Raw genomic sequence first — 144,179 nt, 5'->3', positions numbered from 1 at the left:
CCAAAGTATTATCAATCGGTTAGTATACCTATTGGTAAAGGAAAGATATGTTAAGTGGTAATTAGGGTTTTTCAACCTATCGGTAGTGCAATAAATGCAGTCGGTAAAGTTAATAAAAAATAATTTCGCAGTCATTTTTATCCTGTTGCATTTGAAGAGCATTTTGTGAGCACTTGTAGAGAGAAATAGAGCATTCCCAACATATTGTGAATGGATTTGATCAACTAAGTGAAAAGTTGGATTGGATTTGAAGCAAAGAAAAGCAAATCAGGTGTGCAAGCGAGAGAGAAACCAAAAACCCTAGCAACACAAAGGAAGCAAGGTATTTGGTCGATCTCCTCTCTTGAATCCAAGTTATTAGGAATGGCATCATCATCTGCATCGACAAAGAGTCTTTTTATCACTGCTAAAGCCATTGAGTCAATGGGGCTGGACAAGATAGAATCGTATGATGCATTATCGCAGGTGCCCCAAGGAGTTTAGATTAAAGGTGATTTGTCCAGTTACATAGATTGCAAGATTGAAGACTTAGGTTCATTAGCAATATATTCCTAGTTGAAATCTTTGTGTGACAAGAACGAGAAGATTAAACTCGAATACATTAGGGTTTATGAGAAAGGGTTTCACAATGCAGTTTATTTTCTAGAGGATTTTGAGGAAGACCATGTCAGGATCATTCTAAGCCGTGTCCATGGAGGGAACATGTATTTAGATAGGTCTCATACTATCAATAAGGAGGATATTCATGTTGTGACTGGATTCTGTCAAACCGGTGAAGTTCCTAAATTGAGGAAAATCTCGTAGAATACTGTCATTGAACTAACAAAGACCAGTTGTGATGGCCGTGCTATGTTTGTTAGTAACATTGTAGATGAAGCAGTCAAATATGCTACAATGGTTATCAGTTATAGAATATTTCATTCTAGTCGAATGAATAGTGTGCCATCAGATGCAATATATGCTACCTACCAGATGATAAAGAAAGATGCGGATTATGATCTGTGTGAGGCAATACAGAGTTAATTGATGTTGAATTTGGAATCTATAAGGCCAACAATTAGAAGTTCAAGTTTGGACAACTTTTGATCAGTTTGTTTTTCTATTTTCAAAATTTCATTCTTGGTATTGGTGATATACAATGGTCAAATGATACACCTGTTTCAGCCCAAATTAAGAATAGTATAAAGGCTGTCAAGAACACATTCTTAGTTGTGATGAAAAGGTATTTCAATGAATTCCAGAAGAAGATGAGTATGAGAATAAGGTTATCAGATGAAGTGATGAAACACTTTGAAAATGATATCTATTTCATAGCAACCACCGATTTCTGCCTTATGGAGGCTGTTGAACCGAGAGAAGAAGAGATGGAGAAAATGGGCTATGAAGTCAGTTATGACTTGTTGATCGGTTATGCCAACAACCTTTTGGCATCACCTAAGGATACAAAGAAGAAGAGACTAGGTACTTATCAAGAAAGGATTGCACTGACACAACCCAGTAGTGTGAAAGGGAAAAAGAAGAAAGATGAGCAAGCAACTTCTGTGTTAGCCGGTACTAGAGTAACAATAAGTGTTCAAACCAAGAAGGAACCAAAACCTAAGGTGTATACAAAGAAGCCAAATGCCACTAGAAAGAGAAGCAGGCATCTCATCTTACAAGAAGAATCCAAGGAAACTGAGTCCAAGGAAGAAAAGAAGAAGCTAAAGGCAATCGGTAAGAAAACTAAATCAGTAGGGGAAATCCCTAAACCAAATATGCCTATTGATATTACATCTTTCAAGCCAATGAGTCATTTTGAGAGGACTCTGAACACATTCAAAAGAAAGAAATTTGATAATGTAAAGGAGTATTTTGATTCTTTTGATGAAGTTCAGAAACAAGAAGTGGTACAAGAGGTAATCAATTACCTATATCAATATAACCGGTTACCACATGAAATTCATAAGGAAATTTCTGATTCTTTAAATTCAATTTTTGAAAATAAATGGAAGCTGATTATAGATCAGGAACAAGAGATTATTGATATATTTTTTTTTCAACATTTTCCTGAATTGTCGCATGAAGAATTATTAGCAATGCTTGCTAAAAACAAATGACACTTTAATTCAAGGACAAGGAGACTAAGACTATTGGAAGGAAAAAATCGGGAAGTAGAAGATGATATTCATTGAGCTGCAAAAGCTATTCAGGGAATGAATGAGTAGTTGAAGAACTATTACAACAAACTCGATCAGACTGATACTAGAGCTCCACCGAAAATGGACACTGAAGAAATAGTTGTACTAGATGAAGACTACACTACCAAGGATAAGGGTGACACTACTTCTCCACCTATCATATTCTTTGTGGATGAAATTGAAGATGTTCAGGATACTGTTGATACAACCGGTACCTATAATGAATCGATTAAGGAAAAAGAATAGGAACCAAAGATGGTTAAGGAACAAAAAGCAGAGGAAGCACCAACTATTGAACAAAGTGTGGGCATGCAACCACCACCGGTAAAAGAACATAATGTTGAAATTCAACTACCACCGGTCATTATACCAACATAGGAGGAACAAACAAAGACAGTGAAAGAGAAACCAGAGAAGAAGGCATAAGAGAAAAATGATGAAGAAAAGAAAACAAAGAAGAAGAAGAAAACAACAGTTGAGGATGATGATGATGACTCAATCAGCATAAAAGGTCCTATAGATATGGACAGTTTGAGTGCCTCTAAGTTAAGGAGATTGCTACTGCTATGCAATCCAGAGCACAAAAAGAAGAGGTTGAAAGAGCAGAAACGAGAAGCAGAGACCATTCAAACTGTTGTTGACATTTTGTCAAGTCTCCTACCGGAGATTGATAGAGGTAATCTATCCACCCCTATTGTTAAGCTTAGACAATTAGTTGTTGATTCCAGTGAACAACTAAAATCACTTGAAGATTCGGCTCATACTTTAGCACAAAAAGATTACAGGAAGAAAAGGGGAGAAAAATTGATTTTAGAAATTGACAAAGGCAAGGTTGCTTTAACAGTGAACAAAGATCTTTTGGAAACCGGAATAGAAACCAGTGGTAAGATTTTGGCCACTATATCTGAAGTATCATTATTTTGTTTTGACTTAAAGAAAAAAAGAGAAGACAGAGAGAAAGAACTAGACAAGATAAGTGATGCATACATACCGGTACATGATTCCACTTTGAATTTTGTAAATTTGTTGATGCCTTACAACACATATTAGAAGTTTATGATTTTGAATAGGTGAAGTGGATAAGATCCTTGAAGGAGTTGAAGAATCAACTAATTCTGAAAGTTGAAATTTTACAGAGAGAATACAAGGATTCTGAAGCAATTTTGGCTACCCCAGAGATGAGCACCGTTGATGCTATGGAAGAATTTGCTACACAGATTTTGACACATGTTGAAATCATTGAGACATTGTTAGAGACATGGGACAATGACCTTAAGCAGTTAAAGTTTTATTTTAGTGATATTTTCTTGAGAATTGCATTGTAAAGACTTCAAAACTCTTATCTCTATATATGTGCAGTTTTTGACGACAAATGTTGATGTAATGTATGTGCTTTACTTTTTTGTTTGGCATTGTTGTCAAAGGGGGAGTAGAATTAGTTTAAGAGTCAAAATTTTGTATAAACTGTTAAGGGGGAATATCATTTTTGTAACAAAAATGTTTTCCTAAGTGTTGCCATCAATGCCAAAGGGGGAGAATGTGGGCTTGATGATGATTTTTTTATTTGAGGACTTCATGTGTTGTCATTGATGGCACATCTATTTTGATTGTCATAGTTAAGATAAATCGATATACTATTGAGTCATTGTATTGTTAATTGGTATCATATGTATGAAGAAGTCTAACCAGTATGAAGATGTCTAAACCAGTATATGTTGATAACCGCTATATGCACATAAGACAATTGGTTTTGATTAGTTCCACAATTACCAGTTTTGAGATGCTATAGAGAGAGACAATGAGGCATGTGGAGACAATCATCCAGTATGAATTCAAGTAAATCAGTCTGTGATTTTGAAGCGGTCAACACTTAACCGGTATTGGTGTTCCAACTAGTTTTCCTAGTTTGTGTGATGAGTTATCACTGGTTGTGATGTGTTACCACCAACTAACACTTTTACGGTGATTTATGTCGTGTTAAGGAAGATTGTGTAGATTCATTGAACCTAGGAAATTGTGTCAAGGTTCAAGAGCCGACATGAAATCTAATGTCTATAAAAAGACATCGTCACAAGTTATTTGATATAGAAGATACAAGTTATGATATGAGTTGGAGCGAATGCGATTTGTTGAAGGTATTGCAGAGTATGTCGATGATGCAGTAATGTATGCGCAGAAAAGGATCTAAACCGGCATAAGGTTCTATTCTTAGATCATTCCCACTGTTGTTCTCTAACAACTACAATAGTAAAATCCCTTAACCAGGTAAGCTCTAACAAGCTTCATTGTATAAATCCTTTAACAGGGTGATTCATTAACTTGGATCTAAATCCTCCACTCAGGTTACCTTTAACCAGGTATAACTCCTAACAGAGCTTGAGATCTTTAACATGATTTGCTCCTAACAAATCATTTGTAGACCTTAACCGGTCAGTTATCTATTTCTGCAGATAGTTTGTTAGGATTCCCACAAATACTGAGAGGGGGGGGGGTGAATCAATATCTAACTGGTTTGATGATTTTCTTAACTTAAAACATGTAGAACATATTAATACTGTATACCGGTAAACAAGAAATAATGCAATAAACAGAGATAACACCAACCGCATGAAAAACACACCATAACATAGTAGTTTAATGAGGAAACCTGGTGTGGGAAAAACCTTGGTGGGATTTGTGACCCACAATATTCACTTACTGGCCAATAAGAGAATATTACTGCAACAAGAGGGGCCTGCACATGCAGGAAGGCCAAGTGCCTAGAGTTCACTACTCAATTACAAAATGGGAAGTCTCACTAACTTACAAAATGGATTATATAAATACAATGTCTTGTACTACTTCAAAATAACATCTACTATGCCAGATCTAGTACCGGTTTATAGCTCTGCTTCATACATAAACCCTTAACCTATAATTCACATAATAGGTTTGCCTTATTTTGCCTATATATCTTCTTTTATCTATTACAAAATGTTCTACAATGATCTCTTATATATGAGTCATTTTACAACTTGCCAAGTTGTCTTACAATGATTTTACAATAATTAACAAAATATATTACAAACAAAATTCTTGTCGGCTTCTGTGCCGGTGTAGAGTCTGTCTTTTCCGGTGCCGGTAAATTGTCTTGCCGGTGTCATAGGATTGTAAGGTTGCCATCAATGACAAAACCTTCAATCACCTATAATGTCTCATTGGAGTGTGCATCTGCCAACAATCTCCCCCTTTGGCATTGATGGCAACACTCATGAGAAAAATCCAAAAATTGTTATCCAAAAGAGTCTGCCGAAATTGTCTTACCAAAAATTTGTGTACCAAAAGAATATGTGCTCCCCCTGAGCTGATGAGTCATTTGCTAGTTATTTTTCTCATTCCACTACTGCTTCATCCTTGTAACTAGTTGGTTACAATCTAAAAAAGATCTGCCAAAACCAGATTCAAGCTCTCAATGAACTTTTTGCTGTCTTTTATTGCGGCCTCTGTCCTCTGAACTATACTGGTGAGGTGTTGCATTTTCTCTGTCGGTGTTTTCTGTCCTTGAATCAAAGCATCAGATATTTATTTTCTTAAGGAGGCGAGGTAGTCCAATTTTGGACTAAGTCTCCATTGTAGATCTTTAGCCTTTGCTTTTATTCTTTCCTTCTCTCTTTCCAACTTTAGTAGTTCTTCCTCAAAACTTGTTATTTTTTTCTCAAAAATTGATAATGAATCAGATGAATTAATGAAATTATCAGCTAGTTGATTTATTTCTTCCTATATCTTGCTAATCTTCTTGTCTATATCAACTGTCAAAAAGTTAGTTTTACATGTATCCCTGTACAAAGTTTTAAATTCCTTCAATGTTCTACATAGTTCTGGTAAAAGTGTGTCAAATTGCCTTGTACACTTCTTTATTTCTTCCTCAAAGAATTTATGTTTTTCCTTCTCTAATCTCTCCTTGAATGCTTCCTCTTTTATTTGTTCAACTGTCATAGTTTTTTCAGTAATATACTTAGACAAAGTGTCAAGTTGACTCAAAAAATCTTTATTATCTACATTACATTTTGGTGCTATCATTTTCAAAATTGGAATGGTGTCATCTATTGCCTTGTAAGCCTGTGAGCTACAATCTGTTATCTTCTTTATGGAATCCAAAATAAATTCTCTTACATTAGTTGATTTGAATTCTATACTTGAAGAGCCAACACTCTGTATTCCACCGGTGGGAGCAATATCCTTGCTTGTGGTGACCTCTGGTAGGTCAGTTTGTGTTTCCATTTCTTTAAGCAAAGGTTTGTCTTGCTCAGCTATTGCCGGTGGCACTGAATCTGTGTGAACCTGTTGTGGTGATGGAGCCTGTTGCTCTGCTTGTTTCTTAGTGTATTCATCTGCCGGTTTACCTTCTGTACCATCTGTTGCCAGTGGCTCACTAGCCATTTTTGTTTTCCCAGTTGTATCCTTATCTACCACAATATTGACCTTTTGAGTATCAATGTCCACTGTGTATAATACCTCAGAGTTATGATTTGTGTCCTCTTGTGGTATGTCCATGCTCTCACTATCCGGTTGATTATCAGTAGTCACTACTGATGGAGTATTCAGAGGCGGTGGGGATAAGTTATCTTTTATTTTTATGCTAGGTGGTCCACCAACCTTGCCTTTTCCCTTATCCTTGTCCTTCTGATATACTTTGATGGGTTTGGGTTTTCTATATTCTTCCTGCTTTTCCTTCTCTACAAGGAATATGTCCCATGCATTTGTAGTTTCCTCTACTACCTCATTCACTCTACCAACCATAAGTGCTACATGTCGGTGTGTAGTTGAAAATACTGACCGGTTAGCCTCTGAGATTAGATCATCTATCTCTTTTGGTGAGTTGACAGGATAAACAACAAGTAGTTTTTCAATTTTCATTTTCTTATCAAGCTCTACAACAACTTGCCTTCTAGCTTCAAGTCTTTTAAACAGTTCCACCGGTAATTCATCTACAACTTGCATTAAAAATTTCTTGTAAATGTCCAAGTGTAGAATTACACTGTTTTCAACTTTCTCCTTGTCATCAACTGATAATGAATCATATAATTTATTGATGTTTTTCAGCTTTCTATCCTCTGTAATTTCATTTAGAAGTTTATCAATTGGAGCAATGGTTTGTTGAGTCTTCTTCTTGGGTGTTAACTTCTTCTTCTTTGGAGTTACTTTTCTTGTTGGCGGCCTTACTGCCTGTTGTTTCTGTTTGGTTCTTCTAGGAGAAGGTGTAGATACCGGTGAAGGTTCTCTTTTCCTCACAACTCTTTTAAATGCAGCTGGCATATCACTTTCTGAAGAAGCTGCTACTGGTGAAAGGTGAGTTTCTGGCTGTAGTGTTTCTAACTCATCTTCAGTGACACCAGTTTGTTTAAGTACATCTTCTTTGATAGCCTTTGCTTGCCTAGATCCTCTTCTTACTGTTGCTTCTACCTTCTTTACCCTTTTCTTAGATTGAATTTGATTCTCAATAGTCTTAGCACTGCCAAATACCTCTTCTTCAGGTTCCTTGGGTGCTTCTAGAAGGGCTTTTGCATATGTTTCAATTATGTGGTCATCAGTTTCATAACCCATTTCAGTAACCCAAATGGTTCTTGGGATAACTCCCTCCATCCAAATCTCATCCTTATTAATAATAAAGCATATTTCATCCTTATAATTATTTACAATTGCTTGTGAAAGTCTAACTCTAGTATTCATCCGAGCCTTCAATGCCTGAAAGTACTCATTTATATTCGTTTCTCTGTTTTCACCCATGTTATTTAGTAAATTAGACAATTGTTTGCCTACCGGTATATCAAAACCAAGATTCTTATTACCAATACTGGGCACCTGTTTTGTTATGTGCAACATTAAACAGACAAGTAGGTTTCCAAATCTAAATGTCCTCTTTTTGTCTTTCTTAATTTTTCCAAGATTATCAATAAGCTCATCTTTCAACCATTCACACACATCTATTTTTGCATTATCCTTGATCATATCATATGCACTCTTTATGCATAGGCTAGAGACTGAGTTTAACCTATTTGCATGTGTGGTTTTGTAGCCTAAAATCATGCTAATGAATCTGACATTGATGTCGGTTACATCATTTACTCTTAAAGATCTCTTATCAGATGTTGCACCTGTTAGGTTAGTCACTAGGTCATTTGAGACCTTCTTTGTCTTATCAGGTCTGTTACTGGTGGAAGGTAACCCTGTCACAACCTTTACTGCCTCTTTAGTAATTTTGTGAACTGAGTCTAACCAGAAGAATTCACCATGAACCCTGCTTAGAACTATCCTTATAACATCCTTAGGGAATTCCAGAATATTGAGAATTTAAGTGAATCCTAGGGTTTCAATGATTTTGTGTTCAGGTTTCACATTACTGGTTTCATCACAAATTATAGTCTTATACATGCTCTTGATTTCCTCATCACCTAATTCTTCTATGTGACAATGAATGTACATTCTAGGGTCTTCAACAAAAACTACTCCTTTGGGGATTTGAGAAAATGCACCAACATTATCGTGTTTCTTAGCAATTTTGGGAACTAATTGGAATACGGGTCTAGGGCATTTAATCACTTCGACTATAGTAGGGTTTGCTATAAATTCGGGAACAGATGAAGAAGCCATGATTATAAATACCTTTATCTGCCGTAGGAAAGATTGCTTCCTGAATTGCTTTGCTTCTTTGCTCGAAATGCCTTTGCTCTGGAATTTTCACGCTCTTCGAATGTTTGAATGCACCCGTGAAATGAAATTGGAGCCAAAACACTGATTTATAGTGTTATTTTTTCCAACCACCACATTTAATGCTTGCCAGTTAAGTAATGACTTAACTTATCTGCCGGTATAGAGGTAATTACAACTTCTCACCATCAACTGAGGGAATAATAGCATGTTTCACATTTGATTGCTAAACCCACAAATGAAATTTTCTTCAGTTAAATGAAGACTCTCCTGTCGGTGGAGTGTTACTCTCTTCTGCCGGTGGAGTGTTACTCTAATCTGTCGGTGGAGTGTTCCTATCACCATTTAGATTTGATTTCCTGATCCATTGTTTTGAGAATTCCTGCTTTACTTCTTCAACCTTTTCTTTACCTTTTAGACTAGGACCTTTGTTATTTACCGGTGAGGACTTGCTTCTACAAAATTTTGCAATATGTCCAATCTTGTTACAAGCATAACAAGCGACATTATTTTTCTGAATAGCTTTTCCATATCCTATGCCAGTTTGTGTTCTGCATTGATTAGATAAGTGTCCAAATCTTCCACAAACATAACATCTCACATTCATTCTGCAATTTTCAGAATTATGACCAACTTTGTTGCATTTGGAACATTGACCGGTGGGTGTATTTGTGTTCTGATAATTTCTAGATCTACATTGATTTTCTCTATGACCATACTTGTTACAGTTAAAGCATTTGCCATTAAATTTATAAGTAGTAGGTTGTCTTACTAGTTTGACTTGATTCTGTGTGTTTGCAGTACCAGAGCTTTCACGAGCTTCAAAGCCAAGACCATTAGTGTCACCATTAGGTTTTTGATTCTTCAACAAGTCACCAAGTTCTTCTGAGCTTTTCTTGAATTTTTCTTTATGTTGATTTGCAGCAGCCAGTTCTCCTTCTAAGATACCTTTTTGTCTCATGAGTTCATTTGAGTCATTCCGTGCATGCATCAGATCTGTCTTCAATATATCATTTTCATAACTAAGTCTTGTGTTTTCATTTGTAGCATCATTCAATCTTCTAGTCAAGTCTTCTTCATTCTTCTTTCTATCTTCAATTTCTTTACAAAATTTCATAGTCATATCCCGCATCTCATTGTTTGTTGTCATGTTTTCTTGTTTCAACTTATTCATCAGATCACTAAGAGTTTCCTTTTCACCATTCTCATTTTGCATCTTTTCACAAAGTTCTCTTCTCTTGTTTCTTGAAATGGTAAGATTTTCTTGAAGTGCTTGAATAATATCCTGTGCAGCTTTTAGATCATCTTCAAGTTTGATATTTTTCAATTTTTCTGCATCATAGTCTGAGAGAGCTGCTTCTAATTGCTTCATCAAGTTTTCCATCTCTATCGGTGTCAAGATCTTCCTCAAGCTATTAGGCTTCTGAAAATAGAGGACCAAGCTCTGATACCAATTGTTAGGATTCCCACAGATACTGAGGAGGGGGGGGGGGTGAATCAGTATCTAATCGGTTTGATGATTTTCTTAACTTAAAACATGTAGAACATATTAATACTGTATACCGGTAAACAAGAAATAATGCAATAAACAGAGATAACAATAACCACATGAAAAACACACCATAACACAATAGTTTAATGAGGAAACCCGGTGTGGGAAAAACCTTGGTGGGGTTTGTGACCCACAATATTCACTTACTAGCCAATAAGAGAATATTACTGCAACAAGAGGGGTCTGCACATGCAGGAAGGCCAAGTGCCTAGAGCTCACTACTCAATTACAAAATGGGAAGTCTCACTGACTTACAAAATGGATTATATAAATCCAATGTCTTGTACTGCTTCAAAATAACATCTACTATGCCAGATCCAGTACCGGTTTATAGCTCTGCTTCATACATAAACCCTTAACCTATAATTCGCATAATAGGTCTGCCTTATTTCGCTTATATATTTTCTTCTATCTATTACAAAATGTTTTACAATGATCTCTTAGATATAAGAGTCATTTTACAACTTGCCAAGTCGGCTTACAATGATTTTACAATAATTAACAAAATATATTACAAACAAAATTCCTGTTGGCTTCTGTGCCGGTATGCTTCCTTTTACTGCCGGTGGTCTCTGTGCCGGTGTAGAGTCTGTCTTTTCTGGTGCCGGTAAATTGTCTTGCCGGTGTCATAGGATTGTAAGGTTTCCATCAATGACAAAACCTTCAATCACCTACAATGTCTCATTGGAGAGTGCATTTGCCAACATAGTTAACTTGTGAGTTCCATCTCACCATGGTTTTTCCTAGTTGGGGTTTCTACGTATAAATATTTGTGTTATGGTGATTGCTTTTATAACACTTTGGATTATATGCAACGTCATTGGTAAACTAATTAAGTGTTTTTACCGGTTTGTAATTAAAGTGTTATTATTTTTGGTTTCATTGATTCACTCCCCCCTCTCAATGCTTTATAAGTTTATCATCCACGACCTGCCATAAGAAAAAAGGGAGAATTCAAGCTTACACTTAAAAAGGAACTTGGAACGTAGAAGAATTAGAAGGTTGGGGAATTATTTCTAGATTATGATACTTATTGACAAAATGATGACAAGGGAAGACTTAGAAGACTAAGGGAACAAATTTTTTTCAATAAATTGAGTCAATAAAGGTTAGGAAAATTTGACTATTTGAGGGTTCATTAATGCCTAGAAGGGGGATTTTAGCACCCTAGAGGTCCACAATACCTATGAATGACACTGGCACTTCCCTCTAGAGTCTACTTTAGGCACTAGAGTCAAAATCTAGTTTGAGTTCCAATCCTAGCGTTAGTCTTGACCAAAGTTTGAACAAAAAATTTCTCTATCTCATGCTCAGAGATACTGTTTTGGACATACAAACAAATAAATCTACTTAGGACATAACCTATAAATGTTCATCAACCACTTGACATCTTGACAACATGTTTCACTCTTTTGTCCTAAACATGAGGAAATGGAAGAGATGCTTTCCAAATGTAGGGAGGTTTACAAGGGACTCTAAAATGAATTTAGGGACACAAGAGAGGAAGGCAAACACTCACAACACACCCCAATCACTCTCCCTTCATAAAGAGAAACTAAAACAACAAGATGACACCCTCATACAACTTATTCACATACACAAAAAAAAGGATAAGGGTGTAGACCTATCTAAGAACCCAAAGATACCACAATGGAACATTTTTTAACATATTGTTCATTTTATCCCTAGTTGAAAGATGCTCTAAATGCATTTTATCAACATATCAATAATGATGAAAATCATAAGAAATTGCATGTGCATTTGACACCAATGTCAAGATTCTATGAAAATAATTATAGCTCCATCACCACTTACTTTTTCAGATTACTTAATCCATCTAGTAGGAGGTTACAATATAAATGACACAATTATAAAGGAGGACACCAACATCCTAAATTATACATTTGAAACCATATTACAATAATGAAAAAAATGAAGGAAGGGAGTAGAGAATTCCTACTTGCACACAATCTCAAGATCCTCCAAAACTTTGTAAGTCCCTAATAGTGGTTCCATGCCACCCAATCATGTGGTACCCTAGTCCCTTAGGTCCACCCCAACGTGCTAGTAGATAGTCACTTGGGTACAAACACACAAAATAAGGGGAGTGAGGCCCCACACAAGCCAAATAACTATGAATGTCCATCATATCATAGACATGCCAATAATTATGGTCACCCATCATAGTATACACATCATAAACATGACCTAAGGAGAAACATCACCAACATTTATGCATAAGAGATAAGTCACAACACATAGCATAACACACCAATAATTAAGAATACAACATAGTTAAGAACACATCAAATGAAGATATCAATCAATCCTACACACACATGGCGAGAATCAAGTCTCACATCACATATAAAATCCAACAAAAGAAGGGGAGGATCCTAGAGGTATACATCCTAATAGCTCAAATTCAAGGCTAATCAAGATTGAGTATACATTGTAGTCACAAGTTGAGGGTACCCTATGACATCCAAAGAGTAGTATATTATTCACACCCATATCAATTATTTATAGGTGCTCCACATATGACATATATTTACATCTTGATTCATTTTATTTATCCAATGAAGTTTAATTCACTTAATTTATAACTCTTTCCCCGTTCTATCCTTGGATCACTTTGGATCCCAATAATTACCAAAAGCCTCTCCTTTCCTACATTCTATACCTCAAATCATGGGTTCATCATCCCAAACCACTATTTGACTGTAGAACAAAAATCAATGCAGAAAAATAAAACATCATTGTTGGACATGGTACCAAAGGATTCTAAATGGAAAAATATCAATGGGTCATTTTACCTCCTATTCTAATTCATTTATATGTACTCACAATTTGAATCATCTAAATATTTTTCAATACAAATACCATGGTAATTCTTAATTTCACCATTAGCTTCAATTCAAAACACCTTACTCCACAATGCCACAACTTAAAAACCATGGGAAACTATCCCTCAAGGCTACATGAAAAACTATCTCACTTTCATGCTCACCAACAGCATGCCTCACTTCTAGCCATGGTTGCTCTCCATGAGGTCCTTCCTTAGGTTCCACTCTTGAAAAGTGATAATTTATTTAACACTCTAGCTTATCAAAATAAAATAAAATAAACTTATGAGTTCTTAGAGGAAATAATATAGGCATCATCTTACTACAAGTGATTCTTGGCAACCCAAAATTCACAATGTAAACATTCAATGAAGCCACTAACACCAAACATAGTTGTTGAATATCTGGAATACTAAGAGGGGATAGGTGAATCAGTATTCCCTTAAACTTATTAAAACTTCTGACTAACCAATCATATAACATAATTTAAATATAGTAAAGGAAATCAACACAAGAACACATAACACCATATTTTTACATGGAAAGCCCAATATGGGAAAAACCATGAAGAGAGTGATCTCTCAAGTATAATGCAATATGTAATTGGTTACATAGTACAAGGGGTGACTCACTTCCTGAATACAAAAGGCTCATTGTCAGATGATAGTATACGAAATTTAAACCATTAGAGTTGCATCTGGCATATGTATGGGTTATAGTTCCTTTGAAGTGCACAATTTGTACTTTACATTAGCTGTGCACACCACATAACAATATTTACACCTACAATATTTTTTGCATATACAATATGTACACAATATTTGTTTTTCAACAACCATACCTCCAACATCCAAAAACGATGGCAATATATATCCGCACCAAATATTCTGAATAGTTGGCTCAACCGCAAAGGGGTGAGACCGAAATATCCACATGCAAAAGTGACAAAGTATCTTCATAAGATGTCAGCTTCCAATTTGAACCATAAGTTCTTTGTAAAACAAGCCTCCAAAATATCCTCATAGGACTAGATCCAAAAATGCCTTGTAGATTATGCCTTCTGTAGAACACAAGATATCACTGAGAGGGGGGGTTAATAAGTGATTATAAATAATTTCAAACAATGTGTACAAACAGTAGGATAGTGGAAACACTAACAAGCAACTACACACAAGAGCACATCACATAACACCAGATATACGAGGAAAACCCAATGTGGGAAAAAGCTTGGTGATAAATGATGTTGGAGATCTACTACTCCAATCCAGCCTCACAATGAAATAACACTTTTACAATGTTGAGGGCACCAACCCAAGGAGCACCAACCCCTAGCAATTTATGGGCACCTACCCAAAGGAGCACCAACCCCTAATTTATTTTGAGCACCAACTCAAGGAGCACCAAACCCTGTACCGATCACCCACTTATTGAAATATAATGAGATATAAAACAATACAATGATAAACACTTGTTACAAATGAGTTTTGTAACCCCTGCAAACAATTCTATTTGCTGGTTAAACTCCTTTCTATCACACCACTTCTTCTCTACCGGTCCTCTATTCTTACTGTCTGGATCCTCTACAACTCAGTTTCTGCCTTGCTGGATCTTCTCTAAAATTCACTCTTCTCTCCTTCACTCTTTGCTGCTATCCTACCGGTTCAGACACTGTCGGTTAGATGAACTGTTAGACTCTATAACTGTCTACCAGTTACCTTAAACCTTGTTGGTTAAACCTTCCTTACCGGTTCCTCAACTAACATTCAGTCACTTCAAAATTTTGCTATCAACACTCAGATTGATCAACTTGGCAGAATCACACTTTCTCATCACTCATCTGACACTCTCATTTTTTAAGTCTTTGATCTACATATTTATATACATGCTTTCCCACCGAAACAAAACTCAAACTTATCACGCTTAAGATTTTCTTCACCGACCATAAGCCGTATCAAATCGCATCTCATCTTCTTGAATCAACAACCTACAATAGGTCAACAAAAAAGCTCTATCCTATTTTTTATTCTTCCTATAAACATTTACTATATTTAGCAAACTGGACTCTGTTCATCAGTCTTGATTTTGTCGATCAGAATAAATGATCAGACTATTTCTTTCTCTAGATCAACAAGATGATCGAATATCCTACTTCGATCATAATGTCAAAGAATAAAATCTCTTCACTTCGATCTACTTTGAGCTGCAATCCTCTGCAACTAATCTATGTTTTTCGCAGTCGATATTTAATACCAACCTAGTTGACAACTAGCTCGTTGACGCACCATTCACCTACCACTGCATGTTCGCCACCTGGAGTCCACACAACGTCTCTGTCAACATCCAGCTCACTTGATTGTGTCGGTTCAAACTCAGTCATTGACAAAACATGCTACTGGTATACACTGACTGGTTAACAGTCATATCGTGCACTTTTTTGTTTTTTTCGGTTAGGTCATGTTATATCGAGCTGCACTTACTAGGTTTTCTTGCTTACCGGTTGACATACTTACTGGTTGACATCCCATACTGGTTGACATCAACGTGCCAACAATCTCAAATGTCGGTAACAACATCTTGCATACCAGTTGACATACTTACCGATTGACATCAATGACAATACAATTCCAACAATCTCCCCCTTTGGCATTGATTTGAACACACATATTATTGGGTTAACCTCTCCAATCCGGGCTCACATTATGCTGGACCACACTTACTTACTTGGTTAACCTCTTCAATCTAGGCTCACAATATATACTATCTCCCCCTTTGAGAATAATGACAAAGGGCTTAGACACCAATTACTGGTAGGCTAGACCACTCTACCCTATCTCTCCATAGGCCAATTATGACTTTTGTAGATAGACAAAATGAATAGAGAATTTCCCAAAGCTTCAAACTAGTTGGTACTGCCATACAAAAATTTGATCTCCCCTTGTGTATAACATATGGTCCAAGAGTAAAAAAATTATGGCTATGAATTCCCCCTAGACCATAAATCTCCATACACATTTAAGTGCATAAAACTGGTGAGAAAACTCCTAACTTGTGTCTTAAATATTCAAATGTGTTTACCGGTAGAGGTTTTGTGAGGATATCAACAACTTGTTCACTTATAGGAACATATTCTACCTTCACTTCTTGCTTTGCAACTGTCTCTATGAGAAAGTGGTGTTTGATGGCAATGTTCTTTGTCCTTGAGTGCATAAGAAGATTCTTTGAAATATTGATTGCACTTGAGTTATCACATCAGATTGACATAGGGTCAGATATTTCTATCTGAATGTCCTTGAGGGTCTGCTTCATCCATAACACCCAAGAACAACATGTAGCAACAACAATATATTCTACCTCGACAATAGATAAGGAGGCCGAATATTGCTTCTTGCTGTGCCATGAAACTAACTGATCACCTAAAAAGAATGCGCCATCGCTTGTGCTTTTCCAATCATCAATGCAACCTGCCCAATCAACATTAGTGTAGGCCTATAAAGTGATATCTCCTTGCTTTGATTACCATAAGCCATAATTAAGTGTTCCTTGTAGGTACTTAAAGATTCTTCTAACTGCATTCTCCTGTGACTGTTTAGGTGTAGCTTGAAATATTGCCACCATACATACTGCCTGCACTATATACGGTCTTGAGGCAGTAAGGTCTAATAGACTACCAATCATGGATATATACATGGTATGATCCACTTTCGGTGACTCAACAACCTTGCTCAACTTGCATCCGGTGACCATGGGGGTACTTACCGGTTTGTTGTCTTCCATCTAAAACTTCTTCAACATATCTCTGGCATGGTTTGAGAGATAAATATTCCTTTATCTTGCTGTGAAATTTTCAAACCAAGAAAATATGACAACTCTCTAGGCATTGACATGTCAAACTTTGATTGCATCTGATCAACAAACTCTTTACACAAGATATCCTTGTTGCCTCCAAATATTATATCATCCACATATACAACAACAATAATGAAGTGATTTCCATCTACTTTAAGGTACATATTTTTATCTGTGCTTCCCTTTCTGAAACCTTTCTCCTTAAGATACTTATGCAACCTTGAATACCATACTCTTGGAGCCTGCTTTAAACCATAAAATGCTTTCTTCAATCGGCATACAAAAGTTTCATCATCATGCAGTAGAAAACCTTCCAATTGTTCTATGTAGACTTCTTCCAAATTTCCATTCAAGAAAGAAGACTCAACGTCTATTTGATATACCTTGTATCCTTTGAAGGCAGATAATGCGAAGAACATTCTAATAGCCTCAAGTCTTGCAACCGATGCAAATTTTTATTCAAAATCAATTCCTTCTACTTGAGAAAACCCTTTGCACACTAACCTTGCTTTAGGCCTAACAATCTTACCTTCTTCATTCATCTTGTTCTGGTTGACCCATTTTGTACCAATGATATTTTTATCTACTAGTCTAGGAACTAATTCCCAAGTCTTACTCTTTACAATCTTTTTCAACTCTTCTTCCATAGAATCCATCCATTTATCACTTTTGCTAGCCTCATTGAATGTCTTGGGTTCCATTTCAGTCATGAAGCAAAATTTCACTTGTTCATTATTTCAGGCAAGTCTTCTTCTTGTTTGCACACTATCACTTTTATTTCCTATAATCTGCTCTTCCGAGTGATTTTTCTACACATATTTATTAGGGGTCTTGCTGGGTGCTTCTCCCTGTTCACTTTTTGGCTGAACTTCATCTTCATCACATGAATCATCATACCGGTTTTGTTGTGCTTGTTTGCCTTTATGCAAATCTTCATCCACTCTTACATGCACACTTTCAATGACTCTTCTCAGTCTTTTATTGTAGCATTTGTAGGCTTTGTTGTGAGTAGAGTAACCCAAGAAAATACCTTCATCACTCCTAGAATCAAAACCACCCAAACTATCTTCATCTCTCTCAATGAAGCATTTACTTCCAAAAATTGTGAAATATTTAACTGATGACTTATGGTCATACCACAGTTCATAAGGTGTCATTCTGATATTTGTTCTCAGCTAAACCCAATTTAGTGTATATCTTAAGTGGAAAATTGGATCCTAGTGACTCCCTACCTAGGAGAGAGAAAGGAAGCCACTGGGATGATTTTCACTTGGAAGGACTTTACATTCAAAAGAGGGGCTTGAATCCACTAGATCCAAATCCAAGGGAAACAAGGATGTGAATTCCAAGTGGATTGCATGGGTTGAACTGTGATTTACCCTCTTTTGTAAATAGATATGTTGACTTGTTGACCATGTAGGAAAGAGAGATAAAATAAGTGAAATGAGGGGCTACCAGTTTGGTATCATGCTGTAACTTCGGATCTAAGATATCTAGACTGATACGGATATGCCCTATGAATTTGAGGAAAAGTTGTTGGGATTGTACTGAAAGTGTCCACGGTCCTCTGAAAAAATCCACGAAACAAAAAGGGTTCTTTCATCTCTGCAAATGAAGCCCAAACCTGTAGTTACAGCTATGCACTTGCAACCTACACACAAAAGAGAGGGGAATAAGGGTTGTGGATAGGGGTTTGCCTCAGTCAAACCCCAATTTAGGAATCAACCTTGAAAGAAAGTAATTGAAAATGCTTGAATGTAAATAATGGAAATGTATACCTTGTAGATTTGCAATTTGTTGATGATGGTTGCTTTGCTTCTTGAATGTAATCACAAATGCTACATGAAATGACATGAAACATGACAAAACCCTAACACACACATATGCTTGCAAATGAATGTTGTAAATGTTGCTGCAATGGATGAATGAAGAAGACACCTGGAGAAGAAGACTTGATCGATGCTTGAAGACTTGAATGCTTGAATTTATCCTATTGTATATATTTCTTCCTTTTTTTTGTTTTGTATCGCCCATTCATGTATCTACAAATGAGAAAACCAACTCCCTTTTATACATGCCTCAGAGGACCAATTCACCAAAGGCCGACATTGGGGAATTTTGGAATCTCGAAATGCAGATAGGACCGGAGGGACCTATCTTGGGACCACTCTAAGAGGGGGGGACAAGGGAGCCATGCCCCTGTCCTAGGGGGATAGAGGTACCGTGCCCTTGTCCTGCCCTATCTTGGGGTCCAGACAGGGTCCTGAGGTCATGTCAGGGCTTAACCATGAAGGGTTAAAGGTGAAGATGCAGAGAGAAGTCTCAGTTGGGAAGGAAGATGCTTTCGCAAAGGTGAGGACCTTAAATATGGTTAAAATTTCTAGGGTCATAATTTTATGACACAAAATTTAGCTCCCACTTTAGCGGGAGTATGGATTACGCCAATACTGTCGGTAAAGTAGAAGAAATAGAGATGAAGATAAGAGATGTAGAGAAAGATCACAAGGAGCATAAGATGTTACTAATCTTGAGGAACAAAATCCCCCAATCTTAGGATCTTAACTCACTCAAACATATGCAAGAGGACACAAAATAAAAAGGAACAAGATGCACAAGACAAAAAAAAGTGCAAAAGACACATGATAAACACAAGACTCAAGACCACAAACCAACTAGCTGAAGAGACCTCGATACTCAAATGTCTCCACAACTAATCATGACACAAAGACCAATGCCATCACATAAACACAAGTGATCACATAAAAGAGAAAAGATGACATTATCCATGAACCATCAATAGAAAAACTATGGGTTCATGAGAGGAAGGAGAGAGAGGACATGAATACACACTTTGGTGATCCATGAGAAGAAAGGCAAACAAGAGAGAAACCATGGACATCTCGCCCCTAAAACTAGGTGATCCATGGAGAGAAGGACATGGAAATCTAGCCTCCAGAGTCAGTCTGGGTGATCCATGTAAGGGAGGAGAGTGAGAACACCATTATTTCCACCCAACCTCAAGCGCGCGTGTGTGAAAGTGAGGTTCTAAGTACCTCATAGGAGTCTATGCCTGAGTACGCTACAACCTGTATAGAATCTATAGTACAAGTGTCAATAAAGGGGTGACATCTTGCTCTAAGAGTCTGTGCTCTGGTTCCGAGAATAATCACCCTGCATAAGAAAAAGTGGCGTCATCTCTCTCTAAGAGTCTATGCTCTGGTTTTGAGAATGACCCACTGTACAAGGAAAAAGTGATGACATCTCACTCTAAGAGTCTATTCTCTGGTTCTGAGAATGACCCACTGTACAGGAAAAAAAACAACGTCATCTCGCTCTAAGAGTCTGTGCTCTGGTTTTGAGAATGACCCACTGTACAAGGAAAAAGTGATGACATCTCTATCTAAGAGTCTGTGCTCTGGTTCTAAGAATGACCCATTGTACAATGCATGAGATAAGTATAGTACAAAGGAGCGGTGTGGGTTCCCCCCCCTTAGGATATCAACATAGGTTGATGTTGATATATTAAGGAAAGTAGAACAAGGATACCTACCTTCATCACAAAGAAGATATCTGCTATGCAACAACGTCATAAATCCAAGGAAGAGAGGGAATACTTCTTCAAGCCAGGATAAGATAGTTGAAAAGAGATATCTAGTTGTAAGTGTAAAGGAGATCCGTGGAGGAGAAGAGATCTTTGTTCAAAAGACATCTACTACCAAGAGGATTTGTCTTAGACAAATATAACATCTTCTAGAATGAAGCGCAAAAGAGAACAAGAATGCAATCCTTCCTCCTATTGATAGGTGAAAGGGATTCTTGATGAAGGATGACTCACTTTTTAACCCAATATGGATAGGTGATTTTATTATAGATGTATATTACCAAGTGTGAAAGAGATTGTATTCAAGGACTTACACCTCTTGTATAAGAGAGAACCCTTGAGTGAACAACAACAATTCCACACAAGGAGTGACATCAAGTAATAAAACTCACACTATCCACAACATAGGAAAGAGTGGATCCTTGGAGATAGAGAGAGAGAAATCATTGCCCCCCAAGTGTAGGGACAATGAGAAGAGCTTATACAATCTTCTAGAGAGAGATTAAACATAAGCAAATGCACAATGTACTTTCATGAATGCATGGAAGGAAAGACATTAGTATATGTAAAATACATGTCTCAAGAAGTGGTAATATTTGAAAGAAAGAGAGAAAAGCATCACATATTCCCCAAGGGGGATTAATCATAAAAATGTACCATTGTAAGAAATAATAATCACATATAAAAAATGCAGCCCCTAAAGGAAATAATGATACATGAGAAAAATGAGGGAAAACCCTTGCCCCCCAATTGAGGAATACAAAGAGAAACATTACACATCTTCTAATGGTGAGTATTGGTAAATGATATGCCTTCCTAGTGGAACAAATCCTCGCAAGGAAGGGATACATACTTCTCAAGAGATCATTCCATGACAAGGGGCATATCCTGCTTGCTAATAATCGAGACCATATAAGAGGTAAGTTTCCAAGAGAGTGAAGAAAAGAGAAGAATGTCACTACCCATTAAAGAAACTTCTCTTAAGCAAAGATGAAAACCCAAGAACAATTATATGCTCACATAGGAATTATTTTTATGCAAGAAAAGAGATCTAATAATGAATAATGCACCAAGATGAAGATGAATATATAGAAAGAATGAGGGAAAATAAACTTCATGTTGCTGCCCCGAAGTATGTAAAGTTGAAACAACACCACCACAAATGACAAAAATCCCCCAACTAAGGTGACTATTTATGTGATAAGAGTGGGGAGCAACATGAAGAGAAAAGAAGTGGCAAGGCACTATTTTGATGTCAAGAAACACAACTAGATCTATCGTGAGAGAAATTCGTGCAAGATCATATTGCTTTTGAACAAATTTCTTAAATGCATAACACTTCCTGAGAGAATGTGAATGTAAATCATGAAAAAGAAAATATTCAATACATTTCACTTGCTTAATATTTTTGTTTTTATTTTGAGGAAAGGAAATGTTCCTATCATATTTCAATTTCCAATAGATTCGTCCAGCTAGTATTTTAAAATGATAGATATCGTCTGGACATAAAGGAGAATAATTAGTAGAAGAAGGAGGTTTATCATCCACAATTCTAATTTTTCCATTGTCTATGTCATCTTGAATAGATTTTTAAAAATTAGGGAAATCATCTGTTGGCCTTTTGGTGGAATTGATTATGTGTTGCATTGATGTTTTGTCATTGATGTCAACACTAGCTGTTTGGATGCTTTACCGAAACCCTTCTGGTCCCGGTAGGATGAGTGGTTTCTGGTTAACTTGGATCCGACATGATCCAACAGGCTCCAGTATAATCTAGTGATGGAATTGTCTTGTTCATGATACTTATACTCATATTTGGTCAGTTGGTTTTGTTCTGGTGATTGGATGCTATCCTGCTTGCTTAGAAGATTGGTTTCTGGTTCTGGCGAGGGTTTCACTGACAAAGATTTTAGTGGAGATTTTTGATGAATTGCGTAAGTGGTGTTGGTGCAGCTTCTCATGGAGTTTTAGGATGATGTTGGTGATCATGTTTGAGACTTGGCATTTGGAGATCATTTCTGAAGTGTGTGGTCCTATACTTGGTCTCAGTTGATCTAGGTTATGGACCGACTTTAATGTAACATGTGGATAGGACCTATTGATGTATTTACAGGATGTCTTATGTGTTGATATTATTTTTTTGGTCTAAGGCTGACATGGTTTGTAATTATATAATTTGTTTATTATCCGGTGGCCAACCTGATTGTTTATGGTCGAGGGTTTGTATAAATAGATGTAAGATCTCATTGTAGATCATCATGGTCAATGTAAGAGGTCATGGTCAAGGAATGTAATATGCAAATAATGTTATATCATTCAGGCAGAGGAGTTGGTTGATCATTGAAGATTGAATTGGGTTTATGTAAGAGGATTTAGTCCTCTGGTATTGAGCTTAACTGGAACTGTACTCTAGCATAGGTGATGCAGAGAGTCTTGGAGCTCAATCCAATTCACCTTCTTGATTGACTTGTCTTACTCAACCCTTCAACTACTCAAGTCCATCCAATGGCAACTAGTAGGGGTCTTTCTATTTAGACCTCCAAGGTCTGTACCACTCTGTCTTACCTCCAAGGTATAGCCACTAATCATAGACAATCCACTCCTTCTATTGAGGTTGCCACCTCAATCTCTACACACCACTCCTAAGGCTCCAACAACTCTTGCAAGGATCATAGCACACCAACTCATTCTATGGATTCCAAATGCATTCTCATAGTGACTTTGAAGTATTTTAGGGGTTTTAGAACCTTTTGTCCCATTGCCAAGCTTTTCCAACCTTACTTTGACTCTACCGGTTAAAGACAAGCCTAATTCAATTAGCCCTCCTATACCGGTTTTCAAGACTTAGTTTGAAAATTCCCCAAACAAGGACATAGATAAATTATAGTTTTGGATACCCTTTTCAAGGTTACATACAATACTGAGAAATTGCATCTGGATTTTCCGTACAACTATGGGAACCAAATCTGCCCTATTTTCAAGGGCTTAGGCCTAACTGGGTGACTTGGAAAGATGGTTCTAAAACCCTTCACTAGTCAAAACGTTTGCTTAAAAAAATTTAGGATTCTTAAAGGGCACTCAGAGGGATTTCTAACCATATGATGTTTTGTCTTCCACCAATCCAAATGTGCTCAAAATTTTTACATCTTTTCTTGTCCTAACTCACCAACTCCCAACGGTGAGCCTAGGGCTTCATTGTATCTCCTCCACTAAGACCTGAAAAAAAAAAAACCCTATTATAAAACCTATGTACAGACCCTAACCTATCATTCCAGTTGATTTCAACAGGTGCCATCAATGACTAAAGACAATTAGTCATGAAAATAAAGCTTACTAGAAATTAAATTCAATGGAAACTCATGGCCTGTAATGAAATTCAATAACCAAGTTCGTACTGGACCGTACCAAAGCAACAAAAATGAAGAAAACTATCAAAACAATGAACCAAACAAGATTTCTTGAAGACTCAAAACTTGTTCTTACATTCCCAAATCTCCAACCCATACAATGAAGTGTTGTTTTGGCTTATATTCTATTGGTTCAATTTGTTCAACCAACTTTGCAACGCCATCATCCAAAAATGCAACTTTGGCAAATATTGCAAAATGTTGCTCAACAACTTTTTACATCTTTTACTCCTAAGATACAACTTTTTCATTCTAATGCATTCCAAGGCTCCTGAAGGTACTCAAACACCCTAGAAGACCTAAACACAATAAAATAAACCCCTATTATATGATAACAATCATCTGGAGTACTACTCCTGTGTTCTACCTTAGCATTTCAACTTCCGAGGCTGACAACATCCTGAACACAAATGACACAATCCAAAAATTGGACAACTCAACCATGGCTCTATCGAGTCCCAAATGGTTGGTCCATTATTACATCATAAATGACAACATACAAAACTTAGAAGAAAAACAAAATTGTATGCTTGGAGTGTTAGGTGCCCTGCACCAATAGGAGATGCTATCTTTTGTAGTTCAACACTTCTCTGGATTATAGTATGGATTTATATGTAGTCAATAAGTCTCCATTTGTGATGAGCAATATGCTCTAGACTGTTGGCCTTCCTGCAAGTGCAAACCCCTTCATTGTAATTCCTATTGTTGTTTTCCCTTTACCGGGTTTTCCAAATACAAATCTTGGTGTTATGTGGATGGCTTTTATTCTGTGATTACTGTCTATGCTTAATTGTTTAACTGCTATTCTGGTATTATTGTTTTGGGTTCCAGTATTAAAGTTTTAATTGTTGAGTGTTCCTGTAATCTGTGACAATTGGTTCACCCCCCTCCCCCTCTTAGTTGTCTTCCGGTTATCTGAACTGTCTACCAATTGGTATTAGAGCTTTGGTCCTCTCAACAAAAAGATTAACCGCTTTAGAAAGATCCTATTGTTGAACACAGAGTACCACTGAGAGGGGGGTGAATCAGTAGTTCATAAATCTTTTTGACCTTTCAAGGCAACTTCAGAGTACCTGTTATTAACTTAAGCACTAAACAATCAAACCGGTAAAGCATGAAAGAAAGTGCTGACATATGTGCAGAGTATGTTGACATGATGATATTGTGTTGTCATTGATGTCAATATGCTAAAGAGTGAACCGGTATATCCAGTAATATACTGAAGAGTAAACCGGTTTATTGAAGTTTAACAAATAGAAAAGTGAACCGGTATGTTCTTGAGAACCGGTTTATGTGAAACAGTGAACCAGTATGTTTGTTCAAGTGAACCGATATATTGAAAGGTGAGCCAGTATATGGAATGTTTTCTATCAAGGTTTAATATGGTATGACTACCGGTTGGTAGTCCTAGCCTTAGGATTTTCGGTTGAAGTGTTTCGAGCCTGTGTTATTCAACTGATGGCATTGTGTGATGAGCTAGCAGTGTAATGAAGATCAGATCGTGTTGCCACGTCAGCCTCGTGGGCGTGAAGGATTTTGCATGAAGGAGATTGATCCTATCTACCTCAGGAATGTGGGAAGCCTCTGCAAACGGTGGAGAATGCGTGATGGGTTATCGCCTCCATGCAGCGGTGAAGAACGAACGATGGAGAATGTCTTGAGATCTGTTCAAGACCAATGTATTCAAAGGCAAAGTGTTCAATGGTCAGGATTGAACCGACTGAATTGCTCAACCTAAATGTTTAGGGTTTAGGGTTTGTGTTACCGATCTATCTGTTTCCTATAAGGTCGATGTTGTGTTTCATGTTGAAGTTGTTGGCAAATGTTGTGTGTGTATCTAAGTGCAAAGATACATGATTCTTTCTAGACCAGATAAGAGGGTTGATACATGCAAAGTGTGTATGCAGAAGAAAGGAACTAAAGCGGATCTACATTGACATTGAGTGCTATTATCAGATCATTGTAATACCTGTTGATCTCTAACCACTTCAACAGTTGGAAAATCCCTTAACAGGGTAGCTTTAACCAACTTGTTTTAAATCCTTTAACATGGTGACTCAAAGCCATTGTGTTCATGAAATCCTCTAATAAGGTAACCTCTAATAGGGTTTAACCCTTAACTGGGTATTCTAGCCATCCCTTAATCGGGTGATCCCTAACAGGATCGGTTCCTAACAGAACCTGTTGTAACAATCTTTAACCGGACTAAGCTCCTAACAGAACAGACTTCTAAAGAGTTCAAGAATAGCTTGTGTGTATTCATCCCCACCGTGGTTTTTCCCAGTTGGGTTTCCACGTGAAAAATATGTGTGTCATATGTGATGTCTTTTTCATGTGATGCTTTGTTGTTTTCTGTCAAGCGGTGAATCATGCTGATCTAGCATGTTATTATATTTCTGATGATAGATTACCTATTTATGCACAAGGATAATGTGGGAATGAGGGTGTAGGTTGTATGTAAAGATAAGTGTTTCGAGTTTATATCTTTCACAATCTCATTGTGCTTAACTGGTAGTAATCTGATTTATGACCAGTGTTAGTGATTGCCAGTCAAGTTCACTGTTTGCAGTCAAACCAGTTCAGGAAAAGTTTTTGTGCCTATACTGATTCACCCCCCCTCTCAGTACTGGTTTGGTACTCACTGTTCATCATTGAGTTATCAGAAAGCCAAAGAGATCAATCACACAAATGCAACTCACAACACCAGATGTATGAAGAAAACCTAATATGGGAAAAACCTCAGTGAGAAAAGCTAATAGAGACTACTGCTCCAATCCAGCCTCATAGGTAAAACACCGGATTACAAAAATTTAGGGCACCAACCCAAGGAGCACCAACCCCTGTACCAAGCTCCAACTTGGGAATGTATATTGCAATACAATTTAGATACAGTTAAGGCTTCTTGTTGCAAATGAATTCTGCAACTCTTGATCAAATATCTTACTGCCGGTTGATAGTCTTTTCTCCTCCATTGAATCTCACACTACTAGTTGTGAGATTACTTTCTCTAATTCTTGGCCTCTATTATCACTCTTTCTGTCTCACAATCCCACCATACACTTTTTCACACTTGGATGCTGCCTTTCTTTACAACACCTTGCTAGTTTTGCTTAACTCTTGAACTACAGTTACACTGGTACTCAATCACTTCTGGTTAAACCCTCTCACTGAATTTCTTTCTCACTTACTCTGCTACTTTCTTAGAATAAATTCTAAGGCCACAATTCTTCTTTGCACTTAATCTCTCTTCTATAGTTTTCTTCTCTGCAACATCATCTTGCTTTGTCTCGAGCTCATATATTTGTCACCATGGTTTCCCACCAAGAAGCAATTCAAATTCAGAGCAGTTAGGGTTTCCTTTTCCTAACACAATCTTCATGAGATCCGATCTAGTCTATCTTGGGTCAATCACTTGTACTCCAGGGATGCATCTGTACATGTTTTCCATTACCCAATGCATACTTGCTGAAGATAGCAATCACGTACAAAATTTCCTACCTTGAAATCTGTCAACACATAAAACACTCAGCTATTTTCTTTTCAAGGTCTTCTTGCAATCAGATTTCCTTTGCATTGATCCAAGTGCCAACTATTCCCTGATCTTCCTCTGTCATTCTTTCTTCCTCGAGCTATATCAGTCAATTTCAATCCCGTGATTTGTGGTTGTTTCATTAATGTTGATTAGCTGTTTCAACAACCATGTTGATGGAGGCTTCACCGACCTATGCATGTTTGCCACCTCAGCTCCATATGGCATCACAACGGTCAATCACTTAGCTCGCTCACACACAGTCGGTTCATACTTGATCATTCAACAAACTCATACTGGTACATCCCTTTATCGGTGAGACCTTCTTCTTTTGCTAACTGACAATGCATGCTATACTGGTAACACATATTCACCTCTCGTAGATTGTGATAACTTTAACATTCCGCCTCTTCATAAAAAATAGGCAACCAACCTCCAAACCAGTTTATTTCTCTACCGGTTGTTACTTGACATGTTAATATGTACACAATCTTCATCCCGATTTATGCCTTACCGGTAAGCCTTCATTCTGTCTGCTCACTCTAATGTGAATTGCCATCATACCGGTCACTCCTTCTTTCTTATCGGTTGACATCAATGACAACTTAATGCCAAAATGCCAACACCTATGGTAACTAACTGTTCAAGTTCATCCAGTTCTTCTGGAGATATCTTTCGAAGGGATATTCTGAGGCTTGATTAAACAAATTACATAGTATGGAAGATTGAGATGGAGACTCATCTGAGATGTCTTGACAAAAAGATTTGGGAGATCACATAGAATGGTGTCACACCCTATATCCGAGATCTGGCAATCCTCCTCCGACAAACCTGGACAAGGAGTTTGAGAATGATTGTAGAGTAAGATAAGCCCTATTGTGTGCACTTTCTGATAAAAAAATAATGGGATTAACAGACAAATCATCTGGAAAGGCTATATGTGATAAGTTGGAGACTCTTAATGAAGGTGAACCTACAATGAAGATTGCTAAACTTGATGGTTACCGGGTGAGATATGAAAACCTGAAGATGGAAGACGATGAAAGGATTACTGGATTTAGGGAAAGGGTAAATGATATTGTTATGGGAATTCAATGTTGTGGTGAACCTCTGAGCGAAGATGAAATTGTTTGTAAAGTCCTGAGATCCCTACCACTGACTTACAAAATGAAGGCTACTGTTATTAATGATATGATAAGAATGGCTAATACATCTGTCAACAAAGATACTTTGGTTGGGAAACTATTTTCTTTTGAACTTGAAGAATTTGGACCTTCTGGAGCTATAAAGACTGAACCTTCTTTTCATGTATCTACTTCTGCAACCGGTAAGCAAGAGTGGAAAGCTTTATATGCAAAGGAGTTAGAAGATATGAAGAGAGAAGATGATGAGTTTGAGCAACTTGAAGCACTATTTGCTAGAAGAGTACCGAAAGGACCGATAGGAAGTAAGTATGAATGAAAAACACCTTTTAAATGTTTTGCATATAATAAGATTGGTCATTTTACATCTAGATGTCCTGAAAGGAATTCAATATTTGAAGAAAAGAGTTAAAAGTTCATTTAAGCCTAACCCTGGATATCAGAACAAGTATAAATACAAGAAATATATAGACAAATTAGGCTACATAGTGGATGAGGAAGGTATTACTGATTCAAATGATGAACTGACATAAGACTCTGCTAGTGGATTTGGCAATGAGAAGGAATGGGTGTTTCTGGCTATCAAGGAAGATGATCTGGTACTAGAAGAGAATGTACCTGAAGAGAAGGCACTTGCTGCTAAAATTGATGACAAGGATGAATGGGTAATTGACAGTGGTTGTTCACATCATATGATTGGAGATAAAGGGAAGTTTATGTCTTTGCAAGAATTTGATGGTGGACTAGTTAGATTTGGAGATGACAAGGCATGTATGATCAAAGGAAAAGAAACTATATCATTGGATGGTAAGAACAATACTGACAATGTTTATTATGTTAAAGATTTGAAGCATAATCTTTTGATTGTAGGACAATTGGTAGACAAAGGATTTCAATTATAGTTCAAGGATGGAAAATGCAAAATCATTAACAGATCTGACTTGGAGATTGCAACCGGTACACAGACAAAAGGTAATATATTTCATTTGAACTCTAGTGAGAAGACATGTTTGATTACACAGATTGAAGAAATCTGGCTATGGCATAAAAGGTCGTGTCATGTGAATTTTGATTGCATTGTGAAGATTAGTTCAACTAAGGCAGTTAGGGATATATCTAAGATTATGAAGCCCTATTATCTGGCATGTAAAGAATGTCAAATGGGTAAATAGGTCAGAACTTCTTTTAGGAGTATACAAGATAAATCAAATGATGTTCTTGATCTTATTCATACTAATTTGTGTGGCCCTGCTAGAGTTAAAAAATTTCATGGTGATAGATATTTCATGCTAATCATTGATGATTATTCTAGAATGACGTGGGTTACTTTTTTGAGAGAAAAATCTGAAGCATTTGAAAAGTTTAAAATCTTTAAGGCTAAAGTAGAAATTGAGACAGGATTGTAGATTAAATGTTTGAGATCAGATCATGGTGGAGAATTCACATCCCGTGAGTTTAATAACTTTTGTGACAAGCATGGTATAAGAAGACAATTTTCTGCTCCCCAGACACCTCAACAAAATGGAATTATGGCAAGGAAAAACATAACTATCTTGGATGCTACTAGAACAATGATGATGGAAGCTAATCTACCTCATATCTACTGGAGAGAAGAAGTGAGTATATCGGTTTATACATTCAACAGAGTACATATCAAAGGATAAACCGGTAAGATACCTTATGAATTATGGTTTGGCAATACACCTACAGTTAAGTATTTCAGAATTTTTGGTAGTAAATGTTATATCAGGAGAGATGATACTGTTGGGAAATTTGATCCTAGATGTGATGAAGGCATATTTCTTGGTTATTCTAATGAAAGAAAAGCATATAGATGTTATAACAAGAGATTAAAAAGAATTGTGGAGAGTGCTAATGTCAAAGTAGATGAGCTAAACATAAGTCAAATCATAGTTTATGAGAAGGAATCGACAGTGGAAATGATTATATATGAATCACTAGAACTTTACCAGAACAAAGAGTTGAATCAGTTACCCCGGAAACATCAGAGAATTCTACAGTAACTAAAGAACAGGGAAGAGGAATAGAGAGTCAAAAGACTCCTAGGTATGTGAGATTGAATCATTCTGAAGATCAAATCATTGGGGATAAGAGCAATGGAGTGATGACAAGAAGAATACTGGCAACTAATGAGGTATGTTTAATTTCACAAGTTGAACCGGTATCAATAATTGAGGCATGTAAAGATGAACATTGGTTTAAAACTATGGAAGAAGAATTAAATCAGATTGAGAAAAATAACACATGGACACTGGTTCCCTGACCTAAAAATAAAATGTTATTGGAACTAAATGGGTTTTTAGGAATAAATTGAATGAGGATGGTCAAGTTATAAGGAATAAGGCTAGATTGGTTTGTAAAGGATATTATCATAAGGAAGGAATTGATTATGGAGAGACTTTTGCACCTGTAGGTAGGATTGAAGCAATAAGATCATTTCTTGCTTATGCTACTTATAAAAACTACAAGGTTTATTAGATGGATGTTAAATGTGCATTTTTGAATGGGGATCTTGATGAGGAAGTTTATATTGAGAAACCTCATGGTTTTTCACTATCAAATGATACATATATGGTTTGTAGGTTAAGGAAAGCTTTATATGGATTGAAACAAGAACCTAGAGCTTGATATGCAGGGTTGGATAAATATCTTTTGAAGCTTCGTTTTACTAAAGGCAATGCTGACAGTAATTTATATTATAAAATCACTGATGATGATATACTGATTGTTGAAGTATTTATTGATGACATTATTTTTGGAGGTGAAGATAAGTTATGCATAGAATTTTCGATGAATATGGAGAAAGAATTTGAGATGTCTATGATTGGGGAGATGGAATTTTTCTTAGGTTTACAGATTACTCAGACTAACAAAGGTATTTTCATCTGTCAAACTAAATATGCTAAGGAATTGTTGAAGAAATTTGGTATGGGAGATTCCAAACCGGTAAGTACTCCTATGGTTACAAGTGAGAAATTGACAAGAAAAGATGTTTTTGCACTCGTAAATCTTACAAGATACAAATCTATGATTGGAAGTTTGCTTTATTTGACTTAGACTAGGCTTGACATTATGAATGATGTTTGTATTGTTTCAAGATTTTAGAGTGATCCTAGAGAAAATCATGAGATGACGGTGAAAAGGATTTTTAGATACTTGCAAGGTACATCAAAATATGGCTTGTGGTACCCTAAGGATGATAAATTTAGTTTATGTACATATACAGATGTTGCTTGGGCTGGAGATATTGATGATCAGAAAAGAACTTCCGGTGGAGCTTTCTTTTTTGGAAAGAAGTTATTTTCATGGATCAACAAGAAATAATCATGTACTTCTTTATCTATTGTTGAAGATGAGTATGTTGCTGCTGCTATTAACTGCACACAAGTTTTATGGATGAAGAAAATGTTGAAGGATATAAAGTTGGATTATGATGCATCGGTAGTTATTCATTATGATAATTCTATGGTTGTTGATATATCAAAGAATCTAGTATTTCATTCTAAGACAAAGCACATATCTATATAGTATAACTTTTTGAAGGAGAAGGTGGAAGCAAATGAAGTTAGACTGGTTTATGTGAACACTAAAGAATTGATTGCAAATATTTTCACTAAACCTTTATCCAAGGAATCATTTGAGTACCTGAGAGACAAATTGGGAGTTACTGCTACTCCAATAGAGACTTGATTGATGCGGTTTAGCATCAGTCCGACATGCACTATCTGAGATACTATTCATTCTGGCACTGATGTAGGATGCTACTACTTAGGGGGAGTGTTCAACTTTGAGATTCAAAGGCTTATGTTTTTGCTTTGATATTTCTGTTAGATTTCTAGCATTGATGTCATAGGGGGAGTGATATTGATGTGAAAAAGTATTTGTCAAAGGGGGAGAGATATTGATATTCAAAGCTATATGCAGGTGATTGTTGGTTGTCTTCCATAGTGGGAGACTTGTTTGGCATTTCTTGGTACTTAGATTTTTTTCACGTCTAGTGTTGCCATCAATGTCAAAGGGGGAGATTTTTGGCCATTTGCTAGAATTGATTATGTGTTGCATTGATGTTTTGTCATGTATGTCAACACTAGCTCTTTGGATGCTTTACCGACACTCTTCTGGTCCTAGTAGGATGAGGGGTTTCTAGTTAACTTGGATCTGGCATGATCTGGTAGGCTCCGGTATAATCTAGTGATGGAATTGGCTTGTTCATGATACTTATACTCATAATTGGTTAGTTGGTTTTGGTCCGGTGATTGGATGCTATCCTGCTTTCTTAGAAGATTGGTTTCTGGTTCCGGTGAGGGTTTCATCGACATATCTTTTAGTGGATATCTTTGATGAATTGCATAAGTGGTGTTGGTGCAACTTTTGATGGAGTTTCAGGATGTTGTTGGTGATCATGTTCAAGACTTGGTGTTTGGAGATCATCGCTGAAGCGTGTGGACCTATACTTGGTCCCGGTTGATCTAGGTTATGGACCAACTTTAATGTAATGTGTGGATAGGACCTATTGATGTATTTCTAGGATGTCTTATGTGTTGATATTATTTGTTTGGTCTAAGGATGACATGGTTTGTAATGTAATCCGTTTATTGTTTGGTGGCCGACCTGATTGTTTATGGTTGAGGGTTTGTATAAATAGATGTAAGATCTCATTATAGATCATCATGGTTAATGTAAGAGGTCATGGTCAAGTAATGTAATGTGTGAATAATGTAATATCATTCAGGAAGAGGAGTTGGTTGATCATTGGAGATCGAATTGGGTTTATGTAAGAGGATTTAGTCCTCCAATATTGAGCTTAACCAGAACTGTACTCTGACATAGGAGATGCTATATTTTGCAGTTCAACACTTCTCTAGATTGTATTCTCGATTTATATGTAGTCAGTGAGGCTCCTTTTGTGATGAGTAGTGTGCTCTAGGCTATTGGCCTTCGTACAATTGCAGGCCCCTTCATTGTAATTCACATACTTACTACAAAAGTGCTATCTGACTGTGGGTAGGCTTCCCACTGTGGTTTTTCCCTTTATTGGGTTTTCCACGTACAAATATTTGTGTTGTGTGGATGGCTTTTATTCTGTGATTATTGTCTATGCTTAATTATTTAATTGCTATTCTAGTATTATTGTTTTGGGTTCCGGTATTAAAGTTTTAATTGCTGAATGTTCCTTTAATCTGTGACAAATGATTCACCCTCCGCCTCTCAATTGTCTTCCGGTTATCTGAACTATCTAACATCATCATCATTATGGTCATGGGTTTGATGAAATGAACAAAAAGGACATTTTGAAGAAGAAGCATTCTTGTAGGCTCTTTTGATTTGTTGTCTTTTAAGATAATTTTCAAAATTTTGGAGCCTAAGGAGTTCATCCATAAAAAGAGGAGCATCATTTCCTAGGCCTTTTGTAGTAGTGTGTGTAGGAAGGTTTATAGGGACACGAATTCCTTGCTCAAATTTCCCAATTCCTTGTCCTTTAAAACCTTATTTTGTGATTATATGAAAGCCACAACTATAAGAATGTTGCAATTGACTAGATGGAGGAATAGGATCATGAATTTCTTGGAAATATGATGTATAAGAGGGAAGAAAAGGATTTGTAGATGAAGAAGGAGTATCATGTGAAATGACAATATCCTTTCCTTTATCAAGCTTATCCTTTGTGGGGGATTGGGGATGAACATCTTCATCATCTAGAAGCTCATTTTTAATTATTTCTACGCGAGGGGAAAGATCATGAATGAAATGAATGAAATCATCCTCCTGACATATACTTTGATGTTGAAGATAGGTTTTAGGAGAATAAGGAGGATCTAAAGATGTAAGAATGTTAATGTTTTGATTTTTCCCCCTTGCTCAAGGGAATGTGTAGAAGAAGATGTGTCCTTGTCAGTTTCCAATGCTTGCACTTTTTTAAAGAGAGCATTGGTTAAAGCATTAGGTCTCATCTCATCCACATAAGATACCCTAGGAGAGGTACAAGGGTTAGGATCTACAAAATCTTTGAGGTGATTAACATAGGAAATGCATTTTGTTAACAACATCACCATAATGCAACATAAATGATACATGAAAGCTTTGAGATCTAATTGAAAAGAAAATAATTTTGAAATCCTAACGACACAATATGACCAAGTGCTATGAATAAAGAGAAGTAACAAGAAATGAAAGAAACTCTTATCCGACACATGATTGTAGTAAATATATGCAAAAAGCAATGTAGTCATATGCGAAAGAGCAAGTAAATCCAATTTATTAATTGTTATTGAAAGTCTCTTAATGAAAATCTTAATTTGCTGGAAAATAAGATAAAAATTAGGACCTTTTTATGAAAATTAATTGAAATTTTGAATTTGATGAAATTTGAATTTGTGCTCGACCTTAGGAGGTGTTAAAATTGATAAAGTACACTAATTTTCTGGATTTAAGCTGAAAAATACAATCAATTCCGTCTCCTGAAATTTCGGGAAAAAAGCTAGGGACCGTGTTGAAAGTGCACACGGTCTGACCAATTTTTTTTGAAATTTTCAAGGATGATAGATATTATGATTTCATTCTAGAATCCCAAAAAATAGCTGATTTGGAGATGTGTAGATCAGGCAAATTGGCAGTCAAAGGTCAAAAATAAAAGGATTTTAAAAATTAGGGTTTTGCTATTTAACCACTAAATTTTTAGAATAAAAAGGCAGATTTGAATTGCAATTTAGAAATAAAAACCAAATCTGAAACAAGGAATTAAAATTTTGCACTTCACAAGCTTAATGTTCACAAAATAAAAAAATAGGGTTTCAATACAATTAACCTCTAAAATTTGCAAATAGATCAAACTTGGAAATGAAATTTTGAAATTCAAATTGCACTTAATCAGATCTAATAACGAGAATTCAGAATTAATATGTAAGATGTCTGGTTAGTGTATATGTAAAGTGGAAAATTGGATCCTAGTGACTCCCCACCTAGGAGAGAGAAATGAAGGCACTAGGATGATTTTCACTTGGAAGGACATTACATTCAAAAGAGGGGCTTGAATCCACAAGATCCAAATCCAAGGGAAACAAGGATGCGAATTCCAAGTGGATTGCAAGTATTGAAGTGTGATTTACCCTCTTTTGTAAATAGATATGTTGACTTGTTGACCATGTAGGAAAGAGAGATAAAACGAGTGAAATGAGGGGCTATCGATTCGAGATCGCGCTGTAACTTTGGATCTGAGATATCTAGACTGATATAGATCTACCCTGCAAATTTAAGGAAAATTTGTCAGGACCATGCTAAAAGTGTTCATAGTCCTCAGAAAAATCCATGACACGAAAAGGGTTCTTCCGTCTCTGCATATGAAGCCCAAACTTGCAATTATAGTTGAGCACCTGCAACCTACACACATAAAAGAGGGGAAGAAGGGTTGTACATAGGGGTTTTCCTCAGTCAAACCCTGGTTGGGGAATCAACCTTGAAAGAAAGTAATTGCAAATGCTTGAATGTAAACAATGAAAATGTATACCTTGTAGATCTGCAATTTATTGATGATGGTTGCTTTTATTCTTGAATGTAATTACAAATACTACATGAAATGGCATGAAACATGACAAAACCGTAACACACACATATGCATGCATATGAATGTTGTAAGTATTTCTCCAATGGATGAATGAAGAAGACACATGGAGAAGAATACTTGATGGATTCTTGAATACTTGAATGCTTGAACATCGCCTATTGTTTATATTTCTTCCTTTGTCTATTTTGTATTGCCCATTCATGTATTTGCAAATGAGAGGACCAACTCCCTTTTATACATGTTTCAGAGGATCAATTCACCAAAGGCTGACATCACGGAAGTTCGGAATCCTAAAATGCAGATAGGACCGAAGGGACCTATCTTGGGACAACCCTAAGAGGGTGGGACAAGAGTGCCACACCCCCGTCCTAGGGGGACAGAGGTACCACATACCTATTCTAGGGGGGACTGGAGCGCCATGCCCTTGTCCTGCCCTATCTTGGCATTTGAATAGGGTCTTGAGGTCATCTTAAGGCTTAAACAGGAAGGGTTCAAGGTGAAGATGTAGAGAGAAGTGTCAGCTGGGAAGGAAGATGTTGTTGCCAAGGTGAGGACCTTAAATATGGTTAAAATTGCTCGGGTCACAATTTTATGATACTACATTATATAAAACAGTATGAACTGCTTCCTTCCAGTACATATCCGGTATGTTTTCTTCATTAAACATAATTCTTGCCATCTCCTTGATAGTCTGGTTTTTCCTTTCTACAACACCATTTTGTTTTGGTGTTCTTGGGGCTGAATATTGTCTTCTGATTCCATGTCTCTCACAGTAGTCTACAAACTCATTTGATATTAACTCACCACCCCGGTCTGATCTTAGACACTTCAGATTGCATCCACTTTCCCTCTCAATCATCTTTCGAAAGATCTTAAACCTCTGATACGCTTGTGTTTTGTCATGTAGAAAAGTTACCCATGTCATTCTAGAGAAATCATCAATGAACAACATGAAATATCTCTCACCGGCTAAAGCTCTTGTTCTAGTTGGACCACACAGATCTATATGCACAAGTTTTAAGGGACTTGAGGTATTATGTTATTTGGTCTTGAAGGTTACCTTAGTTTGCTTACCTCTTAGACATTCATCACAAAAGATGCTTTCTAGTTTGATGATCAGTGGTATATGTCTCACATAGCCTTTCTTTCTCACCTTAACCATATTATCAAAGTTTATATGGCCTAATCTTCTATGCCACAACCAACTCTCATCTACTTGTCCCATCATGCATTGAGACTCAAAGAATTCCTTCTGATTATACACATTTCCATCTGTCCTTTTACCTTCTACAACAATCTATCCGGTACTATCCTTCCTTATTTGACAATCGGTAGAGTTAAATGTGAATTTTTATCCTTTATCACACATCTTACTCACACTTAGTAAATTATGCTTTAGTACTTCCACATAGTATACACCATGTGCTTTTAATTTTCCATCTATGTTTAGAGTACCTTTGCCTTTTATCTTGATGGAAGAATTGTCTCCAAACCTCACCGAACCTCCATTCCAATCATCAAAGTTGATGACCTTCTTTTGTCTCCCATCATGTGATTGGAACAACCACTATCAACTACCCATAAATTTCTTCTTTATGCATGCAGGGAAGTCTAGACAATCAAACTTGATTCATCCTTATTCTTATCCTTTTCAACCCAAACCGGGTTGGCTGCCTTCTTCTTGTTTGCTGCAATTTTCTGCTCCGATTTTGCTTCTAGTTTCTGATTCGGTACTGACTTCTTTTTCTTAGAAGTCCTGAGTTGCAACGTGGCCAACATTTTGACAATGATAACATTTCACATTGACATTGAAAGATGAACTTGAAAAACTATTGTAGGATGTCGACTGACTTGTCCTACAATCATAACTCCTATGATCAAACTCATAACAATGATAACAAATAACATTCATCTCTGGAAGTGCAGCAAAAAAAATTCTATTTTCCAAACTAGTAGGGGGCTTATGCATCAAACTAAAATCAGCAATTTTATGACCAAACTTATTACACTGTGTTAGTCCTCCCTTCTTTTATTATGAGGTTCAATTTGAAAGTCGTCCTTTAATTTTTTATTTTCCTTTTCGGTTGTGTGTTTCCTTCTTTTTGAACTTAAGTGATTGAACTTTGCCTTAGTTCAAAGTTCAAGTTCAATGCCCACTTTAAAGTTAGTTGTCCTTGCGGATTTGTTTCATGGTAAAGGCAAGCACTTTGTTGAAAGTTTATGTTGAACTTGAACATTTGAACCTTTTGGTTCAAGGTTCACGGTTCAAAGTTAGTTGTGCGTCGGTTATATCTTTTCTCGTTTGTTGTCTTTTGTTTTTATGCCGTGAAGACTATTTTATGTTTTGTTCTATGTTCTTCCTCAGAGTTGAACTTGAACCTTTAGGTTCTTGGTTCAATGTTCAAACTTCATAGTTCGAGGCTTCATTTAGAAGTGCTGCGCGTATCATGGAGGGAAAATGATGACGAGAAAGGGAATATTCTAGGTAGTTTGAGATGTTAGTTTCTAATTATGAAAAACAATCATGATACTTTATGTGACATGTAATGGAGTAACCCGAAATTAAATGCATGTAGAATATCCATCAAATCAGGTGTCAATTCCTACGAGCTTACTTAATTAGTACAACTAGCTAGGATTTGAGTGAGATTTTATTCATTTTTTGTTGTAAAAGCTAGCAATCTCTCTAGTCCCTTCTTAGTAGCCGTGAAAGTGAAGGAGGCCGAAGGTATTATATCTGCACTTATAAGGTTTCGAGAATTTGCTGTCAAGATCAGGTTAGTTTCAATTGTTTCTTCTTCTATTGTATTTTATTACTCAGAAGCTAGTTGTTCTCCATTTTCTTTGCTATAATAGTGGAATTATTTTTATTCCCGAAGTTGTTGATAAATATAAGAGGGGCCATCATGAGGCCAACTTTGCAGAAATTGGGTTGTACTTCCTGTTTTGTTAGCTCACTACCAGAGATGGGTGACACTTCATTGGCACAAGCAGACGTCACTAACTTCCTAGAAAGAGCTAAGAATCCAACTCAAAATTCCATGATGGAGAAAATTGTAAGAAGTGGTTTGATTGAAGCGGCTACATTTCCTGTTGCAACATCGTGTTAGGCCCAATATGGAAAGCTAATGTACTGAGAGGGGAGGGGTGAATCAGCACTTCAAAACTTTTCTTCAACAATAACTTTACTATTAAGCATAAACTGAATAGTGTAGTAACATAATATAATGCTAAAACAAATAAATAACAATCATACATGATTCACTCCATAACACATATATTTTGGTTACGCAGAAACTCTTGGTTAGAGAGAAAAACTGCGGTGGGAATGACACCCACAACCTCACTACTGCAATAATAAAGGTTATTTGGTTAGAGCTACATGTTTAGCTATTTCTGATAGCTTACCCTATTAGGAGTATCAAGATCGTTAGATCTACCTTGCTAAAGGATTTTACAACACTTATTCTAAATGTTGCACCTGTTAAAGGCTTTACAATTTATAGACTTAGTTAGAGGTTTTTACCCTGTTAAAGGTTTCTCTTACAACTCAAAATATTACAATCAAATCTTTACAAATTATCTGCAACTTTACATCTGAAATGTTATAGCAGATTCTATGTGCTCAAAATGATATTACCTTGCTTATAGCATACCTCGGTAATCCATATATTAACTCGGTAAACCCTTCTGTTTACTCTGTTCCTTGACTGTTCTCTGAAATCCTTCTCAGTGACCTTTGTGTTTCTCTGTCAACTATAATAGTCATAACACTCTGTGATATCTCATGTTTTTCCTTTTTGTATATGTCTTGCTTCACACACACATGCACATATATACTTGCACATACCTAATCCTGAATTCATGCTGTATAAATAGATCTCTTATGTCGGTGATCTGGTCCATGCTTCGATCTTACAAACATGATTTCTCGAATGAATAACCATGCAAAATGTTTCTTTGGTTAGATGACCTCAAAATCATACACAATCTTTAAGTGCAATTTCCAATGTGATAACAGTTACTTATTCCTCGATCTTTGTAACACGTTTCCCATATATGTCCAGGTTCAGTGAATCTGGTAACATGTTTCACTCGGTGTGTGTTCACTTGGTATATCATTCTTGCTGCTCGATAGACATAGAGTGTTATTTGGTAGAGTGTTCGGTGTATACTACGCTCTGAGACTACTTTCTTCTATAACCGATTGCACTGTGCTTACCGACTGTTCTGTGCTTACCAACTAAAAGATTCGGTAGAAGTAACCGACTAGAATATATAGAATAACTTTGAACATAAGACTAATGGCAATCTTAGTAAGTAGTAACAATCTCCCCTTTTGACATTAGTTGAGATGTTTGACAAAAACTACTTTCAAAGTTATAACTCAAAAATCTATATACTTGCAAAATTTGACTAAACTGACAATATATACATTTGTCAGTGAAATAGTATATTCAAATATACTCTCCTTATCAATATACTGTACATAACTCTGATTTTGCATGCTTGGTGATCAATGTTCTGTGTGCTACTCTTGTTCATTGCTTACTGCTCTGTTCACTGCTCGGTATACTCCCCCTGTATACTTTGATACTATACTCACTCCCCCTTTTTGACAAACATCAAAATTTAGTTACCATTTGGTGGAGGCAACTGGTCAAAAATGGATTTATACTTTTTCCTTGCTTCGGTGAGGGCAACAAAGAGTGCATCCTTGACACTGTCCATTAAAGAATTCTGTGCTTGAATGTTAGCCAATAGAGAAATTAAGCCATCTAATGTGCTTCCCTCTTGTGTAGTAGATAGGTAAGTGGCTTAGTTGATCTGTTCTTGAACGGAGGACAAGTGTGGAATGAATAAGGTTTGAAGAGTCATAATGTCCATCCTTATTTTGTGCTCTTCATTCCCGAGTTCCAATTGTTGAGCCATGAGCTGTTATAACTTTGTATAAAAATTCTGAATAGAATTGGGCTCGGTGGTCAACTTATTTGAGAGATCAGTGATCTCTTTCTCAATTGCTTCTGTTTTATTTTTGATATCTTTAATGAATAAAGAGAATGTATAGAGTTTCTGAAATAAATAAAGAATGTGCTTGAGTTGAGGGGACAACTCAACAATAAATTTGACAAGTTTAACTTTGCCAATAGCAATAGCTTTCTATACCTCTTCAATCATTTTTGCAGTGAGCTCTTTGTCCTTTAACTTAAATATTTAGATGCATCTACTCTAGATGTCTCTATTTGATTGAGGAGTTCATCCAGTTGAATATGGATGGCTGCATCTATTGACACTGTAGCTGCGGGTAGCATATCTGATAATAGTGTCTTTACCTTCTGAAGTACTTTATTTTTCTTTTGTATGGCCATTTGTTATTCCTATTCGGCCTTTGCTTTGCATAGTTCACCAAATTCAATGAGTGCCTACCCTTTTAATTTTGATATGTCTACATTGGGCAACACTATTGGTTTCGATATATCAACCTTGAAACTATGCTTTTTCATCTTCTTTTCTTTAGATTTGGCCGGTTGAACCAATATAATAGCTTGGGAGGCTTGTGGATCCTTGGTAGGTTTCTCAGTGGAGGTAACACTTTTGTCGGTTTCTTTAGCCTTTGCTGAGTCCTTTGGTGGTTTGGTGCTCGGGGTCTCAATTGCAACATTTTTCAGTGTTAGGAGGATCCTGAGAGGTTTGTTCCCCGGTGGCCTGAGGAGTAGCTTCTCCTTCTATAGACTTGAGAACCTCTGCACCTTGTTCAGTATCGTGAGGGGCCTCGGTTTCAGCAAAATGAGTGACTGGAGGATAAGGCTGAACTTGTTCCAAAAGTGACTCACTGGATACCAGTTTTGCATAGGCATTGCCTTCTATCATTTCCTGTTTAGGTGCCTCGGTGTCCATGATGTCTTCATCAATTTGTATGGTGTCAGTAGGGTCTTTCTTGGTGACATCAGGATCTTGCTCGGTGACATCAACAATTTCAACTGTAGCTTGCTCACCAGCATCCTTGATTCTAAATATTTCCTGTCACTTTTCTTTTGTCTCATTTTCTACTTCAATATACAGACCATTCATCAGTTTTAAGGCTCTTTGTTTGATGAGGAACTTTGTGTGGTAGGTTGTCAGATGTTCTTTTATTTCAACTACCAACATGTCTGGAAAGAGATATACCAGACTTCTTTCTCTAATCTGTTTCTCCGAGTCCATTGCATATTTCCACCTGTTATTAATATGCAAATATAATTCATTTGGAAGTGACTTAGATAATTCCAATGGAGCCAATCAGAATTTTAGAAGTATGCAGATGACAACTTCTTCTATTTGTCTCTTTTAATCATCAGATCTGGATTCATATTTTACATATCTGAATGATCCAAATCCACCATATTCTTTCAGATTAGCACAAAATTTTTCAACACTATGTACATTTACCTTCTTGCTCTTGACAATCTGAAATTTACTAGTATCTTCAGACTCCGACTCTTTAGTCAAAATGAGTCTCCGAGTAGATTTCTTATAGATCTTTGTTACCTTAGGAACAACAACAGTCTTTGGTTTCTTACTTGGTGACACTACAAATGATCTTGTGTTTGGGCGCTTTACTGAGGGAGTCAGTGATGCCTTTGATGTGTCCTATTTCTTCCTCTTCAAAACTTTCCCTTTAGGCAACTCGGTGCTTAGTGTAATAGTAGCCTCTTGGGCTTCTGATTCCTCCTCAGTGATTACTAGTGTGCCCTTGACAGGTGTGGAGGAAGAACCTTCTCCAAATTTCTCTAAAAGTGCCTTGATCATCTTTGTTGCTTTTCTTGTAGCTTTTGGTACTACAATGCTCATCTTTACTTTCTCTTTCACTTCTTCATATGTTCCATACCTCAGCTCGGTAGCATGCCTTGGTAGTGTAAGAAAGGCATCTATCTATTGTTGTGTGATGTCAAAGTCAACCTCATAACCCATAGGTGGTAAAGATTGAGTTCTTGGTTCCACAACATTCACATAGCAGTAGTCGGTGTATACTTCAAAACATATGTCATCTTTGTATTTTTCCACTAGCTGGTGTGGAATTCTATACCTGTTATGCATCTTCTCTTGAAACTTGCTGAAATAAGCATCCATAATATCATTGAAGTTGTCACCTAGATGTTTGATAAAGTCATTGATTTGATGGGTGACTGGTCGGTGTAGCTCCCAAACTACTTTATCGATTGTTGGAAAGTTTTTTTCAAAATAGAAAAACATGCATAATAACAGTGATCCAAACTTTAGTGTATTAGCCGAATTGTTCTTCTTCGGCTTCTTGATGGTGTTCAGATTCTCAAACAGGTTTTTCAGCAATACTTCACAAAGATCAATTTTCATTCCCTTTTTCACAATTTTGTATGCTAAGTCGACTGCTGCACATGGTACACTATTTTCCCTTGCTGATTGGAAAAAAACAATAACCTATTACTCTAATAGAAAACTTTAGTTCTGCATCAGTGACATTGTTCAATTTCAGTCCTCTGCAATCTGATTCCACTCTGGTTAAGGTGATCAATTCCTTTTGTGATATCATCTTCTGAGCTCGGGCATGATCATAAATAGGGTAACTGGTGATCAGATGAATGATTGCCTTGGTGATTTTGAATGGTTGCTCCTCTAACCACATGAAATCATCGTGAACTCTGCTCAGAACAAACTTGACCCACTAGGGTTTGAAGACACGGGGATAGGTTAGGGCTTCAGTCAATCCCTTGATCTTAATGTGCTCAAACTTGCTATCCAATTTCCCATCAGTGCACAATTCATCATAGGTGTCTTTGATTTCAACATGACCTAGTTCTTCAACTCGACATTTGGTGAAGAATCTAACATCCTCAACTAGTAAAACTCTATCTGGGATGAGTGAAAATGCAGTTTTGTCATCCGGTTCTGATGCTACTTTGGGAGTTAGAGAGTATTTTAGTGAGGGTTTTTCAACATTCTTAACAACAACGGGTTCTTGGATCTTCAGTGCCATTGTAGATTTCAGATAGAAATTTTCAAAAGATCCTTAGGGTTTGAAAACTTTCAAACGATAGATGCTTTTCCTCTTAACAAATATGAAACAAAAATCTTCAACAAATATGATCAGTAAACCAGCTTAACAATGCATTGAGATTGATGTAAATACCTTGAATTTCACTTTGGAGGAGGTTTGATCACCTTAGATTCGCTTTGCTCTGCTCTCAAAAACTTGGTGAGTAAAAATGACCACGTAAATGCTTTAAGTACATAATATACCTTATCGGGCTCCATGCAGGTTAGGTTAAAACATTAAATGCACTCGGTTTCACTAAACCGATTTACTCTCCTTTTTTTGCTTTAACCGAGTAGCCAGATTTCCTTCATTTACTGACTAGACAGGCTTCCTGTAGTTACCGACTTGACAGGTTTCCTGTATAGTGCTTCAAAAGATTGACAGAATTTCAAACTTACTAATACATCTTAGTTATGCAGATTTTGAATTAAGTACATAATAAAATAGGCACTATTAAGATTTAATCTTTTGAGAGAATGCAGTCCCTTCATACCTTTATCGATTAATTTGGAATAGGTGCACCTGACTCGGTAGGTAAGGTGTTTTCTTCATTTGACACAATTTATTTCTTTTTCCAAATCATCTGTAATTTGCCTTTTATTTCTTCAGTGTCTGCTCTAGGTTGATCTCTACAATCTCTAGCCAAGTGTCCAACTTTGTGACAATGAAAACATGCCATACCAGGATTTCTCCATGATCTTTGGTTGTTCATTCCAAACCTTATAAAGCAGTTGGCACTTATATGTCCATATCTTCCACAACATTCACACCATATCCTTGTATTGTAATCCCATGGTACTATAGCACATGGTCGGTTAAGTTCTCTGTGAGTTCGGTAGCTTCCAGTATTTGCTCGATGTGCAGACCACATATAGTTCTTTGCTTAAACCAACACTTCTCAGTACTGTGTCCATATCTATTGTAGTTTTTACAAAACCCATTGAATTTTTCCTTCTTATAATTGCTAGCAGACTTTGTCCTACATTGGTTAAATGTGTGACCATATTTATTGCAATTGTAATAATAATCATTGGACTTAGTGACATTCGGTTGCTTACCTTTTCTGATTTGGCACATGTTGGCAGTATGACCTTGATTTCCACAGTAGTTGCAAATAGGCTTCTTTCTTTTGATGTTCTTCTTGATTCCAACTTGCTTTGATGATTCTCCTTTCTCGGTAGTATGAATTCCCTTCTCGGTAGAGTCTTTTCCTTTGTAACCGAGTCCTGAATATTTGTTGGGTTTTCTTGTATTGAGTTGCTCATCCAACATCTTTGATGCTTCATAACTCTTCTTCAATGTTTGTTTGGATTTATTTTCTATTTCAAGTTCATCGGTCATCCTTGATACTTCAAGTTTCAATGCTTGATTCTCATCATCTTTCAAATTTGCTTCATGATGTGCATAACCTAGTTGATCTGACAGATTTTGTTGAATCCCAGTCAATCTTATGATTTCATCATTCTTTTCAAATACTAATGCTTCAAGTTGTTGTTTCTATCTTTCTAGATCTCTTACTTTATCCTCGGCTGTCCTCAATGCATCAAGATTTTCGGTCATCTGTGTGCTGAAATGCTCATGTTCTCTTTTCATTGCTTTTAGTTGATTAGTCAGTTCTTTGTTCTTTTCTTTCAACACTTCAATCATTTCTTCAGTCTCTTCAGACATACTATTCTCAGATGATGTCTCAATTTGTTCCACTAACTCTTGAGAGTCCTGCAAATCATCAGATAATCTTCTTCTCACTTTCAATGATTTTTGCATTTGTCTTTGCATGTCTGCAATCACTTGATTAGCATGATCCAACTCTTCTAGAAGATATACAATTCTCCAAGATTGTTTATAGCCTTCCATTGATAAGATCTTTATCTTTAGGCAGTTAAACCCTTTTCCAAGATTGATGCTTTGATACCAATTGTTAGGCCCAATATGCAAAGCTAATGTATTGAGAGGGGAGGGGTGAATCAATACTTCAAAACTTTTCTTCAACAATAACTTTACTATTAAGCATAAACTGAATAGTGCAGTAACATAATATAATGCTAAAACAAATAAATAACAATCATACATGATTCACTGCATAACACATATATTTTGGTTACGTAGAAACTCTTGGTTAGAGAGAAAAACTGCGGTGGGGATGACACCCACAACTTCACTACTGCAATAATAAAGGTTGCTCAGTTAGAGCTACATGTTTAGCTATTTCTGATAGCTTACCCTGTTAGGAGTATCAAGATCGTTAGATATACCTTGCTTAAGGATTTTACAACACTTATTCTAAATGCTGTACCTGGTTAAAGGCTTTACAATTTATAGACTTAGTTAGAGTCTTTTACCCTGTTAAAGGTTTCTTTACAACTCAAAATATTACAATCAAATCTTTACAAATTATCTGTAACTTTACATCTGAAATATTATAGCAAATTCTATGTGCTCAAAATGATATTACTTGCTTATATCATACCTCGGTAATCCATATGTTAACTCGGTAAACCCTTCTGTTTACTCTGTTCCTTGACTGTCCTTTGAAATCCTTCTCGGTGACCTCTGTGTTTCTCTGTCAACTGTAACAGTCATAACACTTGTGATATCTCATGTTTTTTGTTTTTGTATATGTCTTGCTTCACACACACATGCACATATATACTTGCACATACCTAATCCTGAATTCATGCTGTATAAATAGATCTCTTATGTCGGTGATCTGGTCCATGCTTCGATCTTACAAACATGATTTTTCGAATGAATAACCATGCAAAATATTTCATTGGTTAGATGACCTCAAAATCATACACAATCTTTAAGTGCAATTTCCAATGTGATAACGGTTACTTGTTCCTCGATATTTGTAACACGTTTCCCATATATGTACAGGTTTAGTGAATTTGGTAACACGTTTCACTCGGTGTGTGTTCACTCACTATATCATTCTTGCTGCTCGGTAGACATAGAGTGTTACTTGGTAGAGTGTTCGGTGTATACTACACTCTGAGACTACTTTCTTCTATAACCGATTGCACTGTGCTTACCGACTGTTCTGTGCTTACCGACTGAAAGATTCGATAGAAGTAACCGACTAGAATATATAGAATAACTTTGAACATAAGACTAATGGCAATCTTAGTAAGTAGTAACACATCATGCTCGGAGCTAGTTTTAGAACGCATGAATTGGTATGATGCAGAACAAAGGTATATTAGGGCTATCAATGGAGAGGTGTTGTTGAAAATTGATAGGGAGACTATAATGGTAGCCATGCGAATTCTCCATAAGGATCCCTACGAAGACTGGACTATTGGTACTTCATACTCTTTCTTCTCCGAGAATAAGAGCACCTACAAAAGCATAATTGCTAGAAACTGGTTGTTGAAAATCCAAAAAGGAGGTTCTAGGTTGCCCAAGCCACTCACCAGAGAATGTTTTATAACAAAAGTGCAAGATATTGTTATTTTGTTGAACAAATTGAAGGGAAATAATCATTCCTTTTATTGGGAAGATTGGATGTATTTCTACATTCAAGTCATGTTGAATGGAAGCACTTATCTAGACCGGGGGCAAGTTGTTGCAGAGAGACTGGATGAGGGCTTAAACAAATTTGCAGGGATGAGTGGTTTTTATATGTCGTCATCCCTATTTTATATGCTTGCCTGCACTCGAGACTGGAATGGCTTATACCATGAACCTTGGATTGATGGGATAAGGGTTTACAAATACTACCCTCACCTGCAATAGTAGAAATATGTTGAAAAATTCATGAGGTGGAATGATATTTATGCAGGTAGATTGGTTCATGAATTGCAAGGTAACCTAAAAAAAAGATTATCAACAAAAGCAATGGAATTTTTAGGTATCTATGGTAGTTTCTTCATTTAGTTTGCTCAACTCACTTATGTTAGGGTTGGCAACTTTCAGGGTGAACCTTTCAGGTTACCCAGGTATACTCTGGATAATTATGTTTTGATTGAAGTCAGTCGACAACTCGCCTACATTGATAAGAGAAGTGAAGGGAAGTCTGGGGTTGTCTTTCTAGTAGAGCTGGGATATTATAGTTGTAGTTGAGTTTCAGATGCCGTAAATCTTGAACTTGAATTCAAGAAGTTTAATTTGCAGTTATATGTCGCTAGACACAAATTTGATAGCCGAAGGTTTTCCATAGAAAAATTGAATGTTGATATTGATTTTTGTCATGAACCTCAGTTGGAAGACTATTGGGAGAACTGTGATGATGAATTTGAAGTCAGAAAGAGATTGTGGTCTAGGTTCATAGTTCAACATATTGTAACGATGGGTCTATCTATGAATGTCTTCGATGTACAAGAGGATGAGGGCGAAGAAGTTGTTGATCCTGAGTTCAATGAGAAGATAAAGGGGCAACCTATTCAAGAAGTTGATTGGGATAGAAAAGGGGATGACAACATTCAAGCTAGAACCTTCAATGTTATTAGATAGACAAAAAGATGGCTAAAGGACCTCCGTTTTGGACAACAACCCATTTCTGCACCTAAGAGTAGAAAAGTTGGTCGAACTCGTGCAAATTCACAAGTATCTTTTACCTCTTCTAATATTTCTATTGATATTGCAGGTAATGAAAAACAGAGGACCGAGAAAATCAAAACTGCAAACTTAGGAGAATCTTCTCTAAGTTCCTGCCCTACTCATGTCACAAGATCCTGTAGCAAGAAGAACAGTAACAAAATCCCTACAAATCCACTTGTAGTAGATTTGGACTCTGAAGAAGAAATTCAAGGGATAAGGGATGCCCAGATGTAGGACAAGCTCATTGCTGGAGCTACTGACAAGGGAAAGGAAAGTCAAGAAGTTGAGGATTTTGTAAACTCCATGGTTGTTGTTATCACTAACCATCAATCATATCCACTCAAGGAAACATCTACTATTCCCAAATGGTTAAGTACTTCGCTTAGCAAGAAAAGAAATGTAATTCCATTCTCTATTCCAATGGAAGACATGGTTAGTAAATGTTTTGGGAAGAACGTCAAAGTCCAAGAGACTTAAAACTGAAGCAATGATAGACATGGATGATGAAATAGGGCATTGGATTGTAGAGGTTGTAAAGTTTTGATGCCAATAGCTAACAAGATGAGAGGGGGGGGGTGAATCATACAAACTTAATCTTCCATAAAATCAACAGATTCAACCTCGGTAACTTATACTTTAGCAATATAACCAAAAACTGCTAAACATGCTAACTCATAAACACATAATCATCATAACACATATAACACCAGATTTAACGTGGAAACCCAAATAGGGAAAAACCATTGTGGGATTTTAGACCCACTAAGAAATATACTCTTCTAGAGTATGCTTGGTTAAAAGCAAATCCTGTTAAAGATTACAAACATATTGCTAGATGTGACCCGGTTAAGGGATTTCTCTTAGATCTGTTAGGATCTTCACTTTGTTAGAAATGACCTTGTCAAAGGATTTCAAACACTCATTTAGAATGTTTCATTGCTAGAGGGTTTACAAATAAGACTGTTAAGTCCACTCGGTTAAGAGATTTTCTATCACTTACAAAATAACAATAATAAAAATATATCTGCAACTTCACATCTAAAATGCTAAAGAAGATTCTATTTGCTCAATACAATCTTGTCATAGGACTTATCTTGTCCCTCTGCTGGGCTCCCTACTCTGTTATTCAAACATGTCTTCAAGCTTCTGTGCTCGGTAATCACTATGTAGCATCCCTGTGCTTACACTTGCCCATATGCATTGTTTATCAACAATTCCTTATTTATAAACAATTTGCTAACCGTTGAATCTCCTTGATCACATTTCCCATGATCAATCTTAGCCATCAGATCTTCAATCTTGACTAGGTTCAATATATCCTTCGATCTGAAAATATTTTACCTCGCCTTGGAACTTGCAGTCCTTCCTAGGAACTTGTGCTAGGCTATTGTGGTTCAATCTATGCTGTAGATCTTCCTCTTGATTTTTCATTGTCGTAGATCCTTAACAAACTTCTGCGCGGCATACCAATCATTTATTCATCTCCAGCTCATCAACATCCTTCATTAAATAATGCTTTTATCCATCCAATGTGATCTGTCATAACTCGGTTGCAACTTGGTAAATACTAAACTTTACTCGGTAGACATTCTGCCTTCATTAATCGATATCGATAACCTTAGGGTTTACCGACTAGGTTCTTTTCTCGGTGACATAGTATAGTATTAACCTTACAATCAAACAACATATGTAGGATATCAAAACAATCTAAACATCATGATCTCATCATTGTCTAACTCGGTAATAGTTGCCCATTGAATAACTTATTTCTCCCCTTATTATCACATCCTTTCTGTGTCTTTTACCGACATCTTAATTCTCTTCAAATCAATCTTCTCAAGATATGGCAACATCATACTAAATCAGAAAATCAATTTCTTGACATAAATGACAAAATAATGTTATAAAGATAGTAATCATCCTTCTTCAGTTATATCAATAATCTTCTTCTATTGAAATGCCAATAGAGGTATCTTGACCCCCAATGGATAAAGATGTCAAGACCATCACTGAAAAATACTTTGTTATTGAGAAGATTGATTTAGGGGTGACCTCTCAAGCTGTGGATGCTAAACAGCTGGAGATCTCCACCAAGAGAATTCTGACCAGGACTTGGAAAGATGAAAAGGATAAAAATGAAACAAATCATAATGCAGATGGCTCAATACATGCCATATAGGATCCCAATCCACAACCACTTTCCCAAGTACCTTTGTCATTTGATCCAAAGTCACCAATGGACCAAAAATTGCTTGACTAGGTTCAAAGAAGTCAGATGGTAGCAGACGTCTTTAGTGAGTGGCTGGAATCAATTGATCAGTAAGGTATAAGCTACATCTCTGATTTGATTAAGGTATTTGGAAGTGCAGAGTCTATGGGAAAGGAGTTGGAAACATAAATAATTTCTTGGGAAAAAAAGAAAAGCAAATGGGTAGCTGTACTGAAACAAATGAGAGATACCCAAAGGTATGGAGTCATGAACTTCTTGGCAAAAAAACTAGTGCATGGTCTTGAAGACAATGTGCTTTTTGTATGTAAAGAAAATATTGAATGGAGGAACTCAATTATTGAACAGGGGCATGAAGAATCAATCAAAATTTTGAAGGAGTTAAAAGAACTGATTAATATTATGCAGAAAGATATGAAGTGCATAGATATTCAACTCCTGAAAGATGATAGAAAGACACTTGAAGATTTAGCTAATATGATTCAAGCCTTCAAGGATCGAGTTCAACAAACCTAGGAAGAAAAATCCTTGAAGAAAAATCCTTAACAATAGAGGATTTCTCAAAAATTGCACGAATTGAATCCATGCTAGTGGTTTTATTTGATCATCTCGAGACACATAAGGGCAAGGTTGTGCAGGTGAGCAAGAAGAAGGAGGTCTGGAAGCAATGAATACTTCATATTGGTCTTCCACATTATCAGTTCATCCTCAACTTCTCTCCAACTTATTTGAAATGGTACAGTATCCATAGCACTTCTTCGCCTCAGGAGAAATAGGTGGAGGCCACATCGTCTGCAGGAGCTTGATCGCATAGTCATTGCTCGCGGATTATACTGATTTTCTTGTTTAGTAGTTGCTTTTCAGTTATAGGGATAAACTTCTTTGACTCTCAGGGAGAGTTAATCTTTTTACTCTGGTTTTAATTGTAACAAACTATCATAGCCTGGTGGCTATATATATTTGGTGGTAAGCCTTGTAAAAGGTCCGAGAATTTTTGGTTAATATAGGACATAAGATTTATATTTTTGTAGTACTATGTATTATGGAGGAAAGGCAATTTGATCTATGAATGAAATTGTAGCATTTTTTGTCTTATAAATCTATGTATTTATGAATTGAAGTGTGAATCTTTGTGAAGATGATTCAATTGCGGATTTTGTCATCTTTCTGATACAGTGTATGTGAGTGTGCAAAAGAAATTTTTTTGAAATGTATGTCTTGCTGATTAGAGGAATGAAATTCTATGAGCTTTTAAAAGGAATCTATGCATAAAAACATTTGCGGTGTTCATTTTGTGTTGACATTGTTGGAATCCAATAACACCGAGGGGGGGGGGGGGTGAATCAGTGTTATACCAGAATGATTAATTTTAGCCTTATTAAAACATGCATACACCAACTAGTATTCCAACAATTGGTATCAGATCCTTGTGCCTTAGAGGAAGTTTAATAGCTCGAGGAAGATCTTGAAACCAGAATCCATGGATATGGCTTTGGAGAAGAAACTTGAGATGACACTTGAAGATTATGATGCTGAAAGGTTGAAGAACTTAAAACTACAAGATGAATTGAATTCTGCTAAGGAATTCATTCTTGTCATACAAGAGAGGCTATCATCTGTTCAAGCTAGGAGGAAGAAAATTTTGCAAAGTCGGGATGATAAAGAGAAAAATGCACTTAAGGAACAATGTCAGAATTTGAGTCAAGAGAACATGGTTATGAAAAATGAAATAACTATGAGGATGTCTAAGGAGATTGAGGATAGAAAGAAGAAGGAATAAAATCTTGTTGTATCCCTGAAGAACAAATTTGAAGAATGTGGTAGGTTGGTTCATGAGAATGATATGTTGAGAACTGATTTGGTACAATCCTAGAGTAATGAACAAGATCTTGAGAGACAAATGATAATTCTAAGAGAAGATTTAACTACTGCAAGTGAGTATAAAGAAAAATTCAAGATAAACTCAACACAACTAGATGAGTTATTGAAGAGTCAAAGGTAGATTGGAGCAAGGACAGAGTTTTGGTACTGCTAATGAAGATCAAAACCATAAGGCACCGGTAAGGTAATTTGATTCTTATAAATTCAACAATGAGGAGGAGAAAAATGAAAAGAGTCCCCTTTTGGCGCTTTCTTTTCATGTAGTTGCACTGTTAGATGCTGTAAGTTTTCTCGCAGCTGCATATTTTCTTTCTGCTGTAGTTATAGTCAACTAAGACTGTGTAGTTGAATTAGTCAACTGTGCCCACATTTTTCTCCACTCTTTTCCTATATAAGGAGGACCCTCATTTGTATATATATATATTTTTGAATATGCTTAGCAAAACTCTACCAAATTTTTATCTCAATTAAGACTTTGTGCTTTTGATGTAAAAAAGTGGATTCAAGGAAATAAAGACAACAATCCACTGGTTTCCAAACTTTGTGTTTGACCGAAGATTGTGATTGTGATTGGAATCATTCTTATGTATAGTTCTCATAATCGTTCTTTATGATCTTGAATCTTTTGGTGAAATTGTAAAATTTTATGAAAGAGATTTCTAATTGTGGAAATAGACTTTGTGTTGTTTACATATTTGGGAAATTTTTTGATGTTAAGTGATTAGTAGTAGGCTTTGTATTGTTGTTGTTACTTGTAGTTTAAGGAATTGAGAATCTATACTTGAAGACTTTGAGCTGCAAGTTAAATTTCTTATCGTTTGTAATCATTAGCTTAATTAGAATTACATTCAAGAAAGATTTTGTGCTTCTTGATTGTAAGCTTTGGTGTAATTTGTTGGAGTAGTTTGTTCATTTCTTTAAGTATCATAAGTGATAGAGAATTGTAACAAGTGGAGGGAAAATACATAAACTCTGAAAAAAGAGAGTTATATACCCAAAACTTACCCATAGATTTTAGTTTCTTGTTAATTAGAGAATAAATTTCAAAGGGAACCTCCCCTTGATGAGAGGAGAGATTAATTTCTCGACATAGCTGTGTGTGAATCATATATTTTTTCATTGGTACTCTAGTGACAAATATTCACCCAACAATCCTTTAGGTACTCTTCTAGCAAATGGGGCTTCGAGTTGCTCAAATTCTTCATCTTCTCTCTTCATATCATCCAATTCCCTTGCATATAGAGCTTTCCAATCTTGCTTACCGATTGATGATGTAGATGCATGAAAAGAAGGTTCAAACTTCACAACTTCAGAAGGTCCAAATTCTTCAAGCTCAAAAGAAGATAATTTCCCAACCAAGGTATCTCTATTGACAAAAGTATTAGCCATTGTTCTCAATTCATTGATTGCAGTAGCCTTCATTTTGTAAGCCGGTGGCAAAGCTCTCAGAACTTTATAAATTATTTCATCTTCACTTAGAGTTCCACCACAACATTGAATTCCTATAATAATCTCATTTACCCTTTCCATGAATGTAGTAATCCTTTCATCTTCTTCCATCTTCAGGTTTTCATATCTCACCCGGTAACCATCAATTTTAGCAATCTTCACAGTAGGGTCAACTTCATTAAGAGTCTCCAACTTGTCCCATATAGCCTTTGTAGATGATTTGTCAGTTAATCCGATTATTTGTTGATCAAAAAGTGCACACAAGAGGGCTTCTCTTTCTCTACAATCATTCTCAAGCTCCTTATCCAAATTTGTTTTAAGAGGCTTTCCAGATGCCGAATTATAAGATGTAACACCATTCTCTATGATTTTCCAAATTTCCTTACCGAGACATCTCAAATGAGTCTCCATTTGAATCTTCCATACTGTAATTTGTTCCATCAAGCCTAGGAATATCTCTCTAAAAATAGAAGCAGATGAACTAGATAAACTTAAATTGTTAGTTGCCATAGGATATTCCTCAAGCAGTTAATCTTTTGCAGAGAGGACCAGAGCTCTGATACCAATTGTTAGAGAGTTCAAATAAATGGAAGACAACTGAGAGGGGGGGGGGGGTTAATAAGGAACCCAAAAGATCAATACCAGAATGCATAAACCAATTATCAAAATAGCAAATAAACCAATTAAGCATAAACAACAATCAAAGAATAAATACCATCCACATGACACCAAAAATTGTACATGGAAAACTCGGTAAAAGGAAAAACCATGATGGGAAGCGTACCCACAGTTAGATAATACTTATGTAGTAAGTATGTGATTACAATTGAGGGGCCTACACTTGTAGGAAGGACAAAAATCTAGAGCACATTGCTCATCACAAAAAGAGTCTCACTGACTACATAGAAATACAGACTATAATCCAGAGGAAAGAATGAACTACAAAGATAGCATCTCCTATGCCTGAATACAGTTCCAGTTAAGTTCAATACCAGAGGACTAAATCCTCTTACATAAACCCAGCTCGATCACCAATGATCAACCAAATCCTCTGATAGTTCTGATACTTAATGTTAAGTATAGATTTCAAGCTAACAAGATGAGAGGGGGGGTGTGAATCATACAAACTTAATCTTCTATAAAAACAACAGATTCAACCTCGATAACATATACTTCAACAATATAACCAAAACTGCTAAACATGCAAACTCATAAGCATATAAACATCATAACACTCATAACACCAGATTTAACGTGGAAACCCAAATAGGAAAAAACCACTGTGGGATTTCGGACCCACTAAGAAATATACTCTTCTAGAGTATGCTCGGTTAAAAGCAAATCTTGTTAAAGATTACAAACACATTGCTAGATGTGACCCGGTTAAGATATTTCCCTCAGATCTGTTGGGATCTTCACCTTGTTAGAAGTGACCTTGTTAAAGGATTTCAAACACTCAATCAAAATGTCACCTTGCTAGAGGGTTTTACAAATAAGACTGTTAAGTCCACTTGGTTAAGAGATTTTCTGTTACTTTACAAAATAACAGTAATAAAATCTATCTGCAACTTCACATCTAAAATGCTAAAGCAGATTCTTATTTGCTCAATACAATCTAGTCATAAGACTTATCTTGTCCATCTGCTGGGCTTTATACTTTGTTATTCAAAACAGGTCTTCAAGCTTCTGTGCTCGGTAATCACTATGTAGCATCCCTGTGCATACACTTGCCCGCGTACATTGTTTATCAACAGTTCCTTATTTATAAACAATTTGCCAACCGCTTTATCTCCCTGATCACATTTCCCATGATCAATCATAGCCATCAGATCTTCAAACTTGACCAGGTTCAATGTATCCTTCGATCTGAAAACATTTTACCCCTCCTTGGAACTTGCATACATTTCTTGGAACTTGTGCTAGGGTATTGCGGTTTAATCTGAGCTATAGATCTTCCTGCCGATCTTCCTTTGCCATAGATCCTTAACAACCTTTATACACATTGTAACAATAATTTAATCATAACTAGCTCATCAGCTTCCTTCATTAAATAATGCTTTTATTCATTCAATGCATTTTGTTATTACTCGGTTGTAACTCGGTAAATACTAAACTTCACTCAGTAGACATTCTGCCTTCGTTAACCGATAGCGATAACCTTAGGGTTTATCGACTAGGTTCTTTGCTCGGTAACATAGTATAGTATTAACCTTACAATCAACAACATATGTAGGATATCAAAATAATCTAAACATAATGATCTCATCATTGTCTAACTCGGTAATAGTTTCCCATTGAATAACTTATTCCTCCCCTTATTCATCACATTCTTTCTGTGTCTTTTACCGACATCTTTATACTCACCAAATCATACTTCTTAAGATATGGCTACATCATACTGTGATAGTTCTGATACTTAATGTAAGTACAGATCCAATAGTCAACAAGATGAGAGGGGGGGAAGGGGGGTGAATCATACAAACTTAATCATCCATAAAAACATCAGATTCAACCTAGGTAACATATACTTCAGTAATAAAACCAAAACTGTTAAACATGCAAACTCAAAAGCATATAAACATCATAAACCTCATAACACCAGATTTAATGTGGAAACCCAAATAGGGAAAAACCACTATGGGATTTCGGACCCACTAACAGTAATAAAAATCTATCTGGAACTTCACATCTAAAATGCTAAAGCAGATTCCTATTTGTTCAATACAATCTAGACATAGAACTAATCTTGTCCATCTGCTGGGCTTTTATACTTTGTTATTCAGGTCTTCAAGCTTTTGTGCTCGGTAATCACTATGTAGCATCCCTGTGCATAGACTTGCCTGCATGCATTATTTATCAATAGTTTCCTATTTATAAACAATTAGCTAACCGCTTAATCTCCTTGATCACATTTCCCATGATCAATCATAGCCATCATATCTTCAATCTTGTCTAGGTTCAATGTATCTTTCGATCTGAAAATGTTTTACCCTGCTTAGGAACTTGCATACATTTCTTGGAACTTGTGCCAGGGTATTGTGATTCAATCTGAGCTGTAGATCTTCATGCTGACTTTCCTTTGCCTTAGATTCATTAACAAACTTCATGCACGACTCACTAATCATTTAATCAGTTCTAGCTCATCAGCTTCCTTCATTAAATATCGCATGTAAATATTTAATGCATTATGTTATAGCTCGGATACAACTCGGTAACAACTCGGTGAATACTAAACTTCACTCGGTAGACATTCCGCCTTCATTAACTGATAGCGATAACCTTAGGGTTTACTGACTAGGTTCCTTAGGGTTTACTGACTAGGTTCCTTGCTTGATAACATAGTATAGTATTAACCTTTACAATTTACAACATATATATGATGTTAAAACAATCTAAACATCATGATCTCATCATTGTCTGACTCGGTAATAGTTTCCCATTGAATACCTTATTCATCCTCTTATTCATCATATTCTTTCCTGTGTCTTTTACCGACATCTTTATACTCTTGAAATCATACTTCTCAAGATATGGCAACATCATACTGAATTAGAAAATCAATTTCTTGACATCAATGACAAAATAATAATATCAAGACAGTAAACATCTTTAATCAGTTATATCCATATTCATCAACAACCTTCTCAATATCCTTATTGAAATGCCAACAATCTTTCATTGTCTGTTATAATGCTATATTACCAACAATCTCCCCCTTTGGCATTGATGGCAAAACCAATTGATTTGACCTTAAATGATTCGGATTGCTGTAATTCTGAAATGCTGAAATGCTCTCCCCCATACATTAGACTTCTCCTATTTTCTTCAGTCTTCTTTTCAATGTCTCAATTTTCTTGTAGTCTTCTCCCCCTTTGACAACAATGCCAAAAAGTAAAGAACTAAAACATAATTACTTTCTGTATGAAGTGATTTCCTGCTGTTGTGTATCAACTGAGTTTCGGTCAGAGCATTTTATCTTTAATTCTTGTTCTCTGTAATATTTCCTGTAATAATTCCTGTACACCTTTAGAAAACATCCTAAAGTGTATAAATCAGCATCAACTTCTAAAAGATATTCGATAGAGTCATCGGATTGATGCTTTCATCGAACTCGGTCAGTGAGTAGAAGATAGGGGTAGGACCCCTAACTTACTTCTGAGATATTCAAAAGTGTCCCTTGGTAGTGGCTTGGTGAAGATATCCACTATTTGTTCCTTTGTGCTAACATACTCCAACACCACTTTCTTCTCTTCAGCTTCTTCTCTAAGATAATGGTATTTGATAGAGATGTGCTTTGTCTTAGAGTGCATAACAGGATTTTTTGAAATATTAATGACACTAGTATTGTCATAGAATATAGTTACTGGCTCGGTAACTTTCTCATTTATACCTTCCAATAGTTGTTTGATCCATGCAATGTTGGTACAATTAAGTGCTGCAACAACGTATTCAGCTTTTGTTGTTGACTTTGAAACACATCCTTGTTTCTTGCTAAGCCAACTCACTAGTCTTTCTCCTAAAAAGAAAGCTCCTCCACTTGTGCTTTTTCTATCATCAATGTTGCCTGCCCAATCAGCATCAGTATAAACTTTTAAATCAAAATCATTTCCTTTCTGATATACTAAGCCATAATCCTCAGTGCCTTTCAAGTATCTAAAAATTCTTTTGATTGCTGTCATGTGTGTTTCCTTAGGATCTGCAGAGAATCTTGCAACTATACCTACTGCATGTACTATGTCCGGTCTGCTATGAACAACATATTGTAGCTTTCCAATCATGGATTGGTAAAGTGTCTCATCAACAGGTGCAGATTCATCATTCTTTGATAATTTACAGTTGGTAGTCATAGGAGTACTTACTAGTTTTGAATCCTCCATTCCAAATTTCTTCAAGATTTCCTTTATGTACTTGGATTGAGTAATGAAAATCTCATTTTTCATTTGCAATATCTGTAAACCTATAAAATACTTTATCTCACCGATTAATGACATCTCAAATTCTTTGCTCATTTCATTTCCAAAGTTCTTGCATAGAGAGTCATTGCCACAAAATATGATATCATCAACAAATATGGCTGAGATCAGTATTCCATTTTCATCATTCTTCATATACATTTTTCTGTTCTCACTTTTCCTTATAAAACCAATCTTAATCAAATAAGAGTGCAATCTTTCATATCATGCTCTAGGTGCTTGTTTCAAACCATATAACGCTTTGTTCAATTTACATACCTGATCTTTATTATTGTCTTCAACAAATCCTTTAGGTTGTTCAATAAAAACTTCTTCTTCTAATATTCCATTTAGAAATGTAGATTTGACATCCATTTGATATACCTTGAAGTTTTTGAAAGCAGCATATGCCAACAATGTTCTTACTCCTTCAAGTCTAGCAACAGGTGCAAAAGTTTCACCATAGTCAATTCCTTCTTCTTGAGCATAACCTTTGCAAACTAGTTTTGCTTTGTTTTGAATGACCTCTCCTTTTTCATTTAGCTTGTTTCTAAAAATCCACTTTATACCGATTACATTCTTGTCCTTTGGTCTTGGGATTAGTGTCTATGTGTCATTCTTTTTTATTTGATCAATCTCTTCTATCATAGCATTTATCCAATCTTCACTGTTAAATGCCTCTCTCACTATTCTTGGTTCAAATTCAGATATCAAACATGTGTTCTATCTCAGTTTGTTCCTTGTCATTACTGGATCATCCTTATCTCCTATAATCTGACTTGGTGCATGATGTCTTCTGACATACTTGGCTAATATAGGCTCGGTAGGCTCTGTATGATCTTTTTCATCACTCGGTAACTGGATATTCTCTTCATTTTCTTGAACAGTCTTCTCAGTACGACTTCTCGGTTGAACATAGACAAATTCATCAGTCTTCTGGTTCCTTGGAATTTCCTTCATCATTTCTTTCTGCAAATTCATCAATTTTCACATTTGCACTTTCTACTATTTTGTTAGATGATTTGATTAGACATTTAAATGCTTTGCTTCTAGAAGAATAACCTAGAAATGTTCCTTCTTCACTTTTCTGATCAAACTTGCCATTTCTATCATCTTTGTGAACATAGCATCTACTTCCAAAGATTTTAAAATAACTTACATTAGGTTTCTTATCATACCAGAATTCATACGGTGTCTTCAAAGTACCTTTCTTCAATTGAACTCGGTTCAAGGTGTAAACTGTTGTGCTTATTGCTTCTCTCCAAAATGTTTGTGGCACCTTCTTTTCAATCATCAGTGTTCTAGCACAACCCACAATAGATCTGTTTCTTCTCTCAACTATTCCATTCTGCTATGGAGTTCTCGGTGCAGAGACTTGTCTTTTAATACCATGATCATTGCAGAATAAGTTGAACTCATCAGATGTGAACTCTCCTCCTCTATCTGATCTAAGACATTTCAGTTGTCTTCCTGTTTCATTTTCAACTCTTGCCTTATACCATTTAAACATTTGAAAAACTTCTGATTTTTCTTTTAGAAACATTACTGACATCATCCTTGAATAGTCATCCACAAATAATATGAAATATTTATCACCATAATAACTTTGAACTTTCATAGGACCACAAAGATCAATGTGCACTTGATCTAAAATTCCCTTAGAAGTGTAAGACTTACTTGTAAAGCTTGATCTTGTCATCTTATCCATCTGACATCCTCGGCACATAGCATTCTCAGGTTTTTCAAGACTTGGTAGACCTCTTACTCGGTGCTTCTTGCTTATTTTGATCAGATTATCAAAATTTACATGACAAAACCTTTTATACCATAACTAGGTATGATCTATCTTTGCATACAAACACTTATTACGAGTTGAGTCAAGGTGAAATGTATTACATTTTGTTTGTGCCCCGGTAGTAGCTAACTTTCCATTCTTGTCATGAACTTTGACAATTCCTTTCTGAAATTCTATTCGGTAACCTGTGTTGTTTAGCTGTGCTACACTCAACAAATTATATTTCAAACCTTCAAACCAATAAACATCATTGCATCTTGCATTATCAAGAAGTGTTATAGATCCTTTAACTCTCACTGGACATGGTGCATCATTACCAAATCTAACATAGCCTCCATCATAATATTCTAATATAACAAACTTATGTTTATCTCCTGTCATATGATGTGAGCATCCACTATCTATGATCCAAGAATCATTAGTGTTTATGTGAGATATTAGGGATTTTTCTTCATACCTTTCTTCATCTGATCTATATTTGATAGCCACATAAACTACTTTCTCTGTATCAGTATCATCTAATTTATCATCATTGGATTCCTCATCAGCTATTAAGCATGTCTTTCTATCTCTTCTTCTAAAGTCTCGGTGTCATCTGTAATGATTATCTTTCTGTCTGTCATCTCGGTAATCTCTCCTTTCAGTAAAATCTTTGTCAGGACAGTTAGAGGCCATATGTCCTATCTTATCACAATTGAAACATTTTAAAGGTAGTTTTCCTTTATACTTACCTTTGCCTCTCGGTAACCTTTTGGCTAATAGTGCTTCAAACTCTTCTTGCTTTCTGATTTCCTCATAAAGTTTGTGTACCTCTTCCATGTTCTTACAAAACCTTTCACTTGCTCCACTGTGGTCTCCTTCAGAGTACTTATACTTTCTTTCATTCTAATCATTAGATTTATCAAGATGAAAAGAACTAAATGCAGATTCAACTTTAATTACCAAAGATCCACTATTATCAAAATTACTTAACTCAAATGCATGTATCTTTTCGATAGTAGCATCTAAAGAAACTCGCATATTAGGTATAGACCTCAATTCATTGATTGCAGAGACTTGGATTGCATAAGCTGGTAGTAGGGTTCTTAACAACTTACTTGTTATATCCCTTTCTTCAATAGTTCCACCTGCTCCTTTGATTTGATCGACAATCTCCTTTAGTCTTGTACTGTACTGAGTTATGTTCTCACCTTCATTCATCCTCATAGATTCAAGTTGTCCTCTTAGACTATCTACTTTTTCTCTTTGAACATGTTCATCTCATCCATACACTAATATGAACTTATCCCACATTGCCTTTGCATCATTGCAGCCTTCTAGATCATTAAACTCTGAATCGGTCAATGCAAATGTTATTTCAATCATTGCTTGAATATGTTCTTGCTTTGCCTTTATCTCTTCCATAGTCAATGGATAGGTGCTCAGTGTAACAAAATTATTCTCCAGATAGTATACAACATATTCTAAAATTCCTAATAGATGTAGCTTCATCCTTTTCTGCCATGTAGAGAAACTTGACTTGTTCAACTTCAGTGCATCCCTCGTATACATCTTTGGATCTTTAACTCAAGTGCCTTTAAACTTTTCTTCTGGAGTCCAAAGCTCTGATACCAATTGATAGTTCTGATACTTAATGTAAGTACAGATCTAATAGTCAACAAGATGAGAGGGGGGGGGGTGAATCATACAAACTTAATCATCCATAAAAACATCAGATTCAACCTCGGTAACATATACTTCAGTAATAAAACCAAAAATGTTAAACATGCAAACTCAAAAGCATATAAACATCATAAACCTCATAACACCAGATTTAACGTGGAAACCCAAATAGGGAAAAACCATTGTGGGATTTCAGACCCACTAAGAAATATACTCTTCTAGAGTATGCTCGGTTAAAAGAAAATCTTGTTAAAGATTACAAACACATTGCTAGATGTGACCCGGTTAAGGGATTTCCCTCAGATCTATTAGGATCTTCACCTTGTTAGAAGTGACCTTGTTAAAGGATTTCAAACACTCAATCAGAATGTCACCTTGCTAGAGGGTTTTACAAATAAGACTATTAAGTCCACTCGGTTAAGAGATTTTCTGTCACTTTCACAAAATAACAGTAATAAAAATCTATCTGCAACTTCACATCTAAAATGCTAAAGCAGATTCCTATTTGTTCAATACAATCTAGACATAGAACTAATCTTGTCCATCTGCTGGGCTTCTATACTCTGTTATTCAAACAGGTCTTCAAGCTTTTGTGCTCGGTAATCACTATGTAGCATCCCTGTGCATACACTTTCCCGCATGCATTGTTTATCAACAGTTTCCTATTTATAAACAATTAGCTAACCGCTTAATCTCTTTGATCACATTTCTGATGATCAATCATAGCCATCAGATCTTCAATCTTGTCCAGGTTCAATGTATCTTTCGACCTAAAAATGTTTTACCCCACCTAGGAACTTGCATACATTTCTTGGGACTTGTGCCAGGGTATTGCGGTTCAATCTGAGCTGTAGATCTCCATGCCGACTTTCCTTTGCCTTAGATTCATTAACAAACTTCATGCATGTCTCACCAATCATTTAATCAGTTCCAGCTCATCAGCTTCCTTCATTAAATATCGCATGTAAACATTTAATGCATTCTATTATAGCTCGGTTACAACACAATAACAACTCGCTGAATGCTAAACTTCACTCAGTAGACATTCCGCCTTCATTAACCGATAGCGATAACCTTAGGGTTTACCGACTAGGTTCCTTGCTTGATAATATAGTTTAGTATTAACCTTTACAATTTACAACATATGTATGATGTTAAAACAATCTAAACATCATGATCTCATCATTGTCTGACTCAGTAATAGTTGCCCATTGAATACCTTATTCATCCTCTTATTCATCATATTCTTTCCTGTGTCTTTTACCGACATCTTTATACTCTTTAAATCATACTTCTCAAGATACGGCAACATCATACTGAATTAGAAAATCAATTTTTTGACATCAGTGACAAAATAATAATATCAAGACAGTAAACATCTTTAATCAGTTATATCCATAATCATCAACAACCTTCTCAATATCCTTATTGAAATGCCAACAATCTTTCATTGTCTGTTATAATGCTATATTGCCAACAATCTTTATACTCACCAAATCATACTTCTTAAGATATGGCAACATCATACTGAATTAGAAAATCCATTTCTTGACATCAATGACAAAATAATAATATTAAGACAGTAAACATCCTTAATCAGTTATATCCATAATCATCAACAACCTTCTCAATATCCTTATTGAAATGCCAACAATCTCCCTTTGTCTGTTATAATGCCAACAATCTCCCCCTTTGGCATTGATGGCAAAACCAATTGATATGACCTAATTGATTCAGATTGTTTTGAGATTTTGATATGCTAAAATGCTCTCCCCCATACAATAGTCTTCTCCCCCTTTGACAACAATGCCAAAAAGTAAAGAACTAAACATGATTTCTTCCACTGAGAAGTGAATTCCTTGCTGTTATGTGTCAACTTAGTCTCGGTCAGACCATTATGTCTTCAATTCCTGTTCGCTATTATTGTTTCCTGCACACCTTTAGAAAACCTCCTAAAGTGTGTAAATCAGCATCAACTCCTAAAAGATATGCTGTAGAGTCATTGAATTGATGCTTTCACCAAACTCGGTCAGTGAATAGAAGATAGGGGTAGGACCCCTAACTTACTTCTGAGATACTCAAAAGTGTCCCTTGGCAGTGGCTTGGTGAAGATATCTGGTATTTGTTCCTTTGTGCTAACATACTCCAACACCACTTTCTTCTCTTGAAATTCTTCTCTAAGATAATGATATTTGATAGAGATGTGCTTTGTCATAGAGTGCATAACAGGATTCTTTGAAATGTTAATGGCACTAGTATTGTCACAGAATATAGTTACTGGCTTGGTAACTTGCTCGTTTATACCTTCCAATAGTTGTTTGATCCATGCTATATTGGTACAATTCAATGCTGCAGGAACATATTCAGCTTCTATTGTTGACTGTGAAACACATCCTTGTTTCTTGCTAAGCCAACTTACTAGTCTTTCTCCTAAAAAGAAAGCTCCTCCACTTGTGCTTTTTCTGTCATCAATGTTGCCTACCCAATCAGCAGCAGTATAAACTTTTAAATCAAAGTCATTTCCTTTCTGATATACTAAGCCATAATCCTCAGTACCTTTTAAGTATCTGAAAATTCTCTTGATTGTTGTCATATGTGTTTCCTTGGGATCTACAGAAAATCTTGCAACTATACCTACTGCATGTGCTATGTTTGGTCTGTTGTGAACAACATATTGCAACTTTCCGATCATAGATCAGTAAAGTGTCTCATCAACAGATGCAGATTCATCATTCTTTGATAGTTTATAGTTGGTAGTCATAGGAGTACTTACTAGTTTTGAATCGTCCATTCCAAATTTCTTCAAGATTTCCTTTATGTACTTGGATTGAGTAATAAAAATCTCATCTTTCATTTGCAGTATTTGTAAACCTATAAAGTACTTTATCTCACCTATTAATGACATCTCAAATTCTTTGCTCATTTCATTTCCAAAGTTCTTGCATAAAGAGTCATTTCCACAAAGGATAATATCATCAACAAATATGGCTGAGATCAGTATTCCATTTTCATCATTCTTCATGTACATGTTACTGTTTTCACTTGTTCTTATAAAACCAATCTTGATTAAATAAGAGTGCAATCTTTCATACCATGCTCTAGGTGCTTGTTTCAGACCATATAAAGCTTTGTTCAATTTACCTGATCTTTATTCTTGTCTTCAACAAATCCTTTAGGTTGTTCAATAAAAACTTCTTCTTCTAATATACTATTCAGAAATGCAGATTTGACATCCATTTGATATACCTTGAAATTCTTGTAAGCAGCATATGCCAACAATATTCTTACTCCTTCAAGTCTTGCCACAGGTGCAAAAGTCTCACCATAATCAATTCCCTCTTCTTGGGCATAACCTTTGCAAACTAATCTTGCTTTATTTCGAATGACCTCACCTTTTTCATTCAGCTTGTTTATGAAAATCCACTTTGTACCAATTACATTTTTGTCCTTTGGTCTTGGGACCAGTGTCCATGTGTCATTCTTCTTGATTTGATCAATCTCTTTTGTCATAGCATTTATCCAATATTCACTGTTAAATGCCTCTTTCACTATTTTTGGTTCAAATTCAAATATCAGACATGCGTTCTATCTCAGTTTGTTCCTTGTCATCACTGGATCATTCTTATCTCCTATAATCTGACTTGATGCATGATGTCTTCTGACATATTTGGCTAATATAGGCTTGGTAGGCTCTGTATGATCTTCTTCATCACTTGGTAACTGGATATTCTCTTCATTTTCTTCAACAGTCTTCTCGGTAGGACTTCTCGATTGAACATAGACAAATTCATCATAATCTTTTGGTCCCTTGGAGTTTCCTTCATCATTTCTTTCTGTAAGTTCATCAATTTTCACATTTGCACTTTCTACTATTTTGTTAGATGATTTGATCAGACATTTAAATGCTTTGCTTCTAGAAGAATAACCTAGAAATGTTCTTTCTTCACTTTTCTGATCAAACTTTCCATTTCTATCATCTTTGTGTACATAGCATCTACTTCCAAAGATTTTGAAATAACTTACATTAGGTTTCTTGTCATACCAGATCTCATATGGTGTCTTCAAAGTTCCTTTCTTCAGTTGTACTCGATTCAAGGTGTAAACTGCTGTGCGTATTGCTTCTCTCCAAAATGTTTGTGGTACTTTCTTTTCAATCATCGGGTTTCTGGCACAATCCACAATAGATCTATTTCTTCTCTAAGCAATTCCATTTTGTTGTGGAGTTCTCAGTGCAAAGACTTGTCTTTTTATACCATGATCATTGCAGAATAAGTTGAACTCATCAGATGTGAACTCTCATCCTCTGTCTAATCTAAGACATTTCAGTTGTCTTCCTGTTTCATTTTCAACTCTTGCCTTGTACCATTTAAACATTTGAAAAGCTTTAGATTTTTCTTTTAAAAACATTACTGACATCATCCTTGAGTAATCATCCACAAATAATATGAAATATTTATCACCATAATAACTTTGAACTTTCATAGGACCACAAAAATCAGTATGCACAAGATCTAAAATTCCCTTAGATGTGTAGGACTTACTTGTAAAGCTTGATCTTGTCATCTTACCTATCTAGCATCCTCGACACATAGCATTCTCAGGTTTTTCAAGACTTGGTAGACCTCTTACTCGGTGCTTCTTGCTTATTTTGATCAGATTATCAAAATTTACTTGACAAGACCTTTTATGCCATAACCACATATCATCTATCTTTTCATACAGACACTTGTTCCGAGTTGAGTGAAGGTGAAATGTGTTACCTTTTGTTTGTGTCCTGGTAGCAGCTAACTTTCCATGCTTGTCATGAACTTTGACAATTCCTTTCTGAAATTCTATTCGGTAACCTGTATTGTTTAGCTATGCTACACTTAACAAATTCTATTTCAAACCTTCAACCCAATAAACATCATTGCATTTTGCATTGTCAAGAAGTATTATAGATCCTTTACCTTTTATCGGACATGGTGCATCATTACCAAATCTTACATAGCCTCCATCATAATCTTCTAATATAACAAACTTGTGTTTATCACCTGTCATGTGATGTGAGCATCCATTATCTATGATCAAAGAATCATTAGTATTTATGTGAGATATTAGGGCTTTTTCTTCATACCTTTCTTCATCTGATCCATCTTTGATAGCGACATAAACTACTTCCTCTGTATTAATTTCATCTGATTTATCATCATTGGATTCCTCATCGACTATTAAGCATGACTTTCTATCTTTTCTTATGAAGTTTCAGTGTCCTCTATAATGATTATCTTTCTGTCTGTCATCTCAGTAATCTCTCATTTTAGTAGAATCTTTGTCAGGACAGTTAGAAGCCATATGTCCTATCTTATCACAATTGAAACATTTCAGAGGTAGTTTTCCTTTATACTTACCTTTGCCTCTCGATAACCTTCTGGCTACTAGTGCTTCAAACTCTTCTTTCTTTCTGATTTCCTCATACAGTTTGTGTACTTTTTCCATGTTCTTACAAAATCTCTCACTTGCTCCATTGTGATCCCCTTCAGTGTACTTACTCATTCTATCATTGTAATCATCAGATTCACCAATATGAAAATAACTAAATGCAGACTCAACTTTATTTACCGAAGACCCACTGTTATCAAAATTACTTAACTCAAATGCATGTAGCTTACCAATAGTAGCATCTAAAGAAACTGGCATATTGGGTACAGACCTCAATTCATTGATTGCAGAGACTCGGATTGCATAAGCTGGCAGAAGGGTTCTTAACAACTTACTTGTTATATCCTTTTCTTCAATAGTTCCACTTGCTCCTTTGATTTGATTGACAATCTCCTCTAGTCTTGTACTGTACTGGGTTATGTTATCACCTTCATTCATCCTCATAGATTCAAGTTGTCCTCTTAGACTGTCCACTTTTTCTCTTTGAACATGTTCATCTCCACCATACACAGATATGAGCTTGTCCCACATTGCCTTTGCATCATTGCAGCCTTCTAGATCATTAAACTCTGAGTCGGTCAATGCAGATGTTATTTCAATCATTGCTTGGATATGTTCTTGCTTTTCCTTTATCTCTTCCATTGTCAATGGATAGGTGCTCGATGTAATGAAATAATTCTCCAGATAATATACAACATATTCTCCAACTCCTGATAGGTGTAACTTCATCCTTTTCTACCATGTAGAGAAGCTTGACTTGTTCAGATTTAGTGCATCCCTCTTATATACCTTTGGATCTTTGCCTCAAGTACCTTTAAACTTTTTCTTCCGGAGTCCAAAGCTCTGATACCAATTGATAGTTCTGATACTTAATGTTAAGTACAGATGTCAAGCTAACAAGATGAGAAGGGGGGGGTGAATCATACAAACTTAATCTTCTATTAAAACAATAGATTCAACCTCGATAACATATACTTCAGCAATATAACCAAAACTTCTAAACATGCAAACTCATAAGCATATAAGCATCATAACACTCATAACACCAGATTTAATGTGGAAACCCAAATAAGGAAAAACCATTGTGGGATTTTGGACCCACTAAGAAATATACTCTTCTAGAGTATGCTCGGTTAAAAGAAAATCTTGTTAAAGATTACAAACATATTGCTAGATGTGACCCAGTTAAGAGATTTCCCTCAGATCTGTTAGGATCTTCACCTTTTTAGAAGTGACCTTGTTAAAGGATTTCAAACACTCAATCAAAATGTCACCTTGCTAGAGGGTTTTACAAATAAGATTGTTAAGTCCACTCGGTTAAGAGATTTTCTGTTACTTTACAAAATAACAACAATAAAATCTATCTGCAACTTCACATCTAAATTGCTAAAGCAGATTCTTATTTGCTCAATACAATCTAGTCATAGGACTTATATTGTCCATCTGCTGGGCTCTATACTCTTTTATTCAAAACAGGTCTTCAAGCTTCTGTGCTCGGTAATCACTATGTAGCATCCCTGTGCATACACTTGCCCGCATAAATTGTTTATCAACAGTTCCTTATTTATAAACAATTTGCCAACTGCTTAATCTCCTTGATCACATTTCTCATGATCAATCATAGCCATTAGATCTTCAAACTTGATCAGGTTCAATGTATCCTTCAATCTAAAAATGTTTTACCCCTCCTTGGAACTTGCATACATTTCTTGGAACTTGTGCTAGGGTACTGCGGTTTAATCTGAGCTGTAGATCTTCCTGTTGTATATGGTGAGAATGGATAACAACAATGATGAAAGACTAAATGAATTCAACCACAAAACCCTAGCCCAAGAACAACAAAGATCCACCATAACATATGAAGATTACCTAAGGCAATGTAAATCAAATGTAATCACAAGAATTATACCATCACATGTCCAATAGGGTTTGGATCTCCATTCTTGCTATCTCCATTGATCTTGCTTGATATATTTGCTCTCATATTTTATGTGCACAAGAGCTCAACAAAGAACGGAATGTGGTTGCAAGTAGGATCGCATATGAAAAATGTAGTGTAGTCAAGTGCATAATTGAGTTAGCCAGAGTTTGATAATGAAGGAAGCATCTCATTATATAGAAGACACCATAAGAAATGGAGGGATAAGATTGAGAGGTGTAAAAAGAGGTCGGCTATGATTAGAGGGTAGGTAAAAGAAATAAGAAAATAATAAGAGGGTAGGTAGTGTATGAATTAAGAGATGAATGACATGTGTCATAGGTAGAAAAGGCTAATGAATTAATTAAATAAATAAAGATTTATTTAATTAATAGAGGAAGTGAGATCAATTAAATAAATAAGATATTTATTTAATATACGAAAAGGATAATTTAAATAAATAAATGTATTTATTTAAATGAGAAATAAGGCTAGAAGAGGATAAATGAATTAATTAAATAAATAAAGATTTATTTAATTAATAGAAGAATTAGGCTTAGATAATTAGATAAATAAAAATATTTATTTAATTAGACATTACAATTTTAGGTGTCTACATTTTGCCCCTCTTTGAGACAATGCAACTTGTCGCGTTGTTTCAAAGAAGATAATATGAACTGATACAAAGTTGTCCCAAGATGGGAATGATATGCCCCCTCGAGAGATCAGATGAAAATGTCTGGAAAGATTGCAGACAATCTCTCGATAAGAAAGAAAGGCTAGAATGGAATAACCAAATAGGATAGAGTGATAGAGTCATGGGATAAAGAAGATTGACTCGGGCTAGGGCTAGGGCTAGGGCTAGAGCTAGGGCTAGGGCTAGGTTAGTCTATAAAATAGACAACGAGGGGAATACATCCTCATTGTCATCCGCACATCCAAGAGATCAGAGTGTAGAGCGAGATAGAGAAGCAACAATCAACATTGATGGTATTGGTGCATAGATTCGATCGCGTTCGCCGATTTCAGAGGCCAGCAGATGCAAGAGAGCTGGTAAGTACCGCAAAACCTCCTTGTACTTTTCTACAATAAATGTTGTCATAAATGCATGCTAGGTAATGTAATAAATGGGCGTTTATGTATTCAAGGCCAAATCGGCAGTTCTGTGATGAATATATGCTGTCGATTCGATAAGCTGCTGAGAGGATACACTCAAGCAGGTCCTCTAGGGAAGAATAGAATAGCAGATAGGGCTAGGATTGACAATTCTGTGATGGAACATATGTTGCCAATTAGGAAACTACTCAAGAGGATTCACTTAAGTAGAGGCCCTAGGATAGGATAGATCAAGACACTTTGTGATGAATAGTGAGTACCAAGACATAGTACTTTGTGATAAACATGGAGTACTAAAATATGAGCAACACTTTGTGATGAACAGGGAGTGCAAAAACGTAGTACTTTGTGATGAACAGGGAGTACCACTAGGATAATCAGCAACATTTTGTGATGAACAGTGAGTGTTACTAGGATAGAGTACCATATGCATTTAGATAAAAAGTAGCATTTTGTGATGAACAGTGAATGCCACTATGACTGACATGATTGATTTGCTTGACTGCAAGAGTATTTGCCTATGCTGGAGTTGCGAGAGAGATTCTCGTCGACTCAGAGGTTGCGACCAGAGATGACATTCGAGGACAGAGCTGCCATTGAGGGTATGGGTTTGAGATACATTCTGTATGTGCCTAAGTTTTGGGCGAACATGGGTTTGCTGACTGCTTTAGCCGAGAGATGGCATTCTGAGACATGCACTTTTCATTTGCCTATGGGTGAGATGGAAATCACCTTAGAGGATGTTTACAGGATTCTGCGGATATCGATCAATGGGGAGCTGATTCCTTATGATCGAGAGGGAGACAGGGATGCATTGAGATGAGTGTTCCAGGATTGGAGCTGAGGGCTAGACACATGGATTGGGATACCATGACCCGGATAGGATTAGCACTAACGGCGGTGCTAGGAGGAGTGATCAGTGGGTTCCTGTGTTTGGACAGGGCGACACAAGGGTTGGTTGTGTAGCCATATGTATTTTGACATCATTGTATCATGAAACTTATGATTTTGATATATATATGAGATGATTCATCTTTGCGGTAGCTATATGCATGCGTACCTATGTGATGAGATGTTTTATGATGTATGTTTCTATGTGATGATTATGATATGGATGCAACTATGTACATGATAAAATGCAATATTTTTTATCTTTTATGTTTTTATATGTTATGCCAATGCAAATGTGAATGTATGAAATGCTAATGAATATGATAATGCAAAGAATTATTTACATGATAAAAATGTAAGATTGCTTACATGTGTTGTGTGCAGGATGTGATGGATTTGTGATATCTATATGTATGTATGAATGAAATGCTTAATATGTGGCAATGCAGGTGCAACTACATGAAATGCAAATGTTTTTAGTGTGTCATTATACTCAGTCGTGTGATAGCAGGCTACGCAGACTCAAGAAGGACGATGGAAGTCAATCAAGAAATGGGGATGGAAGATAGAAGATATGATAGTGAAAGAGCTTCTTATGCATTATCATCATTGAGCTTATTATGGCAAGTAGGTTATGACAATCAAGGCATATGTTCAACTCAGAAAGTCATTGTACCTATTTGCATGGAGATAAGATAGTCACAAACAAGGAATGCCCCAGTTCATACTAGACTCTCAGTGTCCTCATATCCTTGGACAAGTCATAGCATTACTAAGAAACAATCCATAGACAACAAATAAAAATGGGTGACGATACCCCATCCTCGCCTTTCTAGTCAAAGACATCCTGGAGATAGAATCTCTAGTCAGAGACATCGCGGAAAAGCTAAAAGACATGTCACCAGAAAGATAAAATCAAAAGAAAACTAAGACTCAACACCAACATCCACTGTAGTCCTTAAGTTTAGTGTCTCTGGTCACTTGTATAAGTCTTATTTGATTGTGGTCACAATGTTTACTTTCACAAAAAGGATAGATAGCACTGAACCATAATGTTGTCTGAGTCTATTGAAAGATTTGATTTGTTGAAGCCCATTGTTGCTGTTTTGTCTCATCTGAAACTAACTGAATCCATGAAACTGATACTTTATTGTGGAGAAGATGAAACTTTATTGCAGATTGGTGATGCAGATGTTGCTTTATTGCGGATTGTGCACGAATAGACTGAAGAAAAAGTGGAAGAAACTGTACTCCTCGAAACATGTGACGCTCTTAGTTCCACACTCATTACTAGACGTAGGATTTGCATTAGCCACAGATAGGAGCTGATTTATTATGGATGGAAAGGGGTGAAAAGGGAGGTTTATTATGAATGGCTAACCAATCTTAGTTAGATCAATAACAAGCCACGATGGGAATGGGTAAGTTTATTATGAATGAATGGGTTGTGAGTGTGTGCAAAGTGAAGGATGAAATGGAATCCTGAAGGAGGGAGGAGCAATGTCTCTACACATGGCGTTGGTGACCCAGCTTTCACCATGGTACTTGCCCAGGGCGCCACCAAAGTGGTTTTCACCGTTGGACGGATTTATTTCTCTTCACTTTTTTGATTTTTTTGTTGTCACAAGGTGCTTGTTTGCCAGGTTTTCACCAAGTAACAATTTTTTATATTTTATGAATTATTTTCATTTTTTTGAATTAGGATACTCCAAAGAGCTATGTGTAAAACCTGCGAAGGTGCATGCTGTTGATAGGATCCTCCAAAGGTTCACCCTCTATGGTTGAGAGCTGATATGCACCAGATCCATATGCTATTGTAATGATGTAAGGACCAAGCCAATTTGGTTCGAACTTGCTCTTCTTCTCTCTGTCTTAATGATTTTTAGAATTTTCTCTGAGAACCAAGGCACCCACTCAAATGTGTGAGGCTTGACTTTATGATTGTAGTTGCATTGTTCCTTGACTGAATGATGTGTAGCTCGAGTGACTGTCTTCCTTGATAAAGGAACTGAGATAGAATTACTAGTGTGTGGACTATGTAGGCCCATATGCATGTGACCTAAAGAAGTTTGGGCATCCCTGATAACAAAGTCCCTTGAGGAAGCTCCATTAAAGGTCCATGATGTATCGCCAGAAGGGAATAGATGTATGGAACAAGTGGATGAGTGATGAAGGCTTATGATTGTGAAAAGAAGTGAAAGTAGGATAGCATGATGGAGACTTAGGATCAACAAGTATGCCTTTTGACTTGAAATTTTAGAACTTTTGCCCCCAGCTATTTTGATATTATGGGAGATAATCTCTTTCTCTTTTTGCTTCATAGGATTTTTATCCTTGACTTTGATTTTTGCAGAGTCCAATAGCTTTTGATTTTGATTTGGACTAAAGGACTTTTCTTTATTATTGACTTTTAGATTTTTCTTTCCAAAGCTTGATTTTTGATCCCCAATGAGTGAGGGCTTTTGTAATTCTTGTTGATCCAAGTCTAGAAGTGGAGTGGAAATGGAATGAGTGGATGATATGGTAAGGCTATGTGAGTTCTCAAGAGGGTTGGCGATATGCTCAATAGATTCTTTGTTGGAACCACTCTTAGGACTATTGATATCACAAGATGCTTGCACCACTAGAGGAGATTTGGCTTCAGACTTAGTAGCCACAACACTAGGTGGTTCACACCCAATTCCTTGGCATTGCAAATTGTTTGTACATTGTTCTTGTCGACTGAATACCTTAGGAGATAGTGGAAGTTGATCAACATGAAAGATATACTCACCACATCCCATGTCTTTAAACTTGAAATTTTCTTTGTGCTCTGCTTGTTTTGATGTAGAAGCTTTCAAGGATTCTGGATCCACATATGATGATGAAGGAATAGCTTCTCGATTGGCTGGAATTGTTATTTCTGATCTATGTCGCATATTGTTGCAATATATGAATGGATTTGGGTCAGCTTTGATGGTCACTTCAACTCCATTATGCGGAAACTTAATACATCGATGATATGTAGATGGGATTGCGCTCATCTCATGAATCCATGGATGTCCTAGCAATATGTTGTATGTGAGATCAAGGTCTATGACTTGACAAACCACATCTTTAGTAATTGGCCCAACTCTAAGAGGCAACGTGACTGTACCTTTGGATGAACGCTCTTCATCATCATATGCTTTGATGGTAATTTTGTTTGTAGAATTCACAGCTTTGTCAGAATATCCCAATTGTTTAATAGTGCTCAATGTACAAATGTTCAGACCTGCTTCTCCATCTATCAGGACTCATTTGATTCTATGTTTGTGTATGAAGGCTTCAATGTGTAATGGTGCATTATGTGGTTGACTTACAGAGGCGTCATCGGCTTCTGTGAATGTAAGAGAGTGTGGAATGGAAAGGTATCCCACCATGGCTTGAAACTAGTCCACATTCAGATCAGTAGGGACAGGAGTGTCTCTCAAGATTTTGTCAAGAATGGCTTTATGTGCAGGAGATATGCATAAAAGCTCAAGGATGGAGATGAGTGTGGGTGTCTTCCCTAACTGTTCTACAAGATCATACTTAGGCTTGGTTGATGAGGAAGCAATGTTTTTGGCTGGAGCACCTTGCAAAGTGAATTTACCTCGACAGGTTGTAACATGACATTCAGAGGTAGGTTTGGAAGAAGATCCAATTCCTTTCAGAATGATCTTGGGTCTCTGGGTAGAATTCTTAGGGGTTTTGTCCTTGATGATAATAGTAGAGACATAATTATCCATTGAAATGTGATTGATAGTTGAATCATAGTTATAAGATGCTCTGGTATAGTTGGTCTGGTCGTCTATGGTTGCAGCTTTTCCCTTGTCATGTTTTGGGCATGGTTCCTTAAACATCTCATGTTCTTGATTGGATGAGTGTCCTTCAATCTCAATGTCACCTCTATCAATAAGATCTTGTATGATGTTCTTCAGTCAATGACAATTTCCTGTTTTATGACCCTTGCTCTTATGAAAATCACAATATTCATTATCATTCCACCAATTTGGTTTGACCTTTGGTTCATATGGAGGAAAATATGGAATGGTGATTACTTTGTTTTCCATTATCTTTTTGAAAACTGACTCAAGGGGTTCTCCTAATGGAGTGTACTTCCTTCGTGACTTTGAAGTTGTTTGAGTATTCACCTGATTGTTTGTAGAACTTGATCCAGAAAAAATGATTTTGGGTTGTACTATATTGGCATCAATAACACCATCATTGAATGTGTTCTTGTTTTTATTCCAAAATCTTGGCTTATCTTTTCCTTTAAAGCCATCTTTGTTTTCCTTGAATATCTTAATGACTCCTTGTTCAATTAGGACCACCTTTGTTGCTAATCCTTTTTCAATGACGTCCTTAAAAGTGGACAAACAAGCTTTCCTTAGATCATAGCCAATGTCCTTGTTAACATTTTGGGTGAACATCTCTACCATTTGTTTTTGTGGAATTTCACAAGAGCATCTGCTGGCTAGATTCCTCCATCTTTGTAAAAATGATGAAAAAGACTCTCCATCCTTTTTCTTGGTGTTGCACAAAGTAGTGACTGATATGTCTGTCTCTATGTTGTATGAGAAATGTTGGATAAATGCCTCTGCTAAGTCACCCCATGACTTAATTCCAGGTGGAAGTTGGGAGAACCATTCGATAGCTTGACCACCTAGGCTTTGTGGAAATAATCTCATTAAATATGTCTCTTCTGAAGCTACCTCAATGCAAGCTATGAAAAACTGTCTTATGTGTGCCTTAGGATCCCCTTTTCCTCTATACTTATCAAACTTAGGTGTCACAAAGTGTGTAGGAAATGGAGGCACTGGAATGCTTTTGTCAAATGGGTAATGACATATGTCTCTCATTGTTTATGTTGGTTTCGGTGTATTTATGTCCTCCATTTTCTTTTGTAAGTCCCTGATTTGCTGTTCCAAATTGTTCTTAGGTGGAGATCAACTTCTTGGACCATACCCCATGCTTGAGGCACCAATTGGAGGAGGAGCATGTTGCATATATGGATGATATTGATCATACACATGTTCATATGGAGGAGGTCTATAATGATGTTGCGTATATGGACCACTTGGTATAGAGTCATGGTGAGGAATGGAATATCTGCTTTATCCATGTATACCATACTCTACAGGCATGTCATGTTCTAATGTGTTGCCCCCAAATTTGACGTGGGGTTTCCTTGTGTCCAAATTTTGAGCATGCCTTTGAACATCCAATTTCTTTGGTGGTTCCTTAGCATTGGTAAGTTATTGAGCATATTTTTCTGCATAAGACTTCCATAATGGTCTGCGGAGATGAGTATCATATGCTTGACCATGTGTGTATGGGATCTCTGGTTTTTGAAACAAAGATGATGGTGATTCAGGCACAAGATGTGGTCCTCTATTGCCTCCACTATTAGGCCTCCTTTGATCCATGTTGAGGTGAGTTTGTTGCAAAGGTCGATTTTCCATTATTTGAGACATGTCAAAATCATGAGGTATCTTGGCTCCACTTTGTGCCATCATTTGTAAAAAATATTGTCTATCCCTCCTCATTATTTCCTCAACCAATTTATTGAAACGGGGATCCATAATGGATTCTTCCACATCTGTTGAATGTACTGAAAAGTTGTCCATATCGTCATTGTGTGTATCATTGTTGTTTGTAGTGTCCATGTGCTCAACATTTGGAATGTTTCTATAAGCATCCATGTCAGGTAATGTAGTATGATCAGAATTGAAAAAGATATCATTGTCATACTCATAGGAGCTCATGTTTGTGGACTCTTGAGCCTCTTTAGTTTATCTCCTAGATTTTTGGGAACGGGTTTCAACCATGAACTAGGTATTGACCAAGATGTATAAGACTAGATGAAAAATGGAAAGAGTATGGAAGACCAAGAGTTGGATGGAATGTAAATGAATCTGAGGTTTACTTGCAATGTCTAAAGTGTAAGACCAAGTATGTATGTAGTAGAGTAGGTGTGGCTTCCAAAGAGATGATAGTTTCTCTTGATGAGGTAAGTTGACCTTTACTCTAAGTAAGAGCAAATGAGACGCAAAGGTGATAGACCTTGATGAGGGACCACTTAGCAAAAATGTTGTTGTATGTAGTGTGTTGACAAAGTAAGATGAGGACAAGCAAGTGACCTTTTGACTCAAGTTTAGACAAATGTGAATGTAATGTAAGGTGTAAAGCAATGATGGACTTTGTGAGACCCAAAGACAGGTTGAATGCTAGATGAAAACCTGAAGAAATAACCTAGGAAGCTCAAGAATTCCAAAACTGACTGTGTTTGTTTGCTGGACTGTAAAAGTTTTTCAATTCTGAACACAGACATGCCTGTATACTGCACAGACGCGATTTCTTGACACAGACGTGGCTCTGTTAAACACAGACGCGGTTCTGTTAAACACAGACGCGAGTCTAAGCTTTTGTAAATGCAATGTTGATTCTGAGAACACAGATGTGTTTCTGCCCTTCACAGACACAGTTATATGACACAAACGCTATTCTGTCAAACACAGACGCGTTTCTGCAAAATTTGTACAATTTTTTCCAATCTGTGAAGTTGCTTTGTTGTGACCAAATTTGAATGTTTGACTGTTTTTCATGACAAGAGGACACAATGTTGATGAGGAATCAATGTTTGCAAGTGTTTAGACTCAAAATGACTCAAAAAAGTGTGTTGTTTGATGTAAAATATTTTGCATACACTTGAAGACACAAAAGACACAATGTTTTAATGTTTGGTCTTGAATGTTTGAATGTTTAAAATAAGTCAAGCACAATTCTTATGGCTGGCCAAGACAATAGTTGTTGATCCCACATGGAGTTTCCCCCGAGGCTACGCTATTCAGAGCGGATGCTTAGATGCTTGACCCCACTGGCTCCACCCTCGACACTCACTTCTCGGGGTAGCCAAGCATTAGTCCCCACGAAAACTCCTCATGGCAAACTTTGTATCTCTACTAAGAACCGTATGTGTGTGGGCCACTACCAGAGGTCCGACCTCCTACCCCAACAACTAGAAGTATTTTGGCTTCTAAAACAAAAAGGTGCTAGTAAGGGTATCCGCTCATGTGGCCATACATGCGGCACTTTCAGCTCTGTAAATACAGAAGGCTCCTAGCCGGTAGGGGTTATGCCCTACAAATGATCAAATAAATTTGATCAAACGGGTTTATGGGGAGACATAGTGTCGGTATGAACTAATTAGCACACATTATTCATAGTTTTCACCATGAATACAATTATTTATAGTGGTTTGGAAGAAGATGGCTTTTCTTTTGCTACCACTTGGGTCGTTCTCTCCTCACTAGTAGTCCTAATGACCACATGGGGAGACAGGCCCTCTAAAGATTAAACAAAAAGAGCCTATTGCTCAAGACACAAAAGATAATGATTCAATTTTAATGCACCAATCGAAGTGTTTGCTAGTCTATGAAAACAAGTCACACAATAAAGATAAAAAACCCTTGCCAAGGTCCTGCAACAAAGATTTTTTAGTAGTTTGGATTGTTTCAAATGATCACCCCTTCCTGCAAGCACACAAGTTAGGTAAATTTTAGATCCAAAAGACTTTGTGAAATAGGGGCCTTCGACAAAACGATTTTTCTTTCAAGACAAGCTGCACCAATTTCGTTAGCTAGATCTAAAAATGTTAGCTCAAAATAAACCAGATCTGAAAAACCAAATGACTAAAAACTAAATCAATGAAAACCCCAAAATGAAATCAGTGCACATAGATGCGGTTACCATAAACACAAATGTGGCTTCTAGACGTAGACACACTTCTATGAAACATAGACATGGCTCTGAAACGCAGATGCGGCTTCTGGACGCAGACGTGCCTGAAAACCCCATAGACGCGCCTAGGGAACACAAACACAATTTTTGGAATCTGCAAAAAAATAAAATATTGTCGAGGGTGTGGATGCGATCCTAGATGTCGCAGATGCGGCAGAAAACCAAAAATGTGATCCGAAAGTACGTAGACGCGAAAATACCAAAATACTGACGAAAATGTCAGATCTGCAACTTCAAAACACAAAATCTGCAACAAGGATGTTAAATGCAAAAGGGACAAGAGTCCCACCAGGAATGCCAAAATGTATATGGTGAGAATGGATAACAACAATGATGAAAGACTAAATGAATTCAACCACAAAACCCTAGCCTAACAACAACAAAGATCCACCATAACATATGAAGATTACCTAAGACAATGCAAATCAAATGAAATCACAAGAATTATACCATCACATGTCCAATAGGGTTTGGATCTCCATTCTTCCTATCTCCATTGATCTTGCTTGATATATTTTCTCTCAGATTTTATGTGCACAAGAGCTCAACAAAGAACGAAATGTGGTTGCAAGTAGGATCACATATGAAAAACGTAGTGTAGTCAAGTGCATAATTGAGTTAGCCAGGGTTTGATAATGAAGGAAGCATCTCCTTATATAGAAGACACGATAAGAAATGAAGGGATAAGATTGAGAGGTGTAAAAAGAGGTCGGCTATGATTAGAGGGTAGGTAAAAGAAATAAGAAAATAATAAGAGGGTAGGTAGTGTATGCATTAAGAGATGAATGACATGTGTCATAGGTAGAAAAGGCTAATGAATCAATTAAATAAATAAAGATTTATTTAATTAATAGAGGAAGTGAGATCAACTAAATAAATAAGATATTTATTTAATATAGGAAAAGGATAATTTAAATAAATAAATGTATTTATTTAAATGAGAAATAAGGCTAGAAGAGGATAAATGAATTAATTAAATAAATAAAGATTTATTTAATTAATAGAAGAATTAGGCTTAGATAATTAAATAAATAAAAATATTTATTTAATTATACATGACAATTTTAGGTGTCTACACCCGCCGATCTTCCTTTGACATAGATCCTTAACAGCCTTTATACACGTTGTAACAATCATTTAATCATAACCAGCTCATCAACTTCCTTCATTAAATAATGCTTTTATTCAATCAATGCATTTTGTTATTACTCGGTTGCAACTCGGTAAATACTAAACTTCACTCAGTAGACATTCTGCCTTCATTAACCGATAGCGATAACCTTAGGGTTTACCGACTAGGTTCTTTGCTCAGTAACATAGTATAGTATTAACCTTACAATCAACAATATATGTAGGATATCAAAATAATCTAAACATCATGATCTCATCATTGTCTAACTCGGTAATAGTTGCCCATTGAATAAATTATTCCTCCCCTTATTCATCACATTCTTTTTGTGTCTTTTACCGACATCTTTATACTCACCAAATCATACTTCTTAAGATATGGCAACATCATACTGAATTAGAAAATCAATTTCTTGACATCAATGACAAAATAATAATATTAAGACAGTAAACATCCTTAATCAGTTATATCTATAATCATCAACAACCTTCTCAATATCCTTATTGAAATGCCAACAATCTCCCTTTGTCTGTTATAATGCCAACATCCTCTGCCTGAATGATTATTACATTATTCGCTCCTATTACATTCCATATCCCTTACCATATGATCTACAATGAGATCTTACATCATATATATACAAACGCTTGACCACAAGCGATAAGGTCAGCTACCAGACAATAAAACAATTACATAATTACAAAACATGTCGGCTTGAGGCCAAAGAAATAATATCCAACCCATAAGACATCCCGGAAACACATCGAGAAGTCCAATCCACACATTAGATCAAGCCAATCCATAACCTAGACAATACCGAGACCCAATATAGGTCCACACATAGTAAAGCAATGATCCTAATCAACTAAGTCTCAAACATGATCACCATCAGCATCCAGAATCTCCACTAGAAGCCACACCAACACCACATGCATATTGTGTGTGTGAAAAGTGGAATAAGAATCTGTATCTGCAAGACACAACACTTCAATTAAGTCATTACATGTATGGTTAGACAGATATAAGCATGAATAATAAAACCATAACAAATCAACCAATTGCTTTCTAAAAGATGCGAGTATAAGATTGCTCTTAGATTTTTATAAGCAATACCAGTGACTAGACTACACCAAGACGAAGGATTTAATCTATATGAACATGATATTAAGCTAAAATGGATGCAACATGGATGAATAATTTCAAGTAATAACGAATTCAAGCAATATGGATTCAAGCAATATGGATAAAACTAAATATGGATCAAATAATCTAAAAAAACAGAATATATTCAATGACTCCAAAGCAAAAATCAGCGTAATAATAATCTCCAAGCACGTTCTCAAAAATCTCTGGGGTAAATTGGATGAGAGTTGAAGGCTGAATTTATAGAGAATTACAAGAGAGATGATGAAAAGGCTCAATTTAGGATTAATTGAAATAATTGAGAAATCAGGTTCAGTTAACCTTGAGATAGATTCCAATTATAGTTTAATTGAAATGCATTCAAATTATAAGTTCAAGTTGCATTGGAAATAATAATTAATTAATTCCACGTATTTGTGATAAAAATAGATAATTCTTTGATTTATTCAAGAAAAGAGTCTTTTCAATGCAATTGAACTTCTTTTTATGAAAAGCTTTGAGTTCTAATTTTAGAGAATAATCAATAATTCAATTAATTGCTTTTCTAATTTCAAGTTCTAAATTTAGAAAAAGAAATAATATCTCAAGTCTGATTTCTCTCTCAATTCAATTCTTTTATTTGATTTCCAATTCAACTCTTGCTTTGTGATTAATTCTTCTTTTGTAATAAATTAATTCTTTTTTGCATGATTAATGACAAATTTATTAATTAATTAAATATGCTAAGATATTTAATAAACTAAAATAGGATAATTGATTAAAAATAATTTTCTTGGAATGATTTAATTAATTAAATAAATATTTAATTAATATTGAGTAATTCACTTGCCATGTGACATTTGATAATTAAAAAATTAATAATGTGCTCAAGATTGATTTAATTGCCTTTGGTTAGGACTTTGGTGATGTTGTCGAGATTAGGGGCCCATCGTTTAGATGACCATTTTTAGGGTATTACATTTGCCCCTCTTTGAATTAATGTGAGAGCAATGTGTTGGTTCAAAGAATATGTGATATCTAGGAGATGTCAGTTTTGAACTTGATTGATTACGAACCAAGCAAAGAGCAAGGTGTTTAGCTTGATTTGAAGCGATGAAGCTGAATGAAGTTTGAGTTAAGTGATATCGATCTTGAACTTGATTGAACTTAGGAACGATAGAGAAAAAAGATACCGAACTTGAACTTGATTGATCAAGAAGCAGATCTTACTGATCTAGAACTTGATTGAACTAGACACATCGAGCGAAGATAAAAAAATCGATCTTGAACTTGATTGATCAAGACACAATGAGCGAAGATAAACTGTCCAGTTTGATTCGATGCGATGAAACTGAACACCTGCTTAGATTGAGTGTGTTATTAAAGATACTCTTTAAACTTTTGATTGAGTTTAAGCAAACAATCAGCTTGATGAAAAGCGATGAAACTGATAAACTTTAAGAGATTGATTCGGATGAAGACAAATATCAGCTTGATATGAAGTGATGAAATTAATATGCCCCTAGCAATTGATTCGATTCAGATGATCAAGAGATCTCAACTTGATGTGAATCGATGAAGCTGAGATACCCCTTAGCAATAAGATTTGATTGATTTTCTTTAGTTGAAAAGATTTTTGCTCGACTTTTGATGAAGATTTGAAAAATTTCTCAACTTTGAAGATGTGAGGTCATAAGATCACGAGTATGCCCCTTCGGGAGCGAAATCGAAAGATAATGAGAGTACATGATTATAGGCAATTTTTAGCGATGATGATGATTTGAGCACAAATGATATATTTCTGAGGAATGTTTGAAAATTTGGCATTGATGTGTAAGTTGAGCGCATAGTTGATGTGTAGAATAATAATTGAGATTCAACGTTGATTCATGAGAAATTGAGCGCAATTAGAAGAAAGAATGAGCATTTGATGAAAAGAACTAAGTGGTCCAAATTTTTGAAATTGACTAGGAAATTGATCTCGAATTTTGATTTCGATCCTGAAAATGGAATTAGAACAGGCGAATCAGCTAAGGGTACAATTTTCATGTCCATCGGAGCAAGTTGAAAAATTAGGTTTTTGGCTATATAAGGGGTGAAAGTGTCATTTTCAATTCATTTTAACCTTTCAAGTTTGAAAATTCAAAAAGCCTTTTGCGAAGAAAATGGTGGTCCCTACTCATGAGCATTGATTTGAGCGCCAAAGATGACATAATCGACCTTGACACTATGAGGCAGTGGTAAGTGATCAATCTTAAGCCTCTTTATGTTCTCAATTTTGAATTTTTTTGTTCATTTTTCAAGTTTTTAGCACGTTTAAAGTCGACCATTCTCGTTTTGTCGTGCGAGATAGGATTCTGTCTCGTACGACATACTGCTGAAGTTTGTTTTGTCATTCTAACCCCACCCTTCTATCGTACGACAACATTCATAAAAGACCATTTTGTCATCCAAGGTCTAATCGTTTATCGTATGGGGTTCTTTTGTCGTACGAGGCCCAATCCTGACTCGTACGAGTTGCTACCCTTCTGTGTTTTGTCATTTGGGAAACAATGAGGATTTTTGAAGGTCTAAACTTGAAATTTTGATTTTACAATTAACATATTTGGATTTGCGTGATGTTTTACTTCTCTTGTAGGCTTATTTGGAATATTTTCTGATACTATGTTGTTTGATTTTTGTAGGTTTGATTGCCTCATGTGCTCTTTAGATGCATTTATCCTCCTACCATGACATTAGTTCGACAATTATCAGAGGTTGAGTAGGCTCAAATTGATTTGTGTGGCTTGACACACCTTCTTGGTTTACCAGACATCCGTTTGAATCACAAAATGCTCACAAAATTTGTTGAGCGATTCCATTCAGAGCATAATACCTTCCATTTGCTAGTTGGGGAGATGACTATCACTCCCGAGGATGTATATAGGATCCTTTGTATCCATTTTGCTGGGGATAAGGTAGATTACGATGCAATGTTGTTACCTGGATTATAGGCGGTCAGACCAGGGATCCTGATATATTGACACGTTCCATCAGTTGGGACGTCATGATGAGCAAGTATAGTGAGGAGTTTCCTCCGGCGTGTGTTCTAGAAGGTTTTATCAGTTGTTTTCTGATGCCAGATAGAGGAAAATAGGGATTCCAGTGTGGTTGGGGCAGGATGCTAGAGAGGCTAATTGAGATGCCTCAGAGGCTTGGTTGGAGTTCTTGCATATTATCCCACATGTATTGTGAGATGCATGAGGTTGTGTACAGGGAGGGCAAGAACATGGCCGCTGGAGTTTCGATCTTACTGGTTTGGGCTTGGGAGCACCTCCCAGTTTGACAACCAATTGTAGATGATAGTAGATAGCCTGGGCAACCGATTGTATATAGGTATGCAGGTTATGTTACGCAGCCCCATCTAGGCAAGACCAATTTTTGGTGACAGCAGTTAGATGATTTGATAGCTATTATAAGGAGACCTTATAGGGGCCTAGAGCCATGTGATGACTGGCAGATAGTACACAGGGATCTTTTGTTATGCACCCACTCATTGGCAGATCACAGACTGTTGTGGAGTGATTTGTAGTTTCTCGAGTGATGAGGCAGTATGGTAGGCCTCAAGGGATCTCACAAAAGTACACAACATACGTGAGATATGCTGATGAGGAGAGGCGAGGATGGTCACCGAGGTTATCCTATGCCTTGAGTATGTAGGAGATGACTGGTTTACAATGTCTGAGATGGGATTATATGGATGATGTTGCAGATGTGGGGGTATTCTCTAGTACAAGGATTGGTTCCAGTAGCATCCATTCCCCAGATTCACAAATCTAGCTAAGCAGGCTCCTCGTATTGAGGAGATTGAGGATGATGCCCCTGCACAGGGACAGGGATAGGGATAGGGCCAGAGACAGGGACAGGGATAGAGAGTCGAGGCTCTGAGGTAGACATATGGTGATCCTGGTGCTAGTAGCAGTAGGCTTTCGACTAGGGTTGGACAACAGAGGGGTGAGGGCGGAGCTGAGGAGGAGAGAGAAACGCCAAGACAGGTTTGACAATGAAGGGAGGAGTAGGGTGGAGCTGGAGGTGGAGATGGGGGTGGAGAGCCTACGAGAAAGTAGGGGACTGATGCAAGACGATCGATGACATCACATCTAGTAGAGCTGCAGTCACAGTTGACAGTGGCTCAGACTCAGCTGGCGGAGCGAGACCGACAACTAGCAGAGGTGAGAGCTGAGAGAGACCATCAGCCAACAAAGTTGAGAGCTGAGAGAGACTGTCAAGTCTCAGCTATGAGGGTAGAGCGAGACTCCTTGTAGTAGGAGGTTCTTCACCAGATGAGTAGGGCGGTGTACTATGTTGCAACTTACAACGTAGCAGTTCTAGTTGCGTAGCATGTTGTCCCCTACTCGTAGTACATGGCATAGTCGGAGGGAGCTCGGGCAGCTCATCAGGATCTCGGTCAGTAGGCTCCTCCTCCTCTTGATGATGAGGAAGAGGGCGAGAGCTAGATATTCTTTTTGTAGCTTTGAGAGTTTTTGTAGACACACCCTTTTTTTTTTTGTAGCCTATACAATTCTTGCTCTAATGAGAGTTTGTATATGTCAGTTGACATCATTTTGTACTCTGAGATATATGATATATATATGAGATCCAATTTGATTTCATTGTACTTGTGTTGATTCGTTTATGAGATGCTTTCTATATGCTTTATTCTATATGTATACATTTCTTTCAGTATGGATATATGTAATGCAAATGATTATGGATGTCTATTTTTCTTTCTTTTCATATGCAAATAAATGAATGTGAATGAGTAATGAGTAATACAATTTTTTATTTTTTCTATGCAATAAGATGAATGCAAATGAGTAATAATGAAATATATGAATCTATATAAGATGTTTATGTATGTAGATAACCTCTCAAAACACAAGTAATCGATCAGAGAAATGATGAAAAAGAGACCACTTAGCGTAAGAAATGATGATGCTTTTAGCTCTCATAAAATTAAGAGATCATTATTATCACACCGAAATCACTCTAAATTCACAAAATACAGGACGAAATGCAAAATGATATGTAAAATGATATGCAAAATGCAAACTAAACCTATTCACTAGATTTAAAATGCATAAGATTCATCACTGAAAATAACGAACATAACAAGCAAATTAGAGTTCCTTTCTTTTCAATGTGCAATTTTTATTATCTTATCCGTAATGACATTTTTTTCGTTCATATCCTTGGACAGATTTCGCAGGGACCCGAATTGCATCATAAAGAAATTCCTTCAAAACAGACAAAAATGATGTGGACCTCCTTGTAGCATTCAAATAAGTGGAGTCGAGGTATGTGAGGTGATTTCACCTTGATGTGAAGGCTCTTATCACAAACACCCAACTAATTTAGATGTTTCCAGATCATTGGGATCATTCCTACAAGCAGAAAACAAATAAAATATTATGCCCCCAATCCTTGCTCCTCTTAGTCACGATAGACTTCCTCAAGTTACTTAGAGGGATAATAATCGAAAACCAATATAAAAGACAACATACAAAGAAATTTTTTATGCATAGCTCAAACTGTTTAGTGATTGTTTTTCGTTATGTTGTTTTTCTTGTTAAATCAGTGATAAAACTCTTCAGTAGTCAGGAGACAGGTGATTGACTCAGAGTGGATGACCAGGTTTCACTGACGGAAAGATGACTTGGTTGATACTGCTTAGGACATGTAATGTGCTCTGTCGATTAATCTAAGACCAGGACATTGATTAGTTTCAACCCATGAGGGTTCCAACAAACTAGGATGTCATGAAAGTGACTATAAAATATGTACAAGCGAAAACAAAGATGCAGGAAAGAGAGAATGCCAACGTTGCATTGATAGATGGAGAGCTTGAGTTCAAGAGGCACCTGTTTACCAGGTTTTCACCTTCTTGGCATAGATTGATTTTTTTTTTTACCAAGGCGCCTATTTACCAGGTTTTCACTAGGGCATTTTCTTTCTTTATTTTATTTTTTATTTTTTTCAAGACTTTTTAGCTGTACAGGTTGCTGGAGCAGAGAATGCTAAGTGAAGAATTTCTTCAAGTGGATGGTGTTAATCGGTTCATGAAGCTGTTCTCCTTCTGATGTTGAGAGCTGATAGGAACCAGAGCCGAAGACTGCAATAACGATGTAGGGGCCCAGCCAATTGGGTTCAAACTTCCCTTTGTTGTCTCGAAATTGTTGATTTTTTGGATTTTCTCTCAGAATTAGGTCACCAACCTGAAATTTTCTTTGTCTAACCTTCTTGTTATATCCTCTAGACATTCTCTTTTGGTATACTCTGAGATGATCAATCGCCACTTGCCGACGCTCATCCAACAATTCAAGTTCTTGCAATCTAGATAATCTATGATCTTCATCAGTAACAAGACCTTGCAAAGAAACTCTTAGAGATGGTATTTATACTTCAATAAGTAATACTACTTCAGACCCATACACCAAAGAGAAAGGTGTAGCCCCAGTAGGTGTTCTGATACTTGTTCTGTAAGCCCATAATGCAGGATTGAGGTGTAGATGCCAATCCTTCCCAGATTTGTTCACTATTCTATGCAAGATAGTCAATAGGTTTCTGTTAGATGCCTCAGCTTGTCCATTACCTTGAGGATAATATACAGATGACCAATCTTGTTTTATTTTGAATTTCTCATAGAGCTCATCTAGGTCTTTATTCTTGAACTATCCTCCATTATTAGTTATGATGGACGAAGGTATCCCATACCTGTGGATGATATAGTTTAAGATGAACAAGGAGACTTGTTTACCAGTTGCTTTGATGAGTGGAACCGCTTCTACCCACTTGGTGAAATACTCAGTGCCAGTTATGATAAATTTGTGTCCATTAGATGATGCAGGATATATCTAACCAATGAGATCAAAGGCCCATTGCTGAAAAGGCCAATATGTAATGAAGGGTATGAGATCCCTTACTGGAGCATGTATGAGGTTCCAATGTAGCTGACATTTCTCACAAGTCTTAGCAAATTTAATAGCATATTTCTCCATGTTTGGCCAGTAGTAGCAATCCATAGTAGTTTTCGAGCTAAAGTAAGACCATTCAAATGAGATCCACAAATACCTTCATGGACTTCCAATAATGCACGTTTAGATTCTTCAATTTCTAGACATCTAAGCAATGTACCATCCAAACCTCGTCTAAAAATATCATCAATGATAACATACCAGGAAGCATTTCGGGTTAGGTTTCTTTTCTCATTACGAGTAATATTTTCAAGGATAATTTGGTCTCATAGATAAGAGTAGATGTGGTTGTATCGGGATGAGTTGTGTCCAATAATAGAACATACTATTTGGGTCTCAAGAGAATCATAGGCCAGGTAATGTAACTTCCACCAGGATTTCAAAGCGAAAATTGGGTTCTTGTAACTCAGGTATAGACGCCAAGGTAGCCATAGCATTTGCTGCTCTGTTTGCGGATTTGGGAATCTGTTGGAATGATACAAAAGAAAAATACTTCTTAAGATCATCAACCATTCTCTTATAAGGCATCAGTTTCTCATCTTGAGTCTGATATGTATCATTGATTTGATTGATGATCAGCTGAGAATCTCCATAGATATGTAATTCTGCAACCTTCCATTCAATAGCTAGTTTTATCCCATTTACCAAAGCTTCATATTCTGCAATGTTGTTTGTGCAAGAGAACAAAATCTTATAAGACTTTGGGATTGAATACTTCTGAGGAGTAATAAATAGTATTTTAGCACCAGAACTATTTTGAGTAAAAGACCCATTAAAGAACATCTTCTAGGGTTGTTGAGTAAGATGCATTACTGATTCATCTGGAAACTCTATATGCAGCGGTTGAGTGTCTTCAAGCGGAGCTTCAACAAGTTGACCAAAAATTACCTGTCCTTTTATGGCTTTGTGTTCCACATATTCAATATCAAACTCCGTAAGGATCATGACCCATTTCGCCAATCTTCCTGTAAGTGTTGCTTTGTTGAGAAGATATTTGAGCAGATCAATTTTAGCCACCAACTTAACTGAATTTGTGACCCACACTATTCGCTTACTGGCCAATAAGGGAATATTACTCTTACAATAGGGTCTACACATGTAGGAAGGCCAAGTGCCTAGAGCTCATTGCTCAATTACAAAAGAAGTCACATTGACTTATAAAAATGGATTATATTAATCCAAAGTCTTGTACTGCTTCATATTAGCATCTGCTATGCCAGATCCAGTACCTGTTTAAGCTCTGCTACATACATAAACCCTTAACCAATAATTCGCATATTAGGTCTGCATAATTCTGCCTATCACCTTATTACAAAATGATCTATAATGATCTCATACATATATGAGTCATATTACAACTCGCCATGTCGGCTTACAATGATTTTACAATTAATTACAAAAAACTTTTAAAACAAAATTGAAGTCGGCCAAGGTGCCAGTATCCTTCCTTTCACTGTCGGTGTTTTGTATGCCGATGTAGAGTCTGTCAGTGCCAGTGCCAGTATAATTGTCTTGCCGCTATCATATAATTACAAGGTTGCCATCAATGACAAAACCTTAAATCACCTACAATTTCTCATTGGAATGTGCATTTGCCAACAATCTCCCTCGTTGGCATTGATGGCAACACTCATGAGAAAAATCAAAAAGTGTCCAAAATGATATCCAAAAATAGTCTACCAAAATTGTCTTGCCAAAACTATATGCTAAAAAATGTATGCTCCCCTTGAGAAGATGATGTCCTTTCTTCTGACCATTTTTCTCATCCCACTACTCCCCCATTGACATCAATGACAAAGGTTGTCATTCACTGTCAGTGGAGTCCTGCCTGGATTCTTGTAACCAGTGGGTTACAATCTGAAAGATATCTGTCAAAACTAAATTTATGCCATTGCTGAATGTTTTGCTATCTTTTATGGCCTCTTGTGTTCTCTGCACTATATCGGTGAGTATGTGCATTTTCTCTTCCGATGTCTTCAGTCTAGGAACCAGAGCTTCAGATATTTCTTTTCTCAAGGAAATAAGATACTCTAGTCTTGGACTAAGTCTGCATTTCAAGTCCTTTGCATTATCCTTTATTCCTTGTTTGTCATTTTCTAGTTTCTTGATTTTCTCTTCCTGTTCTACAATCTTCTTCTCTAACTGCAAAAATGAATCTGATGTTCCAATCAGATTGTCAGCAATATTATTTATCTTCTCTTGTGCTTTGCTGATCTCATTGTCAAGATCCTCCGTTAATACATTCGTTTTGCAAGCGTTACTGTACAGTTTCTTGAAGTCATAGATTATTTCTTCAAGTTTTGGTAAAAGGGCATCCATTTCTTCCTTGTTCTTCTTTACAATATCCTCAAAGAATTTCTCTTTTTCTTTTATCATTCTTTCCTTAAATGTATCCTCATTTATTTAATCAATAGTCAATAGGTTGCTGGTGATGAACTTAGACAATGTGTCTAGTTGACCTAAAGAATCTTTATTCTCAACACTGCACTTTGGTGCTATCAATTTAAGAATTGGTATTGTATCATCAATAGCCTTATAGTCTTGTGCATTACATTCTGTGATCTTCTTTATTGAATCTAACAAGACCTCTATTATATTAGTAGGTCTGAATTCTGCCATAGCTGTACCAGATGTTTGTCCAACAGTCTTTATAATAGCCATGCTACCGGTTGTGGTTATTACCTTGGTTGATTCAACCTTTGGTAGGTCTATCTGTGTTTGCATTTCTACAAACAAAGGTTTATGCTTTTTAGTTTGGGCTGGTGACATTGTCTCTGTCTGTACCTGTGCTTCGACATGTACCAATTTTGGTTTCTCTAACTATGTCTCAGAAGGTTTCATAGATGTAATCTTGGTCTGTACCTCTGAACTTTCCTTAGCCGGTTCTTCAGATGGTTTATATGTTGTATCTATCAGTTTCTCAGTGGTATCCTCTGCCGGTTGCTCTGCCAGTGCTGGTTTTTATGTGTTTGTCTCAATCTCTGCAGTCGGTGACTCAGTAGTCACATCTTTCTCCTTATCCTCAGTGGTTTCTCTGTCAACCACAACGTTAACTTCCTGAGTGTCTACATTTCCTATATACAAAATTTCTAATTTAGGATTTGTATCTTATACCGGAGTCTCCATACTCTCAGTGGCTGGTTGATTTTCAGTAGTGTCTACCGGTGGAGTATCTGAAAGAGGTGGGGGCATATTTTCAGTTATTTTCAAGCTTGGTGGTCCACCTATCTTACCTTTCCCTTTATCTCTATCCTTTTGATATACTTTGATAGTCTTAGGTCTAAGTAATTCTTCCTATTTTTCTTTCTCCACAAAGAAAATATCCCATGCATCAGAAGTTTCCTCAGAAACTTCCTTTACTCTTCCTGCCATTAATGCTACATGCCGGTGAGTAGTAGAAAATACTGTTCGGTTAGCCTCAATGATTAATTTGTCTATTTCATCAGGTGAGTTAACTAGATGCACTGCCAGTAATTTTTCAATCTTGATCTTTTTATCCAGTTCAACAATAGCTAATCTTCTAGCTTCTAATCTCCTATAAGAGTCATTTGGAATTTCATCAACAATTTCCCTTAAGAATTTCTTGTATATATCTAAGTATAAAATTACACTATTCTCTATACTTTCTTTATCATCAGTTGATAGTGTATTGTATATTTTATTGATGTTTTTCAGCTTGCCATCCTTTATGATTTCACTAAGAAGTTTGTCTATAGGAGCAAAAGTTTGTTTCACCTTCTTCTTAGGAGTCATCTTCTTCACTGGAGGCCTTACTGCCCGTTGCTTTTGTCTTGTCCTTTTACGTGTAGGAGAGGTTTCCGGTGAGGGTTTTCTTTTCCTTTCAACCCTTTTAAATACATCAGGTATATCACTTTCAGAAGAAGTTCCAACCGGTGAAAGATGAGTTTCCAGTTGAGGTGCTTCCAACTCACTTTCACTTATACCAGTTTGTCTCTGAACATCTTGCTTGATTGCCTTTGCTTGTCGGGTTCCTTTCCTTATGGTTGCTTCAACCATCTTAACCCTTTTTCTAGATTGAGTTCCGCTTTCTATTGTTTCAGCATTTCCAAAAACTTCCTCTTCTGGTTCCATTGGAGCTTCAAGGAGGGCTTTTGCATATGTTTCTATGATGTTGTCATCTATTTCATATCCCATTTCAGTTACCCAAATAGTTCGAGGGACAACTGCTTCCATCCAAATTTCATATTTCTTGATCACAAAATAGATTTCCTTTTGATACTTATCCACAATAGCTTGTGACAATCTTACTCTAGTCTTCATTCGAGCCTTCAATGCTTGAAAATACTCATTTAGGTTTTTCTCCCATATTGTTTAGTAAATCTAACAGTTGTTTTCCTACCAGTATATCAAAACCAAAATCTCTTGCACCAATACCGGGTACTTGTTTGGTTATGTACAACATTAGACAAACAAGTAAGTTTCCAAATCTGAATGTTACTTTCTTATCTCTTTTGATCTTTCCCAAATTGTCTATCAACTCATCTTTAAGCCATTCGCATATATCTATCCTTGCATTATTATTGACCATATCATAGGCACTCTTGATACATAGGCTAGAAACTGAGTTTAACCTATTTGCATGTGTAGCCTTATAACCTAAGATCATACTGATAAATCTGACATTTATATCTTTCACATCATTTACGCTTAGAGATCTCTTATCAAATGTTGCACCAGTTAGGTTTATCACTATATCATTTGAGACCTTCTTTGTTTTGTCTGGTCTGTTACCGGTGGAGGGTAACCCTAATACAACTTTTATTGCTTCTTTTGTGATTTTATGAATAGAGTCTAACCAGAAAAATTCACCATGTACTCTGCTTAATACAATCCTTATGATATCCTTGGGAAAATCTAGGATACTAAGAATTTCAGTGAAACCTAGGGTTTCAACTATCTTATGTTCGGGTTTGACATTTCTAGATTTATCACAAATCATAGTTTTAAACATGTTCTTAATCTCATCACCACCTAACTCCTCAATATGACAATGTATATACATCCTAGGGTCTTCAACATATACTACTCCTTTAGGGATTTGAGTAAATGCACCTATGCTATCATCTTTCTTTACGATTTCAGCAACTAGCTGAAATACGGGTCTAAGTCGCTTGACAATTTCAACAACAGTAGGGTTTGCAATAAATTCAGGAGTGGATGAAGATGTCATAGCTATAAATACCTCAATCTTCCTTAAGGATTGATGGAGTGCTTCACTTCTTCGCTTAGAATGCCTTCGCTCGGGAATTTTTGCGCTCTCAAAGATTTGAAAGCTCAGTGAATGAAAAAGGATAAAAAACACTTGCTTTATAATGTTATTTTCGCCAACTACCATATTTAATGCTTGCCGGTTAAGTTACAACTTAACTCATCTGCCAGTATAGAAGTAATTTCAACTTATTACCATCAACCGAGGGAATAATAACATGTTTTTCATTTTATTGCTAAACCCCCAAATGAATTTTCTTCAGTTAGATGAAGATTCTCTTGTCGGTGGAGTGTTACTTTGTTCTATCGGTGGAGGAGTATTCCCATCAATATTCTGATCTGACTTTCTGATCCATTGTTTTGAGAATTCTTACTTTACCTCTTCAACTTTTTCTTTACCTTTCAAATCAGGACCTTTGTTATTTGCCAGTGAGGACTTGCTTCTACAAAATTTAGCAATATGTCCAATCTTGTTACAAGCATAACAAGTCACATTGTTCTTATGAATAACTTTCCCATATCCTATGCTGGTATGTGTTCTGTATTGATTAGATAAGTGCCCAAATCTTTCACAAACATAAAATCTCACATTCATCCTGCAATTTTTTGAGTTATGACCAACTTTGTTACATTTGGAACATTGACCGGTGGGTGTATTAGTGTTCTGATAATTTCTAGATCTACATTGATTTTCTCTATGACCATATTTGTTACAGTTAAAGCATTTTCCATTAAATTTGTAAGCAGTAGGTTGTCTTATCGGTTTGTTATGATCATGATTGTTTGCAGTACTAGAGTTTTCACCAATTTCAAAGCCAAGGCCATTTGTATCACCATTAGGTTTCTAATTCTTCAGCATGTCACCAAGTTCTTCTAAACTTTTCTTGAATTTCTCCTTGTGATGATTTGCAGCAGTTAGTTCATTCTCCAAGATTCCTTTCTGTCTCATGAGTTCAGTTCTGTCATTTTGTGTGTGCATTAGATCTATCTTCAACATATCATTTTCATGACTGAGTCGTGTGTTTTCATTTCTAGCATCATTTGGTCTTCTAACCAAGTCTTCTTCATTCTTCTTTCTATCTTCAATTTCTTTACAAAATCTCATAGTCATATCCTGTATCTCATTCCTTATTGTACTGATTTCTTGTCTTAGCTTGTTTACCAGATCATTAAGAGATTCCTTTTCATTTTCCCCATTCTACATTTTTTAACAAAGTTCTTTTCTCTTGTTCCTTTCAATAGTAAAATTTTCTTGAAGTGCTTGAATAATATCCTGAGCAGCCTTTAGATCATCTTCAAGTTTGATATTCTTCACCTTTTCCATATCATAGTCTGTAAGAGCTGTTTCCAATTGTTTTCTCAAGTTTTCCATCTCTACCGGTGACAAGATCCTCCTCAAGTTGTTAGGCTTTTGAAAATAGAGGACCAAGCTCTGATACCAATTGTTAGGATTCCCAAAGATACTGAGGGGGGGGGGGTGAATTAGTATCTAACCGGTATATAAATTTATTTGACTTAAAACATGAAAAACATATTAGAAATGTGTACCGATAAACTAGAAATAATGTAGTAAACAAGAATAACAACAACCACATGAGAAGCACACCATAGCACATTATTTTAACGAGGAAACCCGGTGTGGGAAAAACCTCGGTGGGATTTGTTGTTAGCCCCAATATAGAAAGCTAATGTACTGAGAGGGGAGGGGTGAATCAGTACTCCAAAACTTTTCCTTGATAATAACCTTACTGTTATGCATAGACATAATAGTGCAGTAACATAAAATAAAACTAAAATCAACAGATAACAATCATACATGATTCACTCCATAACACATATATTTTGGTCACGCAAAAACTCTTGGTTAGAGAGAAAAACTGTGGTGGGGATGGCACCCACAACTTCACTCCTACAATAATAAAGAATGCTCGGTTAGAGCTACATTTAGCTATTTCTGATAGCTTACCCTGTTAGGAGTATCAAGATCAGTTAGATCTACCTTACTAAAGGATTTTTACAACACTATATAAGTGTAGCACCTGGTTAAAGGATTTACAATTTATAGACTTGGTTAGAGTCTTTTACCCTATTAAAGGTTTCTCTTACAACTTCAAAATATTACAATAAAATCATTACAAATATCTGCAACTTTACATCTGAAATGCTAAAGCAGATTCTATGTGCTCTGAATAAGATTACCTAGCTTGTAGCATACCTCGGTAACCCATAATGAAACTCAGTAAACCCTTCTGTTTACACTGTTCATCGACTATTCACTGATAACCTTCTCGGTGACCTCTTTGTGTCTCTATAACAATCTTCCTTCATGCATACACACACATATCTCACATCTCTTGTTGCATATCCCTTCTTTTTTTAACCCTAGAATCATGTTGTATAAATAGATCTCTTACAGCGGTGATTTGATTCATTGCTTCGATCTTACAAAAATATTCTTCGAATGAATAACTAAACAAAATATCTCATTGGTTAGATTGACCTTGTAATCATACACAATCTCCTAATGCAATTTCCAATGCAAAAACGGTTAGATGTGCCTCGATCTTGTAACACGTTTTCATGTGCATGTCCAGGTTCAATGTATCTGGTAAAACGTTTCACTCGGTGAATATCAACTCAGTGAGTTAACTTTACCATTCGGTAGCCATGAAACTTTACTTGGTAAACAGCTCTATGAATACTGCGTTCTATGATTGCTTTCTGTAGCATAGGAAATAGGAAATCATCAAAGCAAGTAATATTAATCATGGCTCAATCACGAAAGCGAATTGCAATGATCTATCCTAAACACATTCAATAGAGACATGAAAATAAAACATTCAAAACTAAAGATTATGCAAACCAGAGTAAATCCAAATGCTTCCTTCATGCGGCTCCATTGTTCTTCTTTCCTCTTCAAATAGTTTGGTTGTGGATCTCACCTACAAGTGCACATACATAATTGAAAGCAAGCAGACAAGATTATTGATCAAGAGTACTCAAAATGTGATTGATTAGAAATTCAATATTCTGATTAGGGAATTCAAAAATGCAATCAATTGGGGATTTTGATTGAAGAAATTCATCCAATTTATAGATAAAGGGATTTTGATTGAAGAAATTCATCCAATTTATAGATAAATTGGAGAAATGATCAAATTAGCATGATAATGATTCGAATGGAAATTCAAATCAAGAATAGCAAAATTATGACATGTGTATGACAAATTGCTATGCAAGGATTTATGACGATTTATGACAATTTATGACAAATTGCTATGCAAGGACTTATGACAAGATTTTGAAATAGAAATAGACATTTAGGAATTTAGGAGAAATTAGAAAATTAAGTTGGAAATGATGACTTGGAAATTAGAAAATTGATGAAAATTAGGTAAATTAATTAATAATTTCTCATTAATTAATTAATTTACAAAAATAGGAGGAAATTAATTAGCCAATTAAATAAACATTTAATTGTGACAAGAAGACTTAGGATAAATAAATAAATTATTTAACCTAGAGGGAAAATGCCAAACAAGGTTAAATGATTAAATCATGAAACCCTAAAAGATGAATTAACAATGCAAGAACGACAATTAGGTCTTGATTGAAGATAATTGATATCGATCATGATTCTGATAAATGCTTTGATTGATAAATGCGCCGAGGAATAATGACAAATTGATCCAAATTGAGATGATTGAGAAGGACGATGATCGATGACAAATCGATCGCAAAATGACAAGATTAACAAGGACAAAGATCGACCAAAATCATGAATGAAGATTGTTATCAACAAGACCAAATTCGAAAGCGAGACAACTGAAGAATGTAGAAGAAGGACTCGATGCTCGCAAATGATAAAAACCAAGTGCGTGACATAGGAGAAATGTTAATGCGACACAAAAACCTAAAATGAGGCAATGCCCAAATGTTAAAGTATGATCCCGCAAGCGTTGACCATTTTTAGGTGTCTACACTTTCTTCTGTAACCGACTTCATGATTCAGTAATACTAACTGACTAGAATATATAGTATGACTTTGGATATGAAACTAATGGCAATTTGATAAGTAGTAACAATCTCCCCTTTTGACATTAGTTGAGATGTTTGACAAAAACTACTTACAAAGTCATAACTCAAAAACTATATACTTGCAAAATGACTATACTTGACAATATATACAATAGTCAATACAATAGTATATGCAGCTATACTCCACTTATCATTATCTTGTACATAACTCTGAATTTTGCATGTTCAGTTCTATTCTGTACCTGTGTGCTCTGAATGCTCTGTATATTCTGCTCAGTATACTCCCCTTGTATACAATACTCAAAATTGTGTTATCAAAACTGTATTACTCTCCAAGTGTAGAATTACTCCCCCTTTGCTGGGTTTTCCTTTTTGTAGTTTCATAATATTACTCCCCCTTTTTGACAAACATTAAAAACTTAATTTCCATTCGGAGGCAGTAACTGATCAAAAATAGTCTTATACTTGGTCCGGGCGTCAGTGAGGGCGACTGAGAGTGACTCCTTGAGACTTTCCATTAATGAGTTTTGTGCTTGAATATTAGATAAGAGTGATATCAAGCCATCAAGAGTGCTTCCCTATTGTGTAGTTGATAAGCTTGTAGCTCGGTTGAGTTGTTCCTGTACTGATGAGAGATGAGGAAGGAATAATGTTTAAAGGGTCATTATATCCATCCTAATTTTATGCTCTTCATTCCTCAGTTCTAACTGTTGAGCCATGAGCTGTTGTAGCTTTTTGTAAAATTTCTGAACTGAATTAGGCTCAGTGGTCAACTTAGATGAGAGATCGGTGATCTCTTTCTCAATGACATCAGTATTATTTTTGATATCTTTAATAAATAAAGAAAATGTACATAATTTCTGGAATAAATAAAGAATGTGCTTGAGTTGAGGGGACAACTCAGCAATGAATTTGACAAGTTTTACCTTGCCAACAACAATTGATTTTTGTACTTCCTCTATCATTTTTGTTGTAAGCTCTTTATCCTTGAGCTTTCTTAAGTACTCGGATGCATCAACTCCAGATGTTTCAATCTGATTAAGGATTTCATCCAACTGAATATGGATGGCTGCATCGGTTGACACTGTTGTTGATGGTAGCATTTCTGTGAGTAGTGTCCTAACCTTCTGAAGTACTTTATTCTTTTTCTGTATGGCCAGTTGCTTCTCCTATTCGGCCTTTGCTTTGCATAGTTCACCGAAGTCAATGAGTGCTTGCCCTTTCAATTTGGAAATGTCTACATTGGGCAACACGATCAGTTTTGATAAGTCAAATTTAAAACCATGCTTTCTCACCTTCTTCTCTTTGCCTTTGGTTCGTGGCACTAAGACAAGTGCTTGTGAGGCTTGCTGACCCTCGGTAGGTTGCTCGGTAGATGCAACACTTTGGTCTGTTCCTGTAGCAGTTGCAGTGTCTTTGGGTGGCTCGGTGCTAGGGGTCTTAGTTGTAATATTTGCAGTGCTTGTTTGTGCTTGAGACGTCTGATCTTTGGTTGTGTCACCTGCAGCTTCAGATGTGTTGCCTTTGGTAGCTTGCTCAGTGTCCCTGGGAGCTTTGGTTGAGACTAGTGGCTTCACCAGTGGATAAGGTTGAACTTGTTCTAAGACAGATTCACTAGAGACAAGTTTTGCATAAGTGGTGCCTTCAATCATTTCCTGCTCCGGTGCAGCTTCATCCATTACATCTTCATCAATTTGTATAGTGTCAACCGGGTCTGGACCTTGCTCGGTGACATCAATAATTTCAATTTGAGATTGTTCACTAACATCCTTTTGTTTGAAGATCTCCTGCCACTTGGCTTTAGTCTCATTTTCCACATCAATATATAACCCATTCATCAATTTTAAGGCTCTCTATTTCACAAGAAATTTTGAATTGTATGTGGACAAATGCTCCTTGATTTTAGCTATGGACATGTCAGGAAATAGATGGACTAGAATTCTTTCTCTTATTTGTCTCTTCGAATCCATTGCATATTTCCATCTGTTATCAATATGTGAGTAGAGTTCACTCGGAAGTGACTTTGCTAGTTCTAATGGTGCTAACCGAAACTTCAGAAGTGTACATATGACAGCTTCTTCAATCTGTCATTTCTCATCATTATTCCTTGTCTCATACTTAACATATCTGAATCCTGCAAATCCATCGTATTCTTTGAGATTGGCACAAAAGTTTTCAACACTGTGAATGTTTACCTTTTTGCTTTTCACAATCTAGAATTTGTTTGCATCATCAGACTCTGTATCACTCGACTCTTTTGCCAAAATGAGTCTTCGAGTAGATTTCTTGTAAGTCTTAGTTACTTTAGGAATGGCAACAGTCTTTTGTTTCTTGCTCGGTGATGCAATTGATGCTTTGGTGTTGGGTCTCTTTGTTGGTGGAGTCAGTAGGGCCTTTGTGATGTCTTGTTTCTTTCTTTTCAGAACTTTACCCTTTGGCAACTCTGTGCTAAATGTTATTGTAGCCTCTTGTGCTTTTGATTCTTCCTCGGTAATGGCAAGATTGCCTTTGACAGGTGTGGAGGAGGATTCTTCTCTGAATTTCTCAGATAAATCCTTTATCATCTTTGTAGCTTTTCTTGTAGCCTTAGGAACTACAATGCTCATTTTTACTTTCTCCTTCACCTCTTCATAGGTTCCATACCTTAGTTCAGTTGCATGCCTTGGCAATGATAGATAGGCATCAATTTGTTCCTGTGTGATATCATAATCAATCTCATAACCCATTGGTTGTAATGATTGAGTCCTCGGTTCAACAACATTTGCATAGCAATAATCAGTGTCGACTTCAAAACATATATTGTCCTTATATTTTTTGACCAGCTGTGGTGGGACCCTGTACATGTTGTGCATTTTCTCTTGGAATTTGCTGAAGTAATCATCCATGATATCATTAAATTTATCTCCTAACTTCTTGACGTAGTCATTGATCTAATGGGTGATAGGTCAGTGTAGCTCCCATACTACTTTACCAATTGAGGGAAAGAACTTCTCAAAATAGAAAAACATACATACAAGTAGTGAACCAAACTTTAGTGTGTTTGCCGAGTTGTTCTTCTTCGGCTTCCTTATTGTGTTCAGGTTCTCAAACAAGTTCTTTAGTATCACTTCACATAAGTCTACTTTCATTCCCTTCTTCACTATTTTGTAGGCTAGGTCCACTGCAGCACATGGTACACTGTTTTCCCTTGTAGATTGGAAGAAACAGTAACCAATAACTCTAATTGCAAATTTTAGTTCAGCATCAGTGACATTATTCAATTTCAATCCTCGGTAATCAGATTCTACTCCAGTTAGACTGATTAGCTCCTTTTGTGATATCATTTTCTGTGCACGAGCCTGATCGTAGATGGGATATCTGGTGATCAGGTGAATGACTTCCTTCGTGATCTTGAACGGTTGCTCTTGTAGCCACATGAAATCATCGTGTACTCTGCTCAATACAAACTTAACCCACTAGGGTTTGAACACACAGGGATAGACTAGGGCTTCAGTTAATCCCTTGATTTTGATATGCTCAAATTTGCTATCCAGTTTGCCATCAGTGCATAGTTCATCATATGTGTCACTAATCTCTACATGACCGAGTTCCTCAACATGGCATTTGGTAAAGAATTTGACATCTTCTACCAACAAGACTCGATTCGGGATGAGTGAAAATGTAGTTTTATCATTTGGGTCTAAGGCAACTTTAGGAGTTAGGGAATATTTCAGCGAGGGCTTCTCCACATTTTGGACAACTATAGGGTCTTGGATCTTGGGTGCCATGGTAAATCTCAGGTAAGATTCGATAAGTTATCCTTAGGGTTTACAAGTGACTGATGCTTCACACTCGGTAGACTATAGAAATTTGACTAGATCGAAAACCAGCTAAACAGTGTGAATAGATTGATGTAAATACCTCAAAATTCGCTTTGAATGAAGTTTGATCGCTTTGATTTGCTCTGCTCTGCTTCTTGAAAACTTGGGTGAATGAAAATGACCGCGAAAACACTTTTAAGTACTCAAAAATACCTTATCGGGCTCCGTGCAAGTTAGGTCAAGATATTAAATGCACTCGATTCACCTTTTACCGGTTTACTCTTTTTCTGTTTTCATCGAGTACCCAACTTTGCTTTATTAACCGACTTGACAGGTTTCCTGTATAGTATATAAACTGACTAATTGCATCTTAACTATGCAGATTTTGAATTTTGTACATAATAGCATAGGAATTGTTATGATTTAACTTTTAAAGAATGCAGTCCCTTCATACCTTTTCTTGACTAATTTGAAATAGGTGCACCTAACTTGGTAGGTAAGGTGGTTTCTTCATCAGACATAATTTCTTTCTTTTTCCAAATCATCTTGAATTTTTCTTTTATCTCTTCAGTGTCTCTTCTCGGTTGATCTCTGCAATCTCTAGCTAAATGTCCAGCTTTGTGACAATGAAAACATGCCATACCGGGATTTCTCCATGATCTTCGGTTGTTCATTCCAAACCTTATAAAATAGTTGGCACTTATATGTCCATATCTTCCACAACATTCACACCATATCCTTGTATTGTAATCCCATGGTACTACTGCATATTATCGGTAAGGATCTATGTGAGTTCGGTAACCTCCAGTGTTTTCTCAGTGTGGATACTTCATGTAGTTCTTTTGCTTAAACTAGCACTTCTCAGTACTATGTCCATATCTATTGTAGTTTTTACAAAACCCTTTGAATTTTGCCTTCTGATAGTTGTTAACAGACTTTGTCCTACATTGATTAGGTGTGTGACCATATTTATTGCAATTATAACAATATCCATTGGACTTAGAGATGTTCAATTGCTTACCTTTTCTGATTTGGCATATGTTGGTAGTATGACCTTGATTTCCACAGTAGTAGCAAATAGGCTTCTTCCTTTTGATGTTATTCCTTTTTCCAACTTGTTTTGATGATTCTCCTCTCTCAGTAGTATGAATTCCTTTCTCGGTAGAGTCTTTTCCTTTGTAACTGAGTCCTCCATCTTTGTAGAGTCTTCTTGTATTCAGTTGCTCATCCAACATCTTTGATGCTTCATAACTTTTCTCCAATGATTCTTTGGATTTCTTCTCTGTTTCAAGTTCACCAGTCAACCTTGATACTTCAAGTTTCAATGATTGATTTTCATCATTCTTAAGAATTGCTTCATGATGTGCATAACCTAGTTGATTTGTCATATTTTGTTGAATACCAGTTAACCTTATGATTTCATCATCCTTATCAGATACTAGAGCTTCAAGTTGTTGTTTCTCTCTTTGTAGATCTCTTGCTTTATCCTCAGCTATCCTTAATGCATCTAGATTTTTAGTCATTTGTGTACTAAAATGTTCATGTTCTCTTTTCATTGCCTTTAGTTGATCAGCCAATGCTTTGTTCTTTTCTTTCAACATTCCAATCATTTCTTCAGTCTCTTCAAATATATTGTTCTTAGATGATGTCTCGATTTGTTCCACTAGCTCTTGAGAATCCTGCAAGTCATCAGATAATCTTCTCCTTACTTTCAGAGATTTTTGCATTTGCCTCTCCATGTCTGCAATCACTTGATTTGCATTATCTAGCTCTTCTTGAAGATGTACAATCCTCTGAGATTGTTTGTAGCCTTCCATTGCTAAGATCTTTCTCTTTAGGTAGTTAAACCCTTTTCCAAGATTCAAGCTTTGATACCAATTGTTAGGCCCAATATAGAAAGCTAATGTACTGAGAGGGGAGGGGTGAATCAGTACTCTAAAAATTTTCCTTGATAATAACCTTACTGTTATGCATAGACATAATAGTGCAGTAACATAAAATAAAACTAAAATCAATAGATAACAATCATACATGATTCACTCCATAACACATATATTTTGGTCACGCAGAAACTCTTGGTTAGAGAGAAAAACTGCGATGGGGATGGCACCCACAACTTCACTACTACAATAATAAAGAATGCTCGGTTAGAGATACATTTAGCTATTTCTGATAGCTTACCCTGTTAGGAGTATCAAGATCAGTTAGATCTACCTTACTAAAGGATTTTTACAACACTATATAAGTGTAGCACCTGGTTAAAGGATTTACAATTTATAGACTTGGTTAGAGTCTTTTACCCTGTTAAAGGTTTCTCTTACAACTTCAAAATATTACAATAAAATCATTACAAATATCTGCAACTTTACATCTGAAATGCTAAAGTAGATTCTATGTGCTCTAAATAAGATTACCTAGCTTGTAGCATACCTCGGTAACCCATAATGAAACTCGATAAACCCTTTTGTTTACTCTGTTCGTCGACTGTTCACTGATAACCTTCTCGGTGACCTCTCTGTGTCTCTATAACAGTCTTCCTTCATGCATACACACACATATCTCACATCTCTTGTTGCATATCCCTTCTTTTTTTAACCCTAGAATCATGCTGTATAAATAGATCTCTTACAGCGGTGATCTGATTCATTGCTTCGATCTTACAAAAAGATTCTTCGAATGAATAACTAAACAAAATATCTCATTGGTTAGATTGACCTTGTAATCATACACAATCTCCTAATGCAATTTCCAATGCAAAAATGGTTAGATGTGCCTTGATCTTGTAACACATTTTCATGTGCATGTCCAGGTTCTATGTATCTGGTAAAACGTTTCACTCGATGAATATCAACTCGGTGAGTTAACTTTACCATTCGGTAGCCATGAAACTTTACTCGGTAAATAGCTCGGTGAATATTGCGTTCTATGACTGCTTTCTTCTGTAACCGACTTGACTATTCATACCGACTTCATGATTCGGTAATACTAACCAAATAGAATATATAGTATGACTTTGGATATGAAACTAATGGCAATTTGATAAGTAGTAACATTTGTGACCCACAATATTCGCTTACTGGCCAATAAGGGAATATTACTCTTACAATAGGGGTGTGCATATGCAGGAAGGCCAAGTGCCTAGAGCTCATTGCTCAATTACAAAAGAAGTCACATTGACTTACAAAAATGGATTATATTAATCCAAAGTCTTGTACTGCTTCAGATTAGCATCTGCTATGCCAGATCCAGTACCGGTTTAAGCTCTGCTACATACATAAACCCTTAACCAATAATTCGCATATTAGGTCTGCATAATTTTGCCTTTTACCTTATTACAAAATGATCTACAATGATCTCATACATATATGAGTCATATTACAACTCGCCATGTCGGCTTACAATGATTTTACAATTAATTACAAAAAACTTTTTAAACAAAATTGAAGTCGGCCAAGGTGTCGATATCCTTCCTTTCACTGTTGGTGTTTTGTATGTTTGTGTAGAGTCTATCAGTGCTGGTGCCAGTATAATTGTCTTGCCGGTATCATATGATTGCAAGGTTGCCATCAATGACAAAACCTTCAATCACCTACAAATTCTCATTGGAGTGTGCATTTGCCAACAAGCCCAAATGGCATGATATTCCCACAAAAGGTTCCCCATGCACAGGTGAAAGCCGTCTATTCTTGATCTCCATGAGCTATTTTGATTTGATTATATCCAGAGAATCCATCTATTAGTGAGTACATTTCATACCCAACAATCATATCAACTATCATATCAATGTTTGGTAAAGGAAAGTCGTCCTTCGGACACGCTTTCTTGAGATCTCTGAAGTTTGTGTAAACTCTGATAGATTTGTCTTCCTTTGACATAGGTACTACATTTCAAATCCATCCAGCATAATCCATAGCTCTAATGAATCCAGCTTTTAGCAGCTTTTCTAGTTCAGCCTTGACCAACAGTGCCACATGTGGGTGCATTTTACGGAGTTTTTGCTTGACTGGTTTAACTCCTGGCGTGATAGAAAGATGGTGCATGATGAGATCAGGATCCAGGCTTGACATATCAGAGTACGTCCATGCAAAGGTTTTTTTTTTTTTTTCTGAGAATAAATGAGTGAAATCCTTCAATTCTTCTGCTGATAGTGATTGAGATACATGAATGATGTGTGGTGTCTCTTGACTCCCAATGTTCATTGGCTGAGTTGGCTCGATCAATATAGAAGACCTTTCTTGAAAATGACTTGGCAGTATATCAAGTATCTCACCTTTAGGCGCCTTCGAGAGGTTTTCACCCTTAGGTACGTCCTTTATTTTCTCTTTTTTAGATTCTGACACCGCCACAATGTGGTTTTCGCCATCAGATTTTTTTATTTATTTTTTCTTATTTTTGCAACTAAGATATTTGATATCTGCTTCAATCACATTTTCACTCTACTCACTGGTGGAAGAGTCCATAGGTTATACTGCATTGAGACAATAGGCTAATGTATAGTCATTAGAAAAAGTAGGTATATTCATTGGCTAGTTTTTTAATGTGCAGCCAATCAGTTGTGGATGTACTAAGGATAAATTTTGGACAGATTCAAGAGCCTTCACGGTATTTTCATCACAACTACAAATTGAAAAGTCGAGTTCTAGAAGGATACTTTACGTAAGTGTCTCGAGACCAAGAAGAGTCAGATCATGGTTATTAAAGTTCATCTTAATATTTAGTTGATCTAATCCAATAGACATACTTGTAGCATCATTCTCTATGCCAGAGTGAACTTCATATCGTGGTTCAACAATGATAAGATCAGTAGACAAATTTTCATTGTTTACATTAAATGATTCAGAATTTGATGCTGAGTAGCTATTGTCTTGAATAGGACTGTTGTCAAAGTCATCAGATGAAGTTTCTGAGTCTTCTTCAAGTGATTTAGTGAGTATATGTATGGTGTCAACACCAACATCTTTAATGTTGCAAGTTCCTTCAAGCTTTGGCTCATTTGTCATTTGTATCTGGCATACCTGTTGACATGATCTTACTATTTATGTGATTTGTTGTCGTCTACTCCATTCAGCTTCTTCTGGATCTGCTTCTGTTGCTTCCAATTCTTCCTGTGTAGTGCTATACCTGATTTGTTCTATTTTATTAGAGGGGTACATAGATGAAAAGCTTTCTGGTATTCTTCCTTCCTTTAGTCTTGTTCATAGTTTTCTTGTCTCTTTTGTCTAATTTCTTGTATTTCCTTCTCTAGTTTTATGCGCATTAGTTCTTGAGTATCATCTGTTATGGTAGTAGACTCTTCTAGAGTCTCTATAGTGGATGTGTCTAAGAGGTGATCTGAACCCCATTCATACTCATTTGAGTTAGTCTTTGAATATTCTACCTGTTGTCTACCAGTGTATGTGACTGGAATTTTCAGCGGTGTGAATAATTCCCTGAACCTTTCTACTTCTTTCATATCTTTTGGGACCTCTAATTCTTGTAGTATTGTAGCTAATACCACTAGAACTTGAGAATTGATTGTTTCTTCTCTCTTGATTGCTAGTTCCTCTTGTTATGTTTCATAGTTGCCTTGAAGTTTTTGTTGAGTGTTTACCTCTTGTAATGTTAAAGGCAATGCCTTTTTTTTCCACTTAGTCTTAGAAGCATGTTTTTGATCTGATGTTTTTCCTAGAGTGTATCCTAGTCCTAATTTATCATTTGTGGATTTTGTTTGTAGCTAAATTGGTTCAATAATACCTTCCTAATGTTTGCCCATAGGACTAGTACCTGAATATCCCATACGCTGAATCATTTTGTAACCAGGACCATAGTGGGTTGGAGAAACCTCACAGTGTCGTACTTCCTCGTTTTGACTATCTTCCTTAAAAAGCCAGTTAAGAACAACACCCTCTTCTATTTCATCTGCCAGGGAGGTAGAAGAAGGTACAAAAAGACCATCATATATGATATTTGGAGTTGAAGTCTATATTCTCATAGCTTCTGATGGTTTGCCCAACTGTTTTGGTGATGGAGGGAGAGAAACTAGTGAGAGTACCGGTTCTATCTTGTAGCCATCCATGCCGGTATTTGTGATCTTCAATTTCTTTTCCAAGTCTTTCATCAGAGTTTTTGGATTTTCATTTCTATAGGCTGCCCTATTGTGAGGTACAAAAGTATCTACCCCTTTTGTCAATGCATTACAGACGACATTTGTATCAGCAGGAATACTGACTTCAACTCTGTTATAGGGGAATTTTAAGCATTGATGGTATGTTGATGGAACTGCCTTCATCTCATGAATCCACGACCTACCAAGTAAGATATTGTACGACAAAGGAAGATCAAGTACCTGAAAAAGGACATCTCTTTCTATAGGTCCCACTCTGATTGGTAATGATACCAAACCTTTAGAGGTCCTTTCTTCTTCATCATAGGCTTTAATTGTTATTTTCTTGGCGGGATCAATGACATTTTCAGAGAATCCTAGTTGTGTAAGCAGACTGTAAGTACAGATATTCAACCCCATGCCTCCATCTATCAAAACATGTTTGACTTTGCATTTATGGATCATGGCTTCAATATCCAATGGCTAGTTATGTGGATGATTTAGCGAGTTGTCATCTTCTTCAGAGAAGGTCAGGTAGTGAGGTGAGGTTATATGACCCACCATATAATGAAACCGATCAATGTCTAAATCCTTTGGAACGTTAGTGGTGAGCAATACTTTGTCTAGGATCTCTTTGTGAGCAGCAGAGATTTTTAGCAATTCAAATATTGAAATTTGAGCATTTGTCCTTTTCAATTGTTCAACAATGCTACATTCAGGGGATGATGTTGAAGTTAACCTTCTAAATTTATCCAAGGTTGATTCTTTTTGTTTGTTTGGTTAGACTGGTGGGTTCAATGTTTCTTGAGCCAGGTTGGAAGAATTAGCTCCTTGGAGAGTGACTTTCCTTTGAGAACGAGTCAGAGCTCTTGCATATCGTGATTCATTTGTTTTGTCTTGGACTATAATCACATTGCAATATTCTGATTGGGAAGGCTCAATCATGTTGACGACGTTGTCATTGTTGGTATAAGTATAATTTACTTTGGCACCTCCTTTGGTCTTTGATGAATCACCTTGTCCGTAAATAGGTAAAGGGTCTTTAAATGCTTTGTGATCAATATTGGTCGGGTGATTTATGACAATGATTTTACCAGCGTCTATGAGATCTTGAATCTCATGTTTGCGCTTCATGCAATTGTTTATGTTATGACCTTTATTTCGATGGAAGTCACAATATTCATTTTCCCTCCACCATTTTGGTTTGATTTTTGGATCATATGGTATTGAGTTATCTGGTAGTGTTATCAGGTTGTTTGCCAATAGAGTCTTAAAAGCGGATTCATATGATTCTTTGAGAGGAGTAAAATCATGCTTAGGTTTGGAAAGCCAAGGTTTCTCTTTGAACCACTCTTTTGTTTTCTTTGGAGGATTTTCCACTGCAGCTTCAGCAGCTTTGAGCGCTTGTGTACCACTAGCCAAGTTGAATATCGTGGGCTTTGAGTTGGTTTTAACAGTGTTTACTACTCCGTCATTAACAACATTCTTGTTGTTGTCTTTGCCAAATTTCCAATACTTGTTCTTCTCTTTGGAGCTAGATCCTGGTTGTGTTTCCTTCCAAGGTGAGATATCCCCCTTCTTTATGAGCACATCTTCCATTCAAATGGCATTATCTACCATTTTGTTAAATGATGGGTGTACTTGCATTTTTATGCTATATTTCAATTCTGGGACCAAATTGTTGACAAATATCTCCATTTTCTCAGAATCTGGGATAGGTCATGAATACCTAGAGAATGTCTTTCTCCAACGTTGGAGGAAAGTAAGGAAAGACTCCCCTGCTTTCTGTTTAGTATTGCAAAGCTCGATCATAGTCACAGGATGTCGAATGTTATATGAGTATTGTTGTAAAAATAGTTGGATTAGTTCTTCAAACATTTTTATTCCTTTAGGTAGACTTGAGAACCATTCCATGGCTTGTCCTCCCAAGCTCCTCGAGAAAAGGCGCATGAGATACATTTGATCGTGCATGAACTCCATATGGGCAGTACAAAACTCCCTGACATGATCTTGAGGATCTGAGGTACCATCATATTTATCAAATTTTGGGATCTCAACTCGTGAAGGAAATGGAGGCATGTATAGATTCTTGTCAAATGGAAAGGGGCATATTGTCTCTAGAGAACATTATTTTGGGGACTTATCCTTATTCTTCAATTCTGTGATTTCAATCCATAAGGCTAGTAATTTGTGTACCATGAGTATTGGTGATTCTTCCTTTTTAGTAACAAGTGTCTGAACATCATATCTAGTAGGAAGTTTGGCACCTTATTTTGCTAGTTCTAAGAAATAGTCTTCCTTCTCTCTAGCCAGGATAGCTTTCATCATTTTTCTAAAGTCTTTGTCCTTTTGATAGTCATAGATTTCTTTTTCTAGAGGTTCAGTGTCTTCTTCGGCTTCACTTGATGAGGAATCATTATCGGTTTCATGAATATTAAGGTTGTCTTTGTCATTGTATCCTGTCTCATGTATAGTGGGAGATTCAGGTTCATCAAAAACTGGTACCCTTGATGACGAAGGTTTGTCAGTGAGCGGGTCCTTCATGTAGTATGGGTTATCTTGATATGTGAAGGGTTATCCTTTTCCTTTGGCTTCTTTCTTACGAGAACTCCTGGTTTGAGTAGGCATTATTATGGATTGGTGTGACCTAAAGTTGTTTGTGATGTAGAGGTCAAGATCAATTTCAGAGCTAGTTGTTCGGTTAACGTATTGTTTCAGAGCAACAACTAAGATTTAGTCTGGTTTCAGAAAAGATCTATCCTGTATAAGATGTTTATCTAAGTTGATTCGAGAGTAATGACTAAGATTCAGTCTGGTTTCAAGAACAATCTATCCTATGTAAGATGTTATCTAAGTGACTTAGGTTTGATAGGTAGTTGATTGAACTAGCTGAAAGATTGATTGACCAAATCATGCAATACAAATGGCAGAGGTACACTGTCTTGATTTGTTTATGCTTAGGATGATGATAACTAGTATTATGTTCATTGTAGATTGTTTTTAGGCAAGCTTGATTGCTATGTATTGACAAAACCAGAGATTTTTACAACAAGATTTACTAAGTCTGATGACAATTTAACAGTTCCCAGATGACAACAGTTATGTTTCATACGAGTTGCTGCCTAGTACCATACGACAAATAGATATGTCCAAAATGAAAAAAGATTCAATGCAGTTAATTTTTCGTACAACACAATATTTAGCTTCAGACGACAAACTATTGGGTTTCGTATGACAAAGGATTGAGGTTTGACGACAAATTATTAGTTTCGTATGACACAGGATATGGTGCAGGATGATAAATGATCAGATTCGTATGACTGTTCACAGGGCAGAGACTAAAATTCTGAGTTTTTCAATAGCTGAGTATGACCAATTCTGAGATGGATTGATTTTTGACCAGGATAGACTAGTTTTGGACAGAATTTCAACTTAGGATGAACTAGTTTTGACACAGATAGAGTTTTTGATCACTCAATTTGTTTCTTGTTTTCTCCAGTTTTTGGTATTTTAGTTTTTGTTTGAGGGATGAAAACATAGAAAACATGTAGTATGAATAGTAACTCCAATCACAACATGCAAGCCTTAAGGAATTTGGTGAGAGAAGAAAACCTTTTCTTGTAGACTCAAGTACACACCCAATATATAATCAAAATACGGCTATTGAGTCTCATGCAATGGATTCTCAACACCGTATTATCCGACTCCAAATGCTAATGGCAGCATAAAATGACAAGTATCTTGGGAGAGTTACTATCTCTCTTGCACAAAGATTATACCCCTTTCGGAGGTGAACCAGGTAGCTTCTAATTTTCAATTGGATCTAGTAAGGGGTCCGTTCTTCGCATCGAGGTATAAACTCAATTAAGAGGTCTCCCAACCTTGAAAACCAAGGTTTAATATACCTGAAGGTATGGAGGAGAGCTATTCCCGAGCACTGTCATTGACTTGATTTTCATCAAATCACGTTTATTTTATATTGGGTTGGAGTACTTGGCGTTTAACCGTTCCCACTTAGTTCATTCTCCTCACACCGACCATAAAGGCTTTAAGAGTTTTTAAGCACCTTGGGAGGGGAGGCCTGCTAAAGATGTACAAATCTCAAACAAAGAAAAAGCCTCAAGGGTCTGGATTTCTGATTGTCTAGAAAAAGACAAGAGCATACTCTCCTACCTCTCAGAATCTTCTAAAAATATGAAAGACATATTTGTTCTTTAACCAAATAGCAATTTAGGTGCCTAAAAATGAATTGAAAGAATACACGTTGTTTGGTCGATTCTCCTCAAGCAACCTGCAAAGACAACGAATTAGTAGTCATATTGTCTTTGTGCGACAAACATATTCTTCGACAAGCGTTTTGGAAAAAATTGATTAGGCTGTGAAAAATTCTAAGATAGACAGATAAACAATCAGGGTCAGTCATCTAAATAATCAATTTGAACAGAAAACCCAAAATCATGAAATTTGCTTTTTTTTGTCTTTTTAACTAGAAAAATACAGAGCCGTACGACAGAGTTTACCAGATCGTACGATATAAGGTTCCTTCTCATACGATACAAAATTCCATTTCGTACGACACCTGCAGTTTATCGTTTCAGCTTGTCGGGAATGTCGTACGAGATGAAGCAGAGACTGTACGGACGAAAATCCAAAAAGTCAAAAATCTAAAAAATAACAAAATTAAAAAAAATCAATCTTGGAGGCCGAAAAATGTTGTCTTTTGCCCCACGGTGGGTGCCAGAAATGTGTGTGTGAAAAGTGGAATAAGAATCTGTATCTGCAAGACACAACACTTGAATTAAGTCATTACATGTATGGTTAGACAGATATAAGCATGACTAATAAAACCATAACAAATCGGCCAATTTCCTTCTAAAAGATGCGAGTGTAAGATTGCTCTCAGATTTTTATTAGCAATACCAGTGACTAGATTACACTAAGACGGAGGATTTAATCTCTATGAGCATGATATTAAGCTAAAATGGATGCAAGATGGATGAATAATTTCAAGCAATATGGATTCAAGCAATATGGATAAAACTAAATATGGATCAAATAATCTAAAAAAGCATAATATATTCAATGACTCCAGAGCAAAAATCAGCATAATAATAATCTCCAAGCGTGTTCTCAAAAATCTTTGGGGTAAATTGGATGAGAGCTAAAGGCTGAATTTATAGAGAATTACAAGAGAGATGATGAAAAAACTCAATTTAGGATTAATTGAAATGATTGAGAAACCAGGTTCAGTTAACCTTGAGATAGATTCCATATATAGTTTAATTGAAATGCATTCAAATTATAAGTTCAAGTTGCATTGAAAATAATAATTAATTAATTCCACGCATTTGTGATAAAAATAGATAATTCTTTGATTTATTCAAGAAAATAGTCTTTTCAATGCAACTAAACTTCTTTTTCTAAAAAGCTTTGAGTTCTAATTTTAGAGAATAATCAATAATTCAGTTAATTGCTTTTCTGATTTCAAGTTCTAAATTTAGAAAAAGAAATAATATCTCAAGTTTGATTTCTCTCTCAATTTAATTCTTTTATTTGATTTTCAATTCAACTCTTGCTTTGTGATTAATTCTTCTTTTGTAATAAATTAATTTCTTTTTGCATGATTAATAGCAAATTTATTAATTAATTAAATATGCTAGGATATTTAATAAATTAAAATAGGATAATTGATTAAAAATTATTTTCTTGGAGTGATTTAATTAATAAAATAAATATTTAATTAATATTGAGTAATTCACTTGCCATGTGACATTTGATAATTAAAAAATTAATAATGTGCTCAAGATTGATTTAATTGCCTTTGGTTAGGACCTTGGTGATGTTGTTGAGATTAGGGGCCCATGGTTTAGATGACCATTTTTAGAGTATTACACATATCATCAAAGATCTTCAACAAAGCTCTACCGGTGAAACCCTCATCGAAACAACAAATGAAGCTTGGAAGCATACTAGATAGCATCTGATCACCAGATCAAAACCAACTGATTGAACATGAATCAGAGTAGCATGAATAAGCCAATTACATAACCCAAACATACCAGAGAATACCAGATCATGATGATGCAATCCAACTAGAAACCAAATATCCTATCGGGACCAGAAGGATACTGATAAAGAAACCAAAATAGCTAGTGTTGACATCAATGACAAAACATCAGTGCAACACATAATCAATTGCTCCAAATGGCCAACAACACAAAGATAGAGATAAATGTATAGAAAGAAGAAGGAAAATAGACTTCATGTTGCTACCCCAAAGTATGTAGAATTGAAATAACCCCACCACAGATGATAAAAACCCCCCAACTAAGTTGACTATTTATGTGATAGGGTGAGGAGCAACATGAAGAGAAAACAAATGCTAAGGCATTGTGTTTTTACCAAGAAATATAGCTAGATCTGTTGTGAGACAAGTGTGTGCAAGATCATATTGCAGTTGAACAAATTTCTTAAATGCATAACATTTTCCAAGAGAACATGAATATGAATCATGAAAAAAGCAATATTCAATACCTTTCACTTGCTTTATATTTTTGTGTCTATTTTGATGAGGAAAGGAAATGTTCTTGTCATATTTCAATCTCCAATAGATTCTTGCACTTAATCTATTAGGATGGTAGATATCATCTTGACATAAAGGAGAGGGCTTTTTAGGAGAGGAAGGTTGATTACCCATAATTCTAATTTTGCCACTATCTATGCCATCTTGAATAGATTTTTGAAAGTCAAGGAAATCATCAATATTATGGTCATGGGTTTGATGAAATGAACAAAAAGGACATTTTTAAGAAGAAGCATTCTTGTAGGCTCTCTTGATTTGTTGTCTTTGAAGGTAATCTTTAAAGTTTTGAAGCCTAAGGAATTCGTCCATGGAAAGAGGGGTACTACTTCCTAGGCCTCTTTTAGTAGTTTATGTAGGAGGATTTAGAGGGACACGAATTCCATGCTCAAATTTCACAATTCCTTGTCCTTTAAAACCTTGTTTTGTAATTATATAAAAGCCATGACTATAAGAATGTTGCAATTGACTAGATGGAGGAACAAGATCATGAATTTATTTGAAATTTGATGTGTAAGGAGGAAAATAAGGATTTGTAGATGAAGAAGGAGTATCATGTGAAATTACAATCTCCTTTCCTTTATCAAGCTTATCCTTTTTGGAAGATTCAGGAGGAACATGTTCATCATCTAAAGCCTCATTTTTAGTTATTTCTATGTGAGTGGAAAGGTCATGCATAAAATGCATGACATCATCCTCCCTAAATATACTTTGATATTGAAGATAGGATTTAGGAGAATAAGAAGGATCTAAATATGTGAGAATGTTGATGTTTTGATTTTTCCCCACTTTCTCAAGGTTATGTGTAGAAGAAGAAGATGGATCCATGTTACTTTCCAATGCTTGCTCTTTTTTAGAGAGATCATTAGTTAAAGCATTAGTTCTCATCTCATCCAGACAAGATACCCTAGGGGAGGTACAAAGGTTAGGATCTACAAAAGCTTTAAGGTGATTAATATAGGAAATGAATTTTGTTAGCAACATCACAATAATGCAACATAAATGATACATGAAAGCTTTGAGATCTAATTGAAAATAAAATAATCTAGAAATCCTAACAACACAATATGACCAAGTGCTATTGTTGGTGTAAATAATTATTCATCTTGGATATTATTACACTTTACTTAAGTTTACTTAGGAAATGCATTTCATAGTAGTTTGGGTATGAGACACTTGGGTGTTTGTGCCACATTGGGATAGTGTGTGTAGGATAATTTCCACCTTTTATGGTGTGATCTTGTTGTTACACTCCACTTTCAGTGGGTGATCCACCTCATGTGGAATATTATATTGTTTCTCCTACCTACCCACACCTATTTCCTACTTACCCTTGTTTCTTATTGAGCCACATGTCATGTTTGTGTGCTCACATATCCCTAGCCTTGCCTATATAAGCAGGCTCACCTATATAATGTACGGGCAATCAATCTATATCTTGTAATGATCCAGTTGATCATATTTTGCGTCTTGATAGAAAACAGTTTATTCCTATCATCTATTTTGTCTCTCTTATTTGTGTTTTCCATTGCCTCTTGATATTGGAAAAATCTCACATGGTATAAGAGCTGGTCCATGTCTCACATGGTATCAGAGCCATTAGAGTGTCATTGGTTTTCCAATTGAGAGAAATTTGATGCTATTTGAGGTTTGCATTTTGGAGATTTCTATTGAAGGTTATTATTTAAGTTTGATGGGTCAAATATGAGGTCACCATTAGATTGAGGAGTTCCAAGAAAGTCAATTTTGCCTTTTGTTTCATCCAAATCGGACTTCGGAGGCCAAATCTAGAGGCACTTGAAGTTTGAAGTTGTGGCGGAAAGTTTCCAGAAATTATAATTTTGCAAGCAGTTTTCAAATAGCGATATCTCACTCATCTGGACTCCTTTTTTCGAGCAATTTTTTTTGTTTTGGGGTATAATTTTGTGGTCTGTACAGTGGTGTAGGAGTTTTTTAATTTTCGGATACAGGTTATTCAGAAATCGTGAAATCCCTATTTTTACAACTTTGGAGGCTTTGTTTGGGCTCATATGGACTCCTTTTTAGGTGCTGTTTTTTTTGAAAGTGCAAATTTTTTTGTCTAATTTCATAATCTGCCATTTGTTTGTAGTGATTTTGAGTAGAAATTTTACTCAGTATTTGGTCATTTTTGGCCTATTTGGTACTTGTATTTTGCTTGGATCTCAGTTTAGATCACTAGCAGTATTTGTTGAAGTCTCTTATATCTCATTTTGAAAAGTTGTAATCATTGAAATTAGAAGTCCACTTTGCCATTATTTGCAAGTGCCAACATGATCTTTTTATGGGGGGTCAGTTGTTCATTTATATCTCTTGGTGAAATTCCATTCGGAGGAATCTTCATCTGCAGTATTCTACAGGGCTTTTTTGTTGGTGGCATCATTTTCATGTTTCCACAATTGGATATTTTATCATGATGTATGCTTTTGCTTGAGCAATGTTCTACTCACACTATCATAAAGTGCCACACCTCTTTGTATCTTGTTATTGTTGACTATTTGATGTAATCCTCTTGTACACATAGAATAAGAATATCTTGTGAGACTTGGTGCATGGCTCTAGTTGAGACTTAGATTGCACACATTTGTGCATGGCTCCAGTGAGACTTGGATTGTACCAGTATTTATGCTATTTCTGAGTATCCAGATGATGCTCATAGCATGCTATCTCCATGCCTGATCTTCTTTTTGTTGTAGCGAGTGATTCATCATCATCGAATTGGTACTTGGTTTTGTCACACTTTAACATTATTGGTGTAGCATTGGCTCTCTTTCTTCCCTATGGGGAGGTATTTTGGTCATCATCATTGGACCATCCTTGGAGGATATTCAACATTGAGGAGGGGCTTCATGGTCTCTTCTTCTCTCTTATGGGGGGGACATAGTTTTGTTCTTCTCATTCATCATTGAGAGAATTGTGTGCTTTCATCATCTCTCTTTTTGGGGAGGGTTTTTTCCCATTGGTTTTTTCTCTCTTTCCTTGTTTATGGGAGATTGCATTTGTGTTTGTACATGGGTACCTAACATGGCCTCGTAGCCAGGACCCATCTTGCATTGCTTAGTTGCATTATAGACTTTAGTGCATTCCCCTAAGTTGCACTTAAGGGGGGGTGTTGGTGTAAATAATTATTCATCTTGGATATTATTACACTTTACTTAAGTTTACTTAGGAAATGCATTTCATAGTAGTATGAGACACTTGGGTGTTTGTGCCACATTGGGATAGTGTGTGTAGGAGAATTTCCACCTTTTATGGTGTGATCTTGTTGTTACACTCCACATTCAGTGGGTGATCCACCTCATGTGGAATATTATATTGTTTCTCCTACCTACCCACACCTATTTCCTACCTACCCTTGTTTCTTATTGAGCCACATGTCATGTTTGTGTGCTCACATATCCCTAGCCTTGCCTATATAAGCAGGCTCACCTATATAATGTACGGGCAATCAATCTATAGCTTGTAATGATTCAGTTGATCATTTTTTGCATCTTGATAGAATACAGTTTATTCCTATCATCTATTTTGTCTCTCTTATTTGTGCTTTCCATTGCCTCTTGATCTTTGCAAAATCTCACAGCTATGAATAAAGAAAAGCAAGAGGAAATGAAATACTCTTATCCAACACATGATTGTAATAAATATATGCAAAAATTAATGTAATCATATGCGAAAGAGCAAGTAAATCCAATTTACTAATTGCCATTGAAAGTCTCTTAATTTAAATCTAAATTTGTAGGAAAAGTAGATATAAAATTAGGACCTTTCTATGAAAATTAATTTTAAGATTTGAATTTGATGAATTTTGCATTTGTGTTTGACTTAGAGAGTGTTAAAATTGATAAAGTACGCTGATTTTCTGGCTTTGAGCAGAAAAAATACAGTAAATTCTGTCTCTCAAAATTTTGGGAAAAAAACCGAGGACCATGGTGAGAGTGCACACGGTCCGACCAACTTTTTTCAAAATTTTCAGGGATGATATAAATTATGATTTTAATGCAGAATCCAAAAAAATAGGTGATTTGGAGATGTCTAGATCGGTCAAACTTGAAGTCAAAGGTCAAAAATAGAAGAATGTTAAAAATTAAGGTTTTATGATTTAACCACTAAATTTTCAGATAAAGAGACAGATTTGAATTGCAATTTTGAAATAGAATTCAGATCTGAAACAAGTAATTAAAATTTTACACTTCACAAGCTTAATTTTCTCAAATTGAAAAATTAGGGTTTTGTATGCAATTAACCTCTAAAATTTGCAAATAGATCAAACTTGGAAATAAAAATTTGAAATTCAAATTGCAATTAATTAGATCAAATAATGATAAATCTAAATTAATGTGTAAGGTGTTGGGTTCACCAAAATGTAAAGTGGAAAATTAGATCCTAGTGACTCCCCACCTAGGAGAGAGAAAGGAAGCCACTAGGATGATTTTCACTTGGGAGAAACTTTACATTCAAAAGAGGGGCTTGAGATCCAAATACAAGGGAAACAAGGATGTGAATTCCATGTGGATTGCAAGGGTTGAAGTGTGATGTTCCCTCTTTTGTAATAGATATGTTGACTTGTTGACTATGTGGAACAAAGAGAGAAATTAACTAAAATGAGGAGCTACCGGTTTGGGATCACATTGTAACTTTGTATCTGAGCTAATTAGACTGATATGGATTTGCCCTACAAATTTGGAGAAAAGTTGTTGAGACCGTGGCGACAATGTACATGGTCCTCCACAAAATTCGCAAAATGAAAAGGGTTCTTTCGTCTCTACAAATGAAGCCCAAACCTGCAATTACAGTTGCACACCTACAACCTACACACAAAAAAGAGGGGAAGAAGGGTTTTGGATAGAGGTTTGCCTTAGTCAAACCCTTGTTGAGGAATCAACCTTGAAAGAAAGTAATTGCAAATGCTTGAATGTAAACAATGGAAATGTATACCTTGTAGATCTGCAACTTGTTGATGATGATTGCTTTGCTTCTTTAATGTAATCACAAGTGTTGCATGAAATGGCATGTAACATGACAAAACCCTAACACACACATGCTTGCCAATGAATATTGTAATATTGCTCCAATGGATAAATGAAGAAGACTTGAATGCTTGAATGCTTGATCCTATAGACTTTCACCTCTGCTTGCTTATCATCCTTCCCGCTCCTGCAAATGACAAAACCAACTCCCTTTTATACATGACTCAGAAGATTAATTCATCTCACCAATGGCTAACATTGGGGAGATTCATGATCCCGAAGTGCAAATAGGGTCAGGGGGACCTATCTTGGGTCCACCCCAAGAGGGTGGGACAGGGGTGCCATGCCCTCGTCCAAGGGGGATAGGGGCACCACACACCTTTCCTAGGGGTGACAGGGGTGCCACACCGCTATTCTACCCTATCTTGGGGCCGGAACAGGGTCTTGAGGCTATCTCAGGGCTCAAATAGGAAAGGATCAAGGGGTGAAAATACAGAAAGAGGTCTTGGTCAGAAAGGAGGGTATCATCGCCAAGTGAGGACTTCGAGTGTGGTTAAAATTGCAGGAGGTGCAATTTTATGATACTACATGAATATATCTCTCCCTTATGTTTTTCACCATAATAACTCTTCCCCTTTGACATCAATGCCATAAATCTGACATAAACATCAAAGAAAAATCATAAATCCTCTGATTCTTATAGCTGACTACTCCCCTTGAGTAGTAGCACCACCACATCAATCCGGAATGAGTAATAGCTCTGATAATGCATATGTCGAACTAATGCTAATCAATATCACTTAGGTCTCTACGAAAGGGGCATAAAACCCCAATCTATCTCTGAAATACTCAAATGATTCTATAGGAAAAGGTTTAGTGAAGATGTCTACAATCTGCTCTTTAGTGTTCACATAAACTAGTCTACTTCATTTTCTTCCACCTTCTCTTATAAAAAGTTATACTTGATAGATATCTTCTTTGTCTTAGAACAAAATAATGAATTCTTTGATATATCAATAGCAATAGAGTTATCACAATGAATAACTACCAGTTCCTTACAATCCACCTTTATATCCTTCAACATTTGCTTCATCCATAGAACTTGTGTACAGTTAGTAGCAGCAACAACATACTTGGCTTTAGCAGTAGATAAAGAGGTACATGACTGCTTCTTGATGATCCATGAAATAAGTTCCTTTCCAAGAAAGAAAGCTCCATCAGATGTGCTCTTTCGGTAATCAACATCTCCAACCCAATCTACGTCATCCAATGATATTGTTCCTCTTTCCTTGATCATGCATGCTTTTTCATCTCCAAATCTAACTAGACCACCATCAAATTCTTGCATAGAGAAGAACTTCCTTTTATCTCTAATCATATGATGTGAACATCTACTGTCAATTACCCATTCATCCTTATCTTCAGTTTTAGCAGCAAGGGCCTTCTTTTCAGGTACCAGATCATCTTCCTTGATAGCCAAAAATACCCATTCCTTTTCATTGTCGGATCCACTAGATGAATCTTGTGTCAGTTCATCATCAGAATCAGTCACACATTCCTCATCTGCAAAGTAGCATGATTTGTCTTTGTTCCTCCTGAACTTATGCTTGTTCTGATAATCATGGTTAGGCCTAAAATATCTTCTAGCTCTTTCTCCAAATCTTGAATTCCTTTCAGAACATCTAAATGAAAAATGACCTATCTTATTATGTGCAAAGCATTTAAAAGGTGATTTTCCTTCATACTTACTTCCTATCGGTCCTTTAGGTACTCTTCTAGCAAATACGGCTTCAAGTTGCTCAAACTCTTCATCTTCTTTCTTTATATCCTCTAGTTCCTTTGCATATAAATCTTTCCAATCACTCTTGCCAGTAGATGATGTAGATGCATGAAAAGCGGGTTTAGATTTCACAACTCCAGAAGGTTCAAATTCCTCAAGCTTAAAAGCAGATAATTTCCCAACCAAGGTATCCCTATTAACAAAGGTGTTTGCCATAGTTCTCAGTTCATTAATTGTAGTAGCCTTCATCTTATAAGCCGATGGCAAATCTCTCAGTACTTTAGAAACTATTTCATCTTCGCTTAGAGATCCACCACAACATTCAATTCCCATAACAATCTCATTAACGCTCTCCATAAAAGCAGTAATCCTTTCATCTTCTTCCATCTTGAGGTTCTCATATGTCACCCGGTAACCATCAAGTTTAGAAATTTTAAGAGTATGGTCACCTTCATTCAGAGTCTCCAATTTGTCCCATATAGCCTCTGTAGTTGATTTATCAGGTAGTCCCATTATTTATTGATTAGAAAGTGCACACAAAAGGTCTTCTCAAGCTCTTTATCCATGCCTTCCAGAGGAACATTTCCAAATGCCATATTAAATGGTGTTACACCTTTCTTTGTGATCTCTCAAATCTCCTTTCCAAGACATCTCAAATGAGTCTCCATCCGAATCTTCCATACCCTATAATTTGTTCCATCAAGCCTAGGAATTTCTCTCTAGAAAATAGCTGCAAATGTATTTGATGAACTTGAACTGCTTGATGCCATAGGATCTTCCTCAAGTGATTAAGCTTTTGCAGAGAGGGCCAAGCTCTGATACAATTGTTAGACATATCAAATAACAAGAGGACAACTGAGAGGGGAGGGGTGAATTAGTTGTCACTGTATAATAGAACTTTAAGCATTCAAATCCTTATTACCGGAATACATAAACTCAATACTGAAATGCATAAACCAAATACCAGAATAACTGATATAGAAATTAAACATAAACATAAATAACATAACAATTACCATCCATCCAAAACACATGACAGCAAGATTTGTATGTGGAAAACCCAGTAAAGGGAAAAACCATGGTGGGAAGCCTACCCACAGTCAAATAATACTTCTACAGTAAGTACCTGATTACAATATGAGGGGCCTGCACATCCAGGAAGACCAATAGCCTAGAGCACACTGCTCATCACAAATGGAGCCTCACTAACTACAAAATAAATCCAAACTACAATCTGGAAAGAAGAGTGACTTGCAAGTATATCATCTCCTATGCCTGAGTACAATTCTAGTTAAGCTCACTACCGGAGGTCTTAAACCTCTCCCACAAACCCAATTTGATCACCTATGATCGACCAAACCTTCTGCATATGATTACAACATTGTTCACACACAGATAATCCCATAACATTAACCTATGATTTACAAAGAGATCTTACATCATATTTATACCAACCTGGGACCTAAACAATTAGGTTGGCCACCTAAAAGATAATACAATAAATTCATAACATAAACCCACAATCCAATGATCAACCAAGTCATCTTAGGCCAAAAATAATGTAAAATAGTCATTAAATCCTATCAATAACACATCAGGAACATCCTCCAATACGTTACATAAACCGGTCCATAACCTAGATAACACCAGACTGAAAATAGGTCACCATAAACCAAATCCAACACCACTGATGAATAGGAAAATGAACAAGATAACCAACAACATCCCAAAAGCCATCTAAAAGACACATCAACACCACTTATCACATGCATCAAAATATTTTCAACAAAGCTTTGCCGGTAAAACCCTTACTGGTGATCAAAAGGCTTACTAGAACAAATGGCAGCTCCCGAGTCATCAAATCTTGAACCAACTAATCGTGATACGCATCTGAATAGAATAAATGATAGATCCAAATCAATTCCACAAACCAAAGCATACCAGAGCATACCGAAACCAAATCATAATCCAACCACTCTACCAGAACCAACCAGAAATCGGTAAACAACCAAAACAACTGGTGTTTCCATCAATGACAAAACATCAATGCAACACATAATCAATTCCTCCAAATTACCAACATATGTATACTTTGAGGATATTACCTCTAATGAGGAAATAAATAAAGTCAATTTAATCAATAAAGAGGGAGATGAGTCAATAAATTTTATTAGTGAAGGAGGATATGATCAAGGTAACTTTATCAATGAAGAATGGCATGAATGACATATCAAAGAAGTCGAGAACACTTCTTCAAGGGATGAAGTATACGGGAGAAGATTGACCTATAAAGATGAAAGATAATTCTTTTATTGGTCATGAATTTTTTGGCCTCAACTCTAATCTCAAGAACAATCAACTCTTTCATAATCACATGCATAGGTCATTCCTACCCAAGTTGGATATGAGAAAGTTTTATAGAACGGACCCAACCAATTGGCTTTGCCAAATGAAATAGTTATTAGATGTTAATCGCATTCCAATTCAACAAATGTTAGATATGACATCATTATACTTGGAACTAGACTAATTTATTTGTTATTGTTGGTTATGTTGGCATTATTGTCATTGATGTCAACAAGTGATGCAGAGAAACAAAAGAGAAACAACAAGTGTTGTAGGTTGCAGAGTCATCATGTAGAAAATCATGTGTGTATGCAAGGTGTTGGCTGATGAAGATGCAGTGGAGAGTTTAGATTGACAAGTTTGTTGTAGGTTGCAGTGTCATTATGCAATAAATAATGTGTTTATGCAAGGCGTTGGCTGGTGAAGATGCAATGGAGAGTTCAGATAGACAAGTTTGCATATCTGGCAGATGTGTCATGACAAAAAATTGGAAGCTCCATTAATTGCTATGTACCATTCATTTGGGTCTCTTTCATTTCCCTCAATATTAGGGTTTATGGTTTAATCCTCTTTGATCAAGCCCTTTTGTTAAAACCCTTAAACCTATTATATTTATGTGTTACTTTTTTTACTTAAGTTCGAGGGTCAGGACCATATTTTTTTCCTAGGCATTAATCTTTGGTCAGCCTCTTTGTTATTTCTTCCCAAGTCTAAGTGCTTTATCTTCTCATGGGACGGCCCCCTTGTTTTCCTTCTTGTAGTCCCTGCATTGTCATGATGACCTTGTGTTGACCATCCAACTCATCCTGGGATTGCGAGGTGCTGCCATCTGTCTCACAGTGTCCAGGTGTCATAGTGTTGTTGGTTGAGGCAAGCGTCAAAAGGAGTTTTTAATCACAAGTCAACGGGAGTATGTTAAAGCTTGAGCTACTAAAGGTGAATCCTTTCTGCACGTACATTAAATGAACGAAGATGTTTTAACCATGATCAAAAGGTGCTCGATGGATAAGTGGCTAATGGTAGCGGTCACCGTGGCATGGAGGTTAACATGCGACTTGATCTGATGGTCCTCGTGATCCCACAATTGAAGGTGAAGGGACATTAACCAATGCGACATCGCGAGATGATGCCACGTTTCCTTGTCAAGTGTTTAGAGTTGAAGGTGGGGCCACAGGGATGAGTTGTAAGGTAGGATCGACACGAAATTTTCTTATTAGTCGTAGGTGGGGTCTTTTTCTAATGCGAAGGTCAATATCAGATTGATCACGTGATTTGGTGATGCAGGAGCACGGTCTAGTTCTTACCAGTTGAGATAGTTTGTAGTGGAATTGCTTGAGATTGTGGCATTTCTTCATGTTTGAGTGTTTAGCGTTGTGGCTTTGGGTTTATTCCCTTGTGTTCATGGTCTTTATCATGTTCCAGTTTCATGGAATTTGGATTTGTTTATGATGAGATGTGGATTTTGGTATTGGCCTGACTCATATGTTCTTACCGGTTAGTCTGGCAGTGTGTTGAGAGAGGGTGGATCAGGTTGTGATTGATCTCCATGACTTGCAGATCATTGGAGATGTTGCTTTGGGCCTTGGCCAGTATTCCCGGAGGTCTGTGCATCATTTTATGTTTGTTCTTAATGATTTGAGCCGACATGTTATCGTTGCACGTTTCATGAACTAGTTGGTCTTTGGGCCGACTTCATCGAGTTGTATTTATTTGCGGACAGTATAAATGAAATCTAGTGAATCATTTAAGGATAGAAGTTGGAAGATAGAAGACAGAGTTATGAGATCGAGCGAAGATGTAGATTCGATGAGATTTTGAACCAGTTGAAATGAGGCCGGAAGGCTGAGGTCTAGATTAGGGTAGAACTGGCAAACTGTCTGCGGATCTTGTAATTGTGTTGTAAGCATTATTTGTATCCTAGACTGTGATCCCACGTGTGGCATGTGTAACTCTTCATATTTTAATAAGATTTATTCAAGCTATTTACCGGTTATGTGTTATGTTATGTTACCGGTTGTTCTTTCTACGATTTCTAGCATCTTATTACCGGTTACCAGTATGTTTTTCTTGATTTATGTGTTTAGCTGCAAGGTTGGGCTGTCCTTCATTGGATCTCCCTACCTTGACTACGTCAAATGGTAACAGAGTTGGTTTGTGAACCTGTTGTTGGACAGAGTATTGTTTGTGCACTGGTTGGTTGGAGAGAAGATTGAGGCAACTTGCGAACTTGGTCAGATCACCGAATGTGAGGCAGAGCAAGGTTTGCAGGTAGACCGCTGATCCTAGAGCTTGAGCTTGAGGTAGTTAGTGGGTGGAGACTTGAATAGATCGCCGATTGAGGCAGACCATAGTTTGGAATGATAGATCACTATGGAGAGGCAATCAAAAGCTATAGTCAGATCGTCGAACCCCCTGAGGTAGTTGCAAGTACCTTCTACTAGATCATCGAACTAGATCAAGTTATGAGAGTCTGATGCAACAGTACCAGTCTAGTTCTTACCGGTTGAGGTCGTTTGCAATGGAATTGCTTAAGATTGTGGCATTTCTTCATGTTTGAGTGTTTAGCAATATGGTTTTGGGTTTATTCCCTTGTGTCTGTGGACTTTATCGTGTTCGAGTTTCATGGCATTTGGCTTTGTTTCTAGTGAGATGTGGATTCTGGTATTGGCTCGGCTGATATGTTGTTACCTGTTAGTTTGGTAGTGTGTTGAGCGAAGTTGGATTGGGTTGTGATTGATCTCCATGACTTGCGGATCATTGGAGATGTTGCTTTCGACTTTGGTCGGTATTCTTGGAGGTCCGCACATCGTTTTAAGTTTTTATGTTTCTTCTTAATGATTTGAGCTAACATGTTACCATTGCACATTTCATGAACCGATTAGTCTTTGAGCCGACTTGATTGAGTTGTAAATATTTACAGATGATATAAATGGAAGCTAGTGAATCATTTAAGGATAGTAGTTGGAAGGTAGTGGTGAAATAATTTTATTTTTTTAAAAGTATAAATTACATTAAGTGCATTAATTACTACATTGCTAAAATAATAACACAAGCGGGAGACTAACACCAGAATTCCTAAAGGGTTACCAACGAAGAATAAACCTAAAGTTAAATTCCATGATTAAGATTAATCCAATTAACCATCAATTACTCATTGAACATAATAAACCATATACAATAACAGATTACACCATTTAAATATTGAAAGAGTGACAATATAATTTTCTCTTAAATTAAGCATTTACACAAATCATATAGATAGCTGATAAATAACATCCAAAACTTAGGATTACATTGATCATAGAAATTCATGGCTTTCAAAAATACATAAACAACTTACATCATTACCAATTGCAAGGTTACATAAATTCATTAATACAATTGACCACATAGGTCTCCAAAGTACAATAATCTCCAACATGAGATAATGCATGAGTCACGAACCACAGGAACACCTGCCAAGCCAATCCTCGCAAGAAGGTACGAACAAGAACATCCGATGGGAAATGGCACTACCACCCAACCATGTGATCCCAAAATGGAATCACCCCACTGTGCTAGGAGATAGCAGAGGACCCTCAAGAAAGCATAAGCAAGACAAGGATGACAAAACAATACGACTCCATAATAATCTGGGTGACTCAACATCACAATACTCAAGTGACCCTAAAAATAGAGTGTCATTGCATAGCTTATGATGGTTACCCTAACTAGGCCTCCATAGGTCCCGACCCCCATCCTGGGTTATCCTAGTAACCTTTCCCGAACCTCTGGCTCCATCTAAGTCTCATGTGGACCCTACCTCGTGAAGACAAGGTGGTCAATTTGCCATTCTAGGCCTTCTCACTGCATATTGAGCCTATACGAGCACTCAACCATGCACGGGGTACAATATCTTATATAAAGTTATAAACTACCCACCCCCTAATCAATTATTAGGTTATCACTTATTATCTGACTTTCTAGGGGTTATTCTGCCAACCACTTCTAGTGTGACCCCCACTCGAAAGCCACTCTCTCATAGGATAGTAAACGAACATGGTCACTCTACGAGGACCCTATGGCGAAACATATAGCCATAACACCACTATCCAAATACAAGTGGTCAAAAACAAAGACATAATAACTCTTGGTTAACCACAAGGAATAAGCACTACATGGTTAAAACAATGAGGTCATCATACATCACTTGGTCAAGAAATACAAAATACGCCACAACTAGACGACTGCACATAGACAAGAAATAACAACCAAATAACCCTTTGCAAGAAAAGCTAAATTCACTGAGTCCGAACTCAGACAATCTTTGAGATTAATCAACATAAATACTTGCAAATTCATTGATTGAAAATTAAATAAAACACCCTACATTTAGTACATCACATCATTCAATTCTATATATTTCCAATTCAATATTCCAAAAATAAATAAAAAATCCATATTAAATATTTAACAAATAAATATGAATTATATTAAAACATATAATCTATTTCCAAATTATATCTAAATTTACCAATTTGATCTTATAACCAAAGCTTGATTTGACAAGAAAATGAAATAAATAAATATATATATATATATATACAAATATTTACAAATAAATTTAATAACTAAAATATCAATTTTATTGTATTAAAATAAATAGAAAACATTATTTTCTTTTCACATGCCGCGAAGGGGAAATAAGAGCATAGCGGTGGCCTAAGCCTCCCGTGGGTAGTGCTACTATTGAAAGGTAGCAGACACTACCAACCGATAGTGTTGCTGCTGATCGGTAGCAGGCACTACTATCGGTAGTGCTGCTACCGACCAGTAGCAATCACTACCGACTGGTTGTGTTGCTACCTCATGGTAGCAGTCACTACCGACCAGTAGTGTCTGCTACCCACGATAGCAGACACTATCGTCCCATGTGGTGGGATTACCCCGCCACGTGTGCTTAGTTTATTTTATTATATATATATTTTTTGAAATTTAATTAAAAATTCATACATTCCTAGCACCAAACGCAGGTAAAAATATACAGTGCCAGAATTTAAAATTTTGCAATGATAATCTCCAATAAAGGAATCTGGTAAACACTAAAGCATAGAAGACCCAAATTTATATTTATCTTGGGCAAAATCAAAATAGTTTTAAAGAGATAAGAGGGGGATTTGATTTATTTCTCCATTTCTTCACACACAGGGAGAATCCTTGCATCATGCAAGAGGCAAATTAGCAAATTTTCCAGCATAACCCCCAAATCTTGGGCAAATAGATACAAGAGTATCAGTCTAGTTCTTACCAGTTGAGGTAGTTTGCAGTGGAATTGCTTGAGATCGTGGTATTTCTTCATGTTTGAGTGTTTAGCATAGTGGTTTTGGGTTTATTCCTTTGTGTTCGTGGACTTTATCATGTTCGAGTTTCATGGCATTTGGTTTTGTTTCTAGTGAGATGTGCATTCCGGTATTGGCCCAACTGATATGTTGTTACCACTTAGACTGGTAGTGTGTTGAGCAAAGTTGGATCAGGTTGCAATTGATCTCTGTGACTTGCAGATCATTGGAGATGTTGCTTTCGACTTTGGTTGGTATTCCTAGAGGTCCGTGCATCGTTTTAAGTTTTTATGTTTCTTCTTAATGATTTGAGTTGACATGTTACCGTTGCACATTTCATGAACCGGATGGTCTTTGGGCCGACTTGATTGAGTTGTAAATGTTTGTGGATAGTATAAATGGAAGGTGGTGAATCATTTAAGGATAGCAATTGGAAGATAGAAGACAAAGTTATCAGATTGAGCAAAGATGTAGATTCGTTGATATTTTGAACTGGTTGGACTAAGGTCGGAAGGCTGAGGTCCAGATTAGGGTAGAACTGGCAGACTGTTTGCGGATCTTGTAATTGTGTTGTAAGCATTATTTGTATCCTGGATTGTGATCCAACATGTGTCATGTGTAACTCTTCAGATTGTAATTAGATTTATTCAAGTTATTTACCGGTTATGTGTTTTGTTATGTTATCGGTTGTTCTTTCTACGATTTCTAGCATCTTGTTACCGGTTACTGGTATGTTTTGCATGATTTATGAGTTTAGCTATAAGGTTGGGCTATCCTTAATTGGACCTCCCTGCCTTGACTTCGTCAAAGGGTATCAGAGTTGGTTTGTGAACCTCTTGCTGGACAGAGTGTTGTTTGTGCACCGGTTGGTTGGAGAGAAGATTGAGGCAACTTGTGGACTTGTTTAGATTGCCAAACGTGAGGTAGAGCAAGGTTTCCAGGTAGAATGTTGATCCTAGAGCTTGAGCTTGAGGCATTTAGTGGGTGGAGACTTGAACATATCATTGATTGAGGCAGGTCACAGTTTGGACCATTATATCACTGTGGAGAGGCTACCGGAAGTTGTAATCAGATCACCAAACCCCCTGACGCAGTTGCAAGTACCTTCTGACAAATCGTCGAACTAGATCAAGTGATTGGACTCACTTTTCAATTAACCCCGAGATTTAGATGCAAGAACACCGGTCTAGTTCTTACCGATTGAGGCAGTTTGCAATGGAATTGCTTGAGATCATGGCATTTCTTCATGTTTGAGTGTTTAGCGTTGTGGTTTTGGGTTTATTCCCTTGTGTTCGTGGTCTTTATCGTGTTTGCGTTTCATGGAATTTCACTTTGTTTTCGGTGAGATGTGGATTCCAGTATTGGCCTAGCTGATATGTTCTTACCGATTAATCTGGTAGTGTGTTGAGCGAAGTTGGATCAGGTTACGATTGATCTCCGAGACTTGCGGATTGTTGGAGATGTTACTTTGGGCCATGGCTGATATTCTCATAGGTATGCACATCATTTTATGTTTTTGTGTTTGTTCTTAGTGATTTGAGCCGACATGTTACTATTGCATGTTTCATGAACCAGTTAGTCTTTGGGCCGACTTAATTGAGTTGTAATTATTTGCGGACGGTATAAATGGAAGTTGATGAATCATTTAAGAATAGAAGTTGGAAGATAGAAGACAAAGTTATGAGATCAAGAAAAGATGTAGATCTGACGATATTTTAAACCAGTTGGACTGAGGTTGAAAGGCTGAAGTCCAAATTAGGGTAGAATCAACAGACTATCTGCGGATCTTGTAATTGTGTTGTAAGCATTATTTGTATCCTGGAATGCGATCCAGCATGTGGCATGTGTAACTCTTCAGATTGTAATAAGATTTATTCAAGTTATTTACCGTTTATGGGTTTTGTTATGTTACCGGATGTTCTTGCTATAGTTTCTAGCATCTTACTACCGATTACTGGTATGTTTTGCATGATTTATGTGTTTAGCTGCAAGGTTGGGTTGTCCTTCATTAGACCTCCTTGCCTTGACTGTGTCAAATGGTATTAGAGTTGGTTTCAGAACTTCTTGTTGGATAGAGTGTTTTTTGTGTACCGGTTGGTTGGAGAGAAGATTGAGTAAACTTGTGGACTTGTTCAGATCGCCAAACGTGAGGCAAAGAAAGGTTTGTAGGTAGATTGTTGATCCTAGAACTTGAGCTTGGGGTAGTTAGTGGGTGGAGACTTAAACAAATCGTCGATTGAGGCAGGACGCAGTTTGGACCGGTAGATCACTGTGGAGAGGCAACCGAAAGTTGTAGTCAGATAGTCAAACCCCTTGAGGCAGTTGCAAGTACCTTCTGACAGATCACTGAACCGGATCAAATGATGAGACTTACTTTTCAATTATCCCTAAGAGTCTGATGCAAGAGCACCGATCTAGTTCTTACTGGTTGAGGCAGTTTGCAGTGGAATTGCTTGAGATCGTGGCATTTCTTCAAGTTTGAGTGTTTAGCATTGTGGTTTTGGGTTTATTCCCTTGTGTTTGTGGTCTTTATCATGTTAGAGTTTCATGGAATTTGGATTTGTTTTCAATGAGATGTGGATTCCGGTATTGGTCTGACTGATATGTTCTTACTGGTTAGTCTGGCAGTGTGTTGTGCAAAGTTGGATCGAGTTGTGGTTGATCTCCATGACGTGCCGATCATTGGAGATGTTGCTTGGAGCCTTGGCCAGTATTCTCGGAGGTCTGCACATCGTTTTATGTTTTGTGTTTGTTCTTAGTGATTTGAGGCGACATGTTACCGTTGTGCGTTTCATGAACTGGTTGGTCTTTGGGCTGACTTGATTGAGTTGTAATTATTTGTGGATAGTATAAATGGAACGTGGTGAATCATTTAAGGATAGAAGTTGGAAGATAGAAGACAGAGTTATGAGATCGAGTGAAGATGTAGATCTGTCAAGATTTTGAACCGGTTGGACTGAGGTTGAAATGCTGAGGTCCAGATTAGGGTAGAACCGATAGACTATCTATGGATCTTATAATTATGTTGTAATCATTATCTATATCTTGTACTGCGATCCAGCATGTGGCATGTGTAACTCTTCATATTGTAAGAAGATTTATTCAAATTATTTACATCTAATTTGTTTTGTTATGTTGTCGATTATTCTTTCTACGATTTCCAGCATCTTGTTATCGGTTACTGGTATGTTTTGCATGATTTATGTGTTTAGCTGCAAGGTTGGGTTGGCCTTCATTCGATCTCCCTGCCTTGACTGTGTCAAATGGTATCCGAGCTATTTTGTGAACCTATTGTTGGACAGAGTGTTGTTTGTGCACCGATTGGTTGGAGAGAAGATTGAGGCAACTTGTGGACTTGTTTAGATCGCCGAACATGAGGTAGAGCAAGGTTTGTAGGTAGACCATTGATCCTATAGCTTGAGCTTGAGGCAGTTAGTGGGTGGAGACTTGAACAGATCATTGATTGAGGCAGACCGTAGTTTGGACCAGTAGATAACTGTGGAAAGGCAACCTGAAGTTGTAGTCAAATTGTCAAACCCCCTGAGGCAACTGCAAGTACCTTTGACAGATCGTCAAACCAGATCAAGTGATGGGACTCACTTTTCAATTAACCCCGAGAGTCAGATGCAAGAGCATTGGTCTAGTTCTTATTGGCTGAGGCAGTTTACATTGGAATTACTTGAGATCGTGACATTTCTTCATGTTTGAGTGTTTAGTGTTGTGGTTTTCGTTTTATTCCCTTGTGTTCGTGGTCATTATCATGTTCGAGTTTCATGGAATTTGGCTTTGTTTCCGATGAGATGTGGATTCTGATATTGGCCCAACTGATATGTTCTTACCAGTTAGTCTAGTAGTAAGTTGAGTGAAGTTGGATCAGGTTGCGGTTGATCTCCGTGAATTGTGGATCGTTGGAGATGTTTCTTTGGGCCTTGGCTGGTATTCCCAGAGGTCCGCACATCGTTTTATGTTTTTGTGTTTCTTGTTAGTGATTTGAGCCGACATGTTACCGTTGTACATTTCATGAACTGGTTCATCTTTGGGCCGACTTGATTGAGTTTTAATTATTTGTGGACGATATAAGTGGAAGCTGGTGAATCATTTAAGGATAGAAGACAAAGTTATGAGATCGAGCAAAGATGTAGATCCAACGAGATTTTGAATCAGTTGGATTGAGGCCAGAAGGCTGAGGTCCAAATTAGGGTAGAACGGGCATACTGTCTGTAGATATTGTAATTCTGTTGTAAGCATTATTTTTATCTTGGACTGCGAACCAGCATGTGGCATGTGTAACTCTTTAGATTGTAATAAGATTTATTCAAGTTATTTACCAGTTATGTGTTTTTGTTATGTTACCGGTTGTTCTTTCTACGGTTTCTAGCATCTTGTTACCGGTTACCGATATGTTTGGCATGATTTATGTGTTTAGCTACAAATTTGGGCTATCCTTCATTGGACCTCCCTGCCTTGACTACGTCAAATGGTATTAGAGCTGGTTTGTGAACGTGTTGTTGGACAAAGTATTGTTTGTGCACCGATTGGTTGGAGAGAATATTGTGGCAACTTGTGAACTTGTTCAGATTGCCGAATGTGAGGTAGAGCAAGGTTTGTAGGTAGACCATTGATCCTAGAGCTTGATCTTGAGGTAGTTAGTGGGTGGACTTGAATAGATCATCGATTGAGGTATGCCGCAGTTTGGACCGGTAGATCATTCTAGAGAGGCAACAAAAAGTTGTAGTAAGATCGTCGAACCCCCTGAGGCAATTGTAAGTACCTTCTGATAGATCATTGAACCAGATCAAGCAATGGGACTCACTTTTCAATTAACCCCGAGAGTCTGTTCCAAGAGCATCGGTCTAGTTCTTACCACTTGAGGCAGTTTGCAATGGAATTGCTTGAGATCGTGGCATTTCTTCATGTTTGAGTGTTTAGCATTGTGGTTTTGGGTTTATTCCCTTGTGTTCCACTTTCATGGCATTTGGCTTTGTTTTTAGTGAGATGTGGATTTTGGTATTGCCTTGACTGATATGTTCTTACTGGTTAGTCCAGCAGTGTGTTGAGCAAAGTTGGATCAGGTTGCGGTTGATCTCTGTGACTTGTGGATCATTGGAGATCTTATTTTGGGCCTTGGCCGATATTCTCGAAGGTTCGCACACCATTTTATGTTTTTGTGTTTGTTGTTAGTGATTTGAGCTGACATGTTACCATTGCACGTTTCATGAACCAGTTGGTCTTTGGGCCGACTTGATTAAATTGTAATTATTTGCGAACGGTATAAATGGAAGCTAGTGAATCATTTAAGGATAGAAGTTGGAAGATATAAGGCTGAGTTATGAGATCAAGAGAAGATGTAGATCTGGTGAGATTTTGAATTGGTTGGACTAAGGTCGAAAGGCTGAGGGCCAGATTAGTCTAGAACTAATAGACTGTTCGTGGATATTTTAATTGTGTTATAAGCATTATTTTTATCCTAGACTGTGATCCAACATGTGGCATGTGTAACTCTTCAAATTATAATAATATTTATTCAAGTTATTTACCGATTATGTGTTCTGTTATGTTACCGGTTGTTCTTTCTATGGTTTCTAGCATCTTGTTACCGGTTACCGGTATGTTTTACATGATTTATATGTTTAACTGCAAGGTTGGGTTGTCCTTCATTGGACCTCCCTGCCTTGATTGCGTCATCTGAACAACATGTCTGCAAGTAGATATATTCAATGGTCCACATGGACAATGATTGGGATGATGGATAAGAAGATGATTGCATGCCTTTAGACAACTCAATTGTCCACATAAGCCTTGACCAAGTCTAACCTGACGACGTGGCATGTAAGGAGAGAATTAGAGGTCATCTGTCAAAAAGATGAATGGTTAGTTTACTGACAAAATTGAAGTTTGTAACCAACTTTGTTGTCATGATTGTGAGTCGGTAGACTCAGAGGACCATGACGATGCTAATTAGGATTGATAGAGTGATTTGGATGAATAATATGATGACATGTGTACCCCAAGTGATCAGGCAAATTTGCTAGGATGTTGAATAAAGTAGTTGGTCAATCTAATCAATGTAGAGGTCGATAGAGGACAAAGAATGGATTAATGATGGACCTATTATAGGAGATTGAAGGGATTGAGGAGATTCATTGTCACTGAACCAAATCTGTGAGACAGATTGAGTTTTCTAAATATAGCAAACTAAGTACAGAGAACAGTTGGAGAACAAAGAGGTTTCATTCAATCCAGTTTGTTTGATCCAAGGAAGAAAATCTAATCTGTTGCCAACCAAATCTAAGAGAGACAAATGAAATAAATTTTATGCTGTAAAATTGGAGGGAAAAATATTCCCTGGTGGAGAACAGATAGAGCATAGTAGTAAATGTGATTGAACAGAGGTAGTTGTTGATAAAGAGATAGAGATAGATTAGAAGTACCATTGAGAGGCATTGCTAACTAATGTTGTTGTTGATCAGATAGTGGATGTATCACTGAGAAAAGAAAAAAGAGAAGAAGCGTGTAGTGTGGAAGTGTGTGATATAGAGAACTCCGAGAGAGTGTTGTTGGACCAGAGACAAAGAGCAACAAAGTCCTATCATCAGAGTGCAGAAAGCAGAGATAGCTAGAAGCAGCAAGGAGTTGAGCAAAGGTAGAGAGAAAAATAGAAGGAAAGAAGAGAAAAACAAGGTGTAGGCAAAAGAGAAAGGAAAGACATAAAAGGAAACCAATAAGGTGCTAAAAACCTTCATTTGTAGCAAGGTATCTAATTTGTATTAGAATCATTTTTTTTCTTTGTAATCTCTAAGTGGGTGCTCAGAGCAGGGGATGGTGCTCATAAAACTAGGGATTGGTGCTCCTTGAGTTGGTGCTCCTTGGGTTGGTGCCCTAAAACATATTGTAAACTATTATTTACTGTGAGGTAGGATTGGAGCAGTAGACTTCAACAACTATTCTCACCGAGGTTTTTCCCACATTGGGTTTTCCTCGTATATCTGGTGTTATGTGATTCTCTCTTGTGTGTGTATGTGTGTATGTTTGCATTATATTTCTAAAATCTGCACACTGAACTAGATTTTTTAAAATACACTAATTCACCCCCCCTCCCTCTTAGTGTCCATTTGTGTTCAACAATTAGTATTAGAGCTTAGGTTCCCATTGTAGTAAAAGACTTATCTAGCTCGGTTAGATTATGGTTAGTGAACACAATGGCTAGGAATGAATCCTCATCTTATAAAGCACCTATCTTTGATGGCACCAACTATGCCTTCTGGAGTAGAAGAATGGAAACCTACCTATCCTCGCTAACCTTTGATGTTTGGATGTCAGTGAAAAATGGTTACATTGTCCCTCAAGTTCCTCCTACCGATCCTGATGCTAAAAGGGAATATGAGAACAATGTCAAAGCTAAGAATGTAATATTAAGTGGTCTATCAGATACAAAGTTTATCAAAGTCATGCATTGAACATCAACAAAAGAAACTTGGGACAAGATACATAAGATATATGAAGGAGATGCCAAAGTGAAATAAGCTAAGCTGCAAAATCTAAGAATTCAATTTGAAAGCCTAAAAATGAAAGAAGAAGAGAAGACAGTTGATTACCTACAAAGAGTGGATGAGACAGTAAGTACTATAAGAGGACTTGGAGAGGAAGTAAAAGATGAAGTCACTATCAAAAAGGTTCTAAGATCATTAACTTCAAAGTATGATACAAAAGTCTCAGCTATTGAGGAAGCTAAAGACTTAACGAATTTCTCTATGGATGAATTATTTGGCTCTCTGTATGGATATGAAATGAGAACAATAGATGCATAACCTTCAAAGAGAGAAGTTGCCTTCAACACCAAATAGAAAGGAAAAAAACAAGCCAAAAATGAGGATGAAGATGATTCTGATGTTGTTGTAGAAAATTTTGTTAGGAAACTCAAAAGAGCCTCAAGAAAGTACAAAGGTAAGCTACCTTTCAAATGTTTCAACTCTGACAAGATTGGACATTTTGAATCTAAATGCCCTTATGGAGAAAAGGATGAAGATGGAAAGAAAACCATGAAGTCTTTTGGCAAGGAAAACATGAAGAACTCTTATAAGCCAAGGAGAAGAAGTTTTAAGAATAAGAGCAGTTTTTACACTTTTGAAGATGATACCTCTAATGAAGAAAGTGTCTTTGAAGATTTTCGTAATGAAGATGAAAGAGAAATTAATCTCTTTATGGTACAAGGAGAGTTATCTGATGAACATATTGTTGATGATGAAGAAGAAATAGAATCTGAAGTTGATCTAGAAGGTGAACTTATAAGTGCTCTGGAAGAATTGAGAAAAGTAAGAAAAGATTTCAAGAAGTACATGAATGTTGTTGCTAAAGAACAAGAGCTACAAAACCAATCTCTTCAAGAATCAAAGAAAACAACTTCTGATTTGAAGATTTAGTTGGAAGAAGCAAAAAGGATATATGAAGTGACTAAATCAGATTTAGAAAACAAAGAGAAAGAGCATCAACAGTTGGAGGAAGAGATTGTGAGTCTCAGAAAAGAACTTGAAAAGAAGAAAGATGAACTAAACATGAGGATTAAGTTGATAGACTTATAAAGCACTAAGGGGGGGGGGGGGGGGGGGGCGGGGCTGAATCAATGACAACAAAAACAATACCACTTCAAACACTGACCGGTAGAGACATAGAGATAGTTAATCAACTTACTTAATACTATGTATGCAATCCAAAATGATATTAAAGCATCCACAACAAGTAAAACATCCACCATAACACAAGCGTTTATAAGTGGAAAATCCAACTGGGAAAAACCACGGTGAGATGGAACTGTTAGAACATAATGTTATTAGGGATCACATCCTTATAATATTTATATATAATGTTCTAATATAAGGTTATAAAACCTTATATATTATATGCTTTATAAGCATATCCCATTTGAAATAATTATAATCTAATAACTATTAGATTATTAATTATTTATGAGTGGGGGTTATTGAAAAGGTGTGACTAGTGAAGTCACCCTTCCTCCTATATTTAAGGAGGTTCTCTCTCATTTGAGAGGTGTGTGAATTTGGAGCTTTATGGTGAGTTGTATCACTATGCATATGAGGTATTATTGGCCATGTGGAAGTATTGGAGGAGTGTCCCCATGTTCATGTCTATTTTATTATATACTATATTTGTAAGTGTTTTAATTAAATGATGCTTTATGGGGTTTTTTACCCGAAAGGGTTTTCCCCATGTATATCTTGTGTAATGTGTACATTTTGCATGTATGTTTCATATTTTATTTACTTTATAATCTTGTTTATAATGATTAGTATCCTAAGATCCTAATTTCTAACAAGGACTCACAAGTTAACTATCTGTAGTAATAGGTAACTGGCCGGTTAAGGTCTACAAAAGTGCTTTGCTAGGAGCGAATCTTGTTAAAGATCCCAAAGCCCTGTTAGGAGCTATACCCCGTTAAAGGTAGTACCCTGTTAAGAGTAACCTCGATAGAGGATTTCAAACCCAAACTAATGGATCACCTGGTTAGAGGATTCGTACAATGAAGCTTGTTAGAGCTTACCCAGTTAGGGGATTTCACTGTTGTAGTGATTAGAAAATAATAGGTGGTGTGATCTAGAAGTAGCACATCTTGCTTGAATAGATCCTCTTCTGCTCACTCAAAACTGCATCACCGACATCCTCTGCAATGCCTTTAGTAAATCACAACAACTTAATACTTCTATCTTGCATCATAAAAATAGTTCATCATAATGTCATTATATAGACATTGGATTTTATGTCGACTTAAGAACTTCATCACAATTTCCTAGGTGTTGTGTATCTGGACAATCTAACATAACACATCACAAATTGCTGTCAAATCTGTTGGTTAGGGATAACTCATCATGACTGGTGATAACTCATCACACAATCACTGAAACTAGTTGGAACACCGATACCGGTTAAGAGTTAACCTCTTCCAACTCATAGATCGATTATCCTCCATTTGCTTCCTTGTTGATCTCTGCTGAATCTCCAGGTTGGTGTCATGCCATTCCTGCATATACCGGTTGTCTACATATACCAATTAGATACCCTCAAAACCAATTGAACTTCACTATATATATAATACCGGTTTTTCAATACAAAGATTAGGAGTAACATCGGTTTGTCATAACTAAGATGACTATGACCATGTGAACATATGTGTGTGTATACATGTGCCATCAATGAAAACACATGAAGTCATCCATTACAATCATCATCAAACCAACAATCTCCCCCTTTGGCATTGATGGCAACACTTTGAAAATTTTACAACTTTACAACTAAGTGTGCTTACAAAAATTGTACAAACATATTTCTACTCCCCCTTAACAATACATACAAAATTTTCACAACAGATACATATTCTACTCCCCCTTTAAAAATATATACAAAATTTTCACAACACATACATATTTCTACTTCCCCTTTGACAACAATTTCAAAATGAAAAGTAAAATAAATATATATTATATCAAAATTTGCATCAAAAACTACATATACAAAAATATAGGAGTTTTATCAAGGAGTGTTCACTGCAATTTTCAAGAAAATGTCACTGAGAGTAATCTTCATCTAAGTAAAATCATTATCCCATGTTTCCAATAATATATCAGTGATCTTAATGGTTGTCATAACTTGTGCAACGAATTATTCCATGACATCCATTGTGCTCATTTCTGGAGTTTCCAAGACCTCTTCTGCATCCCTGTATGCCCATTGTAAGATGTCCACTTTAGGTCTCAATTGGTTCTTGAGCTCTTTCAAGGATTAGAGTCTCTTAGCCTATTCACAGTCATAAATATCTAACCAATTTTGCAGATCATCAACTAATTTGCCAAATGCTAAGGTTGAATCCTGTAAAGGTATGTGGGCAGTACATAACCTTTCCAGTTCTTGTTTTGTTTCTTCTCACCTTTTCTTCAAATCAGGATAGAAAAATGAAACGTTAGATGTATAGGTCATATCCTTCCTCTAGTTTCAATAGCAGTCTTCAAAAGATCTTTATTCAGAGATAAGTCAATCTTCCCTATATCAATTTAGTTCATTATTCGCTCTCCTCTTTTCCTTCTATAATTCTTCTGAGCTAAAGTCTGAGCAGCTTCTTCAAGGGACTTCAATTGGTCAGAAACATTAGCAACCAACTGGCCAAGCTTACCGATAGGAGTTGACAAATTCCCAGTGTCAGTCTCTAGTAGAAGACTTGACAGAATCTCAATGGTAGTTTCAATTATTTTTACTTCCTTTCTCTGCTCTTTCAATCTTTTCTTATGAGCTCTAGATTGCATCATTGTTTCAATTTCCATGAGTTCAGATGCACTCATATTATCTACATCTATAGGCCCTTTGATGCCTATTGAGTCATCCTCATCATCAATTTCTTTCTTTACCTTTGCTTTTTCATTTTCATCTGTTATCTTCTCCTCTGTTTTCTCTTTATCTTCCTCCTTTCTCTTTTTAGTTTCTTTCACTTCAACCTCTTTCTTCGGTTTCTCTTTCTCTATTTCTACCTTTATTTGTTTCTCCTGTGTATCTGTTTTAACCGATGGTAGTTGATTTTCCACTTGGTGTTCTTTTTTTGGTGGTGGATGAATATCCACACTAGGTTCAATGACTGGTGCTTCAATTGCTTCCTGTGTAACAGTAATGACCAATTGCTATAAAGGTTCCATAACTAATTCAATGATATTACCAATTGTATCAATAGTGTCCTGGATTTCATCTGTATCATCTACAATGATAAGCGGTAGAGAAATACTGTCATCCTTATACTTGATAGGATAGACAATATCTGGTGCAATAATTTCTTCTTCATCTAAGTCTGGTTGAGATCCAATCTCTGTTTGATCAGTTTTATGAGAATTCATTTGCTCATTTATCCTTTGAATATTTCTAGCTATCTGATGAGTTTCAACTTCAACAGATTGACCCTTTCCACTCAATAACTTCAATCTTCTTGCCTTAGAATGAAGTTGTCCTTTGAAATTATCAAGCAATGCTAATAATTCATCTCTAGGTAATTCAGGAAAATATTGAATGAAAATTCTATCAATAATTTCTTGATCTTGTTCAACAACCATTTTCCACTTATTTACAAGAGTAAAATACAAAGAATCAGAAATATCCTTTTCAATATCTTGAGCTAACCGATTGTATTGACACAAGTGGTTGATTACCTCTTGAACAATTTGTTGCTTTTGATCATCATCAAATGAATCAAAACATTCTTTCACATTATCAAACCTATTCCTTCCTAATGTTTTTACAGTTTTATCAAAATCGGTCATAGGTTTGTAAGATAAAGCATTAATAGGAATACTTTACTTTGAAGTGTCTCCTATTGGTTTGGATTTATTACCAGTTGCTTTCATCTTCTTTGGTTCCTCTTCAGTGTCGGTATCCTCAGATTCTACTTGAAGAATGAGTTGCATACCTCTCTTCTTCGTTGCATTTTGCTTCTTAGCATATACTTTGGGTGTCGGTTCCTTTTTTACTTGAACACTTCTTATCACCCTTGTACCAATGGTCACTAAAGGTGCTTGCTCAACTTTCTTCTTCTCTTTGGCACTACTGGGTTCAACAGGTGCATTTATTTCCTCGTAAGTTCCCAGTCTTTTCTTCTTCTTATCCTTTGGAGATGCCAAAAGGTTGTTGGCATATTCGATTAATAAGTCATAGTTGACTTCATAACTCATTTCTTCCATCTCATCTTCCATGGGTTCTACAACCTCCATAAGACAAAAGTATGTGGTAACTGTGAAACAAATGTCTTTTGCAAAGTGTTTCACCACATATTCAAGTAGCCTTAGCCTCATGCTCATCTTCTTTTGGAACTCATTAAAATATTTGTTCATAGCAACAAAAAATGTGTTATTTACAACCCTAATGTTATTCTTGATTTGAGTTGTCACCGGTATGTCCTTTGACCATTGAATGTCACCAATTCCTAGTAGAAAATTTTGAAAATAGAAGAATAGATCAATCAATAGTTGACCATATTTGAACCTTTGACTACTTTCTTTCTTAATTGATTGCAGGTTCAACATCAATTGGCTCCTTATTGCCTTGCATAAGTCATAATCTCCATTCTCAACAATCATCTTGTAAGTTGCATGTAGAGCAGTAGATGGCACACACTATTCATCCTACTGGAATTAAATATCCTATAACCAATGACCATACTTGCAAGTCTAACTATTGGGTCTTTAATGTTGTTGACCGAAAACACACAACCGTCAAAGGTGGTCTGAGTTAGTGCAATCACAATCTCTTTTGAAATTTTCCTCAGCTTTGGAACTTCACTAGTGTGCCAAAAACCAGTCACTGCATGAATTGCTTCCTTCTTGATTGTGTGCGACCTGTCAAGATACATATTTTCTCCATACACACGACTAAGAATTATCCTAACATGCTCTTCTTCAAAAGCTTCAAGAAAATATGTCGCATTGTGAAAACCCTTTTCATAAACCCTAATGAACTCGGGTTTGATTTTCCCACTTTTTAACACATAAAGATTTGAGTTGAGAATAAATTGATAGTCATCGTAAATCCTCAATTTTACAGTCAATATAACTGGATAAATCACCTTTGATCATAACACCATTAGGAACTTGAGACAATGCATTATATGATACTATTTTATTTGATTCCATAGACTCCATAGCTTTAGCAGTAATCATAAGTCTCTCTTCTGGCTTAGATGACGATGCCATTCTGGATAAACTTGATTTGAGAGAGATTAACAAAAGAATACCTTAATTCCTTCATGCTGGCAAGGTTTCCGGTTGATCTCTTGAATGTACACCCATTTTGCCTTTACTAACATTCGAATTTGATTCAATCTTTTGATCCGCAACACAAATCCATCTACAATCAGCTAGCAATTCTCTTTTTTCGCTATGCAAGTGCTCAAGAACTCTCCTTCGAATGCAATTAGGGTAAAAATAACATAGTGAAACTTTCTTTTATAAACTTACCCACTGCATTAATTACTACACCGATAGGGTAACAAACCCTAATATACTGCTTAACAAAACTTCCCAATACTGACAAGTATATAACTGGTTGACAATCTTTTTGAAAACTTATAGACAATGATATCAAGAATTCTCACAAAACAACTCAAAAATGCAAAACTCTCTTACCACACTATTGGTATTATGGATGACTTCATCATGTGTTGCATTGGTTTTATCATTGATATCAACACTTATCTTTTTGAAGGAATACATTGTTGATTTGGCCCTCTGGTTATATTGGTTTATTGTTGAACCGACACATTATGGTCGCGACATGGTTAGTGGCTTATGCATAGTCACCGGTATATGTTCATTCGTAGGTTATATGGTTCACCAACAGTGATGATAACTTGTTATCATCTGGAGATCATTTGGTTATGTCGAAGACATGGATTGGATGTTTGGATTTGGTGTTTTGCATATTGGTCTAATCAGGTTGACAAATTTGCCTTTACTAGTAGATAGGTCTAGGTTATGGACCGGTACATGATATCTATTCCTGATCAGCACGACACATTTTGGAAATGGTTTATTGATTGGTTAATGTGTAAATGTATTGAGCCAACATATTGTATCGCATCAAGACTTATTTGTAATTGATTTAAATGTAATATCTTTAGTGAGTCGACCTTAATATTTGGT

This window comes from Cryptomeria japonica, chromosome 6, assembly GCF_030272615.1.
Source record: "Cryptomeria japonica chromosome 6, Sugi_1.0, whole genome shotgun sequence".
Taxonomy (NCBI): domain Eukaryota; kingdom Viridiplantae; phylum Streptophyta; class Pinopsida; order Cupressales; family Cupressaceae; genus Cryptomeria; species Cryptomeria japonica.
This window is presented reverse-complemented; position numbering follows the sequence as displayed.